Here is a 142,770-nt window from a genome sequence, read left to right as displayed (position 1 = left end):
TTCTCCAAACAGTCAAGATCTTTTAAAACTGCAGTTGTGCCACCAAACCTGCTTAGGGTCACTCCCAGCTTTTGACTGTCCTCAGGTTTAACAGGCACACGCTCTACTCCACCTTCCAACAGCAAAAATACATAACAGTCTCAGACCAGAGCACAACCCTACAGATGTCCACACACACCTTGCTGTTCTGATGAGGAGCCACTGAGCATCCCTGCTAGCACAGCTGCACATGCAAGATTAGTTTCACCTACACTGTGAGTTACCGAAATCAGTGAATATAGCTTCTGAAGCTTTAAACTGAAATTGTATCTTGACACTTCGCCAGAGTAGAAATGATCCGTAACTAGAACTCCACAAAAATGCAGTAATACAAATTGCAAACCCACTGCAGCAACAGCTTCAAAACATTTAGACAGGAACAAGGAAGAAAAATAAGCCAGCTTCATCTCATGCACAGGAAGGCACAGACAGAGAAAAGTCACACTCACAGCCCTTAGAAAAAACAGGCATTCTCCTTCCACTCCTAAACCCATCTGTTAGTTTAAATATGCAGCACTACTATGGCAATACTGAGAGTAGGGAACAACAGCCTGCCACTGAGATGCTATTAACTGATGCTATTACATAGCAGACACATAGACAGAGGACGTGTTTTTCCACACACAACCCCAAATTTCCTGAAAATTTATGTTTACAAAATAGCCATTTGAACATATTGCCAAACAACATTTGGCAATAAAATTTTGATGTGTTTGACACACAAATTTTTGTTAATTTGCTATTTGCTTCCTGTTGTTGCTCCTTCAGAAATTCTACTTGTAGCCAAGTTCTTCACTACTGGTTCAAGCACCTACCTTCCTTGTATTACCAGCACATTTACACAGGCAAGTAACTTAATTGCTCTTCTAAAACTATCCCAATGAAAATTACAGCTGTGAAAGAGAAGTAAAGGAGAGGTCAGGCAGCAAAAGAGCTCTGCAGGCTGGCACCAGTCAACACTGCACTCTTTAAAAAACAAACAAACAAACAAACAACAACAAAACCAAACCATGACCTTGTATCTTTTTTCTTTTGGAGCTTATCCCTGTCTCAGCATATTGTCTTGTCAGAGCATGAAGTGCAGATGATCTGTATCCTGATGACATTTGCATGTGATGAATACATGTTCAGAAGTAGTCCAGGTCTGCAAGACTGGTGTTCTTTTTATGGTTTTAATAATCATAACTCAATTTTATTGACTTACGCATTTGTGAGGAAACTAATTAACTTTTAAACATAGCCTCTGCTTGGGGAAAAAAAATGTGTTAGAGACTGAAAAAAAATTATGACTCAGAGCTCCCAACCATGAGGGAGTGGTGGGGCAAGTAATGAAAGTGAAGACCAACAGCAGCAACATTAAGTGAAATTTGGCTTTAATTCTGATCATGTACTTAAGCGACTCTCCAAGTCTATATGTCGATCCTATGAATGACTAGTCCTTTTTTGGAAGGACAAACTTTTTTACTTAAAAGTCCTAGATTGAAGACTCCACTGAGCAGAATGGGGATTGAGCCACGGGACAACACGCCATCAACACTCTAATGACAAAAAAAAAAAAAATCAAATAAGAAACAAGTTTAAATATCAGTTTCCATCATGTTTCATTCATTTCTACTGGCATCTAGGTGCTCAAAAATTAACTATAATGACACCACATATTACTAAAAATTTATACATAAAAAAATAAAAGGCTATTTCCAACTTGCCCATAATATCAGTATGAACAAACAGAAGATATGAACAAACAGAAGAGAAACACTTGACCCTAAAGAAGGTAACAGGCAACTCTTAATTTATCGTAGATGAAAGTTCATTCTTTTACCTGAAACTAAAACATTCCTAACTACCAACGGACCAATTCAGGAACAGGGCATGCTCTCTTAACAGCAATTTTTCATCCGCTTTTCTGCACTGGCAGCAAATTTGCCTTTTCTGTGGGTTTAATGTGGAGTATCTGTAGAGCTCTCGAACTAGCAAATGTTTCTCCCCGCTCCCCCAGCCCCATACATGCTAATATCTGAGCAACAAGTGAAATAAACCATGCAGGATTTTCTTCACACGACGCAGAAAGTGACACTGGGAAAAGAGGAGGCAAAAAACAAACCTGTTTGTCACACCCCGCCCATGGTGAAAAGACAGGGGAGCATTCTGCCAGGGGGCTGTGTGGGGCCAGGCCGTGCACCCCAGGAGCTCCGACCAGCCGGTTTCTCTCCCCTTTGCCAGGTACCGAGGACATGATGCCGCCTCGTGCTGCCACCTGCCCCGTGCCCCCCAGGAGAGCCAGGGGACCCCCACCTCACTTCTACCCTCGGGAGAGACCCTCCGCGCAGAGAGAGGCGCGTGGCACGGATTTAGTCCCCGAGGGAAGAGGCCGGGCTCCCCGCCGGCAGAAGGACGACTCGCCTCCCTGCTGCCCGGAGCTCCTTGCTGGGGACAGCCCTGCCGGCGCCCGGCCGCTCTTCAGCCGTGCTGGGAGCGCAGTCCAGCCGATGGATGCTCCAGGGAACAGACACTCCAGCTAACTGCAGCTCCTGCTCATTACAGCTGCAGGTAATTTTGGCTCTGGCTAATGCATGCTCCGGACAGTGGACACCCCGTCTTGTTCCAGCTCCTGCTTGCTACAGCTCTGGCTAACTGAAGGTTCAGCTCTGCATTGAAGCTCCTGTTGATTTCAGCTCTTTCTCCTTCCAAGCACCAGCTATTCGCAACAGTCTGGGCTTTTGATAAGGTCGCAAATCAATCGCTGTCAAAACTTGAGTATTAGGATTAAACATCATAGCTGTACATTGTATAAATATTAATTAGTTTGTATTATTAATTAGTTAATAACTATTTTAAGCAGCGCACAAAGAAGAGCTGGACTCGAAGAGGGCATGTGGGGTCTGAAAAGCACCTTTCCTCCCAGAGACCATCCCAGACATTGAGTTTGCCTGGTGCATGCCAGCCTCCCAAACTTCGGGGTCCAACGCAACCAGACGCCCACCTCCGGGGAGGGTCCATGCAGCCTGCCCATCCCCTGCTTTCCCCCACAGCCTCCAGTGCCCTCCCACCCACCTGCAAACCAGCCAAACTGGCTTCTGCTTTTGGCCCCCAAACCAGCTCACTTAGCGCCCATTTCTGAGCCCAAAAACCCAGCTGCTGAGCCTGTTCTCAAGTCCCAAAAATGCAGGACTGGACCTCTGTTTCTGAGCCCAAAGCCACACAACTCAATCTGTTTCTGAGCCCCAAAATCAGGCACATGAGCCTGTTTTCAAGCCCCAGGAACAGAAAACTTGGTCTCCATTTCTGGCCCTTAAAACAGCTGACCCTGTCTGCTTTCTGACCCCCTTTGCAGTCCCCATGTGAGATGCTAAGGGGTGGGGGGAGTGTAGCCAGCCCACAGCCCTGCACCCCCAGGGCCCCACGTGCCATTTTGGGGAGTGCCTGGGGACTGCAGAGGGCCCGGCCCCACATCTCTGGGGCAGCACCAGCACAGGCAGGGTGTCACTTTATTATTGCCATTTCAGGCTTTATTTTGCCAGCATCAACAGCACCGCACCCCAACCCCCCCCAGGCCACAGGACCCCCGCGGGGAGCCGTGCTCAGCCACCCTCTCTCCAAGCTGAGCGCAGCCCGGTCCCCCTCCAAGAACCCCCAGCAGCAGCAGCCAGGGCCCTTCCCTGCCCATGCGGGTACCAGGGACCCCCCTGCCACCACAGGAGCCCCCCGGGTGCCGCTGCGTGACCCGCACCAAGAGCGGCAGAGGCTGCCCAGCCCCAGCGAGGAGCAGCTGGGGCCGGGATGAGGCTGCCCCTGCTCCCCCCGGCTGGACACGGGCTCGGCCCCAAAACCCCCCAACGACCCCGGGGCAGCGTTCGTCCCAGGGCCGCTTCCGCCCCCGCCAGCCTCGGGAGGGCAGAGCCCAGACCTGCCCGGGAAGGCTCCGGCCAGGGGATCCCACATCCATGACCCGCCGCGCCTCACCTGCCCCAGCACGGCTCCTGCTACCGCACAGCCCAGAGCGGAACGAAACGCAGCAGCCGGACCAGCCACCGCCACTCTTCTGGGCCCGTGCAGTTGCCCCGCCTGCTCATACAGTGATGGGGAGCAGGACGGAGGACTACAAACAGAAAAATAAGACAAGGGAGAAGACCGAGGAACAGAGAGAGAAAGAAAGGTCGAAAGAAAAGGTCAGAAAGGTAGAAAAATCAAGAAAAATAGGGACGAGGAGCCCCACAGAGAGATGGAGCAAGAAAATGTTGGGTCGGTGAGCAGGACAGAGGGATAGAGAGATGAGGAGAGAAAGGAAAGGAAGAAGAAAGGACGGACAAGGATGGCGACAGGGCGCAGGACACACAGACAGAGAGAGAAAAAGGACAGGGAACAGGACAAAGGGATTGAAAAATAAATAAAGGGTCAGATCTGTACAAAGAGACCAAGAAGGAAAAATTTAAAAAAAAAAAAAAAAAAAGCAATGGGCTAGAGGACAGAGGAAGAGAAAAGCTCCTGTCCACAGCTAGTAAGTGCTCCGCCTGTCCCTTTTCGCCCCCACGCTGCAAGGAGAGCGAAGCCAGGCAGGGACAAGCCATGCAATCCTGAGGCGAGTGCAGCCAACGGCATTGTCAGGGGAGGAATGGGCAACCGCATCCTCAGTGCAGCCTTTGGGAGAGAGAAAGAAAAAGCAGCGACCATTATTACCGTAGCTCGCCCCTGCCCAAATCCCCTCCTTCTACAGGGGCTTCTGGAGACGCCTCTCTTTCCCTGCATTGCTGCTAGCAGCATCTGCGTTAAGAGAGAATCAAGTGCATTCAAGGGCCAGCTTGCCGCCTTCACGACAGGGCTTGGGGGTGGCCTGGGGTTACGGGACAGGCTTCAGGAGAGGTGCTGGAGCTGGTGGCAGCTGCACGGGGCAAGCAGGGCCAGGGAGGCTCAGGGGCAGCTCTGGAGAGTGGGAAAGCACACGGTGTCTGCGCCCGGGGGAGCGTCCACCTCCTTCCTCTCTTCCCTTCTATCAGCTCTGGGGTAACTCCCTGGTGCGGCCAGAACCCACTCGCCTCCAGCACACCGGGAGCCTGCCGCAGCGGGCGGTTCGAAGCTCCCCGTCCCGCCACCCCCAGGTGGCCAGGAGACACCCCCGGAACCGCCAAAGGGGCTCTCTCGCCTCACCGGGGGTCCTGGCCCTCGCCCACCGGGAGGTGCGCCCGGCACACCGCCGTGCTGCCGCACCGCTGCCGCGCACCTGCACGGTGCCGGGCTGCAGTACCGCGCTGCGGCCACCGGGCGGCAGCAGCAGCGAGCGCCCGGCGGGCGGCGCTCGCCCCGGGCGGCACCGGCGCTGCAGTGCCGCGCTTTGCGCGCCGAGCGCCCGCCGGCGCCGCGCACGGGGGGCGGCAGCAGCGTTTCCTTACCGGGAGGCAGCAATGAGCGCGGCGGCATCACCTCACAGGCACTGCAGCATCGCATTGCCGTTACCGGCGGACGGCAGCGTGGGGCAGGGCGGCGCCTCTGCGCATACGCGGCGCCCGCCTGCAGTACCGCGTTCCGTTCGCCAGAGGGCAGCAGTGAGCACGGGCGAGCGCCACACCCCGCATGCGCGGCGTGCGAGCTGCAGTACCGATTTTCGGACGCCGGGCGGCGCGCCACCGCGCATGCGCTCTCGAGGCACGACGGCACCACCTTCCAGGGAGCAGCTGGAAGCCCGCGGAAAACCACACGAAACCGGCAACACAACTGCACCTCGTGCCGCGCCGCGGCGGCGGCAGCAAGGACTACGCCGCGCCGCACGCGCCCGAGAGCAATGCGGCTGCCCGGCAGCCAAGTCCGCGAAAACTACACCTCCCGGCATGCACTCGCAAACACAGCATGGCCGCACAGCAGCCGAGTGCCGGAAAACTACACCTCCCGGCATGCCCCGGGGAACGAGCATGCCAACCGGAAGCCCCGTGCCCCAGGATGCCGCGGGAGGCAGCCTTCCCTGCCTTCGGACCCTGCGGGGACACCGTTCCCCGCCCCGCCGACGAACCCCGAAGCCCCGCGGTGCGCAGCCCCCCGCTCCGCAGCGCGCCTCCGGCAGCCCTTGCCGCCGACTCCGACACAGCGCGCCCCTCCGCCGCTCCGAGCCTCCGCCACGGACCCCGCGGCCTCGCCGCCCCCCTCGCTCGGCGACCGCCCCTCCACGGCCACTCGGGACGGAGCAGCGGCAGCACCAGCCCCTCCACCGGCAGCCGCCCCTTCACAGGGAGGGGCCGTCGCCATCAGCCTCAGTGCCCGCACCTGGGGCTCCTCCAGCCCCGACCCACAGCTGGAGCCCAGCAGGAACAGTGGGCCATCGCCCGACCCCCACAGTGCGTCACCTCCTCCCCTGGGCTCCATCACAGCCCCTGACCCAGTGCAAAGGAAGCGCAAACGCACCCGGGAGGGCAAAGGAGACGGCAAACGTTTATTCAGTCACACACCTAAGAAGTCCCGGGAGCGAGTCTGTTCCGGGGCTCGGGACCCCGACGCTCCCCCTGCCCCTGGGACACCTCAGCAGTCGTTCCCAGAGCTGCGCTTGTTGGTCTGGCAGGCAAGAGGCAGGCAGTCGGCTCTTGGAGCAATGGGCTGCTGGGCAGAGGTGGAGGCCACCAAAAATGAGGAGCAGGGCGCAGGACACTAGAAGAGAGAAAAGTGGCAGACGGCTAGACAGCAGGGGTGTAGCGAGAAAGCATGAGGCAGGGAATGGGACAGTGAGAGAAAGATGGGGACAGGGAGCCCAGCAGGGATGAAGAAGCAGCAGGGGGAAAGGAAGAGAGGCAGCAGAAAGACGGAGAGGGAGCAGGACAGAGACTAACAAAGAAGGACGGGGAGCAGGACGGAGATGCAGAAAACACCTGGGGTGGGTAGCTGTCATGGTTTAAGCCCAGCTGGCAACAAACCACCATGCAGCCACTTGCTCCTCCCCATGGTGGGATGGGGAAGAGAAAATACAGCAAAAGAGCTCATGGGTCGAGACAAGGACAGAGAGGGATCACTCACCACTTACAGTCACTGGCAAAACAGACTAGATTTTGGGGAAAAATAAACCAATTTAATTTGTTAACAACCAAATCAGAGTAGAATGATGAGAAATAGAACCGTATCTTAAAAACACACCTCCCCCCTGCCCCTCCTTTCTTCCCAGGCTCAGCTTTCCTCCCGATTTCTCTACCTCCTCCCCCCCAGCAGCGCAGGGGGCGGGAATGGGGGTTGCGGTCAGTTTGTCCCACATTGTCTCTGCCGCTCCTTCCACAGGGAGAGGACTCCTCACGCTCCTCCCCTGCTCCAATGTGGGGTCCCTCTCACGGGGGCCAACCCTCCATGAGTTTCTCCAACTCAAGTCCTTTCCATGTACTGCAGTCCTCCACAAACTGCTCCAGCGTGGGCTTTCCCACAGAGTCATGGCCTCTTCCGGGCCCAGCCACCTGCTGCACTGTGGGGTCCTCCATGGGCTGCAGGGGAATCTCTGCTCTGCCATTAACCTCCACGGGCTGCAGGGGAATCTCTGCTCTGCCGTTAACCTCCATGCTGCTCTGGAGTACCTCCTCCCTCTCCTTCTTCACTGACCTCGGTGTGTGCATGGTTGTTTCTCTCACATCCCACTCCTCTCCTCACTGTAGCTCCTCTTCTTCTTCTCCCATCTTCTTCTTCCTCCCCTCCTCCTTTCTTTACTGTAGCTCTTCTTCTTCTTTTTCTTCTTCTTCCTCCATCTTACTCCCTCCCTCAGGAGCCTTTTTCCCCTTCTTAAATATGCTATCACAGAGGCACAACCACCGTTGCTGATGGGCTCGGCCTTGGCCAGAGGCGGGTCCGGGTTGGAGCCAGGGAAGCTTCTAGCAGCTTCTCACAGGAGCCACCCCTGTAGCCCCTCCCTCACTACACAAACCCAACACACTAGCACAACGGAGAGGGAGGAAAAAATAGGGGCAGGGAGCAGGACAGAGGGGTACAGTGAGAAATGATGGCACAGGGAGCAGGACAGAGCAACAGAATAAAAAAGGAAGAAGGAGCATGAGAGAAACGGGGCGGGGAGAAGGACAGAGCAACAGAGGGAAAGAGGATCAGGGAGCAGGACACTGGGACAGAATGAGAAAAAGAGGGGCAGCGAGCAGGACAGAGTGGACACAGGACACAAAAAGGACACAGAAAGAGAGAGAGAGAAACACAAAGTGGGAGACAAGGACAGAGAGAGAGAGATAATGACCCGGGGGGGGCGGAGAGAAAGATGGGGGCAAGGAAGAGTAGAGAGGGATGGAGAAAGAGAGGGATGCGGAGCAGGACAGAGGGTTATAAAGAGAAAAGTAAGATGAGGGAGAAGGACTGTGGAGCAGAGACAGAAAGGTACAGGGAAAAGGACAGTCAGATGGAGGAAGAAATAGGGTCAGGGAGCAGGACAAAAGGACAGACAAAAAGGAGAGGAAGAAGGAAGGAAGGATAAAGATGGGGACAGGGAGTGGGACATACCGAGAGAGAAAAAGTAGGACAGAGAACAGGGGAGAGGGATTGAGTAATACAGAGGGAGGCACAGGTTGGGACAAAGAGATAGAGAAGGTAAAACCAGCGATGGGCTGGAGGACCTGCTTCTGATGTGTCTCTCCTGATGTCACTTCCATGGCCTCAAAAATGGGACATGGCACAAGACAGAGGAATGGGGGAATGAAAGGAAAGGCACAGGGAACTTTTTAAAACTAAAAAAGGAGAGAGCAAAATAGTGATGGGGAATGGGATAGGGATGGGGAGCGGATAGAACGGGAGAGCAACGGGAGAGCAACGGGAGAGCAACGGGAGAGCAACGGGAGAGCAACGGAGAGCAACGGAGAGCAACGGGAGAGCAACGGAGAGCAACGGGAGAGCCAGGACACTGGACAGAAAGTGAGAGGAAAAAAGGGACAGAAAGCTGGATATAAGGATGGAAGAAAAACAGGAACAAACCCCAGTATTTATTACATGGTGTGGCTAATTAAAATGTAAATAATCTACTGCTTGAACAGAACTGCTTACCATAGTGGCTTAGCCTGTATCTTGTCTAAGTTAGCATCTGTTTCTTGACAGGGTACACAGGACTATAAAACCCATGATAAAACATGGAGGGAGAACATGCTTACAGGAGTAAGCTAAATGGATTATGTGCACAAGATTTGATATTACTTAGTCTTAATCCTGGCTTGTACGGTCAATTAATACTCTGATCTCTGAATTTCATTTCTGCAAATTCCACATTTATCCATGCTCCTCCGTTAAAAAAAAAAATTGCATTATCTCAGTGTTAGATATAGGGTTGTTTGAAGATGCTGTGAACATAAGGAGAGAATTCTCTTTTGCAGTTTCTTTGGAAACCCTACATTGACCTTGAAATTGAGCAAGAGGGGTATGAGAAAACAAGAAATCTTTACCACAGATTACTTCAGTGGACATAGCATGTTAAGGTATCTATGGGTACCCAGAACACAGAATTGGTCTTGAATCTGGTCCACGGTGGAGAAAAAGCCTTGACTGTTTTGGTCGTCTGGCTTTTTCAAATCAACAGTGAACCTAAGTTCAGTCCCGTGCCTGTGCCATGAAGAGGAGAAAGACATTTCTACATTATGTATAGCAGGTTTATATTCTATGCAAGTATTAATACATTGCCTTCCTCTGCTGTATTTCTTGGGTATTGTACAGTATTGTCATTGGTCATGAATAAATGCATTTGAAGAGTTTTTACTATTACTGACTTCAGGTATTTTTGGTTTGAAAGAAAACCAAGAAAACACCATACAGGAGGTAATTCCATTTTAATAGTCTCTGAATTTCCAGTACTTTAATGGCAAAATAACAGGGTAAGTGCAAGAGTATGCAGCCACTACCAATAGAAGCAGTGTTAGTAAGCTTCTCAATATTGCTTTTTGGTATTTCATGGGGAAAAACACTGAACCTAAGATTTCTCATCTGTAAGTTCTTGGGGGCTAGGGGAAGAAGGAACCTGACACTCTTAGTAAGTTGACTGAGAATCACAGCTTACAGTTACTCAATGTCTTCTGGTCTCACAGGATGAGGCAGAGGTATAATTGATTTATTCTCTGTATCTCTGGAAAGAGCTTTTCTCATATCTGTGGCAAAAGAAAAAAAACGCTATTATAATAAGAGTCATTGCACAAAGCCATATTAAGTGAATTCTCTATTACAATAAGATAATTTTTAATCAAGATTTCATTGAATCATAGAATATCTAAAGTTGGAAGGGACCCATAAGGATCATTGAGTCCAACTCCCTGCTCCTCGCGGGACTACCTAAAACTAAACCGTATGAACAAGAGCATTGTCCAGACGCTCCTTGAACTCTCATGAGCTTGGTGCCGTGACCACTTCCCTGGGGAGCCTGTTCCAGGCACCGACCACCCTCTCAGTGAAGAACCTTTCCCTAATGTCCAGTCTGAACTTCTCCTGATGCAGCTTCATTCCATTTCCTCGTGTCCTATTGCTGGTCACCAGAGAGAGGAGATCAGCACCTCCCCCTCTGCTGCCCCCCTTTAGAAAGTTGTAGACTGTGATGAAGTCACCCCTCAGCCTCCTCTTCTCCAAGCTGAACAAACCAAGTGACCTCAGCTGCTCCTCCTAAGTCTTGCCCTCAAGACCTTTCACCATCTTGGTCGCCCTCCTATGGACACACTCTAATAGTCTGATGTCCTTAATGTTGTTCAGCAGCAACATTACCAACTGTAATGTAACACTGCATGAAACTCAACTGATTTAAAGGCATCTGCAACAATGGTAGATGTCTGTCTGTAGCCCCTGTATTTCATAGTACTCCTGCATATCAAATGAATAGTGCAAGAACAGAAAAGATACACAGCACGGCCACATAACCCTTTGGGGAGGATACTTAAAGGAAAGAAGATCTAGAAAGAGGAAGCAGCTGGTACTTCAGTTTTGTTAACAGAATTAACACTAACATACTTGAATTTCCATGTTCCTTCCCTTTTAAATTGAAAGTGCCACCGAATTCTCTGCCACTGTTGACCATTGACAGTTGTAAATTTGTAGTCAGACATCTGAGAAAAACAAAGTTTCAAGTCCCTGTTATGAGAAGAAATGAGGAAAGCACTGCCATTCCTTCCACCAATAACATTAGCAAAAAAACCAGCCACTGGGTGTGAGCATTCCTCGGAAAGAAAAATTGGATAAGAAACTGCATTTTTATTTTCATCTTACCTACAGGATAAATGTCTTTGTACTTACTAACTTATTATTGTTTTGTATTTTATTTTGCCACAGATGCTATAAAATGTGTAAACTGCAAGATTAAGTTTTGTAACTGATGTAATCTTCAGTAGGAAAAGCTATCTAAAGGAGCATACAAAATCCCATTCATCAACAACTATCTGAACTTCTTTCATACAAAAAAAAAAAAAAAAAAAAAAAAGGTGTCATACAAACAAGCCCAGGAACCCTCAACATGAGAATCTTTCCATTCAACTTGAGGCAGAATAAGTACTTAACCATAAGCATCTTCATCTGTCTCTCCACTGCTAGCAGAGTAATACTGTCTGGTACACAGTGTAGCCTAGTTGCTTATACATATTTACTGCAACCTGATTTGATACTCTCACAAAGAGATCAACAAAAAATCCACCCTTTCTTTGAAAAAATAAAAACCAAAAAAAACACAGTAAGGAATAGTAGGTGAATGTATTTCTAAATAATAACTCATAACTTGTAATCAGACCAAGAGCAGGTCTGATGATGTGGTACACAAATCAAACATCTTTCACACTGTTATTAAACAGATGCACTCCTTTACCAAGGGACAAATCCAGTATAGGCAAAAATTTCATTTTATTTTTGTCACACGACCATTCTTCTACACCAGCCAGTGGGTTCAGAATTCTGAACAGAAAGAACAGGACAAGCTAAACACCCACACAAGCCTCATATCCATAAGAAATTATTTAAAAAAAAAAAAAAAAGAAAAATCCACATTTTAGATTGTATTGGCTTAGGCACTGCCTCCTTCAAAGTACATGGCAGGACAGGGAGGGAATCAGTCACAAAATTCAGTTGCCTAGCAGGAGACAGCCCTTCTCCTCACAAGGCAAATTTTTCAAAACATCGTACTATTTTCCCATTTTACCAACTACAATGGGGTTGCCCTACCAGCATGAGTTGGGGACACTTCCCTGTGGGTTCATTTGATGCTAAATTAAATTTTCTGCAGGTACAAGTAACCAAGCACGAGATGGAAAGTAAGCTAAGACACTGTCTGTTGTACAACATTTGTTCAAGATTGTGCCTGAGGGAATCGCACAAAGCCCACGATGACTGAACAAGAATGTTGGAGACCCTATGGGAAACAGTGTTGACGTTTCACAAAGCTCTTTTCCTGTCAAGAAAAGGACCTTTTATACAGTATCTCTATTGGAATTCAGGTTACTTCCTACTCATTCTGGCAAGTTAGCTTTCAGAGAAACCCTCAGATTTTAAATCGCCAAGCAACATTCATAATTCTTGTTCTCTAACTACAGGGAATTTCAGTGAATCAGAACAGTACTTAAAGCAAAATTCTGGGTCTGTTTCATGCAAATCAAATATCTGAGCCATGCACAGGTGTCTGTAGAAAGATTACTTTAAAAGATAAATTTAAAGATAAGCATAGTACTCACTTTTCTGAAATTCCTTCCAGTAGTTCCATAAATTTAGTGGCCAAACCCAGCCGTCGACACTCTGGCGCAACAGAGGGAGCAGTAACATGTCCATGCCATTCTTCCCTAGCCACAGAGCCTTCTGCTTTACCCATTACTGTGAACATACAGAGCATCAGCGCAGTAGCACCTTTGGAATAATGCACCACCCACAGCTATACACCTTTACAAAAGAACCAAGCAGTGTATAAACAAACATTGCAATGATTGCAGTAAAGGCTCAAACAGGGATGTCTACGTTATCACTCTGTGATTCAGCAACCACTAAAAATGTCATTTTGCTCAAGTATTACAGTAGTTTCTTGACTAGTGTAAAAAAAAAAAAAATTCTTGCAAATTCATTGTTTGAGGCATGACTTCCAAATGCAAATTTTAAGCAACTCTCGTGAGTCTTTAACTGAGCAGAATTCAGGGTCTGACTAAAATAATGGAGGAACAGAGGGCTACAAGCCCAAAGCTAACTCACCATCCTGGCAACTATTGGAAACTTTTGGTGACTATGGGGGAATAGAGCTTGGGAAGCTTTGCCAATCTGGCACTAGAAAGCTAAGGCCCTGCAAACATGGTATGTTTAAGGAAAAAAAAAAGGGGGGGAGGGGGATATGTTGTTTTGGGGGGCTTCTTTGTAGTTGCTCTCCTTTCTACACAGGGCCAAACCAGTGTTAGTTCGCTAATGAATATTCACACTTGCACACAGGACTTATAAACATCACAGTCACTGCTAATAAGCAACTGATGTGGTGGGTACAGAGAAACCTTCTGTACGGCAAATGCTTTAAGCTTTACTATGTTAAACACTTTATTTCCTGGGTCCCAGCAAAGACCCTTATTCTGCCCCCACCCCCCCCAAAAAAAGAGGGGAAAAAAACCTGGAGGAATGAACAAACCAACAGCTCTATTTGGTATGATTTCTGAAAAACATGAATATTCACAGCAAATAAGCAAATGGCATCCAGACCCAGAGCTTTCCCTTGCAGGACAATGCAAAACCCAAGCCCAGCATTTTTACTTACTGATGACTGACAGTGTGTGAGATCAGAGCTGAGTGCACGGACTTATTTCCAGGATTACAGAAACACTTGTACACATACATTTACCTGTATAAAACCTGGATTGACGTTACCACAGTCAAGACTCCTTGCCGCGCTAGGAACATCAAACCGAAAACTACTGCTATGAGTCCTACGTAATTTCCTTAGACATTTATGAAATGGGAAGATGCTACGTAACGTTCCTTTTCCCTGTTGGGTATTTGGAAAATGTGAAGAGTAAGAAAAGCTCCTGCGTTATAACCCCCCAAACATGCAACACAGTGAGACAGTAACACTGGAAAACCCGGTGCCATGGAGTCACACCACACTCACTGTAACCGACAATGAAATACTCGGGCCAGTGGGCCAGGTACTGCAGGCAGAAGGGTATCCCGTACTGGGGCGCTCGGTTAAGGAGCAAGCTGTCACCGCCAGGGCTGCCACCGCCCACGCTAGGCCCCATGCCAGGCCCCGTGCCTCCTCCCCGGCAGCAGCGGGAAGGATACGGTCTCTATCAGTGGGTCCAGGTTGCTGTGGGGGGAGAGCAACGCTCACCATGGGCCCGGGTCCCGCTCACCAGCTGGCCAAGGGGGCACCCCGAGCTCCCCCGGGGTAAGGGGGGTGGCGGCACCTGAGGGAAGGGGGAGCCGCTTGCATGCACCCACAGGCTGAGCGTGGCGGAGAGCAAGCACAGGGCTCGCAGAGGAGAAGAGAGGAAGGCAGCCAGCACTCACACGTTATTGAAGTGGAAAAGGTCATCGCAGGTGAATGCATGGAGCGTCGTCATGCTACTACTACTGCTGCTGCTGCTGGCCCTGGCGTCGCTGACGTCCCAGAAGCACTCCCGCTGCCCAAGGGCCCCTTCCACCACAGAGAGGTGGCAGTGGAAGCGGAGTGCCCCTGCCCCACCGGGACACCTGTCACCACAGGCCATACCGAGCAGAGGCGACAGAGGGGCTGCGGCTGGGTGCAGGCACCGAGAGCAGCAGGCGGGTGGCTGGGAAAGCTGAGCCCGCCTGCAGCGGAGCGAGGAGCAGTGGGGTGGGGGTGGCGGGGCTGCAGTGCCGGGGGGCACTCAGAGCCTGGCTCCGGGGGGCAGGGAGCACTTGTGCAGCACCCAAGGACAGCCCCATGGTGACCCCCAGGCAGGACAACTCCACCCCGAGCACACACACAGACTGACACTGCACACAACATGACCATAATATGCAAGAACACCACACGCAAAACAACTCCTGGAGGAGGGAAGATGCCGCCAGACAGGAAGCCCTACGGTGCTGCAACAGCATGGCACAGATGCTCTACAGCGGACCCAGGAAAAGCAGTCAAATGCCACGGCCTGTTACAGAAAGTTACCGTCAGAACTGGGACAATGGATGCCCAAGAAGCCAGGTGATAAGACCTAAGACCATAAGGACGCAGGGAAGAAACCCCAGAAGAGGACCCTGTGGAAACTGAACACTCCAGAGAAGAGAAGAGCTGCTGATGCAGCCTGGATCACTGCCACAAAGATGACTGTCCAGAAACATCTATGATGCAAAACACACAAGACAGATCCATGCTTCAAGCTTTGGTTGCGAGACAAGAAGGACTCAACTGGCACTACTCAACTGGCACTACGCCAATGAGGCCATGCACTCGAGACCCTCACGCTGGCTACCAAGGTGCACACCAAGTGCAAAAAGCAAGGGGGACATCAAGACCTGAGGAAAGTATGGTATAGGACAGAGAACACAGACTATGCAAACACTATGAGAGACACAGACTGAAACTGCCCTGCCAGGCACACTCATCATGCGGATGGTCCCCACGCCCTCTCTGCCCAGCTGTGACTGATCCTGGACAGCCCTCTCCATGGCACTGACTTTAAAACCCCTGCCTGCCCTAACCTGCCATGCCCCCCTGCCCAACTACCCCCCCCACACATAGCATTTGCCCCTCAATTTAGCTTTCAGACTGCTGGGAGTCAGCTTCCATCCTCGACAAGGACCACACAGGCTAACCATGCTGTTGCTGCAATTGCCAGGTTCCTCTTCATCTGCAAAAAGAGACTACCTTAAGTCACTGTCATGCCAGCCAACCGACCTCTTCCATGAAAACGCCCTCTTCAGAAGCGCCCCAGCATTCTGCTCACCTGCTCTGATCCAGTTCCAAAGTCCAATGATGCAGGCAGCATGACCTGTGGCACCTGGAAAGCTAAAACAACAAACTGACCATTGTGCTTGGAAACAATCGCCAGCCATGCCACTCCTCTCTCCTGCTCAGTCTCACCTCAAACCCTCAGCTGTGTCTGAAGAGAGCCCACCAGAGCACCTGCAAAACCAAAAGGGAAACACTTCACCACATTGCCTCACACTGCTTTGCGATTCAACTCCAACCCAGCCTCACCTTCTTGGGTCACTCATCAGCATGCGGCTTTGCCCCTCTGAGACTGCATGTGGCACCTGCAAAAAAACCCACAGAGGAAAAAGCACACTCTGAGATATCTCCCAAAATCACAGGCCACCTGCAGCAATTTCTCTCTCCCGCTCATTTACCTTAGCCCCTCACCCACCCTTAGTCTCACTCTTAAGGCTGCAGTCTTCAGGCCAGCACAGTATCTGTAAAAGCCAAAGAGGGGATGCTTGTAATTACACCAACCCTATGACACCTCAAAAATAACTGCTACTTCAGCCCACTGTTCATCAGTCACCGTGCCTCACTCTGCTCCAGCGCAGACATACTACTTCACAAGATGTTTCACACCTTCAAAACACAAAGCATGGGCTAGTCATATAGGCACCAACAGTGGCACATTGTCGCCACGCACCAGCCGACATTCTTACAGCACTCCGCTCACCTCCTCAGTCTCCCTTTGGCATTCAGCCCCCTGCTCTTCAGCCGCAATAACAATACAAAGCAAATTACCTAGACACTGACTGATAGACGTCCAACAATCCAAAAACTGTCCCCATTCCGACTTCTGTGCTCCGATAACCTTCTCAATCTGTGCTTTGCATTCTGACCTGCTGCAGTGAGCCACAGTCACATCAGCAAGACCAGGAACAACAAGAAAAACATTAATACCCAAGAAACAGTATGCATCCTTCCCTTTTCTCCCCCCCACCCTGATTGCCTGCTTGGGCGGGGCGGGGGGAAACAGTAAATCTGGGGCATGGCAAACACTGCTCCACTCGCCTCCCTCAGCTCCCATCCCATAGTGCAGGGGCAGTTGCTATGTCATCCTCCAACTCATATAGTCAATCCATCTCTGGCATCTCAGGAACCACAACCTTTGATGCTGGGTGAGTCTTGGGAAAATGGCTGAAGAAACACATTGGGATGTTAGATACCACTTTCTGTAAGAGAGCATCCACTGCACAAAACAAACTAACAAATCCCATTGACTGATGTAGATTCTCAGGCAACACAAAAGAGACCCAAGAAGGCACAAATCCCAAGTGATCGACCCCACCCTCCAATCATGGCTCATGGTGCTATCCACTCACCATGGCACCTTGCTTGACCAGACCTATTTTGTTAACTACAAAACCAAGTAAAACCACTCACTGACACACAAAAGTTACAGCTACTTCCAGATGACTCAGACATGAGGAGACTGACAGTGCTGGCAAAACACTCAGGCCCACAAATGCCAAAAGAGATGTGGCTAGAGAGGGACTATGGCTGGCATAATGACATATACTTTTCCCTAATGGATTAAGAGCTCTTGACACCATGACAGCAGTGCTGGCAAACCCCTCAACAGACAGCTTTGTCAAACGAAAGCTGTGACTGAAATGGGACTTGAGACTGGGCTGCTGAAAAATACTCACCTACAGAAGGCTACAATCAGATAACACAGCGCCAAGAAGTCTTACAACACAACCACATTGTAATGGAAGCAGACCTCAGCATGGACAGATGCAGAAGATGAGCAGATATTCACAAGAACAAGATCAATGCCAACAAAAATTATTGGGACACCAAAAATTAAGTTCCTTGGACCCAAATGCTCGATGAGAGCGCCACTTCTTGCCAATATATAAGCTCAAGGAGGAGAAGCCAGAGGTGATGCTGAGCGAGCAATTCAAATGCCAGTACAGAAGTATGCGTTACTTCAGATGGCAATAAAGTTCTGCCAGGTCTGACCGTGGCACCTGGTTCTAATATCTACTAAGTCACAGACAGTGCACCCCATGCCAAAAATCAAACTAAGTGATTAACAGCTCTACTTCACCTTGGCCTCCAAAGGACACTCCTTCTTCTGCCAATGGTCAAAACTGAGATCCTCACGCCCTCTCTCTAATGTGGGCTGGACCTTGGGCACTTGTACTGCCTAACAAAACAGAGAAGATATTACACTCCTGTACCCTGCTCCATCATGCTCTCAGTCTTCAACAAAATGAAAAGAACAGTACTGTCCCCATCACTATATGACAGCAGTAGTTTGCACAGTATACAACTAAGCGATGTGACATCATGCACCCCTGTAACTGGAGAACTCTGCCACAACACCGCTTTGCATTTCAGCAATGGCGCCCACTACCCTTGGCCACACATACAGGCCTGATTCCCTTGACGTGCATCCCAAACTGCTTTGCTTGTCACCTGGAAAAACTGTGTGAAAAGTAATTAAGAGTGCCTGGCAATTAAGATAGGCCCTGAAGACACAGGTGTACCCCACCTTATCCCAGATGGCTGGCTTCCTCTTATGCAATTATACAGCTAAAACAAAAACCTTAACCTCTGAGACACTCTGAAAGGGATTAATGTATCCACATAGTCTAGACTCAGACCATTGACCCACACACCAGACGTCTTTGGGGATGGTCCCCGTGAAGACGAGACGAAGCCCGATCCTAACTCCCTAGATGTCCTGGAAACTGAGTGCTCCGCTCCCCTCCCTACTGTGGGAAAAGACCAGTGAGGACATATGGCAAAAAAGAGGAACGTAAGACCCAGGGACCAGCATGTCAGGAGGCCTGAATCTACCTGCAAGCACAAAAAATCCCAAGAGATACATAAAATAAAAGCAGAATGCTCAAAGACATATGGCATGGTACTGTGTGGCAACTCGGACCATGAGCTGGATCAAACAGCGATGATGACAGGCCCACGACACAGGCAGTGCAAGACAGAAAGACATCGAGAAGCCTGAGCTGGGGTACCTATGAAGCCCCATACAGAATAATGGAGGCGGATGGCCAATTAAAAAAAAAAACAAACAGGCAATGGTGTAATGTGGCGACTCAAAGAGATACAAGATGAAGACCGTACAACTACAGAAACTGGTGCAAAATAGATGATGGAAAAATGAGGACAACGGAACATAACTGCCACAGCTGGAACCAGAGCTAACCTCATGAGACAGCAATGGAAAAAACATCCAACTGGGAGAATGGAGAAGGCTCGCATGCCCAGAGACTGGGGGAAGTTAAAAAAAAAAAAAAAAAAAAAAAAAAAAAAAAAGGGCAGCCCCTGGCCTGAGACCATTATAGGCATGGATAATATACATCATCTTCTCCAAGATATGCCAGGGAAAACCACTACAGAAATACACACCTACTGGATGCCTGTAGGAAACAATGCCCATGAGATTCAGATGGACGATGTCCTGGTTTCGGCTGGGATAGTTAATTTTCTTCCTAGTAGCTGGCATAGTGCAGTGTTTTGGATTTAGTATAAGAATAATGTTGATAACACACTGATGTTTTTAGTTGTTGCTAAGCAGTGTTTATACTAACTCAAGGATTTTTCAGCTTCTCATACCCAGCCAGCAAGAAGGCTGGAGGGGCACGAGAAGTTGGGAGGGGACACAGCCAGGACAGCTGACCCAAACTGGCCAAAGGGATATTCCATACCATAGGACATCATGCCCAGTATATACACTGTGGGGAGTTGGCCAGGAGGGGCAGATCACTGCTTGGGAACTAACTGGGCATCGGTCAGCAGGTGGTGAGCAACTGCATTGTGCATCACTTGTTTTGTATACTCTAATTCTTTTAGTATTATTCTTGTCATTTTATTATTATTATCATTATTATTTTCTTCCTTTCTGTCCTATTAAACTGTCTTTATCTCAACCCACAAGTTTTGGGGATTTTTTTCGATTCTCTCCCCCATCCCACTGGGTGGGGGGGGGGGGGTAAGCGAGCGGCTGTGTGGTGCTTAGTTGCAGGCTGGGGTTAAACCACAACAGATGGCAACGAAAGGGACCTGAGAAGAACACTGGGGAGGGCCACAACTATAGTGCCAAGAGGGGGAGGAGACCTTAGAGTTCTGGACTGTACATAATAATATACCTCACACAAGCCAAATAAACACATGACACTATTCACTCTGTGGCCCACTTCATGTAGCCTATTCTCCTACCTCTCTGGCCCATGATGTCTCTCCAAGCTATGGTTCCCACAATATTTGCCACACTCGTGCCTAAATCGCACTTTCTCATTAAACTAACCTCAAACCACACTATGCCCTCCATTGCCACTTAACTCCAAACCGCCTACCATCTGCTTTGGCGTGACGGTTGATGAAACTCATGCTATGGAGCATCCTCTCTGTGCTGTTTCTGAAACAAGACATGCATCTCACATTCGAATGCATGGATGAAGATGTCCATGGCCTTACAGCACATTTCTTGTACACTTGGTCATCCCTTCAGCTGTGGAGCAACAAAAACTGAAGGAACCTCATCTTGACTCAGATCTGACTGCAAAACCAGCCTGAATGCAAGTGATGAACCCACCTCTCCTTCCCAGCCATCCCACAGTGCCAAAACTGTCGGGAAGGACTTACACTCCTTCCCAACAGCTCCTGTCACGTATCTGCACCCCCAAACCCTCTGCACCATCTGCTCTTTGGAGGCCACCTTTCTGAGTTGTGCCCAGTCTCCTGTGGGCACCCCCTATCCTGTCTCCTCCCAGATGGTCCAGGCTCTGCTCCATGCCTGGATAGTACATGATTTCCACACAGTTGTTACCTAACAAGGGCCCACTATGTTTCCCAGAGGCTGTAGGAACAACATTTCCTGTGGGCATCCCACACCCTGAAAAAGATGACTTGTATGCTTACCACTTGCTTGAGAAGCAGTGAAACTTCATATGCAAATGTAGAAAAGTAGCTCACCCTAACCCCCGCTACTTACTCTTACTGTCAGTCCTAGCAAAGAAGACAACATCACTATCACAATCTCCAACAGACTCTGTGAGGAAATAAGGTCCCTGCTGCAGTTTAAAAGTTCCAGAAAATATGAACTACATTTAACAAAAAAAAAAAAAAAAAAAAAAAAAAAAAAAAAAAGAAGCCGGTGCAGACTCGTGAACTATCTCCCATCCCTGGACACCCCATATAAATTTACCAACCTGCGGAACAGCTTCATGCAATAAACAACACTTTCTCTCAGACGTGCTGCTTGACCTTGACTCTTCGCATTGCTCTTACCTCTAACAGAATCTTTTGCTACTCTGAGCTTGGAAATCTAGCATCTAGCTCAAAGAGTGCTACTGACACAAGTAAATGCATAGCACTGAGCCCACAAGAGACCACAAGAAGAATGACCTCCTTGCTGAGGGGCCTGTGGTTGATATACCCCCTGGGCCCTGCCCACCATCCACCAAAAGAGAGGAGAAACCATCAGAAGACATAAAGAGAGCAGTCAGGTCAGTAGCAAGTCATTTGCTCTGGTTTAGGTTTACAGCATGCAAAGCACAGAAAAGAGAAACGGGCTGTTACTGGAAAAGACAGTACCTACTCTTTTACAGCAACTTTGTGTATCGCACCAACAATATGACCGGGTGGGTAATTAAGCTTATTTTTACTGGGGTAAAGACAAGCCTCTGTTTAGAGCTGTAAAAACAACTTGAGATCATAATAAGTTTTGTGTGAAAGTAGCTGATCAAATATGGTAACGGTATTAGCAGCAGAGGTAAAATGCTTTACTTGCCTTTGTAAAAAAAAAGTGCTATGCTGTTGTCATTCATTTCTATCAAGCTCACACATAGTACCCAACTTACACCAGTGCTGCATTCTGCAGAGGACCGAATGACACAGCTGAATTAGATCCTGTAAAAATCCTTTCTCTAAAAGATCTCCAGATTCAGAGGGAATTGCTTACTTTATATTACCACCAATTCTAGGTTACTGAGATTCCTAAAACGTCTCTCCCACTGACTCCCTGTCGCAGAAACACTGGACAGATAGCGATATATTTCAAAAGTCAATTTTCTTTAATGATATCAAAATGTAATCGTCAAATTGAACAGGAATATTATGTTGTATTGAGATATAACAGCCAGACTAGACAGGAATATTAGGTCATAAACGCTGTGACAAACACAACTTATTTACAGGTTCAGGATGTCAGTTGGGAACTATCACTACATGAAATATAACCAAATCTAAGCTTAGAATGATGACTCAAAATGCGCAATCACTCACCGATAAGGCAAGGCACTCAACCCCGGGGAGTTTCCTTAGATGGCGTCCCAGTGTAAGGGGAGAGTCTCTGACTGCAGACCTGCTGCTCCAAGGAAGACTGACTCAAAGGGGTCTTCCAGCGGGCTCCATTTATGCCCTAAGTCAGATTGGGGCTTGAGGTCATATATGGTCAGCGGTCTGGAAACTTCTCTTAACCGAGGTGTTTCACTGGTTGAGGTGGTTTTGGAGGGCTCAGGTAGCTGGGGTGCGTGACTTGGGGCACTCTGTATACATGACTCCAGTCACCACGCAATGGCCTGCTCGACCCCCAAAATGCAGCTTCTAGTTTTAACCCTTTCCTTTCAGTGGTCAAGAAGTTTTGGTCTTTATCGCGGCGGGTGCACCTGCCACACTCCTCTAATGGAAATAGACGATTCCCAAAAGACCAAAATAGGGTTGAAACACCAATATGCATCAGAAACTGTAGTAAACACCTTAGATAACACCAAAGAGGCTAGAAGGACAATAAATGACAATACATAATAAAAAAACACCTCAGGAGAGGTGCCAGGGAAGCTAGATGAGTCCACAGCCAGCAAGACTAACAAAAGAAAGGTCTACCCCACAAAAAGGTATACAAGAGTAGTCCTGAAGAAGCTAGAGGTGTCCTAAGAGGACTACACAGCCAAGAGAAGGTTCTGAGGCACTGTGGAGCCTCAAGACGGCTTCTGCGTGCAGCACAGAGGTCCTGGAAGGGCTCAAATGCCAGAAGAGGGGGGCCCCCACAGGGTAGAAGGCAAAATCAGTTCTTTAGGGCGCAAGTATGGTCTAAAAGATGCTTCTGAAGGAACTTGAAGGATCCTAAGGGTGCTACAGTAGCACAAGAATACTCATGAACACAACAATAAACTCAGGAGAAGATCTGAGTGGAGCACAAGATGTCCTTAATGGACAATAAAGAGAACTGAGACTGCCTAGATGGTGGAGATGTCAAAACAAGTGTTCTAAAGTACTAAGAAGACCTCATAAGGAGTCCCAGGAGAGCTACAAAATGTCAGAGTGCTACAGACCTAAACAAAGGCACTGGGGTGCAAGGAAGACATCAGATGCAGTCATGAAAAGACTAGAGGGGTACCGAGAGGGCCAGAAGGACAAAAGAAGACTCTAGGAAACACTAAATGTTTCAGAAAGTGTTCTGAAAAGGCGATTAAAAGGACGAGCAGGCCTATATAGGTTTCTTACGTGGGAATAAGGCAGGAAGGCCTCAGGAGCAGTCATAAGGAGACTAGTGGGCTCCAAAGATGTCAAAAGGACAGAAGAAACCTCTAAGATGCAATGAGAGATGCATGAAGGGGCCAAAAGCATCCTACAAGGACTACACAGGTAACAACAGCCCTTGAGGCACAAAAGGATCACCATGCTACATCTGCTGTATACACCACAAAAGTTCTGGAGGGGCTCCAAGCAGGAGTCCCATACAGAATAAAAGGCACACAGAGTCCTCTGGGGCAGGAGGAAAGCAAGACAATGACTTCTGAGGGAGCTCAAAGGATCCTAAAGTTGCTACAAAGACCAAAAAAAAAAAAAGGCTTGGTGAGAAAATGAGGAACTGGAGAAGGGATCTGAACAGAGTACATCAGTCCTCAAGGGGCAAGGGACCAAACAGAGGTATCCTAGATGGCATATGGAACAAAAATAGTACTATGGGGTACAAATAAAGCCTGAGGAGGGATGCTGAGGGAAAAATATATATGCAAAGACATCTACATAGGTAGAAGATGCCTGTGCACCGCAAGGAACACTTCAGTAGGCATTGTGACAGGACCGGACAGGTTCCAAGGGAGGAAGACAAAAGGCAGCACATGAACACATTTACGATAGCATATAGGAAAAAAAAGACTGCTCTGGGGCACAAAAATGGCCATAGCAGAGGTTCTGAGGGAAGAAAAGGGTGGGTCCAAAGTGCACTACAGAGCTAAAAATGTCCTGAGAGTAACCCAGAAGGCCTCAGACTACATCTAGACAAGGAGTAAAGGATTCCTGGGGAGGGTGGGAGTGGGCAGAAAGACAAAAGAAGGCTAGAGGACACAATGAGGAACTCGGGAGGGGATCTGAGCAGAGTACAGCTGTCCTCAGGGGGCCAAGGACTGAACAGAGGCATCCTAGATGTCATAGAGGACAAAAAGACTGCTCTGGGGCACAAAGACAGCCTGCAGAGGGGTTCTGAGGGAAGAAGATGGGTCCAAAGGAGGCTGCAGAGCTAAAAAAGTGCTGTGGGGCACAAGGAAGGCCTCAGGAGGGGATCATAATGGGAGTAGAGGGGTCCAGAGGGACAAACAAAGACTCAGCGACATAATGAGGAACTCAGGAGGGGATCTGGGCAGGGTATAGATGTTCCTAGGGGTCAAGGACGGAGTAGAGGCATCCTACATAGCATAGAGGAGAAAAAGACAGTTTGGGTGCACAGACATGGCTTCAGGAATGGTTCTGAGGGAACAAGAGGGGTCCAAAATGTGGTACACAGCTAGAAGAGGGCTGCGGGGCAGAAGGAAGGCCTCTGGAGGAGATCTGAGCAGAGTACGGATGTACTCGGAACAGGGAATTAATATTGACATCCTTGATGCTCCTGTGCTCTGGGGCAGAAAGGTGGCCTCAGGAGGCATCGCAAGTGGAGTAGAAGGGTCCAAAGGGAGTAAGAGGGGCAAGAGAAAGCCTTGGGACATAATGGGGAATACAGGAGGGGTTCTGAGCAGACTACAGGGTCCTCAGAGGACTATACAGGCAAGAGAAGGCTCAGGGCACGCAATGGGGCCTCAGGACAGCTTCTGTGTACAGCACAGAAGTCCCATAGGGGCTCAAAGGCCAAAAGATGGGTCATCCTAGACAGGGTGTAAGGTCCAGAGTCTTTCAGGTGATTCTAGGGGTGCTTGGACAGCCATAGTGCTGTCCACATTTCCCTGGGGACTTCCCCGTGTGCTGCCCATACAGGACAGCCCTGCACCATCCCCACCTGGTACCACTGCTCTTCAGGGCTGCTGCTGCCCCAGCCCCAGTCGTGGGCAAAGTTACTGCTGCTGAGTTGCCCTCCAGTGGCCCCGTACCCTTCCCTGCTCCCCCTTGCCAACTGGGACAGCCCCAGGCAGCGATGGCCTGCAGGGCAGAGATGGAGGTAGAAAGAACAGGGAGGGGGAGCAGGAGGGAGGAAGAGATAGGGGAAACAAGGGACAGGTAGCTGGACAGGGGGATATGGCAAGAAAAAATGGGACAAAGATCTGGAAAATGGGAGACAGAGAAAAAGACAAGGAGCAGGACGAGGAATAAAGAAACCAAAAAAGGGAGAAGGACAGAGGTGGGGGGGGGAAAGCAATGGGCAGCAGGACAGAAAGATGGAGCAAGAAAAAACAGGAACGAGCAGCAGGACAGAAGGATAGCAACAAAAAAAGAGAGGGACAGGGAGCAGGACAGAGATGGGAGAAATAAAAAATAGTCATGGGCAGCAGGACAGAGATGAAAACATTAATACTTATAGGGAGGACGATGGATAGGGTGAGAAAGAGATGAAGAGGAAGCAGGACAGTGGGATGCAGAAAGAAAAAAATAGCGATAGGGAGCATGACAGAGAGATAGACATACAAGGTGACGGACAGAGCTGGAAAATGAGATACTGAGAAAAACAGGAAAAGGGAGCAGGACAGAGAAAAGGGAGAGGAAGAGAGGGACAGAGAGCAAGACAGAGCTGGAAAAATGAACAACTGTGATAGGAAGCAGGATGGATGCTTTCCATCCATCTTCTGAAGAAGAAATACCGACAGGGAAGAGGAGAGAGGGACAGAAAGACAGACAGGAAGCAGAATATAGAGACAGAGAGAAAAAAATAAGGAGAGAGAGCCAGAAAATGGGGTACAGAGAAAAAGGCAGGGACAGGGACCAGGACAGTGGGATAAAAAAGAGGGACAGGGAGCAGGACAGAGACCTGGAGAAAGAAAAAACAGTGATGGGGAGCAGGACAGAGGAATAGACAGAGAAAGAGAGGGACAGGCAGAAGGACAGAGGAACAGAGAAAGACAGGGAGCAGGACACACAGACAGAGAGAAAAGAATACAGGGAGTGGACAAGGGGATTGCAAAAAAGAGGGATGCAAATTAGGACAAAGAGATAAAGAAGGGAAAAAAAGTGTTGGACTGTGGGGGGTGGGGAAGGGACAAAGAGTGGGACAGAGGAAGAAAGAGAGGAAAAAGAAGACAGCCAGTCAGACAGGGGGATATAGCAAGAAACAATGGGAGACCCAACGGCACACAGAGAGAGAGAGAGGGAGAGAGAGGGAAAGGGTAAGGGGCAGAAAGATGGAAAATGGGATACAGAGAAAAAGACGGAGAAAGGGAGCAGGACAGAGGAGTAAAGAGCGGAAAAAAAAGACAGGGAGAAAGACAGAGATGGAGAAGGAAAAAGCAGCATTGGGGGCAGGACAGAAAGATGGAGAAAGGAAAAACAGGGATCAGGAGAGAGGAACAGAGAGACAAAGACAGAAAAGGAGAATGATGGAAGGATAGATAGATTAAGACAAGGCAAGGAGCTGGACAGAGAGAGACAAAGAGGGACAGGGAAAAGGACAGAGGGATAGATATAGAGAAAGTGACAGGGAGCAGGACAGGAGAATAGAGGAAGAAGGCTAGCAGGACAGAGAGACTGGGAGAAAAACAGAGGGACAGGGAGCAGGACAGAGAGATGAGAAAGAAAAAATACAGGTAGGGAGCAGAAAGGAGGGATAGAGAGGGGAAAAGGAGAGGAAGGAGGACAGAGGGATAGAGAGCAGAAATGATGTGACAGGGAGGCAGACAGAGATAAAATAGGGACAGGAAGGAGGACAGAGAGACAGGAAAAAGATAGGGACAGGTAACAGGACACTGGGATAGAGAGACAAGGAAAGGGACAAGTAGGATGACAGAGAATTGGAGAAAGAAGACAGGGACGGGGATCAGCACAGAGGGATAGAGACAGAAACAGATGGGTACCAGGACACAGAGACTGAGAGAAGACGACAGGGAGCAGGACAGAGAGATGGAGAAAGAAAAAAGAGGGATGGGGAGAAGGACAGAGGAACAAAGAGAGTGGCTAGAAGAACAGGGAGAAGGACTAGAATAATGACAGTGAGAGGGAGCAGGGCACAGGGGTAGAGATGCAAAGAGAGGGATGGGGACTAGGACTGAGGGATAGAGAAAGAGAGGGACAGGGAGCAGTATGCAGGAATATAAAGAAGAACAGAGGTACAGGGAAGCAGAAAAAATACCAGAGGGAAAGAGATGGTCGGGGAGTCAGAGAGAGGGCCAGGGAGCCAGGCAGAGGGATGGAAAGGCAAAGACAGAGGTGTAGGGATGAAGAACAATGCAACAGAGAGATGGAAGCAGGGAGAGGCAGAGAGGCAGGCTGGAAAGTGCAGGGGTAGGGGATGAGGAGGAGGGCAGGGAGGGACCAGGATGCAGAAGAGGGAGACATGCACCAAAGGGCCCAGAACTCACTGCAGCTCCCTCTGTCAGCGCTGGCCAGAGAATTTTACAATTCAGACACTTCTCTCTCTTCCTCTCTCTCTCACCCATCCTCTTCTGTAGCTCCAGTCACTTGACTGCCATCCATCTAAGGACTATCTTAGTGTCTTATAGCTATTAAAATATAAGGCTTCATCGATACCTGGTGCAACACAGACAAATACATGGGTTTATCATACTTTTGGCTACACATACAGCCCCTGGGTTATCTTTTGGTGATCTAGTCTGCTGAGGACTACTAATAGGAATCCTTCCTAACCCAGAGAGACAGGGTTTCTCATCTGCAGATAGAGGCAGCTTCCAATTCAATCCACTTCATTCTATTCTTCAGCTGGTTTACCTTTTTCTGGTCTCTCCAACTTCAGCCACGACAGCTACTCTAAAAAGCAAGTAAGCATTAGACTTCTCCCTTTTCACAAACACTTATATGATAACAAGGCAAATCAGAGACAACCGAGGCAAACCAAAGCCACATGCTGTCGACGACAGCCACAGGGGAAGAAGCGGGAACTCGCCTCTCACGTTGCTCCCGGGCACCGCGCATGCGCCTGAGCCGACGGCGTGAGGGCGGGGCCGCAGCCCGCTCCCCGGAGCTGCGCGTGCGCAAACACCGAGCTGCAGCGCCCCATTGTGGTCAGTGGGCGGCAGCAGTGCCACAGCTGCCGGCACGCGCGGCGGGCCAACGCGGCTGCCCGGCGGCCCCGTGCCGAAAGACTACAGCTCCCGGCATGCCGCGCGGACCAGCATGGCTGACCGGAAGCGCTTCCGCAGCCCTGTCAGTCCCGTGTCTGGGATCTCTCCTGGTTCGCCAAGTCCACTCCTGAAAGTGGCGCCTGTGGTTTCTTGATAGCTCATCAGTTAGTGTGACAGGCGAGGTTTGTTTCTTGTCATTGTCTCCATGTTTGGTTTGTCACGTCTGTGTCTCTGTATATTTTGTTTTTGGCTTCTTGCTTTTTCCCTTAGTTTCCCAGCTGACAAGGTCCCTGATCAGATAAGCTTGCTGGAATAAACATTCTCACTGTCTCGCATGCCTTCATCAATTAGTGTGACTGACCAGGTTTGGTGGTCAGATTGGTGTCCTTGTATCTTCTTGTCTACAGCTTCTTCGTTTTCTTATTACCCCTTTTTGTTTTGCATTGAGAGGGGTCCTTGACTGGATACCCTCAAAGGAGCAAACACTCTCCTTCCACATACCCTTACCAACAGCAGCTTCATTTCAACAAGGTCAGAATATCCCTAAGAGCCTGAAATATCAGCTAGGCCTTCTCCACAGCTGAAGCTGTCAGCAAAGTGGCAGTTTGAAAGTTCATCCTGCACATGGTGAGTGATGGGGATGTCAATATGACTGCCCATACCAAGGCATAGGCCTGCAAGAGAACCCATGGCAAAGCTTTGGCAAATCCTTGCTAGTATGACTGTGCAGCTGGCTGAGGTAAAGGGCTGAGCTGGAGGAAGGGAGCATCGGGCCACAGCTGCCTTCGAGGGAAGCAAAGAAATAGGCGCTGGAGGAAGGAAACCTGAATTAAGGAATGGAGTTTAGTGTGGCTTGAAGGTTTGCTTGACATAACTAGGCCACTCTTAAGCATAAGTATGAGTTAGCAAATACCGTGAATTCTTATCCTTAAAAGAAAAGGAGGGATAATGATACCATACCAGAGTTGCAAAAGAATTCAGATATGGATTAACCAAGTATGCAGAAGTTACGCCATTTCTACACCTGCATCCTTGAAGAATATCAGAAGCTGGTGAGAACAGACAAAGAAAGGCAAAAGCTGTGACAAACTGCGTACCGAGGACAAGCAGGCCTACATACCAAAGATTAGCAAGTCTGCATACTGAAACAATACGTGCTAAAAGGGCAAGATGTTCCTCAGTATCGGTATTGTACCCCCTGGCTCTGCTGACTGAATTACAAAATGAGCCGAAGAAACTTGCCCCCCCACACCCGTAAGGAGCATGCATGCTAATCTACATCGCAAGCGGAGTTAATTTAAATACGACTGACCAGTAATGAATGAAATGTTTATCACTAGCCAATGAATATGGAATGTTTGATAAAATTGCTATATAAGCTGACTGAAATTTTACCTCGGCAGAGATGCAATTTTGTAGGATGGACCCTATGCTCTCCCCGCTAGCGAAAATAAAGGTGCTTTGGCTTACAGTCCGTCTGTGAGTTGGTTCCTTTGAATCAAACCCAAGAGGCTTCTCTGAGCTCTGAGAGAACAGCTTGGGTTAAGCCTTGAGCAGGGACATCCCTGCAGAGAAAACATCTTCTTGATGAAGGATGAAGGATTTGTGGGGAGACCTGGGCTGTAGAGTCAGCAGTGTCAATGCCCAATGGGTTTGGGGGAGCATCTGTGGTGGGTGCCCATACTTTCTGTGAGCAGCTAAATCAGATCTAAAGAGAGGTCCTAGAGCCATCAGCTGCTCAGGTCCTACACTCGTTAGTGAGACTCTGCACAGGATTGGGAGACATTTGAGATGTTGGTGGGCAGGCAGAGATCTTTGCCAGTGGTGGGAGCCTGAGCAAAGTGGTGGCTGCTGAGCAAACCTCCCACCATCACTACTGTCAGTAGGACAGAAATGGCCACAGGGGGAGAGACCTGCTGCAGGCACCCGGCATCCTTGCACAGCAAGGTGTGCCATCCTGCACAGAGGCACACATGGGGGCACCTGGAGCTGCACGGTGGCTCTTAGGGAAGATGTCATCAATGAGCTGAAAATGAAGAGAGAAGTCAGGGAAAGAAAGATGCCCACTGTGAGACGGATCTGTTTTCCCTCAGGCCCTGGAGTAATGGTTCAGCTTGGCCAAAGAATGGGAGGAGAAGGACCCTGCAGGCTTATGCCCAGCTGCTGCACACTCACAAGGACTGACTTGAGTCCATGGTGAGGCTGGGCTCCTGCAACTGCCATGTCTCCCCTCCCTGTCTGCTTTGGTCCTGGCAGGGATCTCTGCCCAATGCTGTGCTCTGGGTTTTTGGTCTGCTGCGGTTATAGGGCTGCACTTCTGTCTGTCCCACTGCCCAGCCACGGCTCAAGGGTCAGCACAGCAATGAGAGGGTGAGCGGCCTTTGGGGCTACCTGTGACCTTTTTGTCTTGCTCTTGTTACCGCAGGGAGAAAACGCTTGTGAGTAGTTTGACTCCCAGGTGGGATTGGTGGGCCCTCTGGCTTATGACTCACTGGCTGTGTCCTGCTGTTGGGCAGGGTCCTGCCTCAGCCACCTTCTCTGAGTACAGGGTAAGGAGAGAGGGCACTTCCCAGCCTTGTTCAGCCTGATCTTCCCTCGTTTACCTACCAACCAACACCGAGATCACACAGGGCCTGGGCTCTTTCTGTAGAAGAGAAAGGGGTAGGCAACAAGCTTGGCTGGTCTCTTACACACATCATGTTAATTCTCTTTTCTCCATGTCACAAGGGTTCTCTGAAAGAAGGTGGTGGAGTCCAGCCTCCTCAGGGGCATCTTTCTTTGTGGTGGGGAGACAGGGCGGTTGCCCACTGAGAGCAGGACATTGGAATGAACATCAGGGACAGACCCCCTCCAAGTCTGTAGGAGAGAGAGAGGATGATCAGACAGCTAATTAAGGTCCCCAATGTTTTGGCAGCTGCATTCCTCTCTGCTTCCTGTCTAGTCAGGAAGTTTCCCAAGTGCCTTCTCCCAGCCCATCCCTGCTAGTGGAGGAACTTTCCTGACCAGGACAAGAGGAAATCTGTTCAATGTTCAGAGTTAGGGAGGCAAAATCTGAGCTGAAGGTCTAGATTTTGATTTGAAGGCTTTTTTTTAAGCCCATTTCCACCGTGTCCTGGGGGTAGGTGTTAGGCAGGGTTTTTAAATGATCCTTGATGATGTGACATCTCCATGCTGGGTCCTTCCGCCATCACCCACATGGTGGCCTGAGGAAGGGGACACAGGCAAAAGGATTTCAAAGGCTCATGGGACATACCCTCACTCCACACACCCACAATCACAGGGCAAGTCCCCAAACCATGACAAGTGCAGGGGGCCTCATCCCGCACCTTTACCACATAAATATCTGCCCATCTGCAGCTCCTGCATGCCAGAACCTGGCCCTTGGCCAGGGCCACAGCCTTGGCGCAGGTCTCAGGGCTGCATTACCACACCTAGCACTGCACCTCCTGGGACAGGATGTTCAAGAACTGCTCCAGCACCACCAGCTCCATGGTGTGACTCTGCGGTCTCAGCCAGTGCTGGGACGGCTCCTGCAAACAGCTTCCAGAGCCTTCTCTGCCTCCAGATACATGAAGCCCTAACCCATGAAGTTGAACGATGAACCTGACCCCTAGCCCTTAACCGTACCCCAAACTTCAAATTCTAATCCTCTCTAAATCCTAATCCTAAATCTAACCCCTACCCCCTCAAACCAAACCCCTAAACCCTAATTTGAACTTTAATTCCTAACCCTTAAACTACCAACATTAACCCAAATCCCAAACCTGAGCCCAAGTCCAAACCCAAACCCCTAGTTCTAACCCCAGGCTGAACTCTAACCCTTGACCCAATCCCAAATGATAACTTCAACACTTAACATCCTAACCATATTCCCTAATCCTAAACCCCTAACTCCAAACTCTCACCAGAGAAGTTGTGGAGTTCCCATCCTTGGAGATATTTGAAAACCCTAATGTGCTGAATCCAAACCATAGCTCTAAATTCTATCCTCCTCCTCCTAATTCTATTCTTCTATCAAAGGGAACAGTTCCAAGATAGGTTTATTGTACTTTTTTTTAATCTTAACTGTACAAAGAAAGCCAAGTAGGTCAGAAAACAATTATCTCCTCTTCACAGAGATTTCCTCTCCCCCTCCCCGGTCTCCCTTCCCATAGCTTCTGACAAAGGCACATATACTGCCAGATTAGTCTCTCAAAGAACACGCTGGCTGCCAAGCCAGAAACGAGTGAAATCATTCAGTAACAGAAGAACAGGAACATTAAGAAAAAAACACGTCTGCAACTTAGTGTAGTGATAGCATGATGTGGGGTTTTTGTCTATTACAAATGTCATAACTGCATCTTAGCTGGGAAATGTTCCAGCATCATCAGCAATGACAGCTAAGGAAGAACCAGTTTTCTATAACATCTATTAAAAAAAAATAAAAAATTAAACTCCACTCACAAATATTCAGGATTATTATTGAGAGTGTACTGTGTACATGCCCTTCTCCTTTATGTACATCAAGAAGATTCTGTACAGTGTGTATTGCAGCTTGCTGCAACGCTGCTGGCAGCTACAACTTCTTGGTGATTTCTTTAATACATCAGCTGCACTTACTTTCATAGAGTTTTTTCTGTATGTCAGATGATAATAAAAATGCAGTTTTACATGTAACTGACCCACGAAACTGCAGGAGACTGAGGACTTGTAACAGGTACAGGACAGGTTCAACAGAGTATTGAAAAACAAGCTCTGCCTTCCTCAGTCCAAAGGGACAGCAGAGTCCAACAGCATATGCTCATAATAATGCTCTGGAGAACTGAGCAATGTTTGCCAATACCCAGGTTGTGATTCTTCTCAGAAGCTCTAAGACTGCAGACGTGTACATGCCAGTGGGACCTGGAGTATAAGCCCGCCTGGCAAAATGTTGGTGCCTACTCTAAACATGATCACTCACTCTCTCAAGCTCCAGTGACAATACTGATTAAATCTCCCTTGACTTAGATGAAAGCCTAGACACTTTGTTCATTATACATACGTACATCACAGAAACTTCAAATATAAGTAAGATCAAGTCCACTCTAAAGTCTTCATGTTACAGGTCTGCAAGTTCTTCCTCCTGCACAGGAAAAACATGTCCAACTATGGCACAGGCACTCTGCTGAACTTTTCCTGCATTCTTCTTACCTTCTGGTTCTCTCTCCAGATTCAAAGGAGCATCTCATTGTGACCTTACCTAACGTTAGTGAACAGGACACAGTTTGCTCAGTTGCTATCCATGCTACATCACTTCCCATCATGTACAAAGACACAGAGTCATTTGTGGCAGCACCGATCTAGAGTATAACATCAGTCCAGTATTCACATGAACAGCAGAATTCACAAGTCACCTTGCTGAGCTGTTTCTTTTGCTTCTTAGGTTTTCTCCCCAAGAATAAAAAGAAAGACCAATAAAGGATGTGTGAAGCAACAACATCAGGATCATCTTCACATACTTCATTTATTCAGTTGTATGAGAGGAGAGTAGTAGGACAACGAGTGTAAAAAAGATTTGCTCTCTCAGGTAATTCTTGTGCTTTGGGAAACTGAGTAGCATATTTTCTCTGGTTACAGAAGCTGCTCCTAAACTGTTGACTTGTTTGGTAAAGAGTTCTTTGATCACAGAAAGCTGCAAACAGCAGCATTACTGACAGTGCAGCTGGGAACAGATTTGTCACTATCAGCCTTAAAGACTGATTTTTCTTTCAGCTCTTGAGATCTTATGAATAAAGCTACTTCTGTAGAGACTACCAAATCCAAGCACATCTGGTACGGACAAACATGCTGGTGTTTATGATCTAATACCATGACAAGAACAGCGGAAGTTACATTTTTTTGATAGTTCTCTACATTGATAACAGTTTGAAGCTCTTCTTTTGTACACATCAGAAATTCTCCACACTCCATCATCCAATTCTGCTAGTGCTCTTCACAAACTTAGCGTTACTTTAGTCCATTGCAAAGTGACAATCCGGGACACAGAAAAGGAGGAAATTTGTGCCCTGAAACTTGACCTTTAAATTTTAGGAAGTCAAGTCAAATACTGCCACCCAGATCCAGTTTTTCTGAACCTGCCCTGCATGTATGTGGCTGAGCTTCAATATCTGTACAGGAACATGCACTCAGATACACAAATATAGCAGTGTCTTTCTGTTCCTACTTCCATATGTGTGTTTATGGAAATTTTGTTTGTTTTAAAAAATGCTGTCTCTCCTTTCTGGTGTTTGTACACCCTTCTGTCCATTGGCAGAGTGTTTTCTCCCAGCTTGATTTATACACTATGCCGACGGTTGTTGATCATGGCCACAATGTGTGACAGGTCCAAACTTTTCATCATAACCTCCATGAACTCCTCGTCTTTCCTTGCTCCCTCCACAAATTCATCCAGAGAAAGTTCACCTGTGTTAGACACAGACAGAAGGCATCAGAATCATGCCAATCCACATTTGAACAGGAAGAGTACAGTAATCTAACTTCAGAGACCACTTATTATACATGCACTGTTCTAAAGCACCAAGAGGCCTCAGAGAGTCTTTTTAAGCTTGTATGAAACTTCCCCGATATCCAGGCAACTCCAGCTTCCTTTTTTTTTCCCCACACAAGGGAAAGGGTGCATAAGAAAGAACAGAGGAAGTGCATAGCTAAGGAGTGGGATCATAGCTTCCTATAAATAAGACTGGATTAGCTGCCTCCTTTTTGGCCTAACCTGTCATAGTCCTAACCTGCCCCATACTTGCTGGTTTTCATGTTTAAAAAAAGTGACAGAAGGAAGCTGTGACAGGCAGAAATAGGTTTTCTGTCCTAGGCCAAAAAGCCCTTGTGCAGGGAAGCAGCTCAGCAGAGTTCTTCCGGAATAACAAAAGAGCACATCAGAAAGTAATGAGCACATGAAGTATCAAGGAAAGAAATATCGCTCAAGGACATACAGCAACTACAGTGGTGTTGACCAACTTTTGACTGACTGGTCCATAGCACTTCATGTGCTTGTTGTACTGCCTGTAGCAGACCCAGTGAAGAAATTCTGAACTTCAACATTAAATTCCAGTTCTTACTTTCCCTGCTGCTAAAATATTTAGGAGCAGCTGGGGCCTTCTGTTAACATTTCCCACTTCTAACTCTGACATAAGCTACACAGCAACATACAAAAAGGCAAAAAACCACCCACTACCAAACTCATGTGGACAGAATACAGCTGAGACTTAGTACAGGGAACAAACCCTGTCATACTGATTATGTATGATGCAAGGAGAAAAATGCCTAAGCAAAATTCCTGGAGAATGCATTACTGGATGAGAATTTATATAACAAGCAAATATAAAATGAAGAGGCATAAAGTTCAATCAAGAAAGGAAGACATGGATGTCTCTCTGTAGCACAGAGACCACCTGAGTTGGATGACAAAGACAAGAATCTTACCATCTCCATTCACATCAATTTTGTTGAAGACTCGGTCGGTGAATTCTTCTGCACTAGTTTCATGGTCACCACCATTAATAGCTCGAATAGCCTAAAAGAAAAGAGCAAGAACAGGAAGCTGCCTAATGGCTCCCAAAACGATAGACTGATTCCACTGCAGCCTGTCAGCGTAGATTCAGAACAAGACAGTCATGCCTGGTACCTTCCCCATACAAATGAACCAGCATCATAGGAAAACACAGCAGAAATCATCAGGCCTTACGGCTGGCACTGAAGGGTGCAAAGGGAGCATGGTTCTGGAGCATGGAATGAGCAGTGAAACCCAGAGGATCACCCTAAATCTGCTTAGGTAGAGGTTAAGCACTGCAGAAATGGCAGAATCAGGATCCACGTAATTGATCCACTTTCTATTACCCTATGGTCCACCAAGCCCAATAAACACTGTCAAACACCCTCTGCATTTGATGTTATGAAATTCCTTCATTATATGCTGTGGTCATTTATTTCTATTCTTGCTTTCTCTATTTCCATTTATATACTGCTTCCTGTGTGTCCTGCTTCTCCCTAAAGCTCACTGGAAATTCATTTTCAGCTTGAGAAAGTTTAAGCATTATTCACTACTGTTTACTACAATTCATCTTATTCATAACCATATAGTGCAGGGTTCTCTTTTCTTTCCATGCTTAATTGTTTCCTTTGTTTAAGGATGTCCATGAAATATGTGATTCCAGAGCCTTCATATTGATTCTAAGACTATTCATTTTCTAGTTTTTATCTTCTGATATTTGGTAAGTTTCTTCATTCTTTTTCAAATGCTACTTTACTAAAACTCAGTATCACTTCAGCAACTTCCTAAGGCTGCCAAAAAAGACACTGAACTACACCCACAAAATTCAAAGGGCACTAAATTGGTTGCCACCAATTATCGCCCACAGGACTTGTTTCTCAAGAGCTCTGTGTTAAACAATTAGTATCTGTTGCTTCACTGTGATGTCTGAGTATTTCTATTGCAAGTTATTAGTAGGGGGCTGCATATTATTACAGTTATTGATTTGGTTTGGTCTCTTTAATGCCCAGCACTAAAATCCATATCCAGATGAGAATGCATTACTAACATTTTATTAGTGGTTTTATTTGTGGACAGCTCAGGCTTCAAATCTTTATCAAATCCATTTTCTGACCTTTCTTATTCAGAAATGTAAATTATTTAAGGTCATTGAATCTTTCCTGCATCTGTCTAGTTTCCCAGTCTCTACAGAATAATCTGAACTTCCAGCATAATTCATTCTGAGATATTCATAAGGTCATGTTTATGCCTATAATTCCAACACCTTCCACAATAGCTATTTCCATACAATCTTTTCCATTGAGAGTCATTCTTCTTCAAACTATTTGACAAAGTCAGAAATGTTTTATTACATTGACATTTAGGAGCTGGTTCTAAAAAGCAAACTGGGAGTAACTCTCAGCTACTATTCGCGTGGGGAAAAGGACATAGGAAGGACACATTGCAGAGACTGCAACTGACAGTCACAGAGTCTGAAATCTTGGAAAGTGCGATTTAGGTCCTGGGGAGCTAAAACAATTTTATGGAATTAGCTATGCTGTAACATATGCTGTGGTGGTAAAGAAGAGTCTATCAAGTCTGCTTACTGGACTATGAGATTGTGGGGAATTCTGCTAAAAGAACGAATGCTGTTAAAGCAGGTCTCATCCATGATCATCCATATGGGGAACAGCGAAGGTCTTACTCGTGTGGTGGAATTTGTCTTTAAGGAATGAGGAAAGAACACAAACCCCTGGAGACTCACCTTAATGATGTTGAGCAATTCATGTCGATCAATGCAGCCATTGCCATCTACATCATAGAGCTTGAAATACCACCGCAATTTCTGCTCCATCTTCCCACGGAGAACAAGGCTGAGGGCAGCCACATATTCCATGAAGTCAATATATCCATCCTGTGGGAAAACAAAAACTAAATTGTGACAGGAACAACCTGAGGGAGTTACGGCTCTGGAGCTGTTTTACCTTATTGTTCTTTAGATTCATTGCTAAAAGAGAAAGAAAAACAAATGGCACAGAGACTTGGACTTAGGAAAAGCTTTAGTACACATACATACATACACACACACACGTGCTATTTCTCTGACCACCTTTAAGATCTCCTAAATACCTGGATTCCTAAAGTTACGATCTATTACATGTCTAGGCTACTCTGTGCTTGCCACCTGCAGAGATGGAACCCGTCACTCCTCACGGCCAGTGTGAATGAACCCCTCTCTGTCCACCAGAGCTGACTGCCTATGGCCTGCTGGGAGAGAAAACTGATCCAGAGCCCTGGCTGCAAGAAAAGTGGAAGGTAATTCTACCTTAGGTTTTCTGTATTAGTCTGCTTTGTCTTTGTGGGAAACTACTGCTATTTCAGTAAGCCATATATCTCTTCTCCATTCTCTGAAAAAAAAAAAAAGTGACTGAAGATATTTCTTAAAATACATAGAACATGATTTGACAGCTCGAAAAATTGTTCTGTATTTAGGTTTTTAAACATTCAATTTCTTGAATCTACAAAGAAACTCAAAAAGTTCTTGTTTCCCCTGCAAGAAAAATGCTAGACAGTAAAGGTTCATAATCCCTAGATTTAACACTGACTAAAATTTGAAGTGGTTAAAAAGAAACAACAAATAAAGTGCATATCCCTGTCAAAGATTCTGAATAACTACTTCAACAAATTACGGAGAAAAAAAATGGAACTTTTATTTATTGAGGTCTTTAAACAAAGTCAGATGCCTTTCTGGAATGGATGTAAATAAATACATGTTAAAGGCGAATGTAGATGGACTAGCAGAGCACTACTGTTTTACAGCAAGGATCACAACATTTTAAAATATTCATTCAGGATCATTGTAGTACTTCCCTTATGTGAGTTTTTCATAACTTCATTGAGCAAAGTCACAGAAAACAAAGATAACTAGCTCTAAAGGTGGGAAGGAGGGCATGACTGCAATTTATAAAATAACTCTATTGAAAATTTATCCTCTTTGTCCTCAGCAGAGTTCTCAGAATCTGAAGGTCCAAGAGGGCAGATGATTCCACCCATCATCAGTGTCAGTATTACTATAGGGTGGCTCTTCGTCTGGGTGCTCTTGTTCCTTGCCCTTGTTTATAAAAGGAGCTTAGATTAAGTGGCTAACTATTAACAGGCTAAGATTAACTGATGTAGGTCCATCTCCACTAGTTGCCACACTCTTACTTCATTCCCCTTGAGATCACTATCACCTTATTTAGAAGATAGCTTTTTATCTTTGTATGACCAAATTTGAATTTGAGAGTCTTCTTAAAACATTGTTTACTGCATAACATGGGGCTCACAGGAGAACTTGGGAATGCGTAACATCCTTGAACAAATTTTAAAGTCCTTAAACATCCCAAGAAATGACAGAGGTAAACGGAAAGACTTGTGCAAGAACTGTAAATGTTTGGTTTAGTTTATAAAACTGCTTCTCATCACTATCATCATCCCAGGCACAGAGAACTTTAGGATAAGAAAGGATATTCCTTGAGATTTGCAGTAATTTCCAGTCATTACATCCACTGCAAGACCTCAGCTACCCTAATGGAGCCTGGCTGCTCCTCTCTTACCTTTAAGAATTTTATAATATGCCTTACCATTCCTTAACTCCTTATGCCTTCTGACATGTTGTCCAAATCAATGTTCTTTGCTCAGTCCCTAGGCTTTCCTTCCTCAAAACTGACCCTGTGATTTCCCACCTGTTTCGCATGTCTCTGTGACTAGCTCCTCCTTGACTCACAGACATTTGCTCCAGCCATTTCAGAACCTTGAAGCAGAGAGCAAAGCCGAATTTTCCCAGGCTGCCATAAAACCAAATTTCTCTGTCATTGAGATTACAGGCCTGCAAGCATAAGCTTAAGTATATATGGATAAAAAACAGGCAAAAGTGAGGGGCATTGCATGCTTAAAGGAATTATGGGGGCTACTGTTTCTTACCTTAGAGACAGCCAGTGGTCGCCTGTCACAGTGAGGAATACTACCTACCTCCTAGCTACTGCTATATGCTATACCTCCTAGCACTGAGGAGAGCCACATAGATTGTCTGCCCACACAGTATTAATTTCAGCTGCCAAATACCTGGAAATTACTTCCTCTGTGGATGTTATAATGATTTCTATTGTGTTTGATTCCTGTAGTGTCTACTATGTAATACAGATATACTTCTGAATAATAAGAACATATAAGAATAAGAACGAAATCTCCTTTCATTAGTATTTTGCTAGTCAAACAAGGCCAAGTCAATTAATACACAATAAGGAATTCTCAAAATTCAAAGATGAACTTGCACAAGGTAGTTAGATAATAAGGTGTTATTACCTATGGTTATGTTATCTATGTCATTATCTATGCACATTAATTTGCTCCTTGCATTTAGCTACTTTACATTAGTGTCCCTCAGCAGCTTTCCACACCAATGTTTGTAAAAGAAAACCAAGGACTCTAAAAGTGCAGGAGTTGGTTCGCTTTTAAGCAGTACGAGGCAGTTAATTTCCTTGCCGGAGAACTCACCTTGTTCATATCAAACGTGCGGAACATCTGCTCAATGTACTCATTGGCCTCTGGATCCAGCCCTCGAAGCCCAAAGAACTGTTTAAATTCATGCTCTGTCAGCTGTCCAGAAGGACACTCCGTCATGAACTTTTTGTACCAGTGGTGGATCTCGACAGCCTGCAGATCATCCACTGTCGAGCTGCTATTGTTCCCCATGCGTATGCGTGGTCAGAAGAATGATGCTACAGGAATGATCCTCTTCCTCCTGTTGCTCTCACAGCACTGCCTGTCTGCTCCTGTCCACATTCGACATTAGTGTCAGCTAAGTGAGGGATCTAACTTTCCACAAGCCAATTATAAATGTTAATCTGCTTAGAGGCTGATTTACAAACCTGGAAGTTTCAATGATACAAACAGTCATCTTAGAATGGAAAGGAAGTGCAAGAGAATCTGGCAAATCACTGCTATTTCAGGAGCCAAATCAGAAAGGGTGAGAAGGTTAATCAGACACTGGCATCAGGAGCTATACTGGTTTCGTACACTGCCCTATTTTTAACCTTGATATAATTATACATGAAGATTAGAGGAAAAGGCTACAAGATGTGGGATTTGAGGTGAAGTAAAGATCTGCTCCCGTAACTGGATTTGAGAGTCTGTTTTCTCAAATAGAAATGTTGGATAACTTAGTGTATAGGACCAGAAAGCGTTACAGAAGTAGCCCATCATAAATGTTAGGCTATGTGGGAAAAAGCTCATCTCCACACACACAAAGGGGCACAGAGGAACAATGGTGGGTGGGGGAACCCAAACAGTCCCCTGACCTGGCTAAGCCCAGAACCACCACAGAAGTGCAATCAACCCATAAAAGGCTCATCTGCACAAACAGGAAGGAGCAAAAAGAGACAACCACAGCCTGGGGAACCCAAATAACCCAGTAAGAGAAATGAAGCCCCTGTCCCAGCTCCTTCTAAGGCTGTCAGAGAGGAGCCATCAGCCCCATGGACCTGGAGGTGACACCCATCACAATGAGTCAATGGGAGAGGTTGTCAGAGTACCTTACAGACTGAGTGGGGTTACTGCCTAGGCATATGGAAAACATTGTGGGGTGCAGGGGAAGAGCATTTGGGGATTGCACAAGACTTATAATGGGTTGTTTAGGGGAGGAACCAAAGGTGGGGAAAGGGATGGGTCTAGGTGGTTTGGGGATGAACAAATGGAGGGAAAGGGGATGCAAGGGGCTGGTTGCATGTAAAATGGTTGCTGGTCAGTATGAGTGTCTAGCCATGCCCTGTGCCTGATCAGCACAGTCTTTCCTGTCTTCTAACATTTCTAACTTTTTTTCTGGCTGTGGAGCTCTGTTCTGTGTGCATGTATGTGCATGGGGATTTAAGTGCCCACAACTGGAGTGGGGGCCATGGGTCACAGGAGCCTGCATGTATTTGGTGCCAGCAGCTGGAATCAGTGAGGATCTAAGTGCTAGCAACTGGTGTCAGATCATGAATCACAGGGTCCCGTATGTCTTGGGTGCTAGCAAGTGGAGCAAGTGAGAGTATGTATGTCAGTATATGACCACTAGTGAATATCAGGCCAGACTAGCCAGCAAACAGGTTAAGTGGTTTGGGAACCAGGTGTGTGTATGTCTCTGTTAGCGAGACAACTGGAGGAGGTGACTATCAGAAGGACCAGGGGTCCAGCCCAACTGCTGAAGAGACTGTAAGGTGTGGGGTTGAGGGAGACCCACTTGTCTGTGTGTGTTTCTCTGTGCAGGAGACAGCTGAAGAAAGCAAGGACCCTGAGAGTCTCATCACAGTTACTGGAGAGACCCACAGTGTACCTGTCTGTATGTATGTTGGTGTTTGCAAGGGGATCTGTACCAGCAGCTGTAGTGGGGCTGTGGGCCTTGGGGGTCTGGCACGTCCAGGTGCCAGCAGCTGGGGACACTGGGCATGCAGAGCCCGCTACTGGGTAGACCGAGTGTCTAAGCCCAGCTACTGGAGCGATCTGCATTGTGCATATGTGTGTATTTCCCACTGATGGATCTTCATCCTGATCAGCCAGAGAGGGGGACAGGATGCAGGCATCGATGCTGTTTGTGTTTGTGTGAGTGCTGCGTGCTTCTGCCTGTGTTGCTGGCTGGGTGCATATGTATATATGTGTTGTATACATGTGTTTGTGTGCGTGCCTACTAAGAATACATTCTGAGCTTTGCAACTGGTTGGACCTGGGGCCATGGAGCTGTAGCAGCCTCACCTCTATCAGGCCACCAGATATGGCAACTTTTAACAACAGCACAGAGGAATCAGAGGCAATCACCATCTTTACTTAGGAATGGTTGTCATTCCAACGTTTTATCCTCACAAACCTGTATCTGTTAAAACACAGTAATAGCTTATTTTTGTAGCGTAATTTAAAAAAAAAAAAAATCCAAACCCATTGTCGTGATTTACCCCCAGCCAGCAGCTAAGCACCATGCAACTGCTCCCTCACTCCCCACCCTGCTCCCAGTGGGATGTGGAGGAGAATCGGGAAAAAAGGTAAAACTCGTGGGTTGAGATAAGAATGGTTTAATAACTTGTTGTGGTTTAACCCCAGCCAGAAACTAAGCACCATGCAGCCGCTTCCCCCTCCCCCCTCCCAGTGGGATGGGGAGGAGGAAAAAAAGGTAAAACTCATGGGTTGAGATAAGAACAGTTTAATAACTAAAGTAAAATAAAATATAATAATAACAATAACAATAATATAATAATAATATTTGTAATGAAAAGGAATATAACAAAAAAAAAAGAGAGAAATAAAACCCAAGAAAAGACAAGTGATGCACAATGCAATTGCTCACCACCCACTGACTGATACCAGAGCAGCGATCCGCCCCTCCCAGCCAACTCCCCCCTGTTTATATACTGGGCGTGACATTCTATGGTATGGAATATCCCTTTGGCTAGTGCGGGTCAGCTGTCCTGGCCATGCTCCCTCCCAGCTTCTTGTGCCCCTGCTTGCTGGCAGAGCATGGGAAACTGAAAAAATCCTTAACTTAGGGTAAGCGCTACTTAGCAACAACTAAACCATCAGCGTGTTATCAAAATTATTCTCACACTAAATCCAAAACACAGCACTGTACCAGCTACTAAGAAGAAAATTAACTCTATCCCAGCCGAAACCAGGACACCCATAAACATTTTATAATAAAACAAAGAGAAGTAATTTTAGATCCTGAAACAATGAACAGTGCTAAACAGTCCATGTACTTATCTTTTGTGGCCAGCATCATATAACAATGTAAGTAGTACCACCTCAAATTCACTTTCTCAAGAGCATATTAAATCAATGCAACAAGACTATGTATAACAAATGTTTCAGCTACTTATACTGAAGCTGCAGATAAACATTATTAAGACGATTAAAAATTGTTTGTGTTACTGAAATGTAGTGAGATACTAGCGTAACTGAGCCTTGAAAATTATCACCATTAATCCATTTATGAAGGACAGTGTATAAAGGAGATGGAGGGTTTCTATCTCTGTTAGATACCATTACTAAACATTCTTAAACTAAGAACTCAGTGTTACATTCAAAATCTTGTTTATGGACAAAGAGGAAATATACCTGACATAAAGAATCATAGGATGGTTTGGGTTGGAAGAGACCTTAAAGATCATCTAGTTCCACCCTCCCCACCATGGGCAGGGACACCTTCCACTAGACCAGGTTGCTCAAAGCCCCATCCAACCTGGCCTTGAACACTGCCAGGGATGGGGCATCCACAGCTTCTGGGGGCAGCCTGTTCCAGTGCCTCACCACCCTCACAGGAAAGAATTTCTTTCTAATGTATCTAAATCTACCCTCTTTCAGATTAAAACCGTTACCCCTCATCCTATCGCTTCACTCCCTAATAAAGAGTCCCTCCCCATCTTTCCTGTAGGCCCCTTTAGGTACAGGCAGGCTGCTATAAGGTCTCCCTGGAGCCTTCTCTTCTCCAGGCTGAACAACCCCAACTCTCTCAGCCTGTCTTCATAGGGGAGGCACTCCAGCCACCTGATCATCTTTGTGGCCCTCCTCTGGACCCACTTGAGCAGGTCCATGTCTTTCTTACATTGGGGGTCCCAGAGCTGGACACAGTACTGCAGGTGGGGTCTCACCAGAGCAGAGGGGGAGGATCACCTCCCTCGACCTGCTGGCCACACTTCTTTTGATGCAGCCCAGGATATGGTTGGCTTTCTGGGCTGTGAGCGCACATTGCCAGCCAACATTCAGTTTTTCATCCACCAATACCTGCAAGTCCTTCTCTGCAGGGCTGCTCTCAATCCACTCATTGCCCAGCCTGTATCCATGTTTGCAATTGCCCCAACCCAGGTGTAAGACCTTGCACTTGGCCTTGTTGAACTTCATGAGGTTCGCACGGGCCCACCTCTCAAGCCTGTCAAGGTCCCTCTGGATGGCATCTCTTCCCTCTAGACTATCAACCACACCACTTTACATATACATGTAAAGCCAAGAATTTATTGTTAGTATAATAGAAATTTTAACAGTCTAGTTCAAGAGTCACCATTAGTCTAGATCTAATTACAGAAAAGCAAAGAAAAATAATGTAGGTCGAGTACTTATATACAGGAAAGAAGTTGCACTAATAGCAATAATCCTATTAAAATTGCAACACATACACACACACTTAGTTTCTGTGCCTTTTGTGGTATTACACTCACCTGACTGCTGCTCCTCTGGATAGTAAGATCTGTGGTTCACTCCGATGTTTGCAGTGGGGGGGGTGTCATGGCAAGCTGTCAGCATCTGGAGTCCTTCACTGGGAGGAATGTGCTGTTCTTGTTAATGGTTTCCTCATCCTCTCTTCTTTTTTTTTTTCCTTCTCTTTCCTTCCACTTACACTCATGTATATATGTTTGCTAGCATAAATTTACACCTTTTTCTTTCTTTTTACATTTACATTTGAATTTACTCTGTGTGGTGCCCTGTATATATCTTAGATACGTTTATTTTGTTAGCCCTAAAACCAGTTTTGTCCAGCTCTGGGTCTGCATTTTGTTAACTAATCATTAGCTAGTTGTTTATAGCCATGGGGTCTCCAGCACAAAGCCTGTGCCCCATCTCTTATCATCCCATGTCTGTTCTCCTCTATGCCAAATCCTGTGTCTCCACTTCTCAAGACCTCAGCTGTTTTACCAGGCCTGTATTTCTCTACTCTACATCGGTGTGTTAGAGTTGTAAATATCTCATTCTACCTAGAATAACTGCTTGCTAATACTACCTATATAAAACCATGGTTGTACCACACAAGGATAAATAAGTAAAATAAATTAGCCATAGACACCTGATAATTAGAGAAATTGCTCTCACAGCTAAACCAAGTGAGACAAAGCTGCAGGCAGGTCATGAAAAATTCAGAGCAGGCCTGGCAAGCCTTAGTCCCGAGACCTTGCGAACTCAGTACAGAGCCTATGGCAATACCCTATGACAGGACTACATGGTCACATCAGAAGCAGGAATATGAGTGCATTCGAATGTATACGCTTACACGCGATGAAGACAGCCAGAAGGCAAGGGAGACTGTGCTGCTCAGACTTCATGAAGTCTTCATGAACTTTATGAAGTACAAAAAAGCCAAGTGCAAGGCCCTACACCTGGACTGGGGCAATCCCCAGTATGAATACAGACTAGGAGGTGAATGGATTGAGAGGAGGCCTGAAGAGAAGGACATGGGGATACTGGTAAACAAAAAATTGGACAGGACCAGCGATGTGCAATTTTAGCCCAGAAAGCCAACCGTGTCCTGGGCTGCATCAAAAGAAGCATGGCCAGCAGGTCAAGGGAGACGATTCTCGCCTTCTACTCCGCTCTTGGGTAACCCCACCTGGAGTACTGTGTCCAGCTCTGGGATCCCCAGTACAAGAAAGACATGGACCTGTTAGAACGGGTCCAGAGGCGGCCATGGAAATGGTGAGGGCCGGATCACCTCTCCTGTGAAGAAAGGCTGAGAGAGTTGCAGTTGTTTAGCCCAGAGGAGGCTCCAGAGAGACCTTACCGCAGCCTTTCAATATATAAAGGCAGCTTAGAAGAAAGATGGGAGACTTTTTACCAAGGCCTGTACTGACAGGACAAGGGGCAATGGTTTTGAACTGAAAGAAGGTAGGTTTAGATTGGACATCTCTAGAAGCATTCAAGGCCAGGTTGCATGGGGCTTTGAGCAACCTGACCTAGTGGAAGATGTCCCTGCCCATGTCAGGGGGGTTGGACTAAATGATCTTTAAAGGTCCCTTCTAACCCAAACCATTCTGTGACTCTGCAGCACCAACAGCCCTGCCCGCCACACCTCACCCCCCACAGACCACACGCACTGTGGCAGCCGCTGTCTCACCACACCCTTAAATAGGTCTCAGGCAGCCTCGGCTGATTGGTTGCTTCCTTGTTAGTGGGCGGGTCCCCAAACCCTACTCGGGATTGGTGGTTTTGTGCCATGTTGCAGGATAACCATGGCGCCGAGGCGGCTGCTTCGTCGCAATTAGCTGATGTTCACGTCTATCTTCGTGTCTCCGTAGCTGACTGGCTGTCCTCCTGCTGGGAGGCGGGGCCGCGCTGGAGGCGGAAGCTGCCGCGGCGTGTTCCGGTGCTGAGGTGGCTGGGGGCGGGACTGGTTCTACAGCAGCGGAGCGGACGCTGGTGCCGGCGGGTGCGGGTCGTCGGCAGGTGAGTGCCTCCCCTCCGCCTCTCGGTGTTGTCCTTCCGCTGTGTCTGGTCGGCGGGGTCGTCGCTGTCGCCCGGCTCTCGGCGGTGGTCCCAGACCGGGCTCCTTCCGCCGTGCAGCGCTGGGACACCGCTGCCAGCCCCGCTGGGAGCGGCTCTGCCGGCCTGCAGGGCCCAAGGAACCGGGGCGGGTTCGCAGCTTCTTGGGGTCCAGGGCGGTGAGGTGAGGAACAGCGGGGCGGGCTGAGCCGGCGGCCGTCCTCTCTATCCCGGGCTCCGTGGTCCAGCCCGGCCCGGCCCCACCACGCCGGTGCCTGCGCTGCGACTGTGCCGCCTTTCGCCGGCGGTATGACCGCGGTGCCCAGATGTGACCGGCAGCGGAGCCCGTCCTAGGAAGGTTTCTGCCTTGTGAGGCCCGCCGGAGGCCTTGCAGTCAACTAAGCTCTCGTCGGTAAATCTGCGGGACTGGCGGGGCAACCGTGCATTCCTGTAGCTGCATCGGTGCTGGCTTCCCCTGCCCTTGGTGGAAGGTTGTTGTTGGGTCCTGAGGCCTGGGACTGTGAGTGACAGCGGTGGTCGAGATCTGTTGCTCTCCTTTGATCCCTGTCTCTTTCAGAGCCCCTCTGCACAGTGTGAGAGGTTTGGTCCAGGGCTTGTGTACAGCAGCAATGCCTTCAATGCCTGTTTGCCTTCAAAAGAAAGGAAATGCAAAGAATTAAACTTAATTTATGTGTAATAAACTTATAATAGAATAAATTAGGGAAAAACACTGTCAAGTCTCTTCTCTGTGGCTGCTACCTAGAGATAGAAATGCATGGATTTATGCACTGCTTATTACTTGTATGCAGACTGTCCTATGACTAGTAATGGACTTGGGCTGTTTGGGTCAGTAAGGGAAGTATATTTCAGAGTAAAGGAGCCTCTTCTAGAGCACCGCTGGTAGTCCCAGTGTTCAAAGTAAAGTCTCACGAGCAAAAGTTCATTAGTCACAGGAATGCTGAGCAAAACATTATTTTAAACTACAGCCAGAACACAAACTATACTGGCTTACATCATGAACACAGTGCAGGTCTTTTGTGTTCTGCTATTAATTACAAAAATGGAAATCCGTACCAAAGTCAGTATGACCCTGGAAGAGCAATAGTCTTGCCTCTGAGAGCTGTACTGTTTACTTTATTTGGGTGAGGCAGTGGAACGCAGAATAACCTCTGTCCTTTTGTGTTTGTCTACTTCTGTTTATGAGAAATTGGTCAGCATTGTATAATGCTTTCCTGGTATAAGCTCAGAAGAAAATACGAAGTGCAAGCACCAGGGTATTCCTGCCATAAGTCCTTGAGGCTAATGCATAAGACAGCTACCGCCTCGTGTGTGGACTGTTGGCTTTGGGACAATATTTAAAGCTATGTTAGGCTTGTTCCTGGATTTATTCTCAGGGAGGGTTCAAAGAAGACTGAGCCAGGCTCTTTACAGTGGTGCCCAATGACAGGATGAGAGGCAATGAGTACAAACTGAAACACGGGAGGTTTCCTCTGAACATCAGGAAACACTTTTTTACTGTGTAGGTTACTGAGCACTGGCACAGGTTGCCCAGGGAGGTTGTGGAGCCTCTGTCCTTGGAGATATTCAAAAGTTGTTTGGACACAGTCCTGGGCAACTGGCTCTAGGTGGCCCTATTTGAGCAGGGAGGTTGGACCCAATGATCTCCAGAAGTTTCTTCTAACTTCACCCATTCTGTGATAAGATCCTCCCTGAGCCTTCTCTTTCTTGTCCTTCACTGAACTTGCTCCAACAAGTTCCCACCTTTCTTGTTCTGGGGAGCCCAGCGCTGGACACGGTACTCCAGATGTGGCCTCACCAGTGCTGAGTAGAGAGGAAGGATCACCTTCCTCCTGGCAATGCTCCTAATGCAGCCCAGGATGCTGTTGGCCTTTGCCGTGAGGGTGCATTGATGGCTTATGATCAGCTTATTGTCCACCATGATGCCCAGGTCCTTCTCTGCAGAGCTGCTTTCCAGCTGGTCTGCCTCCAGCATGTACTGGTGCATGGGGTTGTGCTTCCCCAGGTGCAGGAGTTCGCATTTCCCTTTGTTGAACTTCATGAGGTTCCTGTTGGCCCATTTCCCCAGCCTGTCCAGGTCCCTCTGGATGGCAGCACACCCATTTGTGGGGTATCAGCCACTCCTTCCAGTTTTGTGTCAGCTGCAAAGTTGCTGAGGGTGCACTCTGCAGTGATATCAGCCAGCTGCCTCTGCACTTCTGTGTGCATCCTGTCAGGCCCTGTGGACTTGTGTATGACCAGTTTGTGCTCCCTGGCCTGGTCCTCTTCCATGTACGGTAAGTCTTCTTTGCTCCAGACTTTCCATCAGGTGTCAGTGGACTGGGATTCCTGAAGCCTGGTCTTGCCACTCAAAACTGAGGGAAAGAAGAGAGTGAGTACCTCAGCCTTTTCTGTGGTCAGAGCCCCTGTCACATTTAGCAGGGGGCCCATGTTTTCCCTGGGCTTCCTTTTGCTGTTTATATAATTGTAGAGTCACTTTTCATTCCCCTTCACATCCCTTGCCATATTCATCTCACCTGAGAATGTAATTTAAAAGTGAGTTCAAAAGATGGGCATCTATAAGACTTGAGTTCAGGTTATTAAAGTCCATGCCTGTGCAAATAGGTGCAGACAGGCCTCTGTTCCTCTGTTTGCATTTTGAGCAGGCCAACTGTGAGCCAAGCCCAGCAAGGCATATTAGCTTGAGTTCAGTATCGGGTTAATGTAGCCAGCCTGGACAAAGGCCAGGGAATTTTTTCTCAACATAGTCCATGTACACATGCTTGAAATTGTAATGCCTGTAGCATGCAGATATGTGCTGAGCCCCATACATATTTCTGGTTACAATGGATGTCTGCAGATGCCTAGATTCTACTTTTTTCCATATTTCTAATACCACTTCTAATGATTCATCTATTCATTCTATCAGTCCTAAATCATGTTATCTTATATTACCGCATGTCACATCTCAACCACATATTGTGCATTTGTGACTTTAAGAAGCTGTGGCCTAATGCTCAATAGGAAGATCAGAGTCATCCTCTTCAAATATTGGTGACAGTCAGAAAGAGGCATTTTTGCATTTGGATGACTGTTTTCTAAAATGTGCTTTTACCACTGTGTCATGGTTTAACCCCAGCCAGCAGCTAAGCACCACACAGCCGCTTCCCCCTCCCCCTCCCAGTGGGATGGGGAGGAGGATCGGGAAAAAAAAGTAAAACTTGTGGGCTGAGATAAGAGCAGTTTAATAACTAAAGTAAAATTAAATATAATAGCAATTATAATAAAAATATAATAATTGTAATGAAAAGGAATATTAAAAAAAAAAAAAGAGAGAGAAATAAAATCCAAGAAAAAGACAAGTGATGCACAATGCAATTGCTCACCACCCACTGACTGATGCCCAAGCAGCGATCTGCCCCTCCCAGCCAACTCCCCCCAGTTTATATACTGAGCATGACATTCTGTGGTATGGAATATCCCTTTGGCTAGTTCGGGTCAGCTGTCCCAGCTATGCTCCCTCCCAACTGCTTGCACACCTGCTTGCTAGCAGAGCATAGGAAACTGAAAAGTCCTTGGCTTAAGATAAGCGCTACTTAGCAACAAGTAAACCATCAGCGTGTTATCACCATTATTCTCACACTAAATCCAAAACACACTGTACCAGCTACCAAGACGAAAATTAACTCTATCCCAGCCAACACCAGGACACACTGCCAAGACAGCAGATTCTGTTCCTCAGTGGGACGTTGTGGGGATGGTGGTTTACAAAACTATTATTGTTCTTATAATGAACCAGGGATTCCAGGTCTTTAAACGAGTCTTTTATATTACCAGCTTGGTGAACAGTTGATGTTGACAGAAGAAATTTCTCTAGTAGGAACTGTAAAGCTATACTATTCTGGAATTCCATGCCTCAGTCTCACCCGGGGCCAGCTGAGAAGTAAGCAAAGTACTAGTACTTTTTTTCACTGGCTATTGTATTGATACAGAATGTGGACCGTCCTGGCTTTCTGACAGTATGCTTCTTGAGTAGTTTCATCCTCTAGAACTCTTTGCAAGAGACTGTCTGAGGCCTGGCTTCTTGCCTCATGTCTTTTTGCTTCACTAACTGCTTCTCGAGTATTTTATTCTGTAGGCTGAAGAGGCTAAGCTCATGCCATACAGCATAAGAAACCAGTGCATGTCTCTGCAAGAACAGGAGAAATCCAGTTTCCCGAACAGGGAAGACTTTTCACTTTTTATGCGCATTGCAAATGACTGACGGTAGTAATCCAAAGTGTACTGTGTAGGATGAAGAATGGGCTTATTTCTTTACTGTGGGATGAATTATTTTCCTCTTTTTTTTTTTCTTTTTTTTTTTTCCCCTCTCTCCATCAAGAGTCTTGGTTCGTGCAACGTGTCAGTACTCAAGAGATAAAAAATAATGGTGTGAAGGACGTGTGTATGACGGCTCTGCCTTGGAACCCTCTTTACTACTGAATAAGCAGACCTATGAGCTACTCGGTGCATAAAAGAGGTTGGTGTTCACATGCCCTTTTCTGCTATTGATACTCTAATGTGCATTGTGACATTTTCTACTTCTGCAAAATCAGGTGGTTAGAAGGTGTGACTCGTACAGAAAAATAATGCACTACTGTTCTCTCCATTGTCAATATTTCCACACTTCAAGTGGCAATCTAAGAGAAAAGATTTGCTTACTAAGATAAAGGAGGTCAGGAGTCAGTGGATCGTTGTAGCCAGCTTTAGAAGCCTACTTCTAGCTAAACAGAGACATCTTGTCATATTAAAAGATTCCATTTGATGGAGATAATTATTGTAATGTAAACTTGATCTTATGGCTAATGTGAGTTTGCCTAGTTTCAGTTTGCACTGTTGGAGCTTCTTTTACGTTTGTACAAATTATTTTGCCATTTACAGGCATGGACATACAGTTGGGACAGATCTATAGCTTTTCTGTTAAGAGATAGTCAAGTGTCACATGTGACCTTTCTTCATAGAATGCTAGAATGATTTAGGTCTTAAGGGACCTTGGGAGTTCATTTGGTCAAACCCTCTGCTCTTGGCATGGCTAACTTCAAAGTTAGATCAGGTTGCTATGAGCCTATTCCAGTATTTTTTTTATCATCTTCCCTGTGCGTATATTTTTTTTTTCTGATTGAAATTTCTTATGCTGCAACTTGTGTCCACTGCCTCATGTCCATTTGCTGTGCACTTCGTAAGAAGTGTGTGGCTCTGTCTTTAGCTACCTAATAGGTGATTATAGGGAAGACAGCAATTATATCCCCCTCCTTACCCGCTGTTCTCAAGGCTGCACAAGCCCAGCATTCTTAGCCTCTCTGTATGTCTTACAATCCAACCCCCAGTCATCCTGGGGGCTTTCTGCTGTACTTGCTTCAGTTTGTCCTTGTCATTTTTGTGTATCAGGGAGCTTGAAAGTGGACACTGTACTTCAAATGTAGTCTTATAAGTGCTGAATAGAAAGGAATAATTGCTTCCCTCAACCTGCTGGCTGCAGTCTTACAACTCAGTATATAGTTTACCTTCTCTGCTGTGAGAGCACACTGCTGACTCATGTTGAGCTTATCCACCAGCATCCCTAGGTTGTCTCCTGCAACACAGTTTTACAGCCAGTTGGTCCCCAGCCTGTACTACTGCGTATGTTTGTTCCATCCCAGGTGTAGGGCTCTGTATTTGCCTTTTCTGAACTTCATGATATTTCTGTCTACCTGTTTCTCTAGCCTGTTGAGATCCCTCTGGTTGGCAGCTCTATACTTTGGCTTATCAACTGCTCATTAGAATTTGGTGAACTTACTAAGGTGGATTGCATCCCATTGCCTGGGTTAATAATGGAGAACTTAATCTGCCACTCTCCCCAAAATGGCAAGTTACGTATGGCTGGCTGGTACTGCTGCATTTTTCTGGTTCCTCACCTCCACTTGCTGGATAAGTTTGGCTTCTGAATTTCAAGGAAAGGAAAGAAGGTATGCTAAGCAGCAGCCAGGAATATATGCCCTCTCCAGACTATTCCCCTATGTCAAGGTCCTGTCCTGTCACATATGTGACATGCAGAGGTCTCACCATCTCACTAATGTGACACACTTGCATCTACTTAACAAACGTCAGGGCTGAGTTCACCATACCCACTACTTATTAACAGAAAGCTTCTTTTATGTATTTACAGGCCATGTTTGGCCTGTAAAGAAGTGACTTCATTTAAGAATCACTTACTCTTTTTTTTTTTTTTTTTTTTTTGAGTAAACTGAACAGATCATGGTTCTGTAATGTCATTGTTAAGAAAGATCAAGAATGAACTATGAGGGTGACTTGAAATCTGGTATAAAAATATATTTTTCAATCATACATGTAGAGTGGTGAAGGTATATTCATGTGTCTTACCAGCACATCCTCTGCTTTTGTGTTCAGAGGGTCTGGCTGCTTTTGTTGACATGATTGTTTCTTTATTCCTGAGATTTTGCTTTGGCTTTTCTCTCTTGGCAGAGGAGACATATTCCCTGTAAGCCTGGTCACCTCTATAACATTAGAGATCAGCATGAAGGGATGCTTATTCTTCTTAGCAGTTTTAACTCTGTAACTGTATTCTGACTCTTTGTTTTGTTTTAGGCTGAAGATGCTGAGCCGTTTGTCAGGTTTAGCAAGTACTGTTTTACAAGAGCTGTCAGGTGATGATGGAGATGCAGTTACTGAATCCTCTATTGCTGTAAGTACAGTGTTATCTAAAGACTTTCAGATCTTATTGAGAGTTAGTTTGGGGAATGTCAGTCATTTGGCTGCAGTGAGAACTGTTTCCTGCTTCTTCATTGCTGAGCACTAGCCTGAGCTGTCATTCCACTGTGCTGCTCCTATATTCCTGACCTCTTAAGTTAGCACTTTTGTGGGGCAGACCGTAATCTCCTTAGTTTCCACATCTCAAGGTGATCCTAGAAAACAAACTAGAATTAGGGTGAAGAAAGACTTTTAAGAGTACTAATGATTTTGTGTAGCAGAAAGGGGAACTCCACATGATTGGGTGACAGTGGAAGGCTTGATCTGTATGTTGCCTTTTGGTACTTGAGACAGTGGATAGTGTGTGAGTGGTAGAATCTCTCTGGTGCCACTCATTTCAGATTTACTCATGTCATGTTCAGCAAAGGTGCTTTTTTTTGTGTATTGGCTCATGGGTATCCTGAGCTTTCCTCCTGGTTTCACCTAATTGTGTATAGTTCTATAGGCTACATGAAATGCTTGCAAGGAACAGATTGCAGCATTTAGGAGTGGAGCTGAAGATATCATTTGGATGCTATGCTGCAGTCTGGTTAGACTTTTTTCCTCCAGAGCACTCGTTTCACTGTTTCAGGTACAAGCTTTAGAGCCAGAAACAGAAAGCATGGAGGAGGCACCTGAGGAACTATTGGAGCGCCTAGCCCAAACAGAAAAACTGGTTGTTCAGCTGAAGGATTTGATCCGAGAAAAGGATGCTCTGCTCCAGCAAAAAGAAACTGTACTCAAGGTATCATTTCTTTCACCGGGGACCTGGGAGCAAGAGTAAAATGCTGCTTCAGCTTTCTGTGCAAGCCGTTCTCTGGTTTCTTTTGAACATTTGAGACACCTGCACTACTGAATGCATCAATTCCAGAGAATTATTGGAATCCAAAGAATGGACCCTAATCCAAGAGATGTAGGATAGCTTCTGTTCATTTTACTTAGAGGTAATTCCTTCTAGAGTAGGTAAGTTATGTCCAAGTTATGTAGCATTTTGTCTTGGAGCTCCTCAAGGCCCGTGCAGATTCCTGGTGACTCTAATAAAATACTAATATCTTTTGTGTGAGGATTTTCTTTCCCCACTTCAGAGTGTTTGAGACACAAAGTAGGCTGTGCTGCAGTCACCCAGCCGTCCAGTGGTTTTATGGCACATAACCAAAGATACGTATTGCATACGCTGAGGCATGACATGAGAGAAAGTGGAGTTACTTGAGATAGTGTTGAGGGACTGCATATACTAGAGGAAGTCAAACTGAGTTTGTACTAACTGCTAGGAGAAGTCCCTTGAGTGATCTATCCCTTGAAGAGAAAGTACTAGAGCAGAAGCTAACTATTTTGCTGTGTATAGTGTTTCAGAGCAAATTTATAACTTTTCCAAGTGGTGCTTTCAGGGAGATAGCACTGGTATTTTAAGTGCAGTCAGTTTGTATTCTTCTTTTACAGGAAGAGCGAGAGGCTGCAGATGCTAAGCTGATGAAGCTTAAACTTCAGGCCAAAGCCAAACTGGCCTCTCTGAACAAACGCATTGAGGAGCTGACAGAGAAAGGATCGCCATTGCCTGCACAGACCTTATCAGAAGAGCAAGCGTATCCCAAGGTTGGGAGAACAGGGCTACTTAAAAGATGTTAACCTCTACTGATAATCTGGTGCCACTCTACATTTTAGGTCCCAGTGAGCTAGCAGGTCCTATCTCTCTTGTTAGCAGGACATTCATAGTTCCAGCAAGGCTGTCTATGCTGTAGGAAGCTGGTCTGTCCAGCTTCCTTGTACTGCAGATGCCCTTGGAGTGCACAACTTGATCTCCTCAAGGGTATGGGCCAGTTTCATTTTGCATACCTTCAGTAATCTGTTGTAGCTAAGTTCTTTCCTGCAGAAATCACATGTGTATCTGAGCTGTAAGTTTCAAAATGTTATCTGTCGTGTGAGTACAGCAAAGGAGAGGGAAGGTTGGCTGAAATACAAGAACAAGGAGGTAAAGAGGTCATTAAAATTAAAAGGCAGTAACTTAAATGTAAATTTTTTTTTTTTTTTTTCCAGCCATGTGGCTTCCTGTGCCACCACAAAGTTTTATGGTTAACAAGCCATAATTGTGTAAAGCTAGGTAAAAAATGAGGGGGAAGTGTCCTGTACCAAGACATTAAAGAAGCTATTAGCTACTAGCTAGAAACTCCCATCAGAGCTGGTAGTTTTTGAAAACTTAAAATTGTTTAGCTGACCACATAGTTTTCTTTAAAGAGTTAGTGATATTAGGCAAGGGAAATGTGATAGAAGTCCAAACAGATTGCAGGACATCAGATGATGTTCATTAAACCAGAGAAGATAAGGGTTATTTGAAACATTGAAAAAAAAAATTTGAAAGATTATAGGAAACATTAAAGGGTGATTATGAGAGCTGTCACGTGAGAGGTCACTACTAATGGAGTAAAGATTGGTTCCATGACTTGTACTTACTATTTTGGATGGATGGCATCATAAAATCATAGAAATGTGCTACTGTAATTCACTTTACAAAACAATCTTGAGAATCTTTCTCAATGCAAAGCAGCATTTGTTTTTCATACAGGAAGAATTGGATGATCTTGAGGAATGACATAATATAAAAATAAAGCAAAATTGAACAAGTGCAAGATTAAGCACTTGTGGTATCCTGCCACTATATACTGCAAGGCCATGAAAAAAATCCCCTGGCTGCAGAGGACAGTGAATGCCCTGGAGGCTGTTTAGCTATGTCACTTCACATTGCTGTTGTGCTGCTGAGGCTTTTTTTAGCTTATTCATATGTAGCATGTGTAGACCTGTGTGCTGTTACATTACTTTTTGTTGATTTACTGTTACAGACTAATGACTGTTCTTGCTTCAGAATTAAATTTATCAGTTGAAGAAGGCAAAATGAGAGAAAGCTTATCATCAGTTAATCAGTGTGATGTAGATTTTAAAAAGAGGCCTAGTCTTTTTTAGGTAAGGCAAACAGTTATCCTTCCAACTATTGTACTAAGAGTGGGAAGGCCTCATGTGGAGTCTTGTCATGTTCTGTTCACTTGGAATTAGGAAAGATAAATTCTGAGAGCAGCAAGAGACTTTCCATTCTCCCGTCACGTTAGTAGCTGCTTTCACTAGACACTCAAAATGGCTTGGCTGTTTAGTCAACCAAAGGTGGAGAGGAAACTGCACTTCTTTCTACAGTTTTATGAGGAAGGTAAGCACCAAGAAAGTGGGAGAACTGTTAAAGTGAAAGGACAGTACTGACAGGTGAATGGATGGGTGTAAATTAGCCATTAAGAAAAATGGCCTTCTAATTAGAGGAGTGAGGTCTTGATACAGTCTCCAGTGGAAATGGTGTGGACCAGAGCCTTATTGGTTTTGGGTTAGAACATCATTTAAGATAAATGATGTTAGGGCAGTTACCTGCAGTATTATATATTTGACGCAGAAGGCATTTTCTAGATACTTTCTTGTAAGGTTAGACGTACTGAGAAGCTACAAATTCCTTTATTTATTTATAATTATTTCCCCAAGTAGTTGCTGTCTTGGGTAATGGTGGTATTTCCTAGACAGATACCCTCTCATTTGAAGATGAAAAATTTAGATTAGGATTGCATTTTGTGCTGAGGTATTGAACATTAGTGGTTCCTTTTGGAAATCATGAGGGATAAGTATAGCAAAGGGCTTTTTTTTCCTCCCCATGATGGGGGGCCCCATGGGAAGGCTGTATTTTATGTATCTAGTTGGTACTATTACTTTCTGGGCTTTTAACAGAGTGCCTCATTTTCAGGAGAATCGAAATATCAGCTTGTATCTTTCTGTTAAGTAGTTGGTATTTGTATACAGAACAATTGAGGCTCCTCGTAAACTTTTAAAGTGGGGAAACACAAATTATGTTCAGATTTAAGTTTATACATTTTGGAAAAACATGATATTTGAAAGCTTGAGCTCTGGGAACTGTGTGGCTGTGCTACTGTCCTTAATTGTGGTACTCCATGTAGTGGCCAGTGTGCAAGGACTTTATCAGAAGCTTTTCCAAATCCAACTGTAAATATAAATCCTGAAAGCTAATCCCAAGTAAGCAAACTAATCCACCCGTCTTTTCCCCCAGCAACTGCTTTGCCCCAGCCTTATAAATGATGTATATCCCTGGCTTCTTAAAGCTTCCTGCACTTTTGCTGTTTCTTTTTTTTCCCTGTTCTACTTCTAAGCTGAAGTGCAATTAAAGCTTTCCTTGTCTGTCTATTCTACCTGCTTCCAAAGACCTTGTTTGTAGGTGACAGATCTTTTGAGGAACAGTAGCTTCTTACTTATTCTTATTACACTGACTTATAAGTCCTTCTAAAAGCCTTCATAAATTTTTCGGAATGGGTTTAAAGGACTAAAATACTCTGTAGACTCCATATGTTATTGGTGATCTTTGATGCAATACCTGTAACAAGGAAAAGGAAAGGGATACATTTTGTATGTATTCAGTCAAAAACCCCCAGCACTAAGTGCTTGAAGTAGTTGGGAGTGCTGAGATGATGACAACAGAAGGATGTTTTTCCTGCTTCTCAGTGACAGTGTTGATATGCTGGACCTCATATCTGACTCTGTGTTAAGTAGGTGTACAACTGTGGTATTAGAGAATTGCCTGCCATACAGATGGTCTTTGAGAGACAAAAAAAGAGTGCAGGTGTAGCGTGCTAGTATATCTGAGTAGACATAGCCTAAGCACGTGTTTTATGTGAAATGTTGTCTGAGTTTAAATTTCATGGTCATAAACAGAGGATTTTAGTGCCTCAGAGTGGAGTAGAACTGATGATTGTTTGCATGTTCCCTTTGCTTATTTCTGACAGGTTCATTGCTATAAATCCCTTTATTCTAAAGAGATTTCCATGGGCATTTTCTGTAGTCTAGAATGTTTAATGTCTGCCCCTTTGTCATGTGGAGAATATTCTTCTGTTGCTAATTTAAAAATGTTTCATTTCTGGTATTAGAGAAATCTGTGAAATTAAAAAGCCTCACAAATCAAGGTGGTCATTGTAGATTATGTATTATATTTTATTTAATAATGATTTACCTTAGTTTATATGGTAAGCATTCATGGACAATTAGCTGTTCCAAAGTGATTTGACAGTTCCCAATTAAAGACATCTTGTCCATATCTACACAGAAATAGGGAAAATAGTTACTTAACATAGGACAACTTAATTTAAAGAAACAAAGAAATTGTAAAGTTAAGAAATTAAGAAATGTAGTAGAAATAAACATCTGGTTAGGAGTCAAGAGTGCAGTAGCATTCTAATTTTTTTTTTAATTGACCAGTAATACTGATCAGTTTACTTTCTTCTGTTTCTTTTCTTCCCACTTCTTTCCTCTTGCAATGTCAGAATAGCCAAAATACAAGTGAAGGGCATAGAGAGGAAGCCGAAGCACTAAAAGAGCAGCTCAGGGAGCGAGAGGAGACTGTTCAGGATCTGAAGGAACAGCTGGCTCTAGCCAAAGTGAATCTGAAAGATGCTGAAATCAAGTATGCAACACAGGTACAGAAAAATTTTTCTATTCATCAGTCTGTCTGTGTGTCTGTGTTTCCCACCCCACCACTTACACTGGTGTGATAGAATAGAATAGTTCAGCTGGAATGGACCTACAATGATCGTCTAGTCCAACTGCCTGACCAATTCAGGGCTGACCAAAAGTTAAAGCATATTATGAAGGGCATTGTCCAAATGCCTCTTAAACACTGACAGGCTTGGGGCATTGACCACCTCTCTAGGAATCCTGTTCCAGTGTGTGACCACCCTCTTGGTAAAGATACGTTTCCTAATGTCAAGTCTGAACCTCCCCTGATGCAGCTTTGAACCATTCCAATGCATCTTGTCACTGGATAATTTAAGAGAGACAGTTGTTCCTGAGGACATGCTGCTGCTAGGGAATATGTCTAAATCCTGCAGCCTGACAGAGGCAAGGTTGCCAAAGCTCCATGCCCCCCAGTCCAGCCAGTAGCATGGCTGAGAATGTATTCCCAGCAGGTGCGCATGTACAACTCCTGTATACATATATAGATGGCCAGCCACATAGATAACACAGGCAGAAGCACCTACCACTCACATGAACACAAATAGCGCCAACAGCCTCACCCTGTTCCCCTCTATGGCAGCTCAGATGAGAGAATAGTAAGAATATATACAGATGTACATTGTGGATCTCACCAACAGCTGTGCTTAGACACTCAGTCTGCCCAGTAACTGGCCCCTGGATCCAAGTCTCCCCAGTTGCTGGCATGTGGACATGCAAAGCCCCAGGGCCCGCAGCTCCACGCCAGCTGCTGGTACAGACCCATTGCTCACACACACATGTGCACAGAGCTGGCTGGGACTCCCCTGGTCCCTCCAATAGCCAATCCCCCTGTGTGGCCTTGCTTTTAGAAAAATGTGCACATTAGTGCACACATGCACCCACACACACACACCTACCACCACCACACTTGACCAGGGCTCCCCTGCCTCCTTCAGTAGCAACCCCCTGTGGTCTTATCCTTAGAGAGAGAGACACACATGTGCATGCACCCTGCCCAGGACTCTCCTGGTCCCTCTGGTAGCCAACCTCCCTGTATTCTCACTCTTAGAGACACACAGGCATGCACATGCAGACAGCTGACCAGGACTCCCCTGGTCTCTCTAGTAGCCAGCTCCCTTAGAGATTCACGTATACACAAAAGCAGGTCTCATCCTTAGAGACCCCCAAGACCCTGTGGTCTCTGGCAGCTGGCCAGAACTCCCCTGGTCCATCCAGTAGCCAAGTCTGCCTGTGATCTCACCCTTGGGCACCATCCCCCCTCTGTCCTGGCTCCCAGGCTACTTCACCTACTTGCCAGCTAGTCTGGCTTGATATTTGCTAGTGATCATACATTCACTTGCACGCTCGCACTTTTTCAAGTTTCTGGCACCATGTACACACAGGCCCTCTGACCTGTGGTCCCGCTGCAGTTGCTGGCACTTAAGTTCACTTGCTCTAATCTCTGCAGTTGCTGGCACCGTGATCACACAGACCCTTTGACCCACAGTCTGATTCCAGTTACTAGCACTTAGACCCACACAGAAATGCACACCGAATAGAGACCCCCTCCCACAATGAAAGAGTTAGAAGTGGTGTTTAGTAAGAAGACAGGACAGACTGCTGATCTGTCTGGTCAGGTGCATGGCAAGACAAGCATATTGAGCAGCCACTGTCTACACAACTGGCCTTTTTTAATTCCCTTATCCTCTATTTTTTCGTTTTTGTTCCTCCCCAAATCACCTAGGTCCGTCAATTTCCCTGCCTTTAGTTCCTCCTCTAAACATTCCATAAGTCTTTTGCAATCCCAAAATGCTCTTCACCTGTGTCCTATAATATATCCTGTACCCCTAGGCAGTAACCACCCTTGGTGCAAAAGGTGCTCTGCAGTTAAAGTCATCTTAATGAGTTTCACACTTGGACAATGGGACTGATGGCTCTCTGAGGAGGATGAGAACAGCCCCTGGGAGGGCCTGGACAGCGTGTCCCTTCCTCCGAGTCAGAATTTGGGTTCTTCCCTGCCTGCCATTGCTGTTCTGTGATAGGGTTTGGAATAGCTGGGGCAGAGTATTCTTTCAGCTCCCAGACCTGCCATTGCTTCTCTGTGTTCTTCTGTGGATGTGCAGAGGAGCTTTTTATCGCATAATGTAACAGCTGTTATGTTACATTGTATTTATTTATGGAAAGATTTTTGTTAATACTCTGAATTGCAGGTTTAGCTTTTGATCTGTGAATTGGACTGCATCCGATACAAATAAAAACTCAGAAGTTTTATGAACTTGTAATTATATAGTAATCATATCTTTTATCATTCTGCGTATTTGTAGATGAAATTCTATGGTTTTTGCTTTCTGGGATCTGAAATATTATCAGTTAATATGTATGTATTAGTAGGATTAAGATACCATTTGACCAAGGTGACATATAGGATTATCAAGCTGAAGACCTCATCACACATGTAATATGCTGGTGCATGTTGAAAGCAAGCCTGTATGTCTGTTAAGCTCATAACCTTCTTGGTTTTTTTTTATTTTGTGGCTTATGTTTTCAGCTGAGCTCCCTACAGGAGGTGATTCAAGAGAAGGAAGCTCTCCTGGAAGAGCAGGTTCACCAGCACCAAGCTGAATTGCTCAAGATAGTGGCCCAGTCAGATCTGGAAGTAGAGATGCAGCAGGTATATTTGATATAATAATGTTGTTATGGGAGGAGAAAGGAAAAGAAATTTTACTGGTCTGAAGACACCCTGAGAGAGCAGTTCTCATCAAAGTAACTCTGAAGGGGTGAGAAGAGGTACGATTTGATTGTTTGGGGGGTTTTGGGATGCTAGTTTGGACTTTCAGAGTCCTAGCTTCAATCTGCTGATTTGCTATCAGCTGAAAAGAAGGAACAGTTAAAAAGAAGTATTACATTATTGTGCTCCAGTTCCCTATTTGTGAAACAATGGTGAGCTCTTCCTACTGCACCAGGGCTCCAGAATAAGAGTCAACAAAAATGAAGTTATTCAGGCTATTAAAGTAACTGTGTTATGAAAACTAGGTGTATGGATGAAACCAGGAAATCTAGCCTTCTTATGTTAGCCTCCCAGATACTGATATAGCGCTATCTCTCTCACAGAACCTGCGTACACTTCAGAGAAAACTAGAGGAGCAGGAAGCAGCTCTGCTAGGACGAACTCAGGTGGTAGAACTGCTGCAGCAGGAATTACGTACTGCTGAACAACAAAACCAGGTACCTTTTCATGCTTTGCTTATTGCCTTATTCTCATGTGTAAATGGTGGATGGGGCCTTTGTCAGTAGCTCAGAAGTTACCAGATTAGCTTATTTCTGGCACCAGGTTTCCAGCACAAAATCAGCTGGGAGGCTCCCTCAGGTCAGGTTTTAGAGCTGCAGGTCTGTATGCATAGCTTATAGTAGGTCCAGCCAAACAACAGGGATAGGGACGCTGCAGCAGCCATCTCTAGTGACCCAGATTCTGGGCAGGTGGACAGGGACAAAATCTATCCATACTCCATGCTGCTGAGTGATACATTCAAAGCCATCAAATACACAACGCTTCGCCTCAGACAAAAGTGCCTAACGCAGTGCTGCTGTAGCTACGCTGTTTCTGGACTGCAGTATCCAGATCAGAGCATAAACAGATATTCTTTCATATGTCTTGCTGAGAACTTGCTAATATGATGACACAGCTTCTGGAGTGGTATTGGCTCTCAATCATTTTGGAGCGTGAAGTGAATGAGATCAAGTCTGTGCATACATGACTATATATACATGTGCCCCATGAGACAGGGTTTAGTACGCAATCTCTTAAAAGGCTTGTTTGCAGATATAGGATGTGTATTTTTAACTTTTTTCCCAATATCTGAACAATCTCCAGCCAATCTAGTGCTGAACCTCACTTTGATAACTTTTACACACTTATGCACCACTATTTTCTTTTCCCGTGTGTCCCAGCCAGGCACAGTGGTGGGACCTCTTACCAAGTGGGCAAGCGTAGGGTCTGTTTCTGTTCCTTGGTTGTCTTAAATCTCTGGTCAGTGTTGACCAGCTTTCTGGTATCTTTCTTGAAGCAGTGGGCACTGTGTGGAGCACTCTGTTACCTCCAGTTTCCTGTTTCAGCATTTTTGACCCCCTTTCACATACACACTTTTGTTCTGTTTTTTATTTGTACTCTGTAATTGTTGAGTTCCCCCTGTTTTGTTGTAGTCCTTCTTCCCTTTTTTGGGAAGCTTTCTTTCCTCTAAAAGAGAACTCACAGCCACTGTTCTATTGTTTCTTTCATCTACATCCCCCTGCTCTAAAATAAGACTTTTCTTTTCTTTACCAAAATTGAGAGTTCTTGTTTCTCCCAGCATTGCTTTCTTCCAATTTGCAAATAGTAGGGCAGCTTCTTTCTAACAAATTGAGATTTCTGCCATGTTTATTTCCTCCTTTATGCTACTTAGCTGTTTGAAAAGGATTTACTGGCAATTTTAAAATATAATTCAGGTACTTTGCTTTGGCAGTGTGTTGAACTAGTTGAGAGTTAAATTCATTTCCATATCCTTTTACAGACACTCCTAGATCAGTGCCAGAAGCTGGAAGTGGATCTAAGCTCCCTGAGGGATGTGCTAGATGCAGAGAGACGAGAGTCTCAGGATCTCAGAGAGAAGATGGAGCTGGAACTAGCTGAGAGGAAGCTGTACTCCCATCGCTTGCAGGAGGAGGTGCAGTGTCTCTCGGAACAGCTGGAAGAGGCAAGAAGAGCACAAGCTGAATTAGAGGTGAAGTATAAAGACCTGGAGCAGGAACAAAGACTGGAGGTGGAAGAGAAGAACCTGCAGATCAGTTGTCTTAAGGTGGCTGAGCAAGAGCTGCAATCTAGCCATGCTGCCCTTGTAGCTGAAAATGATCAGCTGAAACAGGATGTTGACCGGCTGTTGGTGGCGTCTGCTGAAAACAGTGCTACAATACAGAAACTACAGGGTGAGCAAGCACAGCAGTTTGGTGAAGCAGGTTCTCAAGAGCCTAAGGATCATTGGGTTGCCTTCTGTTTGGCTTTGTTTTTATAATAGCTCATAAGAAAGTCTTGGTATAACAATTCCTGGTTGCATAGGAACATAGGAGTGGTTGTACTGTATCAAACTAAAGGTCTCTGTAGCACGATCCCACCTTTCTGTCTTTGGCAGTGACCAAAGCCAGTTGCAAGAGGAGGAGCGTAAGAGTAGGGCAGCGTATATGGTGCTTTCCTTGTGTACTGTCCCAGCCTATAATCGTTTGAGGCTTATGGATTTCTTGAGCCAGGTGTATTTTTTTAATTAATTTCAGCAACTTGTTGGATTTTATCCATCAACTTATGTAAGTTCTTTTTAGATGTGCCACATTCTTCAGAGTCTGAATTTCTACTGAAATTGTAAGTGAAACAACCAAGGAAAGCAAACTGTACCATTTTCTCTGTAGACTTGTATTAGAACTGATAACATTGATCTTGCCTCAAGCTATTATTTCAAATTGATTTTTCTTCCCGCTCCTTTATGGCCCAAAACTGAAGCAGTGACTGAGACATAAGGGATCTCATAGACTATTGTGCATATGTGTAAACTGGATATATTTCAGCAAAAAAGGCAAGAACACACCTTAACTCCCTTTTTTCCCCTCCATTAGATGAACTTGTACAGAAATCTCAAGAATTTGTATGCTGTCAGAATGAGCTGAAATCCCAGTCAGTAGTGCAGGTCTCTGAATTGAAGAAACAGGTATGATCTTTTCATATGAGTCTCCTAAAATCTTCCCATATGTTGAGGAACTGAAACCGAATGAAATGTTTGGAATTCCTTTTTTATGATGTATTGCTTGAGGAAGGCTCTTATGAGTTCTCTCAGCTGATGGGCAGACACGTTATAAGTACGGAAGCCTCGGAAGAAATAGGAGTCAATTTGAGTAATTTAAAAGTTGCCAATTGATTTGTTAAAAGGTTAACTTAAAGACCAAAGACTAATGTGTATGTATAAACTGTATTGAAATTTATCTTTCTCCCCTCCATCCTATGTTTAAACAGGATGAAACAACTTCACAGGAAAAAATAATAGATCAAGAAGATCGGAATGGGACTTCACTCCTACCCACAGACAACTTGGAAAGACAGAATACTGAAGGTAGTATGATTATCTTACCTATTTTAATATTCTTAAAATATTTAAGAATTATTCTTGCCTATCTTTAGATAATAAATATGTCCATGGTTACTGCTGCATCACGCTTTCATTGCCAAGATCTTCAAAAATACCATATAATTCTTTCCAGTGGTTAAAGTAGAATTTAATTCTAAAGGGAAAAGGAACTATTTGAATCTCAGACAGTGAACAGACTGACAGAAACAAATAAGTAAACCATCTGGAATTATTAAAAAGAATGGACTGTGCATCACAGGCCTGCCTGCATGGTGTTCTCTTGTGATATGAAGTGATGGTTGGTGTTTTGGCCATGAGACAGAGTGGGTAGAACTTCTTACCTGTACGGTTCACATGCTTCATGTTCCTGCATGTATGATCTGTGGTGATAGGTGCAAAGAACATGGAGAAGACATGAAAAAGCTAGGATGAAGGCAAGGGTAGTAATATTATGTGATTGCAGGCTTTTCCAGAAAAGGGTGCCAAGGTTAGCTTCATTGTGATAGGGCATATTAAGTTCAATGAATAGTTTTGGTTTATTGGGGTTTTTGTTCCACTAATGTCAGTTATGCCTAAGGATGGTAGAATAAATTTTGTATTCCAAGATACTGTGCACTCACACATTCTTAGATTGTACAAAATAAGATATAACTGAAGTAGTAGCTCCTCCCTGATACAAAATGCTGACAATCTGCAGGTGGTGCTTCTGGGGGGCTTATTTTTGATAGCTTTTGCTGAAACAGTAAAGAGCCCATACATATGCCACATTAAAAAAAACAACAGATGATTAATGTGGTTTTGAGTGTCTAGGCATGTAGACTGGTAGCAGTAATATCACCACGCTATCAGAATTATAGTATAAAAAGACGGGTTCACACAGTTTTTGACTTTAGGGTATGGTGTGCTATGGCAATAGGCTGTCTTGATTTTTGCAGAAATAGATTCCTTTTGCTTCCTGTCATTCAGAGATATACCCTCTTCATAAGAATCCTGGTGGGGGGATAATCACCAATAAACCAGATTCCTGCAGTCCTAGAACATCTCCCTTCTCTCTTTTTATTCCATGAACTCAGAAATGCAGGTCTTTAATGGACTTCAAGACATCATTTAGAATCATAGAATGGTTTGGGTTGGAAGGGACCTTAAAGATCATCTAGTCCAACCCCCCCCTGCCCTGGGTAGGGACATCCTTGACTAGATCAGGTTGCTCAAAGCCCCATCCAACCTGACCTTGAACATGTCCAATGATGGGGCAACTGACAACTTCTCTGGGCAACCCAAAGAGAAGAAGCCCTCTTGAAAGGCTGCAATAAGGCCTCCCTGGAGCCTTCTCTTCTCCAGGCTGAACAACCCCAACTCTCTCAGCCTTTCTTCATAGGAGAGGTGTTCCAGCCCTCTGATCATTTTTGTGGCCCTCCTCTGGACTCACTCCAACAGATCCATGTCTGTCCTGTACTGGGGGACCCCAGAACTGGACACAGTACTCCAGGTGGGGTCTCACAAGAGCAGAGTAGAGGGCGAGAAGCATCTCCCTCGACCTGCTGGCCATGCTTCTTTTGATGCAGCCCAGGATATGATTGGCTTTCTGGGCTGCAAGTGCACATTGCCAGCTCCTGTCCAATTTTTCGTTTACCAGTATCCCCATGTCCTTCTCTGAAGGCCTGGTCTCAATCCATTCACCCCCTAGTCTGTATTGATACTGGGGATTGCCCCAACTCAGGTGCAGGACCTTGCACTTGGCCTTGTTGAACTTCATGAGGTCCACACGGGCCCGCTCCTCAAGTTTGTCAAGGTCCCTCTGGATGGCATCCCATCCCTCTAGCAAATCAACTGCACCGCTCAGCTTGGTGTCATCTGCAAGCTTGGTGAGGGTGCACTCAATCCAACTATGTCGTGAATGAAGATAATAAATAGTATTGGTCCCAGTATGGACCCTTGAGGGACACCACTCATTACTAGTTTCCACTTGGACATTGAGCCATTGACTATAACTCTTTGCACGCAGCCATCCAGCCAGTTCCTTATCCATCTAACAGTCCATCCGTCAAACCCATATCTCTGCAATTTAGTGGCAAGAATGTTGGGGTGGACCATATTAAAGGCCTTACAGAAGTCCAGCTTTTAATCTGATACCATGCCCTGATTTAAGATTGAGTATATCCAAAATGTAACTGGAAGGCTTTCATCAGCTTTCTTAAAAAGCAGGTCCTTCCTCCACTGAAAGGAATTCCACCTGAAAAATGCAGTGACTTTTAGAGCTTCACTGTCATGTTACTTAAAAGGTCTTTCCCAGTGCATGTTTACCTGCATGTTTACTTCAAAACAAGCTTTTTTGTTGTAATTCTGTTTCCAGTGGGTGTGTTGAACACTTGGTTACTGATATTTTTTAACATTTTAAATGCTGGGAGATGTAATTTCTTTAAAAAAAAACCAACAAAAAACCCAAACAAAAACACCAAAAGATTAAATGGAAACATGTAAAGAATCATCCTCTTTCAAACCTCCTCTGTAGGTTCTAAATACTTTGATCATAGAATCATAGAGTCACAGAATGGTTTGGGTTGGGAGAGACCTTAAAGATCATCTAGTTCCAACTCCCCTGCCATGGGCCGGGATACCTTCCACTAGACCATGTTGCTCAAAGCCCCATCCAACCTGGGGCTCCTTGATACTTGATACCTTGATACCCCTCTTCTTCTCCTGATGACTTTCTAACTTGCCAGTCTTATTTAAAGTGTGATGCCTAAAACTGCCCACAGTACTCCAGTCCTAACTTGAGTAGAAAGAAATAAGGATTTACGTATAGTTACCTTATATTTTGCAATTTCTGATGATTTTCAAGCAGACATCAACAAATGCTTCCAAACTACTTAACTATCATTTTCTAAAATGTAAACACTTTTGAAATCTTTGTACAGTCTTTTAATTTTCATGAGCTTAGCAATGCATTATACCAGTATATCTGTTGCTCTCTTTACTAGCCACATGGATTCCTTAAACTTTTCTAGAAGCAGTTCTTTGAGTGATTGAATGCCTCTCCTGCTACATAACAGACCACTGAGTTTACCTTTTTCTACTTTCCCCTCTACACTAAGAAAATAGACAAGAGTTAGGTTGACAGTTGGACTCGATCTTAAGGGTCTTTTCCAACCAAAATGATTCTATGATTCTGTCATCTTCAGGAAAAGCCTGTGAAGTTCAGCCAATTTCAAAGAAAGCAAACATCTGGATTGAGAGCTAGAGATTGCTTTTCAGAGTCACTGTATAGATAATTTAAGATTAGATATAAGGCTTTCCATAGTTCACTTAGTGCAAGAAAAAGTTGTTGAAAGACTACAGTAGGGTGTGAATTGATAAAGGAAAGCCATTATCACAGAAAACGGACATACTGCTTTCCAGATATTAGAATTCACAACAATTCATCTGAGCCTCCTCAAAATACATAATACTTTTAACTTAGCAAATATCATTTTTATAGTCAATTGTATAGAGAAAAGAGTTTAAAAGGGCACAAAAGAAAACCTTATACCATATGTTAATGTTATGTCCTCTCTGCATGCTCAGAATTAGAAAGTACAAAAATTCTTATCCCAAACAGAACTGTTTAACCTGGTCCTGAATTTTATTTTGCATATATATTAACATATGTTTCGTATCATCATGGATAGTTACATGTTCACAAAAATGGGGCGTGTTTTTTAGTGCTTCTAAGTTGATATTTCTGGGGAAGAAAGACATATTGTATAAGTTGTTTTACTGGCTCATACAAAAAGGCTGAGGCATCATCTCTAACAGAATTGGCTAGAACTGAGATGAATCATAGAAACACAGAATAATTTACATTGGAAGGGATCGAAGACGAATTTTAGTCCGGCTTTCTCTTAGAAGCAGGATCAACTGTGAGATCAGACCAGGTTGCTCAAGCCTTTATCCAGTCAGGTCTTGAAAAACTCCAATGATGGTGACTGCACAACCTCCCTGTGCAGCCTGTTATGACACTTGACTGTCCTCATGGCAAAAAAGGTCTTCATTATATCCAGTTGGAACTTATTTTGTTTCAGTATGTGTGTGTTGTCTTTCATCCTCCTACCTTGCACCACTGTAAAAAGCCTGGCTCTGTCTTCTCAATAACCTCTTCATAGGTGTTGGAAGGCTGCTTTGAGGTCTCCCCAAAGCCTTCTGTTCTCCAGAGTGAAAAAGCTGTGTTCCCTCAGCCTCTTCTCACAGGGAAAGTGCTCCAGCCCTGTGACCATCTTGGTGGTCTTCCGCTGAACTTGCTTCAGTTTATCAATGTCTTTCGTATATTGGTGGTCCAAAACTGAATGCAGTACTTGAAATGCAGTCTAATGAGTGCCCAGTAGAAGGGGATAATATCTTTGATCGATCTGCTGCCTAGACTGCTCTTTATACTGTCCAGGATGCTGTTGACCTTGTTTGCTGCCAGGCACACTTGCTGGCTGATGTTTAGCCTAACGTCTAGCAGATCCTCTTCATCCTTTCTTGCAGAGCTGGTCCCCAGCCTGCATTCCCGGGGGTGGGACTTTACATTTGTCCTTGTTGAATTTCATGAGGTTCCTGTTGCCCCATTCTTCTAGCCTGTCTAGGTTGCTGTAAATGGCAGCCCTGCCAGCGAGGGTATCAGCTGTTTCCCCCCAGTGTGTTGTGTTCTCCAAACTTGAGTGTGGACTCTGCCACCTCCAGGTCACAGATAAAGATGTTAAACAGGAGAGGTCTGTGATGTTTCACTTGTTACTAGCCTCCAGATAGAGTATGACCTATTCACCGCTATTCTCTGAGCCTGAGAATCCAACCAGTTTTTTATGCATTGAGCTGGCCTTCAGTCCAGACTATCAATTCTTATTTTTGATACAAAAATATTGTGTGAGACACTGGCAAAAGACTTGCTGAAGTCAAGGTAAATGCTATCCGCTGCTCTCTGCTCGTTCACAAATGCATAAAAGGCAATCAGGTAGTCCAAATATGATTTAACCTTGGTAAATCCATGCTGACTGTTTCTCAGTCTCTGCCTCCTCTTCCATGTGCCTGCTAACGTGCTTCAAGAGGACTCACTTTGTGATTTCTGGAGGGACTGAAGTGAGGCATACTGGCTTGTAGTTTACCATATCATCTGTTTGGCCTCTTTTTGAAGATAGATACACCATTTGTCTTTATCCAGTCATAGTGGACTTCCCTCAATTTCTATAACCTTTCAGTGATGATATTGTCCTTGCAAGGATGCTCGCCAGCTCTCTCAGGACCCCTGAATGCAAGACAGCCCATCTGTTCTCATAAATTTGTATCGCTTGATTTCTCACAAGCAGTCCCCGACTCAATCCTCAGGACAGAGGCTTGGAAAACTTTGTTGGTGAAGACAGAGACAAAGAAGGTATAGAGTATCTTAGCATTACTTGTGTGCACTGTCACTAAATCATAACCCTCATTCAGCGACAGTCTCCCAAATTCCTTGTTCAGCCTTTTACTACTGATGTAGAGGTAGAAGGTATTCGTGTTGCCCTTGACATCCCTTGCAAGTCTCAATGCCAGTCATTTTTGGCTTTTCTAACACTGTCGTTAAATGTTCCTGAATTCCTGCTTTGCAGCCTGTCCTTGTTTTTATCTCCTATATAATACTTCTTTGCCTCAGAGCTCTGTCATAAGTTCCGTTTAGTCAAGCCAGTCTCCTGATATGTTGGCTTGTTTTCCTGAGTGTTGAGATGGACTGTCCTTGTGCTTGGAGGGTGCTGTCTTTACAAACTTGCCAGCCTTCTTGAGCTCCTTTGCCCTTCAGAGCTGTCTGCCATGGGATTTCACCTACCAGTTCCCCAAATAAGGTGAAGTCTGGTCTCCTGAAGTCTAGGATCTGTACCTCTGTTACTCTCCTCCTCACTCCCCTCAGGATCTTGAACTCCTCTATTTCACGGTCACAGCAGCCAAGGCTGCCACGGATTATCGCATATCCAGCCAGTTATTTCCTGCTTACGAACAGCAGATCTAGCTATGTGTCACTCTTGGTTGGCCCGTCCAGTACCTGCATCAAGAATTTATCTCTGACGCTCTCCAGAAATCTCATAGATTGCTTGTGTTCTGACACGTTACCCTTCCAGCAGATGTCAGGGAGATTAAGGTCCCCCAGAAGATTCAGGATCTGTGACACGGAGACTTCCTCAAATTGTTTAAAGACAGACATTTACTGGCAAGTAGCCAGTGTGGAAATGAACACATTCTCTGTCTCCCCAGGTAGTGAGAAGACTGAGATGGTGTCTGTTGGTATCAAATGTAAATGGAAGCTTTTTTCCTGTAGTAATGAATCAGGAAAGCTAAATAACTGTAATTATTACTTTCAAACATTCACTTTTTTTCTCGAAATGGTACAGGACACTTTTTTGCCTGTCTTCTGCTTTGGAGTATCAAAGTGTCTTGAGTATGTCTTGAGTATCATAGAACGGTTGAGGTTGGAAGGGACCCAGAGCCAGTTGCCCAGAACCATGTCCAGATGGCTTTTGAATGTCTCCAAGGAGGGAGACTCCACAGCCTCCCTGGGCAACCTGTGCCCATGCTCAGTCAATCTCACAGTGGAAAAAGTGTTTCCTAATGTTCAGAGGCAACCTCCTGTGTTTCAGTTTGTGCCTGTTGCCTCGGGTCCTGTCACTGGGCACCACTGAAAAGCACCTGGCTCCATCTTCTTTACACTCTTCCTTCAGGTATTTGTACTCATTGATGAGATCACCCCGAGCCTTCTCTTTGCTAGGCTAAAGAGTGCCAGCCCTCTCAGCCTTCCCTCACAGGAGAGACGCTCGTGTCCCTTCATCATCTTCGTGGCTCTTCGTTGGACTCTCTCCAGTATGTCCATGTCTCTCCTGTACTCAGGAGCCCAGAACTGCACACAATACTCCAGGTGTGGCCTCACCAGTGCTGAGTAGAGGTGAAGGAATACTTTGCCTAATGCAGCCCAGGATACCATTAGCCTTCTTTGTGACAACGGCACACTGCTGGCTCCCAGTCAGCTTGGTGTCAGCCAGGACCCCCAGGGCCTTTACTGCGAAGCTGCTTTCCAGCTGAGTGGTCCCCAGCATAAACTGGGAGGTTGTTCCTCCCCAGGTGGAGGACTTTACACTTCTCCTTGTTGAACTTCATGAGGTTCCTGTCAGCCCGTTTCTCCAGCCTGTCCAGGTCCCTCTGGATGGCAGTCAACCCTCTGGTGTATCAGCGACTTCTCCCAGTTTTGTGTCATCTGCAAGCTTGCCAAGGGTGCAGTCTGCCCCATCATCCAGATCATTAATGAAGATGTTGAACAGGATTGGACCCAGTATTGACCCCTGGGGTACACTGCTAAGTTACTGGCCTCCAACTAGACTTCATGCCACTGATCAGCACCCCCTTGGCTGGCCATTCAGCCAGTTTTCAATCCACCTCACTGCTCATCCAGCCCATACATCAACAGCTTCTTTATGAGGCTTTTATGGGACACAGTGCTGAAAGCCTTACTGAAGGCCTTGATGATATACACTGCTCTCCCCTCATCTGCCAAGCCAGTCATTTCATCATATACAGTGACGTACCTATGATAAATTGTGTTTATATGCCAGTTAACAGAAATACAAATGTAAAAATATCCTGAGTCAAACAGCAGCTGAGTTTTTGTACCAATCTTGACTTGGACCATGGCCCTTGAGTGTTTTATTCTTCTCTAATTTTAACAATTTCTCATTTTGTTTTTATCCAAATGAAAACTGAAACATTTTGCCACAATAGTTCTTTCTTTCCTCTCCTTTATAAAAATGTTTCTTAAAACTCAAAATGCTATCAGCTGTCCTTAATTGTAGTCTGTATAACAACAACTGTTCTTTTCTAAAAGGTGCTTAAAACAGCATGTTGTTTCGGTGTTTTGCCTCTGAAAAAAACCAAAACACATTATCCAATGACAATGTTATATATCTTCACTAAATAAGTGTTACTAACAGCCCTGTGCCCTGTTCTCTAAAGCTCCTGGAAGAATATCCTGTTACTCTCTAAATCAGAGTTTTAATTTGCAAATAAATTGTTTGTGTTTGAATGTTTCAGAAATACCACACTTGCAACTTGTTCTCCAGGAGCCTCAGCAGGAAGCTGTGATGGTCGCTGAAAATGCGAAGCAGGTAATGATTAAGCAGCTGAAATAAGCTAAAACTAAAATAGGTCAAGGACTGGCCTTAAAACAGCTAAGCTGTTATGGCCTTTTTTAACAATCCTCTTTGGAAGGTTATTATTAACTGGATTAATGATGAAAGACAGAAATAGCTTCCAAATACTGCTTGTACTGTGTTCTTATCAGACTATTTCCCTTTGCTGGCTGTGTGGAATTCTTGTGTCCTTCAATCCACTCAATCCATATTCGTGCTATTTTCTGCCCCTTGCGAGTTCTTCAGCAAAACCATAGGCTAAACTGAGGCAAGTCTCAGGAAATACAGTTCCAAAGGCTTAGCTGTCATTATAGGATGCCTTTCAAACCAACCCTATCCATTCCCACTGCCCTGATGGGGATCTGGCAGACTGACTGGAGGAAGCTGAGTTCTCTTTAAGTGGGAGACAAGTAGACTCTATCCTTATACTCTTCCACTATGAACAGCTGCAGGTACAATTGCAGTCAGTCTATCGGTGAGAAGAGTGCAGGATTAGATACCTGCTGCTTTGCTTTATACTCAGTCAGCAAGGTGATGGAGATGACTGCCTCTGTATATCTGTACTAAGAATTTGTTGTAGAATTGTTCGTTATCTTAGAGCAAAGTCTGGGCTCTTTCCAGACTGCTCCATCCACTCTGTCCCAACCTGCCAGCAGGGGGAAGAAGATGATGTTGTGTCTTACCGAATACATTCCTCTCCAACAGAGAGAGTTTATAGTATATATTTTACTGTGAAGTATTAGGGCAAAAGTTAATATTTGGGACTCATGTTGGAACTGGAGAAGGCATTTTGAGTCAGCTCATCCTGCTTGACTTCAGACCCTTACATTCCAACCGCCTGTAGTCAAGGTGTAAGCTAGTGGATCAACGGGTACGGACCCCCCCCACCCCCTACACCCCCCACTCCCCCAGTCTTTTCAAGGGCAGATATAAGCCTTTGAGCTATTTTCTAGAGCCCCTTTATAGGCAGTGGAGATAACAGGTTCTTTAGTATATGATTCACCTGGACCACGGTGGATGTTGAAAATGAGTCAATGAATCCAACCCTGAAATTGTCCATTTCAATGTCTTAATTATAAAAAGAGGCTAGCTAAATAGCTTGCATGTAAGTATTTATACTTGGACAGCTATATCCTGCCATTTGTGCCTCTGACCCATAACTTTAGGCCAAGACATGTGTGAATCCAGACCCAGTTCAGGGGTTTGGGTTGTGTGCACAAGTTATTTGGATGCATGCCATACATTCCATTTCAGTGCTTGGAGCTTGCAAAGGCAAAGTGCTCTAGAACTTGGGGCTGGAGATCGTTTCCTTATGATTGTGTGACCTGTTAGTGCCCTGTACTTACATTCTAGGTAGTTACAGCAAATGTTAATTCTGAACACTTCATTTTGTTTTCAGTCTTTCCATGGTTGGGTTGGGTTGGGGTTTTTTTACTTGCTTTTTTGGGGGTGGCAGGGAGTAGCCTTTTTTAGAGACACTTTACTTAGTTCTGACTCATAGTCTCTTTGTACTCTAGTTCAAACCTTTTCCCACAGAAGTAGTACTAACGGTGCCAATTATTTGTTGTAGTGAAAGACAATGTGTGTTGGGAACGAGCCAGAAATATTGCCATTCATTTTAGGTGCGTGTTAACTTATAAGTGGACTTTTGAGAATGAAGAAATTAGTAGACGAAGTCTTAGTTCTTGTATGGATGTCAACAGCAAACTAACCAATTTCCTGGGCTTTATTCAGCATCTTTGTGTGGGCAAAAAGAGTTTGTGTCTGTGAAATAGCAAAATCTCTTCTCTCTTTCCAGTGTGTTCCATTTTCTTCAACAGTCAGGTTCTGTCCTGTCAGACAGAGAAGCGGCAGACATATAGCAGTTAATAGATTGTTGTGGGGTGGTTGGTTTGTCTGTGTGGTGGAGCCTAGTGTAACTTTCCTGGGAAGACTGCAGGTTCTTTATCTGCTGGAGTAGTGAGGCATACAGTGACAAACACGTGACTTCTCACCTTCTCTGCTTGGGTGGTTCAGTGAAAGGTTATGAATCTATAGTTAGTCCCTTTGAAGCAGTGAAGATGGAAGAAGAAGCATCTCAAGGTGGGAAGGAAGTTATTAGAATCATTGCATTCATTGATATCCTAATCTGCTAAGATATGTCTTAGTCTCTTGCTTAACATCAAAACCAATCTACCTTTTTTTTTTTTTACTTTGTTTTCATTAGGCATCAGAGCTGTATCTAAAGTTGGGACTGATAGTTTTTACTTAAAGCTTGGCAGAGCAGCAGGCAGCTAAGATAGCTGTCTTCTAATGCAAAGATCATGGCTCAAAACTAAGTATTATTTCTTCAACCAATAGAATAAGAATGTTGGACCTGAGGTGAAATTGCAAGACTTGCAGACTCTGGAAGCTCCAGCCTCTTATGTAGACTGCTCCTCTACTTCTACAGGTGAGGACACAGAATAAGGAATGTGACAAGAAAATTGTGGAAATTTGAGAAGTTTCAGGGACAAATCTAAGGTCATTTGGAAAGAGGAACTTTGAGGTCAGAATCTAAAGATGTACAAGAGATAGAAAAGATGCATATGAGGTAGAAGAGAACATTCTAATGTGGGATGGATAGGATATATCAGAAGAGAAGAAAGAAGTGGTTCCTAAGATGAGAAAGAGAGAAGGGTTTGAAGGAGAGTGTGTTTGTAGATGCAAAGGCTGATTGTAAGACACAGAAGAGAATTAAGATAAGATGAAGAACTGGGTTCCTCTCTGCAAGCTAGTAAATTTCTTTTTGTCTAGAATTACCATCCCCACCCCCAAATGATTAAAAAAAAAAAACCAAACCCAACCCAAAACAAAACCTGTTACCTAGTTCACTTGTCTCTTTGCTTCTTCATTCTTCTGTAGAGGTTAGCTACAGTGTAGACTTGGGTGATGCCAGCATGCAGCAAATGCAGGAGGTTTTGCATGTGCAGAGCTATTGGGGATGTCTGGGTGCAATGCATAGGCACCTTGGAAACTAGAGAAGCTCCAGTCCCATATACTGTCTCTCCACTTACCTACTGACTTTACATGCAACTTGTTGTGCTGATGGTGACAAGCGTACCTTTTATCACTAGGTGTGTCAGGAGAGCTGGTGATTTCTGAAGTGCAAAAGCCTTTTGATGACGCTTTGGTGCTCCCTGAGGTACAAATTTAGTCCGGAACTTTTTTCCTCTCAGTATTGTGTGGATCTGTGGATAGGAAAACTTTAATTTAGTTTAAAAGCCCCAAAGAGTTGGGTTTTTAACATCCTGTAACTTAAAGTGGTTGTTGCAACACTGCAAGAGGCTTTAAGAGAGAGCTCTCCTCTAATGGTTCCCCGTAAATTGTTTCTGCCCTCCAAACTGATGAATGGACAGCCTTTACAACACAAGATGTTGACTTATCAGTGGGCTGCTGATCCATGCTTTCTGGGAAGGATTTGTGACTGCTTTTCTTTTGTAATCTGTTTTTGGGGGTGGCAGGAAACCTTAAGATAGTTATTTTGAAAAAGCCAAACACTTTGGTCCAGATGCTTTGTCTAGTGCTCTCACTTTGGAGATGGACACAGACTGGAATATGGGCTTCTACACTGTTTCTTTGCCACGTTAAATGGACAGATAGAATAGGGGACAAAACCTCCTTATTCAGAGACTATGGACAGGATGCCAGGAACATGTGGCTGGATAAGTGCACTGGAGGGCTTGTGAGAATCACAGGAGAACTGAAACACTTCAGAATCATACTATCTTGTAATCAAGAGAGAATGGGAAATAAGGGAATAGGAAATTACATTTATGGTCTAATCCTAAAGCCAGAATCTTTCATGCTGCAACTTCAGAAACTGAAATGAACAGGACCTGAGGAGTCCTCCTGTTACTAGTGAGGCTACTATTTATTGCAATAGCCAGCTCAAGAAAGGGTATCCTTAAACTACAAAATGTGGAAAGCAGATACTTCCAAAAGTGACCCTTTCACAGGATTCAAAGGAAAATTGAAACCTATTATTTTCTTTTAGGCAAGAACAGATGGCTTTCCCAATGGAAGCGAGCAGTTTACTGAGGAAAGTTGTCCGCCTGGCATTCTAGAATATCTTGCTGCAGAGAAACAGAAAGAGCTGTCAGTTTTGCTGCTGGAACTGAAAGAAGCCCAGGAAGAAATAACTTTTCTGAAAAGGCAGCTCAAGGGCCCAAACGGCCAAACTTCTACAGGTAACCAAACAGGAGAAGCAGCTAACCAGCTGGAAGATAATTCCCAGATACAGTTTCTTGAGAGGGAAGAGCAAAAGGCTTCAGATGCACAAAATGAGTTGGGCAGTAGCTCATTGCTGAGAAAAATAGAAATGCAGCAAATTGGTGTGCTTCAGGAAAACAGAATCAGTCTTCAGGAAGTTCCCCAGGGGAACACTGTCCCCTGCAGAGGGGAGATGGAGGCAATGCAAGAAGTCTCTGCAGCAGATCCAGAGCCTGGCACCTCTCAATCTCAAGAACTGATAAAGTTACAAAACCGAATTACAGAACTGCAAATAATTCTGCAGAAATCAGAAGAATCCTATAAGAAAGATCTAGGAGAAAAAGGTGCAGAAATAAATAGGCTAAACCAGTTGGCTGAGGAGTACAGAAAAAAAATAGAGGATTCTGACAGTGCATTCTGTGTTTTGACTGAAGAACGAGATCAGCTCCTGTGTCAGATGAAGGAACTTTCTACCATAACAGAACTGAAAGAGCAAGTGAAGCAACTTGAGGAAAACCTAGCTCTTTCAGAAAAGCAGAGACTGTCAGACAGTCAAAGCAGTCTTCTGAGAGAACAAATCCAGAGCCTTAAAAATGAATTTAAATCCAAGGAGATAAAAATTGAAGCTTTGCAAAAAGACCTGGATGAAGCGCACCTTCAGCTTTCTGACCAGGACGTGCAACTAAAAGATCTGAGAAGCCAGATCGAGAAGAAAGAATGTGAAGTACTTGATCTAGAACAACTTTTGAGGAAGAATACAGCTGAGATAGAAGAGCTTTCCCAAAACTTAGCCTCAAAGGGACGTGAAGCAGCAAGACTAGAACAGCTTGTTGCTGAACGTACCAGGTCCATAGAGAGCCTGCAACAAACCTTGCTGGAGAAAGACCAACAGATGACAGAGATCAGTGTCAGCATGTCTGAGAAAATGGTCCTGCTGAATGAAGAGAAATTTTCTCTAGGAAATGAGCTGAAGAGTCTTAAAGAGCAAACAAGTCTATTATTAAAAGCCCAGGAAGAAAATGACCAAAACATAGAAGCAAAAGATATATATCTGAAATGTGGGGCATCTGAGCAGCAGTATGAGACAGAGGCAGCATGTAAAGAAAGTGAGGTATTAGTAAATAAACTTGAACTTCTGAAAAAAGAAAACAAGCAAGTAAAGCGGAAGCTGCAAGCAGCACTTGTTAACAGGAAGGAGCTTCTGAAGAAGGTTAGCAAATTGGAGAATGAATTAGTACAATTGAGAAGAGAACATGAATCGGAAACCTCAGTGGCTCAAGAAGCTGAAGGGGAAGAAAATATGACAAGTGTGATAAGCAGAGAAGTGAATCTTGAAAGCCAGCCCAGTGAGGTGTATCTAATTCAACTGCTTTCTGAAAAGGAATCTGAGTTGCAGAGCATCCGGAAGGACCTGCTGGATAAAGAAACTACTGAAGCACAATTGCAGGCAGTGATTGAGGAAATGAGGCGAAGCTTGCAAGGTAAGACAAACATTGTTTCAATTCAAGATGAAATCATGGAGAGTAAGACAATTGCTGACAAAGTAACGGAAACCAATAAAAGTCCAAAAGATTATGAAGAAAGTGAAAAAAATAGTTCAGCAGCTACAAATCTTGAAGAAAACCAAGAGTCTGCTCTGAAAGAGAGGATTTCAACTCTTGAACAAGAAAAAGAACAACTTCAAAAAAAACTTCAGGAAGCCCTGGTATCTCGCAAAGACACTATAAAAAAGGCTCAAGAAAAAGACAGGCACCACAGAGAACAGCTGAAACAGCAGAAAGATGATTACAACAGCCTACAAGAACAATTTGATAAGCAAAGCAAAGAGAAGGAGAGCATCCAAGCTCAGCTCAGACAACTCCAAGAACAGAAAGGATCAACAGAGAGTGTTCTTGGGAATCAAGGTGGGTTGGATTCTTCATGCATGGAAGCAGAAAGTACAACAAATAAGAAGCTTGTACAAGTTGCAGATGTTTCTGGGGAAGAGTTTGAGAAAAAACTTGAAAAATTGCAGATGGAGAAAGAGGAATTGGAATATAACATTAGCCATATGCAAAGTGAACTTGCTTGCAAATCAGAATTAGTCTTTCATTTGCAAGAGCACATAGCACAGTTGTTTCTGGAGATAGAAGAACTGAAGAGAACCTCTGACCAAGCTGAAGCTAAGGCAGCAAGTCTTCAGACAGAATTGGAGGAGAGTCGAGCAAAAATTTCTAGAGAGGGCAGTCAGGAAGACCTGAAAACACTTATGCACCAAAAAAATAAAGAAATGGAATTTCTTAACTTGCAGTTAAGGGAGAAAAGTGAAGCTCTCAATAATGTGCAGGCACAGTTGCTGGAAAAAGAGGATTCAGTCAAGAGACTATGTAGTCAGTTGGAAACTCAAGCTCAGGTACATGAGGAACAAAGCAAGCGACTGCAAACAGAGTTGCTTGAAATTCAGGAGAAGCAAGATGACGGTGCAGAAGCAGCTAAACAGAAGAATCAAATGCAGAGAAAGTTGCAAGCTGCACTTATCTCTAGAAAAGAGGCACTAAAGGAGAGCAAATCTCTAAAAGAGGAGCTGGCTAATGCTAAAACTACTATTGAAAATCTTTGTGTCAAGTTGATAAATATGGAAAGCCAAATATGTGGCCATGTTAAAGAAACAGATACTTTAACAGAAAAGTTAGCGGGCCTTACTGAAGAGCGAGAAAAACTTATTGCAGAAGTTGATAAAGTACTTACAGAAAATCAGAATCTTGATGGATGCTGTAAAAACCTGACACTTACTCTAGATAGAGTTGTTCTAGAGAAGGAGAAGCTGGAGAAGGAGATGGAATCCTTGAAATGCTTTCAAGCTGCTGAGAGTTCTGAGTGGCATGAGAAATACAGGGAGCTTCAGAAAGAATATGAAACTCTCCTGCAGTCATATGAGAATGTGAGTAATGAGGCTGAGCGGATTCAGCGTGTTTTGGAAACTGTTAGGCAGGAAAAGCAGGAAATTTTCATTAAGCTGAAAAGTGTTGAAGCAAAAAAAGAGGAAACAGATAAGCAGCTACAGGAAGCTGGACAGGAAATTGATGGAATGAAGGAGAAAATGAGGAAATTTGCAAAATCAAAGCAACAAAAGATCCTGCAACTAGAGGAGGAGAATGAGAAGCTTAGAGCAGACATGCGTTTTCCAGATGGAGAGCTACACAGGACTGGAGATGTCTTTACAAATACTAGCCTGAAAGAAGATCTGGAGAGCTCTAGGAGGGATTACCAGTCTCTTTCTACTCAGCTTGAGACAGTAATGGCTGAAAAGGAGTCTCTTAATCAAGAGATCACAGACTTAAAGTGTCATTTGCAGTTAACAGAATCTAAGCTGAAGGAAAGCAGAGAACTGGTAGACAAGTATGTTGCTCAGAAGACAACAGGGGAAGAAACAAATCAGGCAGTTGCCACACCACCAGCAATGGAGAGGACTGAAAATCAAGTGAACATATGTTTTAGACCAGAGTCTCCTACTGCAGAGCTGGAACAAAAAGCATTTGAAGGTAGTAGCCCTTGTGAAGATCTTGGTACCTATATACAGCAGATAGCTGAGCTCACAGAGCGAATCACAGAACTAGAAGATAATAGGAGGGCTTCAGAGCAACAGCTGGGTGACATCCGTATGTGTGTTGAGACTTTAGCAGGTGAGAAAAGGGCTTTAGAGACCCAAATGGAACAGAAAGTCCATGAATTGAACGCTCTTCAGGACACAGTAGCAAAGATGGAACAAACGGTCCAAAAAACCAAAGACGACCTCGTCAGGATGACAGAACTGAAGGACACGCTAGAGGCTGAGAAGGATGATTTGGAAGAAAGGCTCATGAATCAGCTGGCAGAACTTAATGGGAGTATTGGAAACTATCAGCAAGATGCAACAGACTTCCAGATCAAAAATGAGCAACTGAAACAGGAGCTTCAGAGTTTGCAGAGAATGATGCATGAACTGGAGGAGGAGAAATGTCAGATGGCAAAGGAGAAAAGTAAAGCAAGTTCAGAAAAGCAAAAGGAATTTGTAGAAAAGCTAAAAAGCAGTTGGAGGGGCGACAGCAGCACACATGTAAAGGAGCTTCAGGAATTGCTGAAACAGAAACAGCAGGAGATTAAGCAGCTGCAGAAGGACTGTATTAAAAGCCAGGAAAAGAACAGCAGTTTAGAAAGAACTGTTAAAGGTCTGGAATTTCTGCAGAGTGAGTCTCAGAAGGAGGTAGAAGCAGCCAAAGAGACTTTAGCTAAAGCAGTTGAAGACACCAAGAAAGCCCAAGCAGAGCTTGCTCTCTGCAGAGTAGTACTGGATGACACCCAGAGTGAGGCAGCAAGGGTTCTAGCAGAGAGTGTCAGAGTGAAAGAAGAGTTGCAGGCAAACAAAGAGAATATTAAAATTCAAATGAAGAAAAAAGATGAGGACTTTGAGAGAAGACTGGAACAGGAAAAAGACAAGCACTCAAAGGAAATTAAAAACATGGAAGAAAAGCTGGCAACTTTGCAGAGGGAGAAAGACTATATGGAAACAACTGTTGGTGATCTTCAAGACTCCTTGAAGACAAAGGATCAAGAAGCCAAGCAATTGGAAGGCAACCTAAACAAAACACTAGCCCAGCTTGCAGCCTTCACCAGGAGCATGTCTTCCCTTCAGGATGACAGGGATAGAGTGATAGATGAATCAAAAACATGGGAGAAGAAATTCACTGAAACTATTCAAAAGAAGGAGGAAGAAATACGTTCAAAAGAGGAAACTTGTGTTGTGCTAAAGGACCAAATGAAGCAGATGACCATACATGTGGAAGAACTTCAGACTCATATATCCAGGTAAAGAAGGTGATAATGACTCAGCTGGTATTCTTGTGTTTCCTTTTGACAAGGCAGCAGCCAGAGGTGAGGTAGGATTCCCCTTTCCTTTTGCAGTATACCAGAAAGAAAGAATTTTGAGTATGTAAATATGCTATATGTGATGTGTGATTGGCAAAACTAATGAATGCCTAAGATGGAGAGCAGAATTAGTCTTCCTAATAAAGCCATAAACATAAGACTAATCTGCTGGATCACTTATTTTTGGATAGAAAAGAGCTTTGGAGTTATGTTGTAGGGAGTTACTATGTACTTGTTGTCTGCACAAGGATACAGGGAGATTAACACTGTAAAATATTCCTTCTCATCTTTAGGGTACCCGTGTTAAATCTATTCTCTGTGACAAGCAGTAGCCATCTGAGTACTATCTAGAGCCTTTATTAATCTGAAATTTGAAATAGATTCTTTTGCATAGAGTTGTTGCATTCAGAGATTAAACTTGGCAGATCAAGAGAGCATTGGGATACATAATTCCAGTTTAATCCCAAAATAGATTTTGAGGGAAAGATATACCAAAAGGTACATCTGGGAATTTCCCAAATTCAAAACCAAACTGTTCTTACATGAGTAAAATTGTTCTATAAAGTTTGTGATCAAAATGCTATATCTTTGCATGCTGGAACATGAAATGAACATCAAGCATATGAGAACAGCGATTTCCTTGATGATTGTTGTTGTTGTTAGCTACAGTGGATGAGAGAAGTATTTTAATGAAAAGGAGGTGATAACATTCAATGTTTAACCTCCTCCATTTTTTCAGTATTGACATAAAGATTTATCTCACTGGACAACTTTTAAAAAATATTCCCCCAGCACCACTCCCTTCAGACAGTGGTGCAGTCAGACCTTTAAAAGATGCCTTGAATTTTAAATTGAGGGAAAACTAATCATCTGGATATTTCCAGCTTGCTTTCTTAAAGTAAAACTAATTTTGTGGCTTTTCTAAATTAGTATAATCAATGAAAACTATTACTGTCGTTTTGGATAGTGAGATACTTCATTGATTTGTGACTGACTTTCTCTGCTCTGTTTTCAGGCTGGAATGCAACAAGAAAGACTGGGAGTCTGAATCCAGGAAGGAGATTCAGCATCATCAAAAGACATGTGAAATGTTGCAGGAGGAAAAAAAGGAGCTTTTGACTCAGCTTGAAGGGTCTCAGGAACTGTACAGAAAGTCTCAGAATGAACAGCAGAAACTGGAGTCAGAAATCAGCAGCCTGAGAGACCAGCTTGCTGACTTACAGAATTCCTTCACCAAATGTGAACTGGTCAGAGAAGAGCTGCGGAGTATGGTCAAGCAACAAGAGACCAGTATCCAGAATTTTAAATTCAGCTGTGAACAGCTTGAGGCTGATCTGCAAGCTTCCAAGGACCTAACAAATAAACTGCATGAAGAAACTAGTGCCAAGGATCAAAAGATCATTAGTTTGCTGTCTGCCAAGGAAGAAGCAGTTATGGCTGCTCTATCTGAATTACAGCAGCAACATTCTGAAGAGATGAAGGAGTTGGCACATAGGCTAAGTAAGGAGGAAGAAGATAAAAAAGCCTTGGAAAATGAGAAGAACAAATTTCTTGACAACCTTGATCGTCTCACTGAAAAGATGAAGATAAGCAGAGAAGAAAGTAAGCAGCAGAAGGCACAACTGGACTCCTTCACCAAGTCCATGTCATCTTTGCAAGATGACAGAGACCGCATACTGAGAGACTACAAGCAGCTTGAGGAGCGTCATCTTGTTATAATCTTGGAAAAAGACCAGCTAATTCAAGAGGCTGCTGCTGAAAACAATAAGCTCAAGGAAGAAATCAGAAGTTTTCATAGCCAGATGGATGACCTCAACTCTGAGAATGCCAAGCTGAATGCAGAGTTGGTGCGGTATAGAGAAGACCTGAACCAAGTGATTTCAATAAAGGACTCCCAACAGAAACAACTTCTCAAAACACAGCTTCAGCGGATCCAAACTCTGGAAAAGGAGAAGGCAATCATAGAAACACAACTGAAAGAGTCCAAGCATACTCAGGATGATCTCAGGGAGTGCATGGAAGCCTTGAGAGAGGATAAAGTCAGTATGTCTCAAGAGATCGAAACCCTTACATCCTCTCTGTCTCGGGTGCAGAGTGAGATGACAGCATTATGTGAGGGGGGTCCTATCATGGAGTGTCAAGCACAACTGAAGGCCCGAGAGGAAGAGGCACAAGAACTGAGTCATAAGCTTTCCCTCTCACAGAAAAGGATAACAGAACTTGAGGGGGAACTAGTATGTGTTCAAAGGGATGCAGCCAAGAGAGTGGGAGAGGCTGAGGACAGGCTTCGAAAGGAATTGAAGCACCTACATCATGATGCAGGCATAATGAGGAATGAAACAGAAACAGCAGAAGAGAGAGTAGCAGAGTTGGCACGGGACTTGATGGAAATGGAACAGAAATTTCTTGCAGTCACAGATGAAAACAAAGATCTCAGAGCTCAAATTCAGTCTTTTGGGAAGTCCATGAGCTCTCTTCAGGATAGCTGGGACCAAGCCAATGAAGAGCTTCATGTTTTGAAACAGAAATACTCTGCAGACTTAGAGGAACAAAAGAGTCTAGTGCAGAATCTTCAGAAACAGATGGTTCAGCTACAAGAGGAGCAACATTCCACTGCCAGGGACCGAGATACAGTGAGGTCTGAGCTGACAGAACTGCAGAAAGCCACTGATGAAAGAGGTCTCTTGGCCCAGATTGAGAAACTTAATCAGAAGCTCAGAGCCAAAGATGATGAGCTTCTCCATTTGTCTTCAGAACTGGAAGGCTCTTCCAACCAAGTCAAATCTTTCTCCAAGGCTATGGCAAGCCTGCAGAATGAGCGAGACCATCTGCTGAATGAATTGGGCAGAACACGTAAGATTGAAGAAGTGAAGCAACAAGCAGAAGGGAGCACTTCCACCACTCTTTCAGAAGTGCAGAGCCTTAAGAACGCACTGTCCTCCTTGCAGAATGATAGAGACAGAGTAGTAAGTCCTTGTTCTCTCTTCCTGCTCTTACTTAAGGCCCTATAGGAGATTTGGATCTTCAGATCTGAAAATTCAGCACACTTAGATCTGGTATTTGCAATGTGAAACATAGATCATTGTCTTCACAGAATCACAGCATAGTTGAGGTTGGAAGGGACTTCTGGAGATCTTATAGTCCAACCCCCCTGCTCAAACAAGGTCAGCTGGAATAGGTTGCCCAAGACAGTGTCCAGTTGGATTTTAAGTATCTCGCTTGGTGGATATTCCACAACATCTCTGGGCAACCTGTTTTTTCACATGTCTGGAAATGGTTTCCAGAATTAATTGCTCCATCACCTTCCCAGGGATGGAGATGAGGCTGACCTGCCTGCAGTTCCCCAGTTCCTCCTCCTTGCCCTTCTTGTAGGTAGGGATGACATTTGCTTTCTTCCAGTCTTCTGGAACCTCTCCCAGTCACCATGACCTTTCAAAGGTAATTGAGTTGCCTCCCAGTGACCTTAGTACTTGTGGGCATGCTCCATCAGATCCCATGGGTTTAGTATGTGCCACCTGTGTTATCTTCTCTGACGTATGGAAGCTGTGATTTCATTGTTAACTTTGCCGGGTGGTTTCTCTTGTTAGTTTGATTTAAAATATGGAATCAGAGAAATAAGATATGGGTTCCCTGTTCACCTGCTTAGTCCACATCTGTGGAAGCTCGTGCATTTGATTTGTCTTAGATTTCTAGAAGAGACTAGAGCAAAGACTTGGGTCTGTTTCTCCTCTTGCCAGCTGATTGTCAAGACAGGTACAAGGCATTGCAGCTTCATTTTGACATCCTTGCTTGCATACTTAATGTGTCTGTATAGTCTCTGGCACAGTGCGGCTCAGCAAGTTTCAGAGTTCTAGTTGCTGATCAGATGACAGACTTTTACAATCATTTTCCGTTTTCACTTAGTCTGTCTTAGTACTGCATTCAGCTCTGGGGCCCCCAACATAAGAAGGACATGGACCTGTTGGAGCAAGTGCAGAGGAGGGCCATGAAGATGGTCAGAGGGCTCAAGCACCTCTCCTATGAAGACAGGCTGAGAGAGTTGGGGTTGTTCAGCCTGGAGAAGAGAAGGCTCTGGGCAGACCTTCCAGCAGCCTGCCTGTACCTAAAGGGGGCCTAAAGGAAAGCCGGAGAGGGACTTTTTACAAGGGCATGTAGTGATAGGACAAGGGGTGATGGCTTTAAACTGAAAGAGGGAGATTTAGATTAGATGTAAGGAAGCAGTTCTTCACTGTGAGGGTGGTGAGGCACTGGCACAGGTTGCCCAGAGAGGTTGTGGATGCCCCATCCCTGGCAGTGTTCAAGGCCAGGTTGGATGGGGCTTTGAGCAACCTGGTCTAGTGGAAGGTGTCCCTGCCCATGGCAGGGGGGTGGAACTAGATGATCTTTAAGGTCCCTTCCAACCCAAACCATCCTATGATTCTATGATTCCCTTCTGTTAATTCACAACAGACTTTGTGATATTGTCTTAAACACATCTTCCTTCTTGTCCATTTTATATCTCAGTTATTTGTAGATTTATGTCTTTTCTACTGCTGTTTTGTTGAACTTGCATATCTGCGTAGCACTGCTAATACTAAGATAGATCCTCAATAAAGGGATCTCCTGACTCATTAAGTACTTCCCTGTCTCCAGAGTCAGTCACGTCATCTTGTCTTTGAAAACTGATTGCAGTGATGGATGTGTAATTTATTTCTAATTCCAGTCTGAGTAGACTATCAAAAGGATTTTAGTTCCTCAGTTCCCTGGTTTACAGTAAATACCAACTTCAGGAGTTACTCTTAACCAGCTCCTTCCGTCTCACTTTTTCTTCCTCTGAATAAGGGAATTAATATTGTAGTCCAGGGTCTTTTTGTTAGTGTATGTCAAATCTTCATGGAAGGTCTCAATATTCACTACTCTCATTAACAACAGAATTCTCTGAGGTTGTTTTCTGAGCAGTTTTTAGTAGACTGCTGTAATCACTGATTCAGTTTCTAGTTTCCCTGTCATCTGAATGTGACTTTTTCCTCCACATGCCACAGTGAGAAATGCTCTTAAACACTTATAAGTAATAAACCTAGCTGCTTGCTCAGTTGTCACACACTGATATTTCCCTTTATCTAAAGGTAAGAGAGCTGAAGAATCTGCAGCAGCAATACATACTAGTCGGGGTAGAATCAGCTGAAAATTCTAGCTTAAAAGCACAACTGCAGGAATATCAGCAAGATGCAGATAAACAGCACCGTCTCCAAGAACAGCTGAAGCAAGAAAGTATTTACTACCAGCAGGAGCTCCAACAGCTTAGGTGAGAATTGTCTGTCTTCTCACTGCCTCAGAGATGCAAATGTCCTGTTTCTTTCATTCAAAGAGCAATTGTGGGCAGAAGGCAAAGAAAGCATTGAGAACCTCAGCCTTACCTGTGTTAGCTGTCACTAAATCACTTTGCCCTGTTCAGGAGTGGGCAAACATTTCCCTTGTTCAGCTTTTGCCTCAGACTTAGGGTGAAGGATTACAGCCCAACATATTGGAAGGAAATGCCTGTGTGAAATAGATCAATGACCTTTTAATTTTTATTTCCTTCATCCAGTGGTGGCCAATATCATCTGTTTGAGAGGAAACTTAGGCTGTTTCTTGTATTGGAGCTTACGTATATAATTACAGAACTCTCCATTCCAAGCTGATGATGAACACCCTTTATTATCCCACTGATACCATTGTTCAGAAAATACTCGTTTTGTATGACGGTCTAATCCTTTGTTTCACTTGCTTTATGTCTTCTATTTTTAAAAACGTCTGTAATTCAAGTCTAGTAAATTGTCATCTCCAACTGGACTAAAACTAGTCAGACAAATATGCTCTGTTCTAAAAATGGGGGAAAAATCCTTTCAGGTATTTCAGAGATCCATCTAAGAATGACTGAACCTGGAGTGAAAGGGGTGGGGTTTTTTGTGTGAAAGATATATGGCTTATCTTTGTCCACAGTCATATAAAAACTGGTAGTGCTCCTTCCCCCTCCCCCTGCCCCCAATCTGACCCTCAAACTAACACCAGGTCTCATAAAGTTTGAAGCAGCTTACAAATTTTATTTATCTCCTGGTAAAAGAAAAGGAGATATATTTCCTGTCCAGCTTCTGCAATGTAAATGAAGTTAAGGCCTCAAGTTTGCATGTTGGGATCAATGCTATGGTTCTGGTGCGTATTTGACTGAGGCAGTGATAATGTTATGATGACAAGTGGCATTGTCAATGACTTGCTTGACAAAACTCTCTGTATAGCAAGATCAAAACAATGGCCAGGAATACTAAAAGTGTGAGCTCTGAACAATCTGCAGTGTTGAGCCAAATACAGAATACTTCCTTAAACCTGTTTTTAAGGTTCCTGTACTTAAGTGGGTTGTTTTGGTTTGGTTTAGTTATAAAACTTCTTTTCTGGCATGGGTAATGACAGGAAATAGGATCATCCTTAGCTCATTCTGAGCTAGATACCTGGATATCATAAGTGATACTGGTAACTTCCTGGTAATTTCCTTTGTGTCGTACTGGGCAGACAAGAGAAGACGGCCTGGGAAAAGCAGAACAGCAGCATAAAGGAGCAGTACCTGATGGTCATAGCAGAAAAAGACAAGCAACTGAGCCATTTACAAAGGATCACACAAGAAATGAGACTGCCCCTCAGCAAGTCTCAAATTGGAGAGGAGCACTACCAAACGAAGGTGGGTGGAAATACACAGATTCTTTATTGCATGGAAATGTGAGGCTCGAAATTCAGCCAACCTAGCATGTGTTGCTTGTATTCAGCTCATACAGATTGCAGTATCAGATTTTGTTGTGTGGCCTCCAAGGACTATACCAACAATGCATCTTGAACCATTGAAAATCTTTAGAAAACTCTGGCATACCCGTATGTGCTCTTCCATTAGTTCATGGTTCCTAATGTTTCAAGAAAGACAGTGAAAGAAACAGAGCTTCTTAGGCACCTTAGGTCCTTCTGAGCAGTACGGAACTTCTCAGGTCGGTCTTTCTGGCTATTTTAGAATTGCCTCTTGCACTGTGTTTGAATCTAAGATCTTCTGGTTTAGTTCTCCTTTTAATGTCACATTCTAATTTTTAAGTTTCCTATTGAATTTTTATTGCTGTTTTTACTGTGACAGGGATCTACAATCCTGACTCAAGCCCAGAGAGGCTGAGGATTGAACACTGCACTTTCTGCCTTCTTTCCCCTGTATCACAGTCCTAAAAGTGGAGTGAAATATGTTGAGTATTTTACTTGGTCTAGGAAAGGACAGTTGCCTGCTGCATGTACAATACCATTACATTATGAGCAAGGAAAGAACTCTCCTGCCCACATCTGTAATGTTCCAGTGAGAAGCTTTTATGTCAGTGGAGGAGGAGGAAGATCTCCCATTATCCCTTTGACACACACATGCATATAGGCGAAGAAAAAGCTAAAACAATGTGCATGTGATGCTTCCCAGGAGAATGCTTCAGTGCTAACATTTTAGTCTGTGTTAAATGAGAGCAGTATGGATATTGCTTTGGTTTTTTGTTTGTTTTTCTTGTTCTCATTCATACGCTTTTTTTTTCCTTCCTGTATTGTAGACAGCTTTAAGACAACTTTTGAGAAGGACCCATTGTATGTGCAAGCTCAGTGATCTCTCCTGATTGTTTGGATTTTCAGATGGCTTTTAGGATATTTCTGTTTATTCCCCATTTGCTGTTTTGCTTGAGCAGATCAAGTTCCAGGCCTACGAATAATGTCGGGCTTTGACCTTGGAATACTAAACAGAGAGGACTAATACAAGAGTGGGTTGTCACGTGTGCAGTATATTTTTCCATTGTTCTTTCCCTGGCAGATTTCTTCAGAAGTTCTGAGAGGGGACTTCTCGAGCCTAGAAACAGAGACAAAGCATCTCCAGGCCCAGCTAAGTGACAGTCTGAAAGAACTGCACCAAAAAGAGCTCAGAATTCAGCAGTTAAACAGCAAGGTACCAATTATATCTTATACTTGCTTGCAGAGTCCGGGATGAGGAATGTGGGGAAGAGGGTAGGCTTGAATAGGGCTCAGGGAGCAGGAATGAATCTTTCTGTTCTTGTGGGCATTTAGTGAAGTAACACAAAATCAGAAATATTAGTTAGAGACTTCTGGAGATGATCTAGTACATCCTTATGCTGCTGAAAGCAGCACTGTCACCAACATTAGATCAGGTCAGCCATGACTTTGCCTAGCTGAGTGATGAAAGACTAGAGATTCCAGAACCTCTCTGGGCCTTTGTCCAGTGTTGCTCTACACTTTTAATGCAAATGTTTTTCTTAATGTCTAGTCTGACTCTTCCAAACCACAGTCTGTGGCTACGGCACCCATTATCAAAAAGAGTTTGGCTCTGTCTACTTTATTACTCTCTTTAATTTAATTTTAAGCTATTGTAAAATGACCCTTTAACCTCCTCTTTAGCAGGCTAAAGTAGCCCATCTCTCACAGGCATCATCTGCTCCAATCCCTCAACAATCTCAGCAGCCTTTTCCTGGACTCCGTCCTATTTCTCTGTCCGTTTTAGAATCATTTATGTTGGAAAAGACCCTTAAGATTACCGAGTCCAGCCGTTAACCTAGCACTGCCAAGTCCACCACTAAGCCATGTCCATAAGCGCCACATCTACATGTCTTGTAAATACCTCCAGGGATGGTGACTCAACCACTTCCCTGGGCAGCCTGTCCCAGTGCTTGATAACCCTTTCAGTGAAGAAATTTTTTGTAATATCAAATCTAAACTTCCCCTGGCACAACTTGAGGCTGTTTCCTATCATCTTATCACTTGTTACTTGGGAAAAGAGACTGACACCCACCTTGCTACAACTTCCTTTCAGGTAGAGAGCGATAAGGTCTCCCCTCAGCCTCCCTTTATCCAGACTAAACAACCCCAGTTCCCTCAGCCGATCCTCATAAGACTTGTTCTCTAGACCCTTCACCAGCTTTGTTGCTCTTCTTTGGACACGCTCCAGCACCTCAATGTCTGTCTTGTAGTGAGGGGCCCAAAACTGAACACAGTATTCAAGGTGCGGCCTCACCAGTGCCAAGTACAGGGGGACGATCCCTTCCCTAGTCCTGCTGGCCACGCTATTTCTGAAACAAGCCAGGATGCTGTTGGCCTTCTTGGCCACCCTGGCATACTGCCGACTCATATTCAGCCGGCTGTCAACCAACACCCCCAGGTCCTTCTCCCCCAAGCCTGTGGTGTTCCGTGGGGTTGTTATGACCCAAGTGCAGGACCTGGCACTTAGCCTTGTTGAACCTCATACAATTGGCCTCGGCCCATGGATCCAGCCTGTCCAGATCCCTCTGTAGAGCCTTTCTACCCTCAAGCAGATCAACGCTCCGCCCAACTTGGTGTCATCTGCAAACTTACTGAGGGTGCATTTGATCCTCTCATCCAGATCATTGATAAAGATAGTTAACAGAGCTGACCCCAATACTGAGCCCTGGGGAACACCACTTGTGACCGGCTGCCACTGGATTTAACTCCATTCACCACAACTCTTTGGGCTCGGCCATCCAGCCAGTTTTTTACCCAGCAAACAGTACACCTGTCCAAGCCATGAGCAGCCAGTTTCTCCAGGAGAATGCTGTGGGAAACGGTGTCAAAGGCTTTACTAAAGTCTAGGTAGACAACATCCACAGCCTTTCCCTCATCCACTAAGTGGGTCACCTTGTCATAGGAGGAGATCAGGTTAGTCAAGCAGGACCTGCTTTTCATAAACCCGTGCTGACTGCGCCTGATCACCTGGTTGTCCCCTACATGTCATGTGATGGCACTCAAGATGATCTGCTCCATAACCTTCCCTGGCACCGAGGTCAGGCCGACAGTCCTGTAGTTCCCCAGATCCTCCTTCTGGCCCTTCTTGTAGATGGGCGTCTCATTTGCTAGCCTCCAGTGAACTGGGACCTCCCCAGCTGAAAATGAGTGACCTAAAACCAGTCCCAGTATTCCAGGTACAGTCTTATTGGTACCAAACAGAGCAGGTAATAACTTCCCTCAATCTGCTGGCCTTGCTTCTCCTAATGTAGCCCACGAGACAGTTTGCCTTGTTCACAACGAGGATGTTCTCTTGGCTTGTATTCAGCTGGGCAGCTGTTGTAACTCCGTGGTCCTTTAGAGTAGAGCTCTTGCCTCGGCAGTCTCTTCCCATCCTGTACTGATGCAGTGTGCAGAAGTAAACTTCTCACGTGCAGAAGTTTACACTTACCCTTATTGAACTTGAGACTTCTGTTGGCCCAATCCTCAAGTTTCTCAAGGTCCCTCCAGGTTGAAGTTTTGGTCTTTGTCATGTCAGCCACTCCCCAAAACTCAATATTGGCTGCAAATTTGCTGATGCTATACTCTATGTCATAACTTATATTGTTGCCAATGTTCAGCAATATGTGCCCCAGGCAGGCCCCAGGAGTATTGTGCTCATTGCTGGCTGTCAAGCCATCGATCATTGCCTTTGAGTCCAGTGGTCCAGCCAATTTTTAACTATGTAGCAGTTCATTTGTCAAGTTCATAGCTCCTTATTTTCCAAATGTGAATACTGTGGGTGATGATGTTAAAAGCTCTGTGTACTGGAGCTGGCTGGAATGGAGTTAACAACACAGCCCCTAGGGTGCTGTGTTACAGATTTGTGACTAGAGCCGTGTTGATAACACACCAATGTATTAGCTATTGCTAATACTATGCTTGCACAGCATTAAGGCCTTCTCCATTTCTCACTCTGCTCTCCCTGCAGTGAGTAGGCTGGGGGTGGGCAAGAGCCTGAGAGAGATCACAACTGGGACAGCTGACCTGAATGGACCAGAGGGATATTCCTGGCCTTATACAGATCACATTCAGGAGGATCAGTGACAGTAGTGTCTGAATTAGCAACTTTTCTGCCACTGAATTTTTGTGCCCTTTCTCTAAAGTGACCAGAGGGAGAAAGGAGGAGGGAAGAGGACAGAGGAGGAGAGTGAGAGAGGAGGAAAGAGAGAGAGAAGGGGAGAGGGGACAGAGAGGACAGATTGGGGGGAACAATGGGGAAGGATGGGCGGGGGGGGGGGGGGGGGGGGGGGGGGGGGGCGGGGGGGCGCAGGGAGAGGGAGGCCAGACAGGGACCAGAGAGCGAGATTATGTGAAGAAAGTTGTTTCCAGGTACCATTTCTATTGTCGGGAGTTCTTTCTAGCCTCCTGCTTTCTAGACTCCTGAAGGAAGTCCCTCCTTCAGAAGGCATGCTTGTGATCTTCAGTGCTGCCTGCGATCTTGAAAAACTTTCTGTATTTGAGTGCAGAATCACAAGCAGTCCAATTCCGACATTGAAATGGAAGACTCAGAATTTAGCAATCTTCAGAAAGAGAGTGGCATTCAAGGAGAAAGCAAGAATATAAAATCATAATTTATTATTGATATTTCTGAAAGGTTTAGGTCAATCTCAGCACTTTAGAAATCTTGTTTTGGAAGCCTGTTATTCTGTACATCGTGTTGATGTTTTGGGACTCCTGTTCTGGAAACCTTAGCCACAAGCTACTGTTGGAGATTATCGCTGGTCTTTGGACCTTAGTAACATGCAGTGTGGCAGTTCTCAATAGAATTCTTACCCTCAGTTACACAGAGAGCAATTTTGTTTTCACAAAAAAATGAGTTCTTTACTTAGCAGTTGTGTTCTCTTCTCAGCTATCTCAGGTTTTTGAGGAGAAAAATGCCCTCTCTCTCCAGCTGCGTGGTAGCAGTCGGAACATCTGTGAGAGCCATCAGCACTACAATGAGGTTCTGAACCGCTGCTTGGTGCTTGAGAGGCAGCTCCAGGAGCTGCAGTCTGCAGACAAGGGCATGGTAAGGGTGGTCTTCCTGGTGCAAGGGAGGGAAAAGCTTTATTGCAGATGGCTCCACTAACTGTGCAGCATTGTAGCTACTTTCTGTCCTCTTCATTCAGTGCTATCTGCCATACATTCATGCTTGCTTTTAGGAGTTGTTTGCAACAGATGCTGCTCCAGGAGCACCCCAAGAAAAGAATGAGCCTCAGAGAGGCAGTTACACACCAGAACTGCAGGAGTTGCAGCTGAGGTAAAGAAAGCGTGAGAAAACAGGGGTGGGGATGTTAGTCCTGATGGAGGTCTTTGGACTAGTGATGAGCCTATTTCTGTTACTCTCTGTCACAGTGTTGGAAAAACTCAGTTCCACACTAGGACCTTCTGGAAGTGGAGGAACTGTTACATGCACTTGACAGCTGTTGTTAGTTGTCTCTTTGGATAGAACTTAAAAAAATGAAGAGACAACATGCAGCAGCAATTCCAGTTGACCATCACCAGCCAAACTAGCATCTTTGATTTGATGGGCTGGGTCCTCTGTAACAGCTTAAGTATATCAGTGGTCCTGGTCTCAACGCTGTTAGCCTGAGAGTGTCTGGAATTGAGACCTAGCACATGATTCCTTGTAACCTTCTGGAACTAAGATCTAGCACATGATTCCTCATACCCTTTCAAAATAATTTTCAGAAAGTGGGGCCACGCATGACAGAGCCAAGGAACTCCTTCCTCATGTGACACAGAAGCTTCAAGAGATTTATCTTCTCTCTTGCTTTCCAAATAATTTAAATATATTAATAAAAGATAACTAAGTCTTCTATGTGAAGTGGAAGGGAATTGGAGTCTGTTCACATACTGCATCAGTGAATACAATAGAAACAGAATAGTCCATGAATTAGCCCTTTTTTTGGCATACGCTTGGTTATTTTCTGACAGGTTGTCTGAAACAGAACATTTACATAGCAGCACAAAGCAGGATCTGAGGTATTTAGAGGAGCAGCTGGAGGAAGAACGGGACCGTCGTCTTGCTGTAGAAGAGGCGCTCTCTGCAGCACAGGATCAGCTCAGGAGGTGAGGGAGCCTGAGCAAACAGGCAGTATCACCATAAAAGTGTGGTGATCCTAGCTCTGTGTTCATCTGCAGTTCATTACATCCTTCTGTCAAATGTCACTGGGGGCATAAAAACGACTATACCATGTCTATCACAGAATGGTTGAGGTTGGAAGGGACCTCCGGAGGTCATCTGGTCCAATGCCCCTGCTCAAGGAGGGCCACCTAGAGCCAGTTGCCCAGGACCATGTCCAGATGGCTTCTGAATATCTCCAAGGATGAAGACTTCACAACCTCCCTGGGCAACCTGTGCCAGTGCTCAGTCACCCTTACAGTAAAAAAGTGTTTCCTGATGTTCAGGCTATCCTCCAATTGTAGGCAAAGATAGAATGAGACAACTGACTAGACATTAAGACAAATTCTGACTAGAAATGAGATGCCAGCTTTCTCAATGAGTTAAATTAACTACTGGAAAATATAATTTGGAGACTGGGAATTGGGTGAAGGCAGAAGAGGAGTTTTAATACTTCCAGGGGATTTGTCTCCTCAGTAAGCACCTGTCTGTCATGGGCAAAACAGTCTTGACTTGAAGAATGTCACTCAATTTTAATGTATTGCCAATTAACATAAACTTTTAATTAATTTGGGTATTGAGAAACAATTAAACACTTAGGTAAAACACTTCCCCCTGCCTTTCCCAGGCTCAGCTTCAGTCTAGACACCTCTTCTCCCCCCTTCCTAGTATCCAGTCCCGTTGTTTGCACCGCACATTACACTCAGTCCCTTTGGTGAGGCAGCGTAGGAGGCTGGGGTCAGTATGTAGTGATTTCTCTCTTCTGCTCCTTGTTTCTTACTCATTTCCTCCTTCCCCTAGCAGCTACCACCCTTTGTTAAATATGTTTGAGCGGAGGCACCATATGCTCCTCTGGTTGTAGTTTTGGCACACAGCGAGGTATCATCCATTGCCAAGCCAGCTGGAACCAGCTGTGACTGGTACAGGGCACTTCATGGCCTCCTGCCACACAGCTCTCCCTTGCAACTCCCTGTTACCAAAACCTTGCCATTTATACCCAATACACTGTGTATCTCGGGTTACTTGACAGATGCCTTTATAGTCAGCAGAGAAAAGGAGGCTGACCTAGACTAGATGTTAGGATTAGGATGCAGTGAGTCACATGTTAGAAATGCCTGTTTCTCCTCATTGACTATAAAAGTGGGTTTTGTCACATAACTTGATTGTAGGCACTTCTGCTGCGCATTTCCTGGTAGTTAAAATAAACCTCACTATTGGAGTCTTTTACATGAAAACAACGGCTTTCTTCTGACACACATGCTGATTCAGCCAAAAATAATGGTCTGTATCGAAGAATTCTGGATGAAGTTCCCTGGTAATTGCTACACAACTCAGACAACTGTAGCCCCTTCTAGCATTAAACTCTATGAAAACCTCCTACAACTGATTTCACTTCACTAACTAATGTTAGCCCGAAGATTTGACAGTGCTGCTTTTGCATTTCATCCTTTAATAGTATGTTATCAATCTTGAATATCTGTCACTAGAAAACAGTTAGCACGAATCAGCAGTATTGGAACCAGAGCTGGCTTCCAAAATAATTTCACAGAATTTAAAATATACAGTTAAATCATCTGCACTGGCGTCTTTCAAGTCACACACTATGAAATTTCACTTAAAAGCCCCCATGTAGAACAGAGACCTCAGTTACGTTAAAGAGCTTGAAATTCCTGAAAGACAAAAGGAAAAAAACAGCACCAAAAAAAAAAGTTTTGAAGTGACGGGATATAAATTACGTAAGAAACGACTCCACTGCCAGCAGCTGAATTGTCCACTCTACTGGAGAGGAAAGATAATCTGCACATCATGCAGTATGGAAGTTTTACTTTTCTCTCCGACTATGGCTATGACTATGGGCACAGGAAGTGGCTGGCACTGAGCAAGTATAACTTGTATAGAGAGCACAATATGCCTACTCTGTTACGGTTTCACCAGCCTCCTGGTAGAGGAAGGAGGACTGCTGCTAGTTGGATCACCCAGTCCTGCTCAGTCTGAGCTCAGGAGGCACTACGGCTGTACAAATGAAATCAGTTCTTGTCAAGTGAGGCCATGGCTTGCTTGCAGTGGTTGATTACTTTTTGAAGAAATGCCTCCTTTCCTAAGCTTGTCTACAGTGTTGCTTTGGGGCATCATAAGAAACTGAATTTAATTTAATGTTTTTTTGCGGCAGGTTGCAGTCAAGTGAGTGGACGTCTTCCTTAAGTGCTAGCATTGATATGACTCCAGGTCATGAGCATTCCTTGCTGATTGACTCCATGGATAAAAATTTCAGCAAAGTAAGAATTTACATTCACAGCTGTCAATGATGTGAGCCCTGGCTGATGCAAGAAAATGTGAACTGAAAACTGTGAACCTACAGCAGCTAAATCCTTCTGTAGGCGTATTTAAATCTGTTCGGGTTTGTGTAGGTTTCTGCTCTTGTCTTGCTCTGTTTTCCATACTAAAAGCCACATACTGTTCTGATCGTGGCTCTGCTACAGTCTGCATAAGCAGACTAAATTTCAGAGGTCACTAAAATGTAGGCCAGCATTGTCTGTGCCTAAAATGTGGTCCTGGGTTCCTTGTGGAATATTCAAGGCCTCAGTGGTGAGCAAATAGGGAAAGTCTGTGCAAACAATGTGCAATCTCACGCATAAGAAGTATACGTTTTACTGGCCCTAGCATCTGCTGTGTCTGGAGAGTCTGTCCTTCCGTTTAGCAACCATCTCAGTTTTTCCTCACTCATCGTCTTTCAAACCTGTGTCAGTCAGGCTGGGAGCTGAAGTGGAGAGCTGCCTTTTCACTGTACTGAATGGCAGCATGGCAGTCACCTGTCCTGTTTTGCTAAGGATGAAGCCCTGCTGAAGAGTTTTCCTTCTGGTCTCTTCAAGACTTGGGGGTGGTGCTCTCAAGAGCAGAATCAGCAGAATTACGGCAAGAGCCATAACTGGATGCTACTCTGTGCTCATGCTTGGGGTTTGTTACTAGAATAGACATTTTTTTCTTTTTACTGGAACTTTGCCAGTAGATGTTACATTGTCTGAGGACTCCTGGAAGAGCCCCTGTAGAGTAAGGTCACTCCATAGCAGTTTGTTCAACAGCTTCAGAAGTCCTTTCAGCTGCAAGGGTGAAAGAATGCAACAAATAAATAATAGTTTTCTTCTTCTAGGCCAGAGAGTGAATCAGGATTCCCAGTAGCTCGAGGCTCTAGCAGAAAAGTACCATTGATCCATTTGTTTATATTTCACTCGGAGGGGCTAGAAATTTGTAGGGACCAAATGTTAAGAGGGAGATGTTCTGCATTCTGTTGCCCTTTCTCAAGCAGAATTGGAGAGAGCTGGTTCATGGGAAACCTGCAGAGAGCAGGGGAAGGGGAATATTTCACTGAGGATTGGCTCTAGAGGTCAAATCTGCAGTGGAATGGGTTTGGGAAGGTTCATGCTCATTAGCTTAAACAAACTTATCTTCATGGTCTGGAGAGCTCTGGGTGAAGGCAGCTGGGGACATATCCATTCCTGGTACTGACTGGTCTCTCTTTTACTCTTCCAGACTCGGAATATCCTTGGACTACGACGCCTGTTACGCTCTCTCTTCCGTTCCCGGACCCACTTGCCTCTGCTAGTGGCCATGTATCTGCTTGCTCTCCATGTCCTGCTCTTTCTGTGCTTTACAGGCCACCTATGAACAGGAACAGCCGCCTTTTCTTGAGCCACAGCCCTCTGTGTAATGAGGGCCTGCATTCCCTATCGGTAGGGTAGCACTTCACCCAGCTGCCTTCTTTTTCCAAATCAGCCCTTAAGAGGCAGCTGTACCCAGCAACTTGCACCTAGGTTGCTTGCTGTCTAAGTGTGCAGCAGCCAGTGCTGATGCTTGGGATCTGTTTCCAGGACATCGGCCATTCCTTCAGTGTTTTTAAATGAGTGGTACGTTTTCTGAGCCAGGGTCCTCACGTTACAAGCCTCAAGGACAGCATCTGTTCCTGTACCTGGAGGTAGCACCACTCATTTTATAAAGTATTGTGCTGTGGTAGGAATAAGAAAAATATTCCTGAGTTGCTGCAGTACTTCAACACTTCTAGGAACTGCAGGATCTTCCCCCTCTTAGACTGAATCAGTGAGTTGGGTTGGGGAAACCCTGTAGCTAGATATAAGAAAGAGAAGCTTCTTCCCTTTCTTCCATCCCTTAGATGTGGTCCGTGGCTCAGTGCTGTTTGAAATGCATATCCTAAGGAAGTTGTGGACACTTCAAGGAACATGAATTGAATTTCAAAATCGTATTTCCTGCTCAGTTGCATCTCCTGTTGAAGAAAGGGCCAAAATTAGTATATCTGGACCTGCTGAGCATTCCATTTAAAAACAGTCATATGTCTGCCCTGACAAGCCTGTAAAATAATGTCAGTAATTTAGTTATTGAAAAGGAATAGGAAACATGAAACTTTTTAGCTCTAAGTTAATAACCTTGCTGTTTATAGCATTTGTGCACCTCTCACAATGGAAGGTGCTTGCATACCTCTTGAAATGAGAGCAACTATGCTCCTGCATTCTTGTCCACTGAACCCTTGTCAGAAGCTTAAACCTGTACAGGCTGTGTTGAAGGGTTCTGTAATGTGGTATGTGGGCCCAAATCAAAGGCAGAAGCTCCAGAAATAAACTGTCCCGCCTATGCTGAGGAAGGGACTAGAGTTCTGAAACCTTCTGGCACCTCTGCTTTAGGAAAAGCCTGTTGTAGAAAGCTAGTGCTGGTCATTGGACTTGTTTGAATCTAAAGCAAACTGATGCAAATGGACTTGATCTTATAGGATATATGGAAAGCTGTGTTTTCTAAAGAACTCCTGAATATTTCCTGGAATTGAGATTGCCCCCTTCCAAAGGGAGAATGCTGAATGCAAAGAAGATAGTTCCAGTTGAGTTCCCTGTCAGAGATCAAGCGGTCGTTCTGTTCAGAGTACTTGTCAGAAGGATTGTATCTGCCTCTTGCTAGAGTATTGACAGTCATGTTTTTCCCATGGGAAAGAGGTAGTAGTTCTTTTGATATTGCTAGTAAACCAAGATTCTCTAGCCAGTGAACAAAGCCTGTTTGAGGATGGATTGATTTCATCATGGTAGCTAAAATAACTGGATGTCTGGCAGGTCCAGAACATTGGCACTATATATCCATTTGTGCACTACCCTTGATTATCTTTGTGGACTTCCTCAACTATATAAAATTCAGTGACCAAATAGTTTGCGTATAGCTTCCTGGGGCATGTGCTCTTGTATATATAATAAAGATTATTTTTCAGATGGAACTTGTGTAGTGTTGTCATGTAAATGTCAGAGGTCTCTTGAAGGTATAGTGCTGCTGTATCGTACCTTTTACAAGACCACCATGGGACTGTAGGTCACTTTTGTGTACACTTCCTTGTATGTTGATTGCAGCAGCTCTGTTTCTTCATATTATTTGAATGCCTATGGAGATGACCTTTTCCCCCATCTCACCCCTCTCTCAGCCTGTTTCAGCTTTTGCTGCAATGACAAAAGAAGGAAATAGCACTTTAATATGAAACCAATTCCAATAAAACAAGATGATCTGCTTGGGTTTACTTTTCTTTGCATTTAGGCACATTTGACTGAACACTGCACCCTTTAGAGTTGTGCAACCCCAGGAAAGATACAGGAGTTAGCAACAGCAAGCTGGAAGCATGCTACTAACTTGGATGGGACTAGTTAAAACATACTGTCCCCTTCCAACTTTCTGTAGCCAAAGACAGGTACCTTTGTTCATATTCACTACTACAATCCACCACCACCATTAGAACAAAAGCTAGTAATGGGGTGTTGTAAGACCGTAGATAATGTGTCCACTGTATTTAATAGGAGCAAGAATTATAAGCAAAGTATGTTTCCTTAAAGCCCATGATGCACGTTTTCCTGAACTGAAATAAGACAAGCTTCTGCTGGTTCGGAGACATTTAAATATTTTATACCTTCAGATGGAACAGTTACAGCTTGGATTAAATATATAAATAAATAAAATAAGACCTCAGAAGGAACTCCTGATCTGATAATCATAGTCTGACCTAACAGCTTTGTGGTTTGACCTAATGAAAGATGTGGCATTTTAGCTGATGTTCCCTGTTTCAAACATTTCAACTTTTTGTTTTCTTCTCTGTTTGATGGACCTGTCCTGCCTAGTTTTTTGATCTATCTGCAATAGAGTCTGAGAAGGAGATCGACCAATGGAGCTGTGCTCTGCTGTCTCTGGTATGCACAAGCCAATTCAGCATGGCCACTACTGAGGCAGGTCCAGGATCGGTTTTTGTGCCAGGAGGAAGGCAGCGTTACAAGCGATAGGGAGGAGTGGAAGCAGGTTACTGCACAGAGCTGTAAGAAGAACCCCTCCTTATCCTCTCAGCTACCTTTACAGAATAGGTGTGAGGCTTTGGGTATGGTAGACAAAGCGCATGATGAGACAGAAGAGGAGGAACCTATGCAAGTACTCTCACCAAGGTCAGATCAACCAACCCCTCACAACAAGAGCTGTATTAAGACCAGTGCTCAGAAGAAAACAGTGAGTTACGGTCATAGGTGACTCCCTCCTGAGCAGAACGGAGGTACTCATTGGCAGACCAGACCCTCTTTTCAGGGAAGTTTGCTGCATCCCTGGGACCCAAATCGGGGATGTCACCAGACTGATGAGCTTAGTACAGCTTTTGGACTATTACCCACTCTGGCTCTTTCATGTGGGTACTAATGATATTGCAACAAGAAGTCCAAAGTTGATCAAAATTGATTTCATGGCCCTGGGAAGAATGCTAAAGGATTCAGGAGCACAGGTATTGTTTTCCTCAATCCTCCCAGCAATGGGGAGAGACATGGGAAGAAATAGGCGTGCCCAAGACATCAATACCTGGCTCAGGCACCTCCACTAGAACTTTGTTTTTTATAACCATGGGAGAGTCTTTAAAACACAAGGTATGCTGGGGCCTGACAGGATCCACCTGTCCTGATGGGGGAAATGCATCATTTCTTGTAAACTGGCAGGACTCATTGAGAAGGCTTTAAACTAGAATCAATGGGGGAAGGGGATACCAACAGGAGAGCTGAAGGTAAGCCAGGGGTTGGCATGGCATCGCCTGAGGGTGGCAATGCTAATGGGAGCATTTATGCTGCTCCAGGGAGCACCGAGGGCTTAGGAGCACATCTGAAAAGCTTGTACACCAACGCATGCAGTATGAGAAACAAACAGGATGAACTGGAAGCGTTGGTCAGTTCCCAGAGCTATAGTACCATTGGTATTAGTGAGACTTGGTGAAATGAGTCCCATGACTGGAGTGCTACAGGCTATTCAGGAGGGCTAGGCAGGGCAGGCAAGGTGGAGGAGTTGTACTATACGTAAGGGAGAAGTTTGACTGTACAACCCTTACAGTTAGGGATGTTGTGGTTGAGAGCCTCTGGGTGAGGATTAGGGGGATGGAAAACAAAGCAGATATCATAGTGGGTGTGTACTATCAATCGCCCAGCCAGGATGATAGCACTGATGAATTATTCTATAGGCAATTAGGAGAAATCTCTGGATCAGTAGCCCTTGTCCTTATGGGAGATTTCAACTTCCCAGGCATCAACTGGGAATTCCATGCTGCTGTGACAAGCAAGACTGGGAAATTCCTGAGGTTTGTGGAAGATAACTTCTTGTCACAAGTACTCAGTGAGCCAACTATGAAAGACGCCCTCCTAGACTTGTTTGTGAATAGAGAAGAGCTCATGGGAGATGTGATGGTAGGTGGCTGTCGTGGCCACAGTGAGCATGAAATGGTTGAGTTTAAAATTTTTGGTGTAATGAGAAAAAAGGTCAGCAGAGTTGCTACCCTGGATTTCAAGAGAGCAAACTTTAAGCTATTCAGGGAGCTACTTAGCAGTGTCCCCTGGGAATCTGCTTTTGAGGGCTTAGGAGTCGTCGAGTGCTGGTCAGTTTTTAAGAAGCACCTTTTTGAAGCACAGGAGCAGGCAATTCCACTGTGTCAAAAGTCAAGCAAGCGGGGCAGAACACCAGCTTGGCTGAACAGGGAAATGCTCATGGGGCTCGAGGAAAAAGGAATTGTACAATCTCTGGAATTGAGGTCAGGCTTCACAGGAAGATTACAAAGACATGGTTCGCATATGCAGGGAGAAGACATGAAAGGCCAAATCTCAGAGTTGAAACTGGTCAGTGTTCTGTCAGACAACTAGAAAGGCTTTTTTAAGTACATTAATAGCAAGAGAAGGTCTAAAGAAAACATTGGAGTGATCCTTGTTGAAGATGGTCACCTGACTAACAGGGATGAAGAAAAAGTGGAGGTGCTTAATGCTTTTTTTGCCTCAGTCTTTAATAATATTGATAGACCTTGGGCTGCCTGGTCCCCTGAGTCAGAGGACCATGAGTGCAGGAACAGTGACTTTCCATTTGTGCACACTGAAATTGCAAGGGACCAGCTGTATCATAAAATTGTAGAATCATAAAATCTCAGAATGGTTTGGGTTGGAAGAGACCTTTAAAGATCATCTAGTCCAACCCCCCTTGCTATGGGCAGGGACACCTTCCACTAGACCAGGTTGCTCAAAGCCCCATCCAACCTGGCCTTGAACACTGCCAGGGATGGGGCATCCACAGCCTCTCTGGGCAACCTGTGCCAGTGCCTCACCACCCTCACAGTGAAGAACTGCTTCCTTACATCTAATCTAAATCTACCCTCTTTCAGTTTAAAGCCATCACCCCTTGTCCTATCACTACATGCCCTTGTAAAAAGTCCCCCTCCGGCTTTCCTGTAGGCCCCCTTGAAGTACAGGCAGGCTGCTATAAGGTCTGCCCAGAGCCTTCTCTTCTCCAGGCTGAACAACCCCAACTCTCTCAGCCTGTCTTCATAGGAGAGGTGCTCCAGCCCTCTGATCATCTTTGTGGCCCTCCTCTGGACCTGCTCCAACAGGTCCATGTCCTTCTTATGTTGGGGGCCCCAGAGCTGAACGCAGTACTGCAGGTGGGGTCTCACCAGAGAGGAGTAGAGGGGCAGAATCCCCTCCCTTGACCTGCTGGCCATGCTTCTTTTGATGCAGCCCAGGATATGGTTGGCTTTCTGGGCTGCAAGTGCACATTGCCAGGTCATGTTGAGCTTCTCATCAACCAACACCCCCAAGTCCTTCTCCTCAGGTCTGCTCTCAATCCACTCCTCGCCCAGACTGTGTTTGTGCTTGGGATTGCTCCAACCCATGTGCAGGACCTTGCCCTTGGCCTTGTTGAACTTCATGAGGTTCACACGGGCCCACCTCTCAAGCCTGTCCAGGTCCCTCTGGATGGCATCCCTTCCCTCCAACGTGTCGACTGCACCATGCAGCTTGGTGTCGTCGGCAAACTTGCTGAGGGTGCACTCAATCCCACTGTCCTTGTTGCCGACAAAGATGTTAAACAGCACTGGTCCCAATACCGACCCCTGAGAAATGCCACTTGTCACAGGTGTCCACTTGGACATCGAGCCATTGACCGCAACTCTTTGAGTGTGACCATCCAGCCAACTCCTTATCCACCGAGTGGTCCATCCATCAAATCCATGTCTCTCCAATTTAGAGACAAGGATGTCGTGCGGGACAGTGTTAAATTAGGAAAAAGTTCTTTACCAAGAGGGTGGTCACACACTGGAACAGGATTCCTAGAGAGGTGGTCAAGCCTGTCAGTGTTTAAGAGGCATTTGGACAATGCCCTTAATAACATGCTTTAACTTTTGGTCAGCCCTGAAGTGGTCAGGCAGTTGGACTAGACGATCATTGTAGGTCCATTCCAACTGAACTATTCTACTCTATTCTATTCTACTCTATTCTATTCTAAGCCCTGTATATCTTGCCATTGTGTCAAATAGAAATCACTGCTCTAGGAGCTTTTCTTGCTTCACTGGACTCATTCAGAAAGGAAGTTATTTTGGTTTGAGATGTTTATCTAGTGTCAAACTAGTGTGATTCATGCTACTCATTCCAAAATGGTGCGCTTCCCACTAGTAAGCAATGTACCAAAGAGTTTGATCTGTAAGTGCTTAGGATTCTTTAACTACACGCTTTCCATCTTTCTAGTTCAAGCTATTTACTGGGGGTTTTTTTGGTCCTGGAAGAGCTTTCATGTATGTATGTATATTTATGTGTGTGTATGTCTCTGTGTGTTTACATATATTTTTAGTTGTGCTGTAAAGTACTGAGTCAAATTTCATAAGTTCTGTAAGCAGTAGCTTGCTTTCTTTGGATCTCATTGTAGCTGTCAAGCCCAGGGGCTTCAGCCTTTTAACTTTTTTATACTTTTATGGCAGAATGATTTTTTGGAAGAGATCAAAATGGAGATCACAATCTGGTTTTGCACACTAAGAAATGTAATTGTGCCCCATCAAGCGCTACTCATGGAGTCAGCAATTTGTATCCTGGGTATACGCCTTGTCAGCGTCCCAGAGCACAGGCAGCGTGCAAAGGAACTGCAGCACACTAGGCCAGGTTTCGGTACTCATGATTTGGGCAGAGTTGGGGGCTGGGACGCAGGAAGTGAAGATAGCTGAAGTTAAAACAGGAACTCAGAGTGCACAGCAGTCCAAAAGCTGTTGCTAGCAACAGGTGCCTGAGCAAAAAGCAGCAAGTTTGCCAGCAGGAGCTGGTGCGTCTTTTAAGGTAAGAAAGCTGAGTGGGTTTTGAGAGTGGAAAGTGAGAAACAACAACAAAAAAACGTAGGGTTTTGGTGGGCAAAGAGAACTCCTTCCTGACCCAGCATGTGTGAGTTGATAGTGCTCGGCATTTGCTTCTCAGTCTGTTCTTTGGTCATCGCTGTTGCTCTTGTGTTTGGGGCTCTAAAGAACCACGTTTCCAAATCAACCAGCATGACTGTGCTAAGTGTGGTAGCCCTGTATTTGTGCTGTAGTGGATGCTTTCAAGGGGAAAATGGGACAAAGTAAAGGGTTGAGATGCTACTCTGGCTGATATTCCTCATTATGAGGGTGTCTGGAGCCTTGTGGTGTGATTACAGTCTGTGGTTTGTCATGGTTCCCAAGATGCATGGTGGGTGGCTTTGGAGAATAGATGGTCAAGAACCATTTACAGCAGTATTTAAAACCCTGAACCACCTGCATTTGAGCTAGCTGCTCAAATCAGCTGCCCTGTTGAACAGCCCTGTGCTAGCTGGTTATTACTGCTGTTTTATCATTAACAAAAATGAGCCACAAACTTTAAAAATCTTTGGAATGAGAGATGCTAGTAAATTAGGGAGGGGAAAAGGAGATGAAAAATATTGTTAGATTGTGCTATGTTGTCCACATGAGCCTTCCTGCTTCCCCTGCTTCTATTTGCAATTCGCTATATTCAGTTTGTCATAAGATTCCTGTCAGTGCATACAAGCACAGTGGAGTATGTCACAGACCTGCTGTGTTCTGGAGTATGACAACATTATTCCCCCCACTCCCACACACACCGGCAGCTTCTGGAAGGCCTAAAGCCAGATCTTCACAGTAAATCTGCCTTGGTCTTCCGTCCTCACCCTTAGCTAACTATCTGGCTTTTGTTTAACAAAAGAAAGACTCCTCCCTGCTGTGCTCTTTTAGTTGCTGTTGTCTTTGCTCCCTGATCTTACAGTGCTGATTCTCTAGACAATTGGTAAGGGCAGCTTGAAACTGGACTGAACAGTGCACTGTACTGAACTGGAAGGTTATTCACTTAACAGCTTTTTGTGTTGTACAATTAATTACTTGTTCAGCATAAACATTTTGCTTGCACAGAAAGCAACTGGACGCTTGGGGCCAGTTTGTAGGCTACTGTATGGTTGTGGGATTGAGGGGTTAGTGCTGTTGAGGAGCACGTAATAAAAGCGTGCTGTTAAATGAGGATCCATCACAAAGCAGTTCTCTTCCCTCCTGTTGGTTTGTTCACAGGCTTATGTGATGTTTGCAGCGATGTGAAACAGGGCTCAGCAGCCCAGTCTTTGCTGTACATTCTGTTCAGTCTTTCTCTCTGCCCCAGTGAAAAGCTGCTTTGGGCGACAGTAAGAACAATTTGGGGCGCCTCGACACCACAGGAAGCAATAGGTGGTAGGACATGAGAGCTCTGCTGAGAGTGATTGCTTTGTTGTGTAGGGGCAGGCAAGCCACGTAGTCTTTCTTCTGTCTCTCATTTTGTAGAAACTGTGTTGTTTGGGAGGGGCTTTTTCATCATCTTTTTTCATGGTCACCTTGAAAATGAAATGCAGGAGTTTTAGATTTCACATTACTTTTATTTAACTTCCTCTTCCTGGGCCTATCACTTCCTCCAGGCCTCTGTGGACAGCCTGTACAAGCCATACCACGGCAGCTTCAGCCTTTTCAGCCTGCACACTTAATGATTTTAGCCCCATTTCCTGTTTTTACCATATGACAGACGTAAACACCACACAGCGTACTGTACCAGCACTGTCAGACCAGCATACAGCTTTTCTCTGAACCTTCTCTAGCGCACTAGGCAGTGATTAAAAGGTTGGAAAACAGACAAGAGACTTGAGGAGTCCAACCTCAGGTAAATAAGCATTGTATCGTGGTGTCAGAGCAAGCCACGGCCTCTGGTGGTGTGCCGTGACTGTGCTTAACAGAAGGGAGGTTAAAGCAGGGAACAGTCTCCCACAGCACAGAAAATTATGTATGTTGGAAAAGCAGAATCTGGTAGTTGGATGCTAGCAATAATTTACATTGAAATAAGGTGTGCATTTTAACTGTGGAGTGAGTGTGCATGAAGACTGTGGTTTACACTTAAAATCCCTGTGTGTTTTGCTGAAAGAGGTGCTGGGGCTCAAGAGCAGCTATTTTGGAGTGCCCTGTGACAGAGATCAGCAGGGCAGATGGCCTGCAAGGGTCCCTTCCAGCCCAAGTTATGCCATGACTGCTCTGGTCTGACATGCCCATGGCCGTGAGCCAGCAGTGCCCACATGCTGGGCTCTGGGTGATAGATACCGTGTCCTCCTTGTGCAGATGTGGAAAGCAGTCGTGGGACACGACGTGTCAGTGAAGGTTGAGGCTCAGGGAGACGACTGGGACACTGACCCCGATTTCGTGGTGAGTGTCTGGTGTGGTAATCCGTAATATTGGTGGTGGTGGTGTGAAGGGTTCACTGGCCCTAGGCATGTGCTGGTCAACTGGGCCGGGGCTCGGGGCTCGGCACAGCATGCAGCACCGCTGGCTGTGCAGGATCAGCCAAGTCCCACCAACCCCTCGCAGGTACTGTCAGGTCATCTGTCTAAGCCATTTAGTAATACCACTTCAGGAATATAGTATATTTACTTTCTTTTAAACCTGCTCCCTGGTAACTTCACAGAGTCCTCCCCACAACTTATGCTACAAGAAATAGCGAAGACTTACATTTTCTCTTTCCCACACTGTTTGTAATTGTACAGGATTCCAGCATTGCCCTCATTTGTCTTTTTTCCAGATGGAAGAATCCTACTCTATTTACAGTCACCTTGTGCAGATGCAGCTCCACGTCTCTAAATAGTCCTGTTTTCTATCTAATCCAATTCTCTAAGTGAGATGGTGAGAGAATAGAAGGGCTCAGTCTGTGGGAACCCCATGCATTCATGCAGTGTCATGATTTTAATTTTCTATTTGATTCTCTATTCCTTTCCTAATAAGTCACTCACACTTTGGCTTTTTGGCCAATTCTGTATTTGCTACTCTTCTACATAATTGCACATAATTCCGTATTTCGTACTCCTTCCTGAATGGTAAATACCTTGGAACCATCGTTGTGCAGATATAATTAGGATTTTTTTCTCCGTATGCTTTAATTTTGTACTTATTAACACTAACCTTCATTTACAATTTTATCACCCACTGATTTGGCCTCACAAGGTTTTTCTGCACTGCTTTGTCTCCTGTATTTGGTTAACCTAAACAGTCCTTTACTATCTCAAGACATTGACATCTCATTCTTCGTACCCTTTTTCTAAACCTCTTAGGAGCACACAGCACAGCAAAAGTCCTGCTCATCCTGGTGCCAAGGAGCGCCAACCATGCTTTACAGCCACAGGTCTCTCTGAGCTCTGTTGAGATTTTGGTTTCCTTGCCAAGATAGTTTCTTGATGGACAGTCTCTTCTGTTACACAAGGGTCCAATGTTTTCGAGGTTCAGTCTTGCCTAGTTATTTCCAGTAAGAAAGTCTAGTCTGAGACAGAAAAGCAAGTCCCCTCCTCAAAGTTCCAAATTATTAATGTTTAAAAAAATTTCTATGCTGTCAAAATTATTTTTTTGTTTTGACTTCATTTCTTCTATTTGTAGAAGCATTTAAAATAAGCCTGAACAGAGTAAGACTTTGTATTAATTTTTTTGTTCTATTTTGTATATACATATTTTTAGTTTTACATTATATTAGGGAAGAGTTTACTGATGCTTTAATTTATCAAGTACATGTTCAGACCTTCCAAAAAGAAGACAAAACAAGTGCTGCCATAACAAAGCTGAGCCAGAACAGCGGACCTTGAGTGAAACGTTGACTTCAGCGTTCTTCCAGTATTTTCCTAAACAATTAACTTCCACAGCATTTTTGTTCGCCAGCTCCTCCCTGAGGAAGAGGGATGGAGCTTCCCGCAGCCCCGGGCCGCGGACCCGCCGTCCCCGGGCGCCAGGCCCTGCAGGACGCCGGGCGCCGGCGGGGATGGGGCGCCCGCGACCCCCGGCCGGCCCCGCTGTGCCTTGCCCGCCGCCCCCTTCCCGTCCGTGCCCGGGAGCCGTCCTCGTCTCTTCGCCGGCCCCGGCCCGGGTCGTCCGGGATCGCTCGGGGCCAGGCCCATCCCGGCGGAGCTGCACCGAGCGCCGTCCTCCGGGAAGGCGGCGGGCGGCGCTCGGGGGCCGGGGGTCAGAGCCCCGTTTCTCTGGGCCGGGCGGCCGGGCCCCGCCGGCCGCTGACGGCTGCGGTTCGCTCCGCAGAACGACATCTCCGAGAAGGAGCAGCGCTGGGGAGCCAAAACCATCGAGGGCTCCGGACGCGCCGAGCACATCGAGTGAGTGCGGCCCGGCGGGGCGCGGGGGCGGCGGGGCGGGGGGGGCCCAGCCCCCGGCCGCCGCGGCTGCGACGGGCGGCGGGGGCGCGGGACCTGCGGGCGGGCCGTTGGCGCGGCGACGTGCCGTGACGGGAAGCGGCAGCGCCGGCCGAAAGCAGCCAAATAAGGGCTGGTGCGCAGCGGGGCCGCGGCGGGGGCGGAGCGGCCCGGGGGGGCCTGGCCCGCCGTCCCGCGCCCGCCCGCCCCGCGCTGCCCGCCCAGGGCCGTGGGGTGCGAGGGGGCTGAGGGAGCTTTCCTGGAGGTGCGGGCTGCCTGGCGGCTGCCCTCGGGCTCCTCCCTCGGGGCCCCTCTGCTGGGGCCCCTCTTTCGGGGCTCCTCGCTTGGGGTACACCTCCGGCCCCAGAAAGCAGCGGGGCGGCAGGGGAGTCGAGACCTCGCCCCGGGCGAGGAGCGCCTTGGGGCTGCGCTGCCACCCGCCCGGGGCTGCGGCCTGCCCGCCTGGGCTCTGCCGGCTGCATCTTGGTTTGCGATGCTGGTGTTGCACCAGAGCCACATTCACAGGCCGCCTGCGATGCTGCGAGGGGTTAACTTTCAAGTACCTCCAGACAGCGGCTGTCTCTGTGGCAAAGACTTACTGCTCCTTCCCTGTCCAAAGCTGACCCTATCCAGCCGCTCCCTTGGGACATCCTAGTACTGCCCTGCACAGTGTGGCTAGCGCCGCACACAGAAAAAGGAAAGCGTGGGCTCCTGTTGAAGTCAGGGTGTAGCCCTGAGTGGGGGCTGCAGCATGGGGACTGGATGCACCCGCGGAGCCTACCGCTCTGGATCCTTTGCCGGCCCCCAGGGTGGCACCATCTCCTGCCACGGTGCAGTGGCTGCATGTGTGTGGCTACCACACAGAGGGGCCCAGTGTGGGCACACAGTGGCAGCTGGCAGTGGGTTTCTGTCCTGCTCTGTGCTGGGCTCTAGCTGGTACAGTGGCACAGGGATACTCCAGCTGGCTGCATGGGTCTGCACAATCCCACAGTGACTTGCCCTGACTCTCTCTGTCTCACCAGTATCCATCAGCTGAGGAGCAAGGTGTCAGAGGAACATGAGGTCATCAAGAAGAAGGAGCTGGAGACTGGCCCCAAGGCCTCCTATGGCTATGGGGGCAAATTTGGAACAGAGCGGGACCGAATGGATAAGGTAACAGCTGTAGAGGGCTTCCTTGGGCCCCAGTGGAAAAGTCTTTTTCTCATAAAGGAAAGAGCATCCCTGTTTTCTGGCCTGACCCTGAGGGGAGAGAATGGAGAGCTGGCATGGCTGCGCAGATTCACACATGTCTCACTAGCCCATAGTCTGTCTCCAGGATCTGTTTGAACCCATTTGTATAATTTGTCTCTACAACTTCCTTGCAACACTCCCCTTAGCTGTGAAGAAAGACTTTCTGTGGCTGGTTTCAAACCTGCTGCATAACAATTAAATTAGGTGCCTCCCTACTTGTGCTTGGAGAACTAATGAATAATAATTCCCTCCTCACATTCTCCATTACAGACCTCTGTCATATCTCCCCAGGATGAAGCCCTAGTTCATACTTTCTGTTCTCACATCAGATCTGTTTTATGTTTTCTGATAATTACCATCACGCTTCTTCCTGTACCTTTCAGCATTTAATACTTCTTTTTTTTCAGAAGTGAGATGATAAGATTGCAGTGGTATTCAATATATGAGGTCACTGTGAGTAGGCATGATATCGGGATGGCAGGGTGAGAAACAGACATTTCCAGGAGGCCAAAATGGAGCAGCCATGCTCAGACCCTTCTGCCGGAGCAGAGTGAGGATGTTTTTGTTGGGCAGCTCCTCGGCCTTCATCCAGTCTTACCAGGATGTTGCAAGTGTTCAGCCTCTGGCCCTTCTCCTGAGGAGTGTGTGCGATTCCTGGCCACACCACCTCCGGCAGGGAGCAGTGGGACCCTGGCCTGGCCTGTGGTAGGCATAAAGGGTGATCCCAGCCAGGTCTGCTGACCCTCACTCTCAGACACAGAAGATAGGGAGCAAGTACCAGATCTGCTGCCTCTGGGTTTTCAGTTGTGCATGCTTATTCGCACTTTTCTCCTCAGTTTCCTCACGTGATTATCCACCACTCTACTTCATTGGCACTTGGGAGCAGCAGGTATTCAGCATCCCGCGGTTTGCATGATGAGCTGGCAGTGGGGCCGGTTGTGTGGGATGGCTGCCCTTGAAGCTGCATCACAGGTCTCAGAGCAGAGCTGGTACTGGCAAAGGCTGTGTGGAAGGCATCGCCACTGCCAGCACCGTCAGTTTGGACCTGTCACCTTGTGGCTGCAAGCATCTCGGCCGCGGGGCAGAGCAGCTGTGTGGTGCCTATGTCTCTGTCAACCATGCCGGTCTGACCGTGGGTGCTCATGTCATGCTGTCTCTCTTCTCAGAGCGCAGTGGGCCATGAGTACGTTGCTGATGTTGGGAAGCACTCCTCGCAGACGGATGCAGCCCAGGGCTTTGGGGGGAAGTATGGAGTCCAGCGGGACCGAGCTGACAAGGTGTGTTGGACAGGGCAGCTGAAATACATACTTGCGGCCTGTGCTCAGTGCTGCCCCCAAAGCACTGTGCTACGTTTAGGATCGTGGCTGTAGTTTTCAAAGTGGTGGTGGGTGCAGGTCTAGGCATGCCATGCAGCACGGTCTCTGCTGAAGCACGCAGCTCACCTCCTGTGTGCAGGACAATGACTGATGACAAATTGCAGGGCATTTGGGAAGATTAACTCTCTGGTGTGCATTAATGTGCTTGCACTGTCCTATCCAGGCAGCACTGTGTTTGTCTTGGAGGCTGTGGTGGTTTGCATCTCCAAACCCCCAAGCTGTGCCATGCAGAGTGACTGTCTGTGGCAGGACTGGATGGGGACAGCAGAATGCCGTCCCTCCCATGCACATCCCAGTGTCAGACGCTGCCCAGCCGCCTTGCCTGGTGGCAGGGTGTGGGGTCAGGATTGTGGCCCTCCTACCTGGAGCGCCTGGGCTCTTGCGAGGGCCCGTTCCTGGGCACGCTGCCACATGGACATCAGGGGGTGGTGTGAGAGGCCGAGGAGGCCTGTACCGGCCGAGGATTGGCCAGGCGCCTGCATGTTGGGGCACAAGACAGGGAGCAGGGTCCCAGCCTGGGCCCTGGAGGAGGGTGTGTGAGACCTGGCTTGGCCCTCAGGATGACTGACGTTCCTCCCCTTCTTGTTCCAGTCAGCACTGGGCTTTGAATACAAGGGTGAGGTGGAGAAACACTCGTCCCAGAAAGGCAAGTCCATGGGCACGTGTGGCCCCTTCACAGTTTGCCCAGCTTCTCTTCTGCTCCCAGTATGCTGTGCTGTCTGCTGTGGCAGTCTCCTTTGTTATCCCCCTCCTGTCACTTGTTTCAGATTCCTGTTCCCAGTCAGTCACCCTTGCGGCCCCATTCCCTGCTGTCTTGTCACCACCCTTCTGTTGTACATTCTGCTTGTCTCTGTGTTTTCCTTTGACGGAAACCACATCATAGCTAGCAGAGAAGACACCCCCCCACACACCCCCAATGGATGGCTGATGCTTCTTTTCCTCTAAAAGTCCTTCTGAGCAACTGCTCCAGAGGGAACGCAGGCACTGTAGGACGTGAGAAGTGATTTCTGAAAAAGAGGCATATGAGAAAAGGTACAACAATGGATATGGAAACAAAAGCCTATACAGCACCCTACTTTTGCAGAATTCCGGAGACGATTCAACCAAACTTTGACATGTACATACAAGCAGCTATATTCATTAAAAACATTGCAAGAACTGAAACTAAAGATATTTTAAATATTCTGCAACCAAGAGAAGACGAGAGGGCAAGGTCTGTTACTGTTTCAGATAAATGTGAGGAATACTGCATTACCAAGAAAAGAACCGCATCGTGTTTGTTTCAGAGGAAACTATAAAAGAAGGAAGATATTTTGAGGCAGTCTTGGTTGATCTTAAATTAATGAATCATGCAGTTGTGCTACATTAACATATTCCCATATAAGAGATTGTATACTAGATTGTAGACGTAGAAATTCATCAGGCTGTGTAAAACCACAGACAAAATGAAGATGTTAGAAATAGGGTAAGGTGTTTGGATTGTTTTCCATAAAAATGTGTCCATACTGGAAACTCCAGCATCAAGGTAACAGTCATAAAGTCTATATTTGCTGAAAACAGCATCCTAAAAGGTCCATCTCATAATGACCTAATGGGTAAATAATAGTTGAATCGAGAAAAGTTTAAGAAATTTCTAGAACTTACAGATTCATCCTTAAGTGACTGAGCTGCTATTAAAGAGAGCCATTCCTGAATACAAAATGTTTTCATGCATATAGCTCTAGATCACAGTCATCATGGATTGATAAGGCTGAATTTGCTGGAGAAGCCCCAACTCATTCCTGTGAAATGCAGACCTGTAAGAATAGGGTCAGGGAACAAAGAGAGGTAACTGTGGTTTACTCCTTCTGAAGGGTAGGATTTGGAAACAGAGCTGGCAGACCAGGTCTCTGAAAGGAAGGTGTCTTTGTACAGCCAGCAGCTAGGGTAGAGGCTGAAATTTCTTAGGACATCAGCCAATAATAACAAGATAGTCCTTAGAGAATAACTGACCACAGCTGAAGTAGTTAATACATTACAAGTTTAGAAGATAGAAAAAAGGGAGGCATAAGAAAGACATGCTGTGCCTCTATCACACAATGGTTGAGCGTGCCAGAGACAGTCTGGGGGGAGAGCTCGAGCATGTCTCCAGAAATGTGGGTTTCAGCCTTTGCTGCAGCATCCAGAGTCAGTGGTTTCCTTGTAGAAGTTGAGATTCCATTATAGCAAAGGTAAGCCGTACAACAAAAGTTTGCCATTTCTTCTGTACTTTCAAGGGCTCGATATACTTATTCACAGACCTTTTCAGAGTCTGGCAGACCATAGGTTAAAATCCTTGCTCTGGAGGTGCGTCCAGGCTGTCAGTGCCCAAGTCTTGCCTTGGCTTTGCATCCTTGGGTGGCTGAGCTCTCACTGCCTCCCCAGCTGCCCTTGGCATGTCGCTTTTCTTCCTTGCCCTCTCGGCCTGCTGTGTCTCCTGCTGCCCACAGCCCTCAGGCTCCCTTGCTGTCATGACCCACGCTTGCCCTGTGCACCCATCCCCCTGGGCCCTCATCCTCCGTGGCCCTCATTGTGCTCTCTGCTATCCACTCTGTCCTCTCCAAACCTCTTGCTTTTTCTAGTGTTTTCCATCATTGCTGCTGCTCTTTCTCCTCCCTGGTGCTCTTCCCCATCTTTACCCCCTCCCCTCACCAGCCCCATGCTCGGGGCAGCATTTCACTCTATGCACCACCTCAGATTACTCCAAGGGCTTTGGTGGCCGTTACGGTGTGGAGAGGGACAAAGTGGACAAAGCGGCAGTGGGATTTGACTACAAGAGCCAGGCAGAGAAGCACGACTCTCAGAAAGGTGAGCTGGGGGAGCCCAAGGCAGCAGGCAGTGTCAGGACTGGAGCTTCGGACTGTGCCCGCTGGGGCTGTGGGGCACTGTGCTTGGTTTTTGCAACCTGCTGCATGAATGGTGGAAAAGCTATGGGGAACTGTTGGGTGCCCACTGCTTGCAGCAAGGGAATGGGTCAGATGAGGAAAGCCATTGCACGGTGCATGACTGCTGGAAAAAGTTCAGGCTAAAGGAAGAGGAGCAGCAGATTTCTATGGGCACAGGGATCTCCTGGGCAGTATGTCACCAAAGGAATGGTGCAGGGGAAGCCCAGGCAGGTGCTAATAGCAGGTGACATGTCCCAGGGAGGAGGGAGGGCTGTTGCTGCAGCCACCAGTGGGGAAATCTGGCCTTGCTCCATGTCTTTCTCAAAGTCCTGGGCAGGGAAGACTATTGCCCCTGTGAGAACAGCCTGAGCTCACAGTGCTGCCACTTTTCTTTTTCCCTCCCTTGTCTGTTCTCTTCCATGCCATGATCTGGATCCCTGTGGCTGAAGACTATTCTGTGGGCTTCGGTGGGAAGTTTGGGGTCCAGAGGGATCGTCAGGACAAGAGTGCCCTTGGCTGGGACCATCAGGAGGAAGTGCAACCCCATGCATCCCAAACAGGTAGGGCAATGCTGCCAGAGGTGGGAGCACAATTTCCTTGGAGCACACACAGACCTAGAGCTAGTGCTTCATACTTGACAGAGATCCAGCTGCTGAAAACTGAATGCATACAGCATGTTGTGGAGCCGCTGGGACATTGTGAACCCCCAAAGCACAAGAGTAAACTCTGCCAGAGTAGGTGTATGCTTGGATCAGTGGGGGACACTGAATGCAAGTCCCTGAATCAGGCTTCCCAGACTATACTGTGCTTTCTCTGTGAGGTACATTTCTGATCATAAGCTCATTCAAAAAGTGAGCACATGGGAATGAGGCAATGCCGGTTCCAGGAATGGCTTGACTACTGTATGTTTAACTTCAGTGAACAAGGCCACATTGCACTCAAATGGCATGACTGGCTTCTCATCCCAGTGCCTTGGAAGCAGATTTGCCAGCGTACAGCGCTGAACACCTGCGCACTTCGCTGAAAGGAATGAAGGATTAGTCTTAAAAGCTACTGTCCAGAGCATTTTGTATGTATTATCTCTGTGTAGTTCCATACGTGATAAGATGCAGACAAAGCTAACTCATTTCACTGGTCACAGCATACTGAAGTTGGAGGTGCACACAGAATATAAAATATTATAAAATAGCCTAATTTCTTTCCATACAGACTATGCCAAGGGGTTTGGAGGCAGTTACGGGGTCCAGAAAGACAGAGTAGATAAGGTAAGACTGCATGCTGCAGCCTGCAATTGCTTTCTGCTGATCACTGCTGTTTGCAATGCTGCAAGAGAAGAGACCTCCCAGATGGGGATGAGGTCCCACTGCTCAGTGCACAGCTATTGCAAGGGTGAGGGAACTGGCCCAGTGTAAATACCAGAGCGTGCAGAGGAATGCAGTCTGGGGAGACCATAATGCAAGGAAGAAAATGTTTTTTTCCATTCTCGTCTGCTTTTGAATCATTCCACTCTCAAACTGAAGAGTCATACACCTGCTTTCTCTTGGGGCAGAATTTAATAGCAGAGCCAGTGAAGAGCTTTCTAAGGGCATCAGACTGTGCCCTCCTGGATATCTAGTACCATTTGAGATGCTGGGAGCGTTCTGTCCGGCTGCTTGCCATCACTCCTACAGGCCCTGTGTGTACCAATACAGTCAGGATGAGCAGTGATAGCTCCTTGGAGATGAAATTTTGTGAGAGTGCAGCCTTGTGAGAAGTCTGAGAGGCCACAGGCTATTGCACCATGCAGGAACTGTCTGTTACACAGGAGAGGTGCTGGATCAGACTGAAGGCCCATCTGGTGTCATGTCCCCAGCACTGACTGGTAGGTGATGATCGTGCAGAGCACAGTATGCATGCAGAGTGGTTCTTGACTTGGACTACCTCCAGCGAGAAGGTGGTATCGCTGTGGTTGCCATTCCTCTAGCTGTTCTTACTCAAGGTTAAAGTTTGTAAGCAGCTGTCACACCCACACGTAAACAAGGCTTCCCAGAAGCTGGCTTGGATCTTTGGTCCCTCAACTAGCCCACTTGCAGACCTCCCTGCTCTCTCCAGTATCTGACGTAGATCTATGGCCTCTCTGGTATCTGGCTCCTTATCCTCTTAAACTACTCACGAGCTGGTATGGCTTTGTGTATGAGTGACTGGCCCCGTATCACTCCCCCTTAACTACTGGTGAAATCTGGCCATTCCTCATGGCGCTGTCTGTAACTCATCGGCTTCTCTGTTATTTGTTACCTTCTGCATGTTTTTCTGTCCCGTCCAGGAGTTTCTTACGGTCTGTTCAGTTAGCTAAATCTTAGGCCAGGGCCTAGCCATCTGCCTGCAAACCTTAACAAAACCCGGCAGGGATGGGATTGGCAGGGATCAACCTTGCATGAGAAGAGGTCATCCAGTTTGCTGGTTCAAGTTTTCTGTCTGGGCTGAAACCAGGGAAAGGCTCATCTACAGTCAAAATGCAGCCTGTTTCAGGCACTTGAATTAACATTGTGCTTTGGCAGGCTACCCTGCAAGCTTGTTCAGGAAAGGGGTTCTTGCCAGTGGATGATGATCTGCATGGATGGGGATAACCTAAAAGATGAGAATCCTGGATGGTGGTGCGGCTTTGGGGCATTTGGAGGAGGAAGCAAGGGTACCTTCCCTGAACCATACTTTTTCTGTTGTTGGGCACAGTGCTAGTGGCACAGTGTTGTGCCTCCTACAGTACCAACATTGCCATACTCGGGAGCTGGAGGAAGCAGATGAGGACCTTTTGCAGGGCCCTGAGCCAAGGAAGGACATAAACACATACCTGTAACAACCGAGCATGTTCCTTTCCATGCTGCGTGTGTAGGCTAGGCCAGTAGCAGAGTGGGAATGGCATCCTGCCCATGGAAGAGATTAGCATGGTCTATGACTTTAACAACAGCAAATGGAGGTGCATTGTCAAAAGGCAAGGCGTCGTGTATGTGGCAGAAAAAAGCATGCAAAATCAGATGAGCACTTGTGCAAAAGTCAGGGCTGTGGGTCATTTGAGGAGCAGGGTGCAGAGAGGGGATAAGCAGTTCTTGATCAGCTCAAAGCGGAACATGAATTTGTGTATTTTGAGAATATTGAAGCATAATCAAAGATGGTAAAAATAAGGATATTCGGGCAAGTACCTAAGTTCTTGATTGCCTGGTTTTCAGGCACTGGAGTAGTGCTGAATTCATTGCTCCAGAGTAGAGCGTAGTATACCACCAGGCAATATTAACTCCCCTTTGATAAAGTTTTGAATGCTAAGTGTAGGATTCAGCTCTCACACTAAGACTCCTAAATTTAAATGCTGTCATATAAACAACATGTCCAAGTTTCTGCTGTGGTCTGTATAGACCTGGTTCTGAGCCTGCAGTGCTGTTTGCCTGCTCAGGTGTGTTTTCTTTAAGGAGAGCAGAGCTGGTCTCTGGGCTCTACTGACTGTAGTAGGAACTCAGCCACCCAGCCCATTGGTGACACCTGCAGGTAGAACCCTAAATGTGGCTGTATTAGTCTGAAAGCTGGATCCTACCTGCAGTTCCCTTTTTGTATGAAATAGTTTTCTCATGAAAGTAGATAAACCCCCTCTATCTCACTTTCTTTTTGCTGCAAACACCCCGTTGATGCTATTACCAGTTTAGCCATCTCTTCACACCTCATAAAGCCAGCGATCTCTCAGATGTTCACACACGTTTTCACTTTGATGTTTTCCAGCCTGTGCTACTGTATACACATACTGCAGGCAACAACCTGCTGGAGGGATGCACGTTTTCTGCGGTTAGGCAGCTGCAGCTGTGCATCCAATAGGGAAGTGCTTCCATGCTTCATACCACTGGGTGTCCAGGGGATGGATGCGTTGGGTCCCTGGGCCTCAGGAAGTGGTAGACTGCCAGGCATCCACTCAGCTCTTTCCCATGTTACCAGTGAGCGCTTCTGCCTTGAATGCCCAGCCTTGCTGTCCCATGCAGCAGTCGTCTTGCTACTGTGCAGCCTCCTTGGTGTGGCTCCACATCGCCTTTTCAGCCCTCCGAGTGCCACCCCTCTAACAGGAACAGCCTTTGCCTTTGCCTTTGCCTTTGCCTTTGCCTTTGCCTTTGCCTTTGCCTTTGCCTTTGCCTTTGCCTTTGCCTGGAGGGCAGCAGGCACTCCCACAGTGCAGGGAGGCATCAGGAGAGCAAGGCTGCAGGCAGCAGCCCTCACAGGGCTGTGGCAGTTGTACAGATGAGGACAGACACAGCTGGGAACAAAGCTTGCAGTCACCAGTAGCCAAACCCAGGAGAGGATCTCAGCACTGGCCTTGCCTAACAAGCTGGACGCTCCATTTGCTTCCTCTTGCAGAGTGCTGCTGGCTTTAATGAGATGGCAGCTCCCACCTCCTCGTACGAGAAAACAAGACCACTGGAGGCAGGTGAGACAAATGAGTACCAGCCCTGGGCTTGTTGGGAAGCTGTGGCCTCATGGTCCCTCTCTGGCAGCACACTGGCAGGCATGTGCTGTGGTGGGATGTGGATTTAACCTGTGTTGAGGGGCAGGAGAAGGTGGCTGAACTGCAGGTTTCTCTGGGAGAGGCAGAGGTCTGGGTTTCTCCTGGATGCTTGGGGTGGTGGAAGGGAGCCATTGAGCAGGCTTGATCAGCTGTCTTCTCCACAGGAGCTTCCAGTGGCACCAGCATCCTGCGGTCACGATTTGAAAACATGGCTAAGTCAGCAGAGGAGGAGAGCAGAAGGCAGGCAGAGGAGGCCCGGGTGAGGCGGCAGGCTCGGGAGTGCCAGGCAGCTCAGCGGAAGGTGAGCCAATGCCATCTTGCTGTGTCCTCCAAGGCTTGCGAAGCAGACTTTTCCTCGGGGCCGTGCAGCTCCATATCCTTCTACCTGGTCTCTTTACAGTAACCTCTTGCCTACACTGCTTCCCTGCAACTGCCAGGGACTGCCATTGAACTTCACAGCTGTCCCTGGATTTTCCCTTTCAGCACACAGATCAGGATGCACCTGCACCCAGCCATGACCTCCTGTGCTTTGCCCTAGGCTGCTTCTTGCCTCTAGTGCCTGGCAAACACAGTGCAATCACACCTCCCCAGTATTGCCATCCCAGCAGTCTGCATTCAGGGTTTCCCAAACTGGAGATTGCACCCAAACCCTCATGTTTACCGTACCTCCTTCTACATTGTGCTGTTTCTGCATTCAATGTGCAGATAAGGTTTCACCAATAAAACGCTCCCTGATACATTCCCTCCTTGAGGCTACTTTCTGCAGACCCCATAGTTGTTACAGGCCTGCTAGTGTCCAGTCCCTAGGGCAGATTTATGGGAGCTGGACAGATTTCAGCTGGAGGAAAATTTTCTGAGTTGCTCTGTTGGGAATGGGAACGGACATTGCTCTGGACCTCATTCAGAGGGATTGAGGGGATCTGATGACTTTTTTCCAGCAATGATGGGACCAGTGATGGGCTGCACAGTACCTTGTACCATGAGATGGGCTCTTGGAGTGGGTCAGTGCAGTGGCAGTACAGTAAGCTGTAGCTAAGTATGTGAGAGAGGTTCAAATACATGAGCCATGGGGGTCTTCACAGCAATCCCAGGTGCCAGTTCAGCACAGACCTAATGGCTGAGCTGTTTCACCATTTTGCAGAGGATGATGCTCCATTTGTATCATGGTAGCGCTAAGGGCACCTGCAGTAGAGCGCTTTCCCTTGTGTTGGGTGCTGTGCAGTCATGGGAGAGCTGCCTGCAGTGGATGCTTTGCAGGTGACTTTCCTGTCACTTTCTCACTTCATGGCAGGAGGCAAAAAAGGAGGATGAGGAAACACCACCCACTTTGCCACCAAGGCCAGCAGATCTGGGTGAAGAGCTATGCAAGATCCCCAACCAGGATCAGCCCATCTACAGTGAAAGTTTGGATGTCGGTGAAGACTATGAGGAGCTGGTAGAGCCCTCTGACTACTGTGACAGTACCAATGGAGGTGCTGACTATGAGGAGCTGCCAGCACCCTTGGGAAAGCTGGATGCCATCTATGACCATGGAGGAGATGGAGGTGAGGACTATGAGGAGATCCTTCCTGAGGAGCCCAGCCAGAGCCAGCCCCACCTGGGTGAGTACTGATGGAAGAGCCCATGTCTTGGGGAGCTTGTGTCTGTCCGCTCGCCTCACTGGATGTATGGGACAGACTCCAGAGGGCATTTGTATCCTGAAGTCTACTGTGTTCATGGTAGCAGCCCATGATGATGGAGACTTGGTCATCTCCCAGTCCCTTGCCTGGCTCCAAGGTGCGAGATCAGCTGCATGGGATGCTGGGCCAGGCAGCAAGCATCTCTGCTGGAGCAGGACTCGGGCAGGCTGCCATGGGCTCTGAAGAAACTGGACCTGGGCTGATGTTCTTGGTGCACTGTTTCCTGGCAAGCGACTGCCAGTGCTGCACTAAGACCTGAGGATGCCCTCTTAATTCAGCCTGTTGCTCAAACAGCTGGTGCTCATGAGACCTGATCTGGTAGTGTCTCCTGAGTGTGAGGAGTGCAGGGTAGTCTTCCTCCAAGCACATGAGCAAACTGCATCGGCTGCTGTTGATGTTTCTGTTGCAGCTTCACTGGTACTGGAGATGGTAAGTGGAGAGGCTGGAGTTATGTCCAGCCTTTTTCTTGGGAGAGGAACATGAATCATCAGGACCCCGCCTCTCTCCTTGCAGAAGGGGAGGGAAGTCATATCTTGCTTTAAGCCATGGTACACCTCTCCCTGTTGATAGGGTTTGGATGTGGTTCACCCCAAGGCTGACAGCAGGGTGGAGGGTGGCACTGACCAGATCTATATGACTGCTTTCAGCCTCTTTTTCATCTACCCATCCTGTCTTCTGCAGGGAAAACGGACAATGTTTATGAGGTGGAGAGCCCTGGGACCTGTGCAGTGGCTCTCTACGATTACCAAGGAGGTGAGTCTGCCATCCAGGCTGTGGGGGGAGGCACTGGGAGCTGGCTGGGGCAGTGCGACAGGGAGGTGGTGGCTTACGCCATCAGCAGTGGTGAAAAGATTTCAACCTGGTGGTTCAAATGTCTTCCTCTTGGAAAGCAGAATGAGACCTGACTTGGGAAAACAGAAGCTTCATCTTTTGTCTGTGAAGTCTTGCTCCTTCTCTGCTTTATCTGTGCTGTTTGATGGGGGTTGGATGAGATGAACTCTGAGGGTTATCAGAATGCTTGTTCTGTATTCTCCTCCTGGGGGGAGTGGGAGGAGGGATGTAAAATCAACTCTCTCTGGGGTTATCTTTGCATTGTGACTATCTTTTCTGAACAATTTTTGCAGATGGAGATGATGAGATTTCTTTTGATCCTGATGACACAATCACACACATCGAGATGGTAGATGAAGGCTGGTGGCGGGGGCAGTGCCGGGGCAAAGTAGGCCTCTTTCCAGCAAATTATGTGAAGCTTCTGCAGTGAAACCAGCATTGTCCAAGCTGCTTCCTTCCAAACTTTTGCCTCTCTCTGCTTCAGCCTTTTACGTGTTGTTAGCTTAATTTGGCTCGGCCTGGCAGCATCTGAGGAAATGTTTTGGCCTGTGCCCAAGAGGACTTTTTGGTTCCCATCCACTTCTAGACGGGAAAGGTGGGATGGTTTAAGAGCATGTAAGTGCAATATAAGACGTCTTTTGTACCTAGGCTGTCCCACATGTCAACCAGCAAGCTTGCAGAAGTGTGTCCATTCCTGTTCCCAACAGGGCAATGCACAGAAAAGAAACATCAACTCTAATCCAGTCAAGGCAGAAGGGACATGAGCTATGGGAGCTTTTTAAGTTGCTGTGGCCCTGGATCTCATCCTACCCAGGGGTGAAAGAAAAGAGCACTGTGGAGGCCAAACTTGCCTTTGTTCCCAAGAAGGGTTTCCACTTGCAGGATTAACTGTTTGCAGCACGAGGTAGAGAAACATGAACCTGGTCTGTCTGGGCAGATTTCAGGACTGGGGCCTGGGAACATTTGACCATCACAGTGAACACTGCTGACTTTTCCTGCACATAGACAGAAGCTTGGCTGTAGCGAGCTGTTCCATTAAACAAGTGTGTGCTGGCTCAATGAAAATGTAGGATGATCTTGCTAAGGTAGGAGATTACTTGCTTGGTTTTCCTCTGTGTGCCAAGAATGCTGTTGGGAGATGTGTCATTTCTGGGGTAAACCTTGAAAAAGGAAGTGTAAAAATTAGATTATTTTCTGAGAAAAATTATTCTGGAAAATCTGTCTTGGAGCAAAAGAAAAATAGTAAAAGGCTTCACTTAACAAAGAGTATGTTAATAACTGTCTTGGTCCTCACCCAGGCAGCCCATCAGAAGACTGTTCTGCTAGCGAAATCCTTTCAATCTAGCAAATTAATCAGAATAAGTGCTGCTTGATACAGGCAGTAGGATATTTTTAAGAGAGCTCCATTTTCCCTGTTAACTGCTCTGACAGTATAAATAAGGATACACATTCAGGTGGGGTGGGAAGAGCAGTCCCATGGCTTGTCTCTAGCCTAAGGGCTCCAGTGTACTTTGCAGTCAGTGCTAAAGGTAGGTTCCCCCATCCAGTATTTGGCTCAGCCTGTTCTCTCTGCTGTTGGGTGGTTTGAGTCCCGATGCTGAAGTCAGGCCTCCCCAGTGTGGCAGTAAAATCGTTAACGCCTCTTAGGCCTTTGCAGGACTCACTAGTTACAAACTATTTGCCGGTAATGGTCTCACCAGTTTGATTAACAAAGAAGTGAATTATTTGTTAAAGGGTATGCTGGCTAGAGCCTCCTTATCTGAAGAATGCTATTGTTATTTACAATATCCTGCTTATCTGACACAGTTTGGTGAAGAATGAGTTGCATAACCTAAAGGTATATAAAGTCTGTAACTGCCCCATTTGGGCAGAGTTCCTATCAGCAGTGTCTGTCACTCTGCCAAGCTGCGCTCTCCCTCATAGCTGTAGTAATAAACTGCTTCTGTTCTGGCCTGACTACAATTGCATCCCGGTTATTCTGTGACAGCACATGTCCTGTGTCTGTTGTAGGCTTGGTTCCTTGCACAGGGAATAGAGCCCCTGATTCTAGCCCTCCTTCATCACAGATGTGGGGAAAAGGCTGAGCAGGTGGGAAGCAGGACAAGAGGAAATTTTTTATTTCTAATGTTTAAAGCAGTTTTCGGTAATGATCCAATGCAAACTGAAGCCCTCCCTTGAACCAGTATATTCCAGGCTAGATGCTCAACAGGCCACTGTAGGAGTTGGTTGTTGTTCCTTTGTGGTATGCAAGTACCATCACAATAGGAATAAATCAGGGACACGCTGAGTAACACAGCATGTGAGAAGCTGCAGAAGCACACCCCAGTGCAGTGCCAGCTGCCAACAGCAGAGATGCAGAGGATCCCACTGTGACACCTTCAGAGTTCACTGCAGCTCACAGGTTGGTTCTGGACCATCCTGCACTTGAACAAGACTGTACTACCTGGAAAGTAGTACAGCATCCCTGCTCAGTGTTTGATACTGAGAAAGGTCACTGTGTCTGTCAATCATGCGAAAGAGACATTGTGATTCAGGTTAGAAATTGTCAATTTTAATGTAAATTTTCTGGAGGTTTTTGGTTTGGGTTTTTGGTTCGTTGGTTGGCTTTTTGGTTTTTTTTTCTCTGAAATAACTTTCCAAATATTTTTTCCTCATGCAGTTCACCCTTTATTTCCAGATGTTCCTTTCCAGGGGGCTTTCCAGAATGGGCCTCATTGTGGCAGACTCTCTTATGTGTCCTAGTGAGACTCTGAACTAGAGGTATTTCAATAATTTTTTGCAATCAAGAAGGGTGTATAGCAAGTAGAGCTGGCTGAGAGGCTTGCAATCTGTTTGGGTAGGAGCAGCAAGCCATCCCAACACATGGGTTACAGAAACATTTTTTTCCCTGAAGAATAAAATCAGTGTGTGTTGTGCATTAAGAACTGGCAAACTGCTCCCAACAAGCTGTATACCTCATAGGCCCGTTTTTTGACTCTCCAGTAGGTTTCTTTGGGAACAGACCGGATTTTGCTGGGTATCTCTTGGTAACTGAGCTATGGATGAGCATGTTTTGGCCCCTTCCAGCCAACGTGTCTCTCTGTGGAACAGCTGCAGAAATGCTGCTGTGGCTGCAGGCATGCACCTGCATGCGCAGCCTGTGCCAGCTTCCCTCCCCATGCAGATCCTTGCACTGGTGGCTGGCTGCTCCTGGCTTGCGCCATGGCGTTGGACACTGCTGGCCCTCGTGTACCTGCCTGCAGATTTGGCCAGCAGTGGGATTGCCCCAACACCCATGCAATCATTTGAGCTTGCCATCAGCACAGTGATGTGCTGAGGGTCAGACAAGTGATGGCAGCGTGCCACAAGCAGCCACTGCCTGGGCAGGGAGCCCTGAGCCCACTGCTGCCATCAAAGATTTCCCACAGACGGGCCATGCTGCACCAGCGCCACACCAGCACTCTATTGCAGCCCTGGTATTGCTCATGCATTGCTGCCTGGGCAGCCCGGCGTGCCCCATCCCCGCACAGCCTTCCGCAGGGCCCCCCGCACCTCCTGGTTGCGGAGGCTGTAGATGAGGGGGTTCAGCATGGGGGTGACAATGCAGTACAGTGCGGAGACCAGTGTGTCGGCTGCCAGGGAGTAGCCGGAGCTGGGCCGGTTGTAGTTCAGGTTGGCCGTCACAAAGTACAGGGCGACCACGAGCAGGTGGGCAGAGCACGTGGAGAAGGCCTTGTGCCGGCTGGTGGCCACGGGCATCCCGAGGACAGTGGCCAGGATGCGGAGGTAGGAGATGATGACGAGCAGGAAGGGGCTGAGGCCCACAAAGACACTGGCAGTGTGGAGTGCCACTTCACTGGGGCGGGTGTTGCTGCATGCGGCCCTCAGCAGCGGGGGGACGTCACAGAAGATGTGCTGGAGCTGGGCAGCCCCGCAGAAGGAGAGCCTGGAGGCCAGGAGAGTGTGCACGGCCGAGTCCAGCATCCCCCAGAGCCAGCAGCCGGCGGCTGCCGCCGCACAGACACCCGGGCTCATGGCATGGGCGTAGCGCAGGGGCTGGCATATGGCTGCGTAGCGGTCGTAGGCCATGACAGCCAGGAGTGCGCACTCGGCCCCCGCGCACGCCATCAGGAAGAATATCTGTGCCAGGCACCCACAGTAGGAGATGGTCGCCTGTGAACGCAGGGCATTTGCCAGGATCTTGGGCACTGTCACTGATGAGTAGCAAATGTCTAAGCAGGACAGGTGACTGAGGAAGAAGTACATGGGGCTGTGGAGATGGGGATCCAGGGACACGAGGGCGAGTATTGCAGAGTTCCCCAGCAGCGTGGCCAGGTAAATGGCCAGAAAAAGAACAAAGAGGAAGGGCTGGCCGTGGGAAAAGCCCAGGAGCGTGAACTCTGTCACGTGAGTCTGGTTCTCGCCTGCCATGGGGCCAGCTGAGTTGGTCTGTGGGCAGAAACAAGTACTGTGAGGAGGAGGTGGTGACTGCGAGCCAGAGGACTGGAGCACAACCGCTCACGAGGCAAGGGTTTCACTGGTGGGATGGCTTTGGTCCTATCTCCATAGTGGTTGAAAGCTTCCCATGTTAGGATTTCACAGACACTGGGATTTTAGAGTCCGGAGAGCTGCCATTCAATGTTGGATACCTGACTGCAAGAGAATCACACAGAAGAAACCAAGAACGGTGTGCATCTAGACTGACCCACAGCTCCTGGGTTCTTCTGCCAGCCCAACCCCCTCTCTTGATGAGTATAACAAGCATGTCTCTTTTTTTCCTCCTGGTTGTACTTACGGCAGCTACATGCTTTCCTGCCCCCTGGACATGGTCGCATCATTCCTTAGATGCCAGAGCCACTAAGCTTGCTCTTCCCCAGCCGCTGTGTTGGGGATGTGGCATCACCCTGCACCAGTTAAAAGAATTTTTTTTTCTTTATCCTGTCTCCTGCTCTGCCAGTTTTGGGGTGCTTTGCTCTGTGATAACCAGCACTTAAAAAAGCACAGGTTCCAACTGAGGGTGACTCACCACATGATGTTTGTCGAGCCACAGGTGAATTTAAGCCACCAGGGATCTCCCCTGGCCTGGGCCTCCTGACTTTTCTTCCATCATCCTATATCAATTTTCACCCCGACACAAGGGTTTTGCTTAGTGGCATGTAAAGCTACGATCACCATGACCACATGATGAACGAGGCATGGGGAAGCAGTTATTGCTCATAAACCTCAGCCAAGGGCTGTTGAAGGTGGTGCTTGCTGGGTGCTTGTGGCCAGGGCTGCTGCTGACCACCATGCCAGTGCCACGAAGCTCAGCGAACATAGGCCAGGTGCTTTGGTGCACAAATACAGCCTGGTGCAGCAGTCTCTGCGATGCTGCTGAAGAAATGGGGCTGAGAGAGAGGTTAAAAACCACCTGCAATCACCTTGTCTTGGGGTGCAGATCTGTCCCAGCCAGCACTCGGCATGGGCACACACTGCACTCACCCAGTCTGAAACCAGGGGCTACTCCCCGCTGGGTGAGGAAAAGGATCCAGAGAGGCTTAAGCTCACATATATGATGATAAGGGGGCAAATAGGGCTGGAAAGCACCAGAGCAGACTGTGGCTGCATGACAATACAGGGCACCGTGGGGATCCACAAGTGATCCTGGGGCTGTGCATAATAAAATCCTGTTCTTCCTATGCAGCTTTTTCTTTGGTTCCAATCGATTGCCTCAGTAGATGTTAGCACTCTAAACTATTCCTGAATCAGAGAATAAGGTAACTGGCCAGTGTACTGGCCATCACTGAGCAAGTGTTTGCCAGGAGCTGCGGCAGGACCAGTGCTAGCTTCTGGGCGGGTTCTCACTGACAGCACTGGGATATGGTTGGGTGCAAGGGAGAATTGCACATCACTGAACTCAAGGATTTAGTTCCCTGCTGTTCTGACTTGGAAATGGTACACTTCGAAACAAGGCCTGCCTGCCTCAGTACAGGGCAGCTGTGAGCAGCTTTTCCTTACAGGTAACTCCGACAAACCTCCTGTGGTCAGGATTCAACAGCGTTCCCAGACAAGCTATCAATTCATGTCACTCTCCATTTACTAAACATTAAAGATGTCACCTGATGGCTATGCAGGGGCCCATTGCCACTGTATAAGACCAAAGTAAATATGACCAAAAAAGAAAAAAGAAAAAAAAAGAAAGCATTCGCTTCCTCTTTATAGATGTGTTTTTAGCAACTGCGGTCAATTGTCATGTCTCTTCATGAGATTAAACAACACGGTTAAATTGCAGGTTGGGAGCCTTGCTTTACACCTATTAGTCTGTTTTTAATTTCTCTGTCGAAAGCACGTGTCTACATATTAGTCATGATTTTAAAACATTGAGCAATGGAGAATTCACTGCTTCTGTTGGGAGTTTTTTCCTTATCGCTACTTACCACAAGAAACTGTCAAAACACTGTTAAAAATTGTGTGCCTTTTTTCCTTTTGGAATTGCTCGAATGTCAGCTCTGTCTCATTTATAATTTTCAGGTCTTTCTCTTCCAGATTAAGGACACTCTATTCTAATAGTATTTCTTCTTGCTTCTGCTTGCACACTGTGATCAATATCAGTGTCTGCTAAGTAGAAGAAGAGCTAAGTTCTGGTTCATTTCTCTTTTACTCTCCAGTTTTTCAACTTTTTTTTTTTAATTTTAATATTAAGAGGAAAACTGTCAGTCAAAAGATTAGTTCTTCTTTGCCTAGCATAATGACATCCAAACTTGTTACTCCATCTTGGATGTGGGTGCTACAAGGCTGAGAAACCACTGCCTGGCCGAGCTCTCCAGCAGTCTCCCAGATCAACATATTCTTTAATGGCGGGGGGGGGGTTATTACTAATTTTGCATATGTTGGGCAGGTACATAAGGACAATATCATCCAATATTCTGGAAATCTCGGACCATCACTCTTCCTCCAGCCAGCCCCCAGCCAAAGTTGTGTGCGTTTTGATGCAAGAACAGCCCAACTTGTTTGGCCCGGCGTCGCAGCCAGGAGCAGGTGCCTGAGAGGGGCAAGAGCTGGGAGAGACCACAGCAGTGGGAATCGTGTCCCATCTCCAGCTGTCCCTGTCTGCAAAGCTGCATAATCTGCATGTTGATCTGTATAAATTCAAAATTATGTATGTGTGAACTTTCACAGCGCTAAGTCAGTTGGTGGTTTTGTTAGGGCACAAGTGCCTCCATGGTGATGGTGTGAGAGGGGAAGGCTCTGTCCAGGAACTTGTTGGATGCTTTTACTACTGACCTGTTAGCCAGGGGCAGGAGTCTGCTGACAAGTTACGGTGAAGCCAGCACCAGTGAAGGTGGGGACTTGCCTGTTACATAGGAGGAACAGGGGACCTCAGGAATCAGAGTGATAAAAATAAGAATAAATTTAACAGTAGGAGGTTAGGCATGTAAGGATTAGTCACCTGTTTATGCTCTGAACTGGGGCTCAACACTTGGAAATAAGAGCAGGTGAGCAAGAGGTGTGTGAGCCCATTGCATGCTACCAATGAGCCCTTGGTTTGATGTAGGTACACAGCGATGACATGTAGGTCATCGTATTTGCAGCAGCAGCAGGGAATTGTTATTTCCACTGCAGGAGGGACAGTGAGTTCTGGAGAGCTGCAGATGATGCTCTCCCCATGCTGACAAATTCAGGCATGGAGCTACAGGGCTACAGTACAGCCGTAGGAGTCGTGCAGAGGAATGACCCTAATTTTTCACCATGGTCTGGAGCAATGTAGCAGTCAGTGGACACAGCCACATGACAAGAAATGCCAGATTTAAACCCTTTGTCCTCAGACATCCTGTACACAATGAAATAGGAAGACATGGTAGGAAAATCTCCCTTTCTCACTTGGACTGCACAGGAATGAGCCTTCAAAGAGTCTCCACCTTGCCTCAGCTCCTTTCCTCTCTCTCTTTCTCACTTGGACTGAAGGCGATTTCTCATGGTAACTAATGACTTACCAAGTATTTCCCAGTGCAGCTACACCTTTGCCCACCGCTGACCAGTCCAGAAAGGCTGGATAGGGGGGCAGAGAGGGAGCACTGAGGCAGCTGGTTTCTGTCATTCCCCCTAGGAGAGAAGGAAGGTACCCCTGGCCGGTGCGATGGTGATGCACTAGTCTGAGACCCGGCTCAGCTCTGGTGCAGTCCCTGAAGCAGGGTGCCTTACGTTGCCACTGTGCAGTTCTGCACAGCTCCAGCATTTTGGGATGCATTATGTGACCCTTCCTCGTACAGGAGGCCAGATGTGCTCCGTGCCCACCCAGGGAAGCCAGCTGCTCCTGCCGGAGGATGTGGCTTTCCTTGCCAAGCCACCACATCCCATTTGCACTCAGGTGAGCAGACCAGATAGTCTGGAGCATATAGCCGTGGGAGGTAAGGTCCTGAGCCTTGGGTATAGTCCAGTCCCAGTTTGAGGTGATGGCTGGACTGAGGGAGCTGGAAATAACACAGGATTAATTTCTCCTGAAAAGGACTGGATTATTTTGTTTGAGGCATCACCAGCAGCCACAGCCTGCTTGCATGCCCAGACCACCCAGGAACCCTGGGTGCAAGTACTGGGTTTGCCCTCAAGTAGTGTGCCGATAGGGACCCTTGCGAGGGTCCCACCATGAGTGAGGCCCTGCCCCACCATGGGCAGCAGTCCTGCCCTCCCAGCCCTTCCTTACCTCCATGTCCAAGAGCAAACAGTGAACGGCATCCAGTGCTTGGAAAGAGGGAAAAACTAGCAATGTCCCCAGGTGCTGTCCAGTTTGTCTTACCTGCATGAGGAAAAGCCTGTGTGTCCTTAAGGCTTGCGAGTGGAGGAGAGGCTTTTAACCCTGCGAGGGCCCTGGGGGAGAGGCTTTCAGAGGTAGCTCTTGTTCAGTGGCAGGAGCAAGGAGCAGAGGAGCATTCCCCCAATCAGCCTGCACAAGTGGGATCTGAGCCCACAGGACAAAGCCCTCCTGCCACAGGACCCACCTTGATCTCCTGTTCTGCTCCAGGCTGTCCCAAGTGCAGACCAGCCAGAGCTCTCTAGCCCTGGCTTCCTGCTCCAGCCCTGTGGCAGCTCTTGGGGTGCCTGGACTGCAGCATCACTGACCGTGCCAGGCACCCTGGGCCATGGGAGACTGGCTGGCCGGGGAGGCTGAGCGCTGCACTCCCTGTGCCCTACGTCCTTCTTTATGACCCCGTTTTATCTATTGCAGGGCTATGAGGTGCCTACACTGGCCAATGCCAGCAGAGAGGCAGCAATGAGGAGGGCTGGCCATTGGCCACACTTGCAGCAACAAGTGGGCAACACAGCCATAAGGTGACTGCATGGCATCTGCAGTGCATCCATGCTCCCACCATCTGCAATAACCATGCCCACCCGGCCCAGGCTCTGCAGAGCTCTCCGGAGCGGAGAGTGCAGTCCAGGGGACTAGGAGAGAACATGGTCATGGTGGGACTGTGATCTGGCAGCAGCTCTGATTGGACTTAGTTAAGACACCAAGTAGAGTCCTGTGAGTTCTTGAAGAGCTAGGCAGAAGGATTACATGAATTTACACAGGGTAAATGCTGCCTGCTCTGAGCCTGGAGCCATTCCTGGTAGAAACAGCAGGTTTAGCTGGAGTTCACCACATAGTGCCATAGAAATGTAAAGTGGGAAACCCAGGAAATGTGAAGACTGCAACAGGGAGTGAATCTGGAGATCAACGCTGAGATATGATTGTTTCTGCAGCAGGAATACAGCATTGCTTTATTGCAATCTTTTTGCACCCTCTGTTTGCTGATGATCAGGCAATAGGAGCTGATCCTATAATAAGCTCTGTATCTGAAATTTCAAGAGTTGAGGAGCTGAGCAGTAACATCCTTTGGAAAGTAGGGAAAGAATAGGCAACCACCCTACACGGGAAGGAATAGCCTGTGTGGAAATTCCGCATAGACACTAGAGGGAGCTACTACCTCAATGAGGGGAAAATTCATGTCAGGATGTCTGAGATATCGTAAAAGATGAATAGCAGTAATTATGAGCCCTGTATGTCTAAGAGCGTGTTTTCAGGGAAGCTGGGCTGACAGGGTAGAAGGACCGTGATAACAGAACTTTGTGACACAGCCATTTGCTTTGAGTTTACAAAATTACACTGCTCTTTTGTGGCAATGATGAACATTTCCTTGTTTCATACAGAAAATCAGGGGCACGGCATTCCAATATAACCTGGCTACTCTCCCAGGATTTTAGATGAAGGCACACGCTGGCAGCACTCAGAGAAACCCCCTCCCACACTGATATTTGAAATAGGGCTTTGCTGAGACCATCAACACTTGGCACAAATATTAAAATATACTGAAATCTTGCCAGATACCAGAAACTTGGTATTCAGTTCTGATAAACCCTGTCCATTTTCTGTGTTAATGTCTTCAGGACAGCCTTTATGAGAGGAAATATCAATGTTTGTATCCTCCTCTGGTCTACTGAGGCATATCAAATCTAGCCGAGGGGGTCCAGTGAGAAATCAAATCTCCACGAATTTGTGAAGTGTTAAGGGAGTTGTTTTTTAAACCAAATGCCTAAATGTGGGTGTGTAACCACAAGGATCGGGCCCAGTGCCTGTAAGTACTCAGCACTTCTGGAAAACAGACTCTTAACTGGGTGCAGGGCCCTTACCTTCTCCCAGCATAAGTGTTGCACTTTCCAAAAAACAAGTGTACTGTTGTAAAACCAGGAACTTCTCCAAGTCATGCTTCCCTGCTTGTTTTGAGAGATGCATTCTGCCAGCTCAAGGATTCTTTCTCAAGCAAAAACCACCATCGCTTGTATCACAGCTCACTACAGCAATACTGCCAGTTCACTGTTAATGGTCTCCATGTGCACAACTGGTTCCTTTGGACACAGAGACAAGGAAAACAGTGCAATTCACGGTGTTGAGGGCAGCAGGAATCTGCTTGCTGGATCCAACCTCTACCCAAAGCACAGCCAGCTCCATGGTCAGACAAAGCTGCTCTGGGCTGTATCCAGTCAGGTCTGGAAAAGCTCTAAGGCCAGAGATCCCACAGCCTCTCTGACACCCTGCTCCACTACTTAATGATCCTCAGAGTGACAGTTGTTCCTTACATGCAGGTGGAAGGAAACCTCTTGAACTTCCAACTCTGAAACCTCTGGGGGTTTTGGTTGACGGCAAGCTCAATATGAGTCAACAATGTGTCCTGGTGGCCAAAAGGGCCAACCATATCCTGGGGTGCATTAGGCACAGTATAGCTAACTGGTGGAAAGAAGTGATTGTCCCACTATACGCAACTGTACCTCAAGTACTGTGTGCAGTTTTGGGCTCCACAATGTAAGAAGGATATAGAAATATTAGAATGTGTCCAAAGGAACGCAACAAAGATGGCGAAAGGACTAGAGGGCATGACTTAACAAGGAGCAGGTGAGGATACGAGGTTTGTTCAGCTTAGAGGAGACTGAGGTGACCTCATTGCTGTCTACAACTTCCTCACGAGGGGGAGCGGAGAGGGAGATGCTGATTTTGGTGTCCGGTGATAAAATGCAAGGGAATGGCTTAAAGCTGTGTCAGGAGAAGTTCAGTTTGGATATTATGGAAAAGTTCTTCACTGGGAGGGTGGTCAAGCACTTGAACAAGCTCCCCAGGGAAATGGTAATGCCTCCAAGCCTGTCAGTGTTCAAGAAGCGTTTGGACAACACTTATGTGTATGGTTTAACTTTTAGGTTGCCCTGTGTGGAGTCAAGAGTTGGACTCAATGATCCTTGCGGGTCCCTTCCAACTGAGAGAATATTCTATGATTCTATGAACTTGAAACCTCCTGTATGAATTTTGCCTGCTGCCTCTCATCCTCCCTCCATGCCCCATTGTGATGACCCTGGCATTGTTTTCTTGATAACCTCCCCATAGGTACTGGAAGGCTGCTATTTGGTCCCCCCTCAAAGCCGTTCCTTTTGCAGGCTGAACAAGCCCAGCTCCCTCAGCCTCTGCTCATAGTGGAAGCGCTCCAGCCCTGACCATCTTTGTGGCTCTCCACTGAACTCTTGAGTTTGTTGGTGTATTTCTTGTTTTGGGGAACCCAGCACTGGATGCAGTACCTGGATATGATCTCAGAAGTACTGAGTAGAGGGCCATAACCACTCCCCTCATTCTACTCTCTTTGGTTCTGTTCACACAGCCCAGGATGCTGTTGGCCACCTTTGCTGCCAGGGCACACGGCTCACTCATGTCCGGCTTGCTGCCTAGCCAGGGCCCCTTAGGGCCTTTTCCGCAGAGCTGCTGCCCGGCCAGGCATCCCCAGACTGTCTTGTTGCCAGGGGCTCTTCCTTCCCAGGTGCAAGACTTGGCATTTGTCCTTGTTGAATTTTATGGGGTTCCTTCTGGCTCATTCTTCCAGTCTGTCCAGGTCCCTCTGGATGGCAGCCCTGCCCTTGAGCATATTGACGGGTCCCCTCGATTTGGTGTCACCTGCAAATTTGAGAAGAGAGCACTCTGTCATCTCTTTCATATCACTAATGAAGATGTCAAACAGGACAGGTCCTGGGACAGATACCTGTGATGATCTACTTGTCACTGGCCTCCAGGTAGAGCACGACCTGTTAACCACCACTCTCTAAACCTGATGATCCAGACAGTTTTACACCACTGCTTCCACTGATGTTGCTGTTGCTTTGACATATGCAAGCTGAACGCACTTTTCATCCTGCACTTTCTGCACACACTTCTACTGGCCGGGCAACCTCATTTGCCCTGGCTTTCTGTGGCTATATCTGGCTCAGGAGCTTCGTGGTTTGTTAATGGCAATGTTTGTCCCTGCTGGCTGCAATGGGTTTGTGCTCTGTTTTTTCCTTCAGTGATTTTGACTGTCACTGATACAGTTTTGATGGTACTAAAATTGTACTGTCCACTGCAGATGTCATCCAAACAGTAGTCCAAACAGATTTAGTACAAACTGTAGCTCGGGCTTGTGTGTTCTCTTTTTCCTCTGAACATCCCTTTTTAAAAATCGCCATGGGCAACTTTCTGTATGATTTTCTTATAAATACCACAGTTGTAACACTCAGACTTATTTAACAGCGATTATAGTAAAACACCCTGTTTTAGTACGACATCAATACAGTCAAGTGTCCTGAGCTTCCAACTCCCTTGTACCAGCCAGATGTTGCCATACTGGAGTAGGTCCTGTGGAGGTCATAGAGGTGGTTGGGGTTGGAGCACAGGACATACAAGGAGAGGCTTTGTTCAGCCCGGAAAGGAGAAGGGGAAAGGGAGACCTTACTGTGGTCTGCAGCTGCCTCATGGGAGTGGGGAGAGATGATGGATATATAGACTCTTCTCACAGTTGCGTGGTGACGAGAAGAGGCAACAGGCACAAGCTGTAACAGGAGACATGCTCTTTGGACATCAGGGAAAAATCCTTCAGGCACTGGATCAAAGTCCTGAGAGGCCATGGACTCTCTGTCCTTGGAGATACTCAGCACTCATCTGGCCACAGCCCTGAGCAACCTGTGCTAATGGGTCCTGCTCTGAGCAGGGCTTGGACCAGGGGCTCCTTTCCACCAGTACAAGTCTGATTTCTGGAACAAAATTCTCATCAAGTTTTGTAAGAACACTATTTCAGGTTTTTTCCTATTGATTTCCTCAGGGAAAGAGCTTCCTTTGGGAAATTTTTTTTGCAGATAAGTTGCTGGAGTTGCCTGTTATCCAGACCAGGCAAGAAACAACAATAAGCAAAATTTGGCATTTCCAGTTTGGCCTACCCAAGATAGGACAAAAGCCTCACACTGCATCTTGTGAGAGTGGTAATGGATTACTGTCTGACTTTTTTTTTCCTAACACTTGTCAAGGAGATTTTTTGGCTGAAGAAAATTGCATTGTCTCAAGCTTTTATTAAGTTTAATTGACCGCTTGTGTTCATATTTTAGAAAAAAAGGCAACGAGAGTTGCACCTATATGATCCAACTATAAAACCGGACAAAGTTGACCTGATTTACTTGTGTTTGTCATGGGCTAAGAGCATGCACAAACTCAAACACCATGATCACCCAACGTAAAATGACTTGTTACCCTGTGGTATCACCCCTGCATTGCGGGGTTTTGGGGCAGGTCTAACACCTACACAGAGTTCCGGAGAATGGAAAGTGGGGTCCCGGCACCAGCCCCAAGGTCACTGTTTCTTCCTGGCCAACTTGTACTCAGAAAGCGACAAGGAAAGTCTTCCCTGTCACCACTGAGCAGCACTTTTGCCTAATGATTGCTACCTGGTACTTCCCAGACAGCTGCGGTACCTGCTGCCCCATCTCCGTTCCTCCCTCTTCCTATGGCCAGCTCCATCCTCCTGCTGCACGGAGCCAGCCCTCCAAGGCTTCTCACCCAGGCCTTGCCCAGGCTTGGGCATCAAGTCTGCCCCAGGGGCCAATTAGTGCACTTTAAACAAGATGCCTTAAATGGAAGGCTGAAGTTTGAGAGAGTTTTCTTGTTTCCAGTTTGCCCGCTTGGTACCCATTCCCCACAGGCTTCTCTCCACAGAGAAAACACCACTAGGGTTTCAGTGCCAATTACTGAAAGCCTAGAGCACTTCACTTCCTCACCTAGCATGTTTTTCTGAGACTTGTAAACAAGGCACAAAGTGGGCTATTAAAAGTTTGAGGCAGTCGCCCCACTCATGCAATAACTTTGAAGCTGTTTACATCTGCTGTAATCAATTGCATCATAATGTAGAAGAAGCAGAATGAGACACAGAGAAAGAATGTCTTTGTTCTATATAGACTTCCCATCTTTGAAATGTTCACACTCTAGACAAAAAAAATACACACAAAGTTGTTGAACTATTAAAAGGAGAAAAAGGTAAATAATTTAACAGTGCTTTAGCAGTCAATATGAAATACCTGAATGACAGTAAACTTTATGGAAAATGTAAGTTATTGCAACAGGAAATACAAAGCTGAAGTTCCACGGCCATTTGTAATACGGATTGTGCCTTCTTGCCCAAATTCCTGCTCTACTCCAAGGCAGTATATCTACAGCCATGTCAGATAGGTATGACAGATTGTTATAGGTATGAAGGGCAGTTTGATATCCCTGGCTTTTACTGGGAGCTACAGGTTCCTGACCCAACTGTGGAGTGGGTGCATAGGGAGATACAGGTCTGTATTTAGTGCAAGACCCACTCCATGACTGATGTGACCCAGATCACAGCTCCGTGCCTGGAGTGGGTATCACAACAGATGCTGCAGCAAAAGCACATTGGCTAGGGCCACAGTGTCTGATCTAAGCACCTGGAGAGACACCTCACAATATGAAGCTGGGCCAGAGTTTTTCATAGAAATGTTATGTGTTACAGTTTTAGGTATGAACTTGATTTACTATTGGAGGAATTTAGCAAGAGCGTGGCAACGTTGGAGGTCAGGACGAAGCATGCCTTGGGCAAGCAGAGGGAGCACAGCATGAGCCCTTGATAAAGATTTTACAGGGAAAGACAGTGCTGCTGATTTGATAGCCAGAATTCAACAGACACCAGCACTGATTTCTTGACTTTTTAGAGTAATACATCGTGTAGCACAAAGATGATACAGACTCACTTGCACTAGTCTTTCTGTGCTCTCCTTCATCAATGGAAAGTGACTGGTGGTTTTGGGACAATTTGCCCAATCTGGCAGGCTGGGACAGCTCAGACTCATGGTCCCTCTGGAGACTGGTGCCAGGCCTGAGACAGTCTGAACATCCCTGGAGTCTGCTTCCAACATCCAGCATTTTCAAGGCTATTTTGCAGGTATGCAGGTGCGCACCACTTCCGTTGTCAAGCAGGGCACAAGCAATGCAGGAAGTTTCTGCCAGACTCTGCCAGACATAGTACTCACATGAAAGAACTGGTCAGGCATGTAAAGGCTGAGGGTAGCCTTAGATGCAGTGACCACAAGATGGAGGAGTTCAGAATCCCAAGAGGAGGGAGAAAGGCAAAAATTGTGAGGGCCTGAGGGCACTAATATGCCTCAAGGTCCCTGACCAGTCTCGCCTGGGACCTCCACCCACACTCTGCCCATGGGCCCAAGAGCTCCATTTCAGCTCAGGCCTGGACCTTAATCCCTGCTACCATGGGCAAAACAATCCCAGCTCGAGGAAATTCACTTAATTTATTGCCAATTAACATAAAATTTTAACTACTGATTCAGATACTGAGATACCAAGATAACAAATAATTAAAGAAACACTTAGGGAAACACCTTTCCTCCCCTTTCCCAGGCTCAACTTCAGTCCAACACCTTTTCTGCCCCCTTCCTAGTCTCGGCTCCCCTTGTCGTCCCTGCATGTTATGCTCAGTTTCTCCCAATCCCTTTGGTGAGGTGACAGGCAGCACAGGAGGTTGGGGTCAGTGTGTTGTGCTTTGTTTTGCTACTCTTTGCTTCTTACTCTTTCCTTCTTGTTTCCTCTGCTCAGTCATGGCACACCCATGGCTGCAGTCCTCTCAGGGGAGTACCTGCTCCAATGTGGGTCCTCCACAGGCTGCAGTTCCTCAGAGGTGTCCCTGCTCTGGCATAGTTCCCCCTGGGCTGCAGTCCCTTCAGGGAGAAATGGGCCAATAGGAATTTCATGAAGTTCAGTAGAGGGAAATGCAAAGTCCTGCACCTGGCAAAGAAAGGCCAACAGCATCCTCAGCTGCATTAGCAAGAGCATTGCAGCAGGTCGAGGGAGATCTTTTCCCCTCTGTTCAGCACTGGTGACACCACATCTAGAGTACTGTGACCAGCTCTAGGCTCCCCAATACAAGAAACCCTGGGCAAAACTGGAGTCCAGCATGGATATGATTAAGAGATTTAAGCATCTGACATGGGAGGAGAGGCTGAGAGCTGGGACTGTTTAGCCTTGAGGAGGCCCAGAGGGGTTTATCAATGTGTACAAATACCTGATGCGAGGCAGTCAAGAAAACCCGTGGTATCCAGGGAATAGACAGGAGGCAACAAGCACAAACTGAAATACTAGAGATTTCACTTAAACATAAGAAAACTTTTTTTTTTTTACTGTAAGGGTGACAAAACAAGCTCCTGAGCAACCTGCTCTAGGGGACACTGCTTTGAGGCAGGGATTTTGGACCAGACAATCTCTAGAGGTCCTTTCCAACCTCCAGCTTTCTACGATTCTGACTCAGGTACATGTGGCGGAGCCTGTATATCACGGGCAAGGACTCCAGGGTCTTGCTGCAGTAGAGCACAGCTGCAGAGGACACACAGGGGGACATGTGGATACATGAGCCGCAGGTCAGTCCTCTTCTTCCTCCCAGCGTGGCCATAATTCAGACCATACCCACCTCAGGGGCTCTACTGTTGTTTAATATTTCCCTTTCTGCATTTGATCTATCTTTTTTTCAGTAGCTGGTGTCCAGCTCTTTCCAGGATTGTGGAGAAGTAAAATGCCGATTACAATAAAGACAAGATTTGTCTCTTTAGATCTAACTGCACGAACCGCTTGTCTTTCTTATAAAGATGCATCTTACTTTACAGTGCTAAATAGATGGAAGTTATAAGATGCCAAAGAATTCATGGCTTTGGTCTTGTATCAGGCCTGTTTTTTTCACATTGTAAAGACAAGGACCTCGTAAAGACAGAGTTGCCTGAGAAAGAAGCCATAGAATAAAATCCCAGCCAACATAGAAGTAATACTGTTCAGGGAAGACTGCACGCCAAAGAGATTCAATCCATCTCAGTACTGAAAGCACCAAGGTATTAACAAAGTGCAGTCTTAGATTGTGAGGGTAACAACCATGTCCTCAGTGAACCTTTCTACAGTGCCAGCCACCAGTTAAACTGCCAGAATCGCACCAAAGTTGTGGATTGGACATATCCATGTGTCTTCTGTGAAGGAACAAGCATCTCACCAGTCCATACATTCTTCAAACCTGTCAGTAAAATAACAGAAAAATGATGAAATCCAGAGCAAATAGCTAAGAAACCAAGTTATTACGTGCTGAAGTGAGATGATGCCAGGCTGGGGTGACAATAGATGTCCAATTGCTACCACAGTGAGGGAGTTAAGTGGTGCTGGGATATGTACGAGTCCTTGCAGTGTTTTCTCAGTCCCTTTCTTCATCGTTCCTAAAGTTCAGTTGCCTTTTGACCACTCCTGACTGTTTTACTGAAAACACGTCATGTAGTAGAAGTGCATCTTGTGGAGGGACAGGAGCCCACAAGGGCATAGGAAAACTGTCAAATAAACATGAAATAAAGTTGACAATTCAGTTCTCCTTCCATATGTGGACCTACAAACATAATTCCTCTGATCAGAGAGCAAAGAGAGGAATACAACAGCTCCATTAATTTTGAACAAAAGAAGCGGCAGAATGGGTTCATTCCCTTCTAACTGCAGAAAAGAAAAAGGGGTCCCTTTGCCTAGGATAAAAATCCCAAGACATTAGGAACTTTTTTCCAAAGAAAAGGCTTCCTATAAGAAATAGAGACTAACCATGGTGCAAGGTGGCAACTACTAGGTATCTTTCCACACTGGATGCTTAATTTGTGTTCTGGCACATGCCTCTAGGAAAACAATTTCTTATACACTTTTAACAGGCTGTTAAAAGCAACTCACCACTGGACCTGAGCCCCCACATGCAACGTTTCACATAGAGACAACAGATACTTGGTGATAATTTACATGGGTGGCACTCTGACAAAACACAAGTTGTGACTGCAGGCTCAAGAACATCTGGAAAACACTCTGCAGAGAAAAACAGATGGGAAGATGATCTGCAAGCAGTTCTATGCTCACTGCATTTTTTCAGTCTCTGTCCTGGTGTATTCCTCTGTCAGTGGTGAGTCTGGGTCCTGTCAGCAGGTGAGAATCCTGCAAGTATGCCTGCTGCAGCGTACCGGGATGCCAGGCTTTGAGCTAGCCCAGCTATCTTCGTGCTTAGCGCAGGATGAAAGTCAGAGTTGGAATGATTTTTCATAGAATCACAGAATGGTTTGGGTTGGAAGAGACCTTTAAAGATCATTTAGTCCAACCCCCCTGCCATGCAGAGACACCTTTCACTAGATCAGGTTGTTCAAAGCCCCGTCCAACCTGACCTTGAATGCTTCTAGAGATGTCCAATCTAAACCTACCCTCTTTCAGTTTAAAACCATTGCCCCTTGTCCTGTCAGTACAGGCCTTGGTAAAAAGTCTCTCTCCATCTTTCTTCTAAGCCCCCTTTATATATTGAAAGGCTGCAGTAAGGTCTCCCTGGAGCCTTCCCTTTTCTGGCCTAAACAACCCCAACTCTCTCAGCCTTTCTTCACAGGAGAGGTGAACTGTATGGTTCAGCATCCTTCGGTCTAATATTCAGGTACCATGCTTCAGTGTGAACAAACAACTGGCAGAAGGTATTTAAGCATTAGTAAGAAGAGGACAACAACCAAAATACAAATGTCTACTGTGCATGACATGGTTGCAGCATCAGACATTACAAATTTAAGCTAAACCAGTATTCAGATAACTTGGCTTTATTATTTTAGAACATAATGTTTGGAGCTCAAATAAAGCAACTGAAAATCTTTATGAAAGATAAGAAATAGCATGT

The 142,770-nt window shown here is 46.2% G+C and overlaps 5 protein-coding genes across 5 annotated transcripts; 2 read left to right on the top strand and 3 right to left on the bottom strand.

Moving 5' to 3' along the window:
- Positions 1-9,843: 9,843 nt before the first annotated feature.
- Positions 9,844-14,528, bottom strand: LOC127024183 (N-alpha-acetyltransferase 20-like). The gene is given in 7 exon segments (XM_050908640.1): positions 9,844-10,121; positions 11,512-11,555; positions 11,557-11,649; positions 12,672-12,807; positions 14,075-14,138; positions 14,248-14,272; positions 14,476-14,528. Coding segments are annotated over 7 exon segments (501 nt in total). The 3' UTR covers positions 9,844-10,035.
- A 20,141-nt stretch (positions 14,529-34,669) lies between these two features.
- On the bottom strand, positions 34,670-40,594 carry LOC127026747 (guanylyl cyclase-activating protein 1-like). Its single transcript, XM_050912060.1, has 4 exons — positions 40,397-40,594; positions 37,626-37,775; positions 35,815-35,905; positions 34,670-34,797 (listed from the first exon to the last, which is right to left on the bottom strand). Exons 1-4 carry the CDS (start codon positions 40,592-40,594, stop codon positions 34,670-34,672), a joined length of 567 nt encoding a protein of 188 aa, XP_050768017.1.
- Positions 40,595-47,031: 6,437 nt separating this feature from the next.
- On the top strand, positions 47,032-100,990 carry GOLGB1 (golgin B1). The gene is made up of 24 exons (XM_050915480.1): positions 47,032-47,074; positions 51,489-51,626; positions 53,732-53,828; positions 54,465-54,617; positions 55,313-55,465; positions 59,227-59,379; positions 61,944-62,066; positions 62,507-62,620; positions 63,943-64,354; positions 65,033-65,124; positions 65,427-65,523; positions 73,600-73,673; positions 76,038-76,128; positions 76,793-76,860; positions 77,713-82,751; positions 83,827-85,777; positions 87,917-88,095; positions 89,337-89,502; positions 90,643-90,774; positions 94,471-94,629; positions 94,763-94,860; positions 95,538-95,672; positions 97,895-98,000; positions 99,253-100,990. Exons 3-24 carry the CDS (start codon positions 53,739-53,741, stop codon positions 99,385-99,387), a joined length of 9,720 nt encoding a protein of 3,239 aa, XP_050771437.1. The 5' UTR covers positions 47,032-47,074; positions 51,489-51,626; positions 53,732-53,738; the 3' UTR covers positions 99,388-100,990.
- A 5,335-nt stretch (positions 100,991-106,325) lies between these two features.
- LOC127017217 (src substrate cortactin-like) lies at positions 106,326-125,216 on the top strand. Its single transcript, XM_050898193.1, has 14 exons — positions 106,326-106,355; positions 108,671-108,754; positions 110,621-110,694; positions 111,753-111,882; positions 113,127-113,237; positions 113,928-113,982; positions 116,052-116,162; positions 116,689-116,799; positions 117,449-117,504; positions 120,608-120,677; positions 120,920-121,056; positions 122,047-122,356; positions 123,116-123,187; positions 123,559-125,216. The coding sequence occupies exons 2-14, from the start codon at positions 108,671-108,673 to the stop codon at positions 123,693-123,695; spliced, it is 1,458 nt and encodes a 485-aa protein (XP_050754150.1). The 5' UTR covers positions 106,326-106,355; the 3' UTR covers positions 123,696-125,216.
- Positions 125,217-126,727: 1,511 nt separating this feature from the next.
- On the bottom strand, positions 126,728-127,675 carry LOC127025682 (olfactory receptor 5V1-like). Its single transcript, XM_050910772.1, has one exon. The coding sequence runs from the start codon at positions 127,673-127,675 to the stop codon at positions 126,728-126,730; it is 948 nt and encodes a 315-aa protein (XP_050766729.1).
- Positions 127,676-142,770: the final 15,095 nt, after the last annotated feature.

The sequence above is a fragment of the Gymnogyps californianus genome, chromosome 1, assembly GCF_018139145.2.
Source record: "Gymnogyps californianus isolate 813 chromosome 1, ASM1813914v2, whole genome shotgun sequence".
NCBI classification, from domain to species: Eukaryota; Metazoa; Chordata; class Aves; order Accipitriformes; family Cathartidae; genus Gymnogyps; species Gymnogyps californianus.
The sequence above is the reverse complement of the archived record's forward strand: the minus strand, read 5'-3'. Positions and strand labels throughout refer to the sequence as shown.

Excerpts from the sequence above, each read along its gene's own strand:
- LOC127026747 (XM_050912060.1), bottom strand. The coding sequence starts at position 40,594 with ATGGGGAACAATAGCAGCTCGACAGTGGATGATCTGCAGGCTGTCGAG. Across the intron at positions 35,906-37,625 it reads AATTGCTCAACATCATTAAG|GCTATTCGAGCTATTAATGG; the intron begins GTGAGTCTCCAG and ends CTTTTCTTTTAG. Across the intron at positions 34,798-35,814 it reads AATTGATGTGAATGGAGATG|GTGAACTTTCTCTGGATGAA; the intron begins GTAAGATTCTTG and ends TGTCTAACACAG.
- GOLGB1 (XM_050915480.1), top strand. The coding sequence starts at position 53,739 with ATGCTGAGCCGTTTGTCAGGTTTAGCAAGTACTGTTTTACAAGAGCTG. Across the intron at positions 88,096-89,336 it reads CAGGAGCTCCAACAGCTTAG|ACAAGAGAAGACGGCCTGGG; the intron begins GTGAGAATTGTC and ends CGTACTGGGCAG. Across the intron at positions 94,630-94,762 it reads AGTCTGCAGACAAGGGCATG|GAGTTGTTTGCAACAGATGC; the intron begins GTAAGGGTGGTC and ends GCTTGCTTTTAG.
- LOC127017217 (XM_050898193.1), top strand. The coding sequence starts at position 108,671 with ATGTGGAAAGCAGTCGTGGGACACGACGTGTCAGTGAAGGTTGAGGCT. Across the intron at positions 111,883-113,126 it reads AGCGGGACCGAATGGATAAG|AGCGCAGTGGGCCATGAGTA; the intron begins GTAACAGCTGTA and ends CTCTCTTCTCAG. Across the intron at positions 117,505-120,607 it reads AGAAAGACAGAGTAGATAAG|AGTGCTGCTGGCTTTAATGA; the intron begins GTAAGACTGCAT and ends TTCCTCTTGCAG.
- LOC127025682 (XM_050910772.1), bottom strand. The coding sequence starts at position 127,675 with ATGGCAGGCGAGAACCAGACTCACGTGACAGAGTTCACGCTCCTGGGC.